General features: G+C 28.0%; 1 protein-coding gene and 1 pseudogene across 13 annotated transcripts; both read left to right on the top strand.

Annotated features, from left to right (window-relative positions):
* Positions 1-510: 510 nt before the first annotated feature.
* LOC113555015 (maternal protein pumilio) lies at positions 511-99002 on the top strand. Of its 13 annotated transcripts, none has more exons than XM_026959276.1 (21): positions 511-784; positions 906-993; positions 3417-3514; positions 4371-4574; positions 4686-4790; positions 9345-9512; positions 22745-22868; positions 24171-24331; positions 24396-24568; positions 27998-28301; positions 90658-90961; positions 92310-92606; positions 93425-93529; positions 95867-96007; positions 96090-96257; positions 96366-96549; positions 96936-97185; positions 97313-97540; positions 97622-97784; positions 97909-98077; positions 98148-98397. In XM_026959276.1, exons 3-21 carry the CDS (start codon positions 3434-3436, stop codon positions 98395-98397), a joined length of 3579 nt encoding a protein of 1192 aa, XP_026815077.1. In that variant the 5' UTR covers positions 511-784; positions 906-993; positions 3417-3433. The 13 variants fall into 13 exon arrangements, with proteins under 13 accessions (XP_026815077.1, XP_026815076.1, XP_026815079.1 ...); XM_026959275.1 differs by having other exon boundaries at positions 903-993; XM_026959278.1 differs by lacking the exon at positions 906-993.
* LOC113555017 lies at positions 48481-55419 on the top strand (annotated as a pseudogene).
* Positions 99003-121896: the final 22894 nt, after the last annotated feature.

Below are 121896 nucleotides of genomic sequence, written 5' to 3'. Positions count from 1 at the left end.
ATAATCACATTGTATCTAATGCTGACGCAGTGCCGGCGGTGTGTCACGCCCGGAATTATGGTGTAGCGTTTGCGGTCGGCGTGGAGGAAAAACGGCAATCAACGATGGTCGGAACAATGGCGTTACTGTTGTCATCGGTGCGGTTCAATGGACGGCCCGTGTGATTGTGACAACTGACAAGCACCCAGGTGACCGCCCACCGGCGCCTCGCCGACCGCACCGTATCAACAACACTTCGGCAAGGCCACCGTCGCGCAGCACCATTATCAGGTCTTCCGAACAGTGCCGCCGCAGCAGCTGTAGCAACTAGCAGCTACCGTTTTATCTGTTGACCGGGTGTCCGGGGGGGGGGGGGTAGCAGCAGCGTGCGAGAGAGAACCTTACACTAGCGCGGAACACCCGATCATTGCTAACTGGTGGGAATGAGATGGCTAGACATTAGACAGTGACCGTGTGCGCGTGCGACAGAGCGAACACCATAAAGAACTATCAATGTTGATCGTCCTTGTCTAATGTAATTCAATGGTGGACAAAACCTCCCGACGGAGGCCGCGTAATTTGTAAATATTATATCATAACTTCAAAAAAAAATTTAAAAAAAATAATCATACATAATATATATTACATACGTGTGTAGTATATATTATATAGGTGTACAGATATTTCGTGTTGTATAATTTTGTAAAGTTCCGTTCGTTCGTTCGTTTAGTGTGTGCGTGCGTGTATGTGTGTGTTTGTGTGTGTGGTGTAAGCGAATGCTGAGTGCCGGCTGTGCGTTCCAGAGGTACTTAGTATAAATAACAATAATAATAATAAATAACAATAATACAAATTGATAAAATTGAAACAATTAGCTATTACCCAATAATATTGCAATTAAAAAACAGTCGGTTGTTTAATAGCAGTGTAAACAAATCATCTCTTGGTTATTGCTGAACGTTTGCCATCGGTTCAATTGGTTCTTCGTTCACCATCGGCCAACTATCATTACAAGTGAGTCCACCAAATACCGATGCAAGCTAAATTCTTTTTGCTAGTGACTCGTTCAAATATGCCCATCTTTAATGTTCATTCCACATAAACTGATCAATTATGATTTGATTATAACTGCCTATTTCTTTAGTTGAATACTGATATTGAAATTTTGTTTTTTTCATTTATTAATTCTCTGTTTTGACGTTTTAATTATTTTAATCAGTTAGTACTTCTATAGACTTGTTCATCATTATTCATCTAGGATATTTAAGTTATTTTATTATTTTTTTAAAATACTTTAATAATTTTTATCAAATAAATCATAATATGGGTTTAAAATGACTGATAAAGTTATACTTCATGTATTTTAGCCTTTATGATAAGTACTGTGTAATTTTAATTGATCATTAATCTCAATAGAAAATCTTAATAAAGTTATTTCTCTTTTGATTTTATAATTTTGTTGAAATTACTTTTGTGTTTCTTATCATTTAAAATTAATCTAAATTCCAACACTATAGTTGTATTTTATGATTAAATTGGCAGTTAGTATGTAAAACTATTTCTCAAATCTAAATATTTGATTTCTTTTTATAAATAAAAGTTATTCTTGTAATAAATAAATTGATTAAGTTAAAAATTATTAAAGTTATACTATTTAAAATGTATCTTTATGTATTATTTACTGAAGTTGTATGTTTGGTCTACTTTTAACTTATATTTATGACCATTTAAAACTTCCATATTATGCTCTTGTTCTTCCAATACATAAACAGTACTTAGAAATCTTATTTTCAATTTATCTTCTAAATTTTGCTTTAGTAATTACTAATTGATTTGCAGTTCAGGTTTTTTAAATATATGGATTCTTTCAACTATATAAAAATTATTTTCCTTATTTAATTGTCTTTATTGTTTAAGTAAGTTATTAGGAAATTATTAAGAAATGCTTCTTTTTATGGTATCCCCAAGCATGGTGTCATTGATAATGTTAATTATGGTAATCAATATTACAAACAATTCTACAATTTATGTAAAATATAATAATTCAAAATATAAATCCTAAAATAATGAATTTGAACAATAAAAATAAACACTATTTCATTAAAATTTAAAATTATAAATTGGATTTTTGAGGGCACTAATTTTGAATCTGGGATGCTAAAAACCTAGCAACCCCTAGTTGAGCCTATCAGGTCTTAAATTGTTTAACATAAATCATTAATTTACCTATCATAATAAAGTTGACAATTATTTCATTATCACAATATTAAGTGAGTAACTTCATAGTTATATGTTCTAGGCCCTATTTTTTTAGTCTAATTTTTAGCTTATAATCTCGAACCTGGGAATCTTAAATTTTGGGTATGAAATAATAATTATAGGTAATATTTTTTCATACATGTTGTTTTCATTTTTCTTGTATACCTAAGTAGAGGTATTCATATTTATACTTATCTTAATAGTAGAATATACTGTGAATTTAAGTCTACATTGACCTAGCATATAAGTATTAGAGTTATTGGACTAAAGAATTTTCATTTCATTGTATAGAGTAAAAAAAAATATAACTTGGTGACCTTTGTTATGTTTGATGATAATATATTTGTGTAATGACAAATGATTAGAATATTTTTAAGGTAATTTACAGAATATGGATACTAATAGGATTCTACATATTATTTTAATTTACCTATTTGAAGGAGCATATAACTTAAAATAAGTTTGTAACAAACTATCAAGTTTTCTAAAAATAAAATTTTAATAAAAATTAATGTCTGAGTTGATTGTTAGCTCCTTAATAATCCTTGTATATACTCACTTCGCAGAAGTAATGCAAAAGCATTCCCACGACAGTCGATTCAAACATGAAAAAAAAAAAGATTAAAATATACTAATTCAGTATTCTATAATAATATTGACATCTTATTTGTAATTTTTAGATATATAGGTATCTGTGTAAACATATATAGGTACTATTAATTAATATTATATTATTATTTGTTTGATATGTTGGGTAATTGGTTAATTTTATATTTTTTAATGAATGTGAAAAGTTGAAATAACCGTGGATTCATTTTTATATTCATTATGATTTGCAGTACTCAAAACATATTTTATATAAAGGTCTTATTAGGTACCTACTATAGGTTATTTTTGAAAAATGTTTATCATGATAATATGTATCTATCTTGTTTTTAATATTCAGATTATATATAGTTGTTGTATTCTATATTTTGTTTGTATTTATAATTATGTTGATATTAGTTAATTTTAATATTTTATTTCTTTATATAAATATTATAAATTCAATAACTATTTCAATTAATTAATTGATGAATACATGTATGTATCATACCTTAATATATTTATTTTGTTTGTATTCTGTAGTAAATCATAAGTAGTATTATAGTTTTAATAATACATATTATGAATTTCAGATTTCTTACAATTTCAAATGAAGTGGTTAGGCGCAGGGAATGTACCTGTTTCCAGCACAAATAATACAGTGTTGAATAACAGTGGTAATCATTTGCAGGTAAGTAGCTCACATTATTATAAAAATCCAACACTATTATAATTTTTTTTATTTTGTATAATAATAATTATAGGTAATTATTATTATTTGTTATATATTGACCAACAATGATATTATAACCTAAGATAAATAAGCATAAATCAGATTAATGTTGTATTTTAAAACAATTTTTTTATTATTTTATTTTGAAATATTAAAAATATCTCTGGTTCATAATCAATGAACTGTTTTAAAGCCTGGTTATAAATTTACTGTCTAGATCAGTGGTCGGCAACCAGCGGCCCGTGCGTCTATTGTATACGGCCCGCTTTAAATTCTACAACAACAAAGTTTAATTGAATATTAAACATTTTTATTTTTATCTGGCCCGTGAGCTCTAATTAATTTATGAATGTGGCCCAAGAGTCCAAAAAGGTTGCCAACCACAAATAATAACTGTGAATTTGAATTTATTCATATTAAAGTTTTTTTAATTTTCTTATAATTCATAGTTTTGTTAAATATTAATTAAATTCTACTATAAAGTTTGTACAAAGTATAACACATACATTTTACAAAATTGTATAACTATAAAATGTATGTGTTATAAAAGTGTTTTTTTTTAGTGTTTCAAAAATCTTCATATGATTACAAGTTTATATAGCTTAGCAATCGTTAGCCACAAATAAACAACCCATATACTAATGGAAAGATAACTTAAAAAATTAATAAAATTGGTTATCTTATCTTTCCATTAGTATATAGGTCGTTTACCTGTGGCTAATGATTGCCAAGCTACATAAATTGTATAATAAAATAATTTTATTTTTATTATACTTTACTGTACACCAAAATATTTATTTCTTAATTATTTTAGGAGCATCAACAACAGTTAAATGAAAATGAACCAAGTGGAGATAGTGTATTACGACAAACAGTACAAGAAGAGCCAATTGTCAATTATGTATTTGATTGTGCATCAGGTGAATCACAAGAATATGGTTTACAATCTGCCCCATTACCATCCAAACTCCCACAACCTAGATGGCCAGCAACATCTGAGGACTGTTTTTTAGAGCAAGTAAGTTAATTTATTGTTATTGTTTTAGATGTTAATTTTAATACAATATATAATATAGGATATAAAAAGTAGGACTTGAGGTTTGATGATTGACTGTTATTTATGTTTAAGATGCAGGAGAAATGGAAATATTTCTCTGCGAAAATGTCTCAACCTCCACCTCAGATATCTGAAGTACCAAATGTACAATATCAATTACAACCAATATTAGTTAAAGTGAGAATTTAAAAAAAAAACTGTTGCTTTATTCATATATTTTTGTTTACTTAGAAAGGTTTTATTATATTATGATTTGCATAACTATTTTAAAAGAATATTTTACGCACGTAGATAGGACAGTTTATTTTATTAGTTAATTGGGTATAAATAATTTATAAATTATATCAATTTTTAAAATTAAATAATATTATAGGTATAATTTTTATAATTATTCTGATAAGTTATGTATTCATTTTTCGTATTAATTTTTTTTTTTAAATAAGTAAAACAAAATTTAACCTAAGACACATAGTAATTTTTTTTTGAAAACTCAATTTATGAAGTTATAATATCATATATTATTTTAGTGAAACGTCTATACAGTAGAAACCGTTTATAATGACACCGATTGTAGTGACATATTGTGTATAATGACTTTAGATTAAAGGTCCTGGTAAAACTCCTATACTGTATGTACTAATTTGTATTGATTATTATGACATTTATATAATGACTATACGGATATTATGATGGTTATTTTTGGTTAAAATATTTTATCTATAATGACTTAACTTTATCAAAGGTACTATTACTGCAAAAATGTTAGCAAATGATGTGGCACTGAATAATAAAAGTCCAATGATAAATTTTGAAGAACTTTAAAAAAAATAGAGCGTGATTTTTATACAAAGTTCAATCTAAAATAACAGATTATTTTAAATAATAATTTAATTAATATTAATTTAAATATGTACATAATTAAATGTTTTTATCTTTACTTTTTCTTCTATATTATACATTGAATAAATAAATAATAATATGTATGGAAGTTACAATTTTTGGTTTTGTCATTTTGGTTATGACAACTGATTTTTATGACCAGGGCTCAGAACTTATAGCACTTGAAGTCTTTAAAATAAGCGCTTAAAAGAGAACTTAAAAGCATTATTATAAGCATTCAAATAAGCATTTAAAAAACTTAAATTTGAGCAAAAATATACTCTGTACTAGACATAATTTGTAACTGTGCTAAAAATAATATAATTAAAAAATACATAAAATATTGAAACAAAATGATTAGGAAAAGTTTCTAACTAAAAAATCAAAAAATAAATAAATTATAATCTTTATATTGTAAAAAAATCAAACTTTATTTTCAAGACATTTTGCCTTATTGTTTATAAATTTTCTGAGGAATTTTTTGAAAAACCCATAAAGAGTAGAAATACTGGTCAAAAAAGCAAAAATAATTAGAAAAACTAGAAATAAGCATATTTTTAAAAACCATTGAAAAAAGCACTTTCAAATTTCATATTTGAACGTGTTTTAACATGACATACACTACACTACTGCTACATTTTAAGCCAATCCATAAAAATAAGCAAATTCTTTAATTCTTGAGCCCTGATTATGACCTATTATTTACTTTGGTCCCTTAAACGTCATTATTAACGGTTTCTACTGTATTTTCATGTTTAATATCAATATATTTTCCTTGAAAACTTAAATTTTGCGCAAATATGACTGCTCAAGTGTTATCTGTTTTTAGTTATAGATATTTCATAATTTATTTAAAAAAATATTTGAGACTTTTATGTATTTATAAGCTTATTTATCATTATGTTTTTTGATATTTCCGATGGTTGTTGTTGTTGCTAAACTCTTATGTACTTTTAATAATTATAATAAAAAATGTCTTTTAGAAGAGTGTTTCTCAACATTTGTTTTATGGCAACAAACTATTAATATATTTCATACTTTGCAACACACAATAAAAACTAATAATAAAAGGTAATATTTAATTTAAAATGGTTATATAAAATATTTCGATAACTGATAATTTATTTTTATAGAAATTATTATATCAAATACCAAAACACTGGCTGAGAAACATTGTTTTAGAATTCTTCCTCAAATATATTCGCAATTAAATTCTCTTGATTTGTATTAAAAATTTACGTAAAGTAATAACTCAACCTACTTAACTGTTTTTTATTTATTTATTTTTTTCAGATTCTTCTCTGTTAAATATTTAAGTCTTGAGAAAACCTGAGTTTTCTTGTCATATGCTGTTTACTGTATATTTTTATACTTAGTTAAAATTTGAATACATATGTATGGAAATAATTTAATAATATTAAAATTTATTAATATATAAATATTATTTGTAAAACATTTAATAATACATAAACATATAAATTGACACTATTATCAAATTCTAAATATGCACAATCATTTATTGTATAACTTTGGTGCCTCGTTAATATTTCCATGGTATCTATAGACACCAATAATAAACAAGTTCTAAAATTTGTGAGAATGATAATTCACTATTACATTTATCATTTTTATCATTGTATGTGATAAAAGTTTTACTTTTACAATTGAACTGAATTCATTAACAACTTCTTCGTACATCAATTTGATCAACTTTTCATTCTTTGCGAGTTCAAAGTTTTATTTGAGAACCAGTGTCCACGAGGAGAGGAGTATCAATTTGCATAAGTTCTTTCTCTTATTTAAATATGATAGTATTTTTCCTCAATTAAATAATTAAATTGAAATTTTTGGTTAACATAATATTACAATAGAATAATTGATGTCATATATTTCACACTTGTGAAGTACAAACTAAACTATTCTCTATTCATAATGAGATCATGCCTCGGCAACCAACTTGTGTGCATGGGGGTGGCTTTACTACACAGCAGGCATATAGATAGTTTACTTGGTGGGGTTTGACTCCCGCTTAACAAAAACTGATCGCCACGGAGTCACAATTTCATTTTGAATATAGTATATATCTAATTATTTCTTACAATTATGATTATTTCTACTCAAATAGATATTATATTATTAAAACAGAAGTAGATTTTGACTATGATAAATTTTAATCGCTGTTATTGTTAACTTTGTGTGAATGAATCAGCAAATGTATGATAGATGTCAAGTATCGTATATGGTACATATACACTTAATTCAACAAGGATATCAAATTGTGTTTAGCGGTGCATTTAGGTATAATATACCCAGGATCAACATTTAACTCCTCCCTCATTCTTTAATAAATGGACATTAAAGTTCTAGCTATATCTGATCCTTATCTAATACATGTAATATTAATCATACTTTATAGATAATAAATAATAAACCATTTTGAAATACGTTATAATATTTAAAAATAAACAATTGAATACATCATGTTTTATAGAAATATGAATAATAACTAGAACAAGGATTTTTATGAACTAACAAAGATTATCAAAGATGCACTTAAGTATCAAAAAATTAAAAATATTTCCAATAAAAAAAACTTGCTAAAATATTTTATTTATTTTAATTATTTTATTTTATTTGCTATTTATCTATATGTATATATAAATAAAAAAAAAACAATAATATAGCCCATACATATCTAATTAAATTTACCTACTGGCCATTATTAAGATAAAAATTAATTTCTATCGTTTTTATAACAAATTTGTAGCTTCAAATGATTGTTGACCTTGATTAATAAAAAATATTTACTGAAGTGCATGATTTTTGATTAACTAATGGAATATGCACATATAATGAAAATATATCTTCAACCAAAAAATGTCAAAATATGCAAAAATGCAAAAATGCACTAAAAACTTTTCTGTATTTGATCACAAACAAACTAACTAAGCATATAATAAAGTTAATCAGAAATAATATGCAAACATGTATGAAAGTCCCTGCTCTAATAAAAACTAAATATTTATTTGTGTGGGTAAGTTTATCAACATCTCTAATTGATCAGGATCATTTTTCTCATTATTTGAATCAATTATTATATCAATAAAATTCCAATATCTTAGTTTAGTATTTTACACAATTTGTATTTATGTCAGAAACCATAGAAACAATTCTATATTAAACTGCTACTGATATATTTTGATCACTACATCAACATTTATTTATTTTTTTGTTTTTAAAATGCGTTGGTACCCAGGACCATGTTTTGTCACTCTTCTCCATTCTTGTTTGTATTGTAGAGCTTTTAAATAACATTCAATAGAAATCATAAAAGTCTAAATTAAAACTAACTTTTGAACATTTAAACTATATTATATTTTTACCTCTGAAATAAGTTTTTTATATTAAATATTTGGTACTTTTAGTTAATTATAAGTGTTATTAAAGTCTTTAACATATTACATTTTTATTTGAGTTTTTAAGTACTATATTTATTATTTAATTTTAGTCTTTCAAAATGAATAATATTTTAAGTAGTTGAAGACAATTATAGTGGATATTTACACAAACTTATTATGAATTATTAAAAAATAAACAATTTTCTTATAGTTAAAACTTAAGATGTGTTGCTTTTTTTAAAATATTAGCATGCATATATTATCATGTATTAAAAATATTGTTGCACGTCTAAATTATTTAAAGAATTTGATAACAATATTGTATTCATCATTATTATCATTATGTTTTATAATAGTTTTTAGTATTTTAATTGTTGCATAGATATAAAATTCTAATCAATGATGTTTATAGTTTTAAGTTATAACTCATAGTATACTTTTTATTATATTTTAGTCTGGAGAAGGTGGCGCGGAACAGTATGTTTATGGAGCACCCCCAGGACTGCATCCCTATCAGCAACATATGGCAGATTTAGCAAACTCATCAATGGCTCATAATTCAGCTCATGCTATTATGTCAACACAACAACATACTATGGATTTACACATGAGAAATGGAGAAGTAAGTATTTTATTTATTTTTAACTTATATATACTTATGTTAGTCATGTAGGTAGTGCCGCAATAACCAGGTGTGTTGTGAGTGTCAAACACACGAGCCCAGAGTCCCAACCTATAATGGTAGGGGTGCCATGATAAAAATTTAGGGGCCCATTAATTTTATTTACACACTGGCCAAATTGGTATAGTTGCGGCACTGCATGTAAGCAATTACTGTTTGACTCATTTACTAACATAAGTTAACTAAAATAATAATTCTTAAAAGTCATAACAATCACTTAAAATGTGAATTAAGGCATGGAAATATAAAATATAAAATATTGTGTAAGGAACTTCTACAAAACAATCTGAACATTAGACTTTTGAAGAGTTTAATAAAAAAATGTCATTTTTAATATTTTATTTAAAGACCTCTAAAAATTTATTAATTTTATTGTTATAATATTATTGCTTACTGATTCAATTTTAGTTATGGAAACCTAAGCCAATTTTTTTTTAGTTAAAAATGTTAAAATACTTTTTTAATTTACCTAATAGTTGAAGCTTGAATATGATTTTTATTTTTAAATCTGGATTCTGGAGTATTTAATTTTCTTTTAGCATTATACAAATTTTGTTTACTTATGCTGTAAAATTTAATACAAATGGACATGTATGTTTAAACAACATAAATGGGAAAATATTGTTGATTAATTTTTTAAATGTATTTCTTAGACATTAAATTTATCTGTCATTACCTACATTAAAATGATTCAAAATAGATAAAAACAATTAATTTTACTCAAAATTAAAATTTTTTGTAATACCCAATGATAATTTGTTAAAAAAATTGTTATCTATTTTCTTAAGGTAGTATCTGCATATTTAGCATATTAATTAAAATGATTACATCATTACAGTATAAAACTTGCTTAGTAATATTTTAAAATATTTCATTTTTATAATTCTGATAAAAAAGTAAACAAAGTACTTGCATAATTTTTTTATTTTATTTATTATATAAGATAAGCGATTGGATTATGTTACATGTTTTAATGTTTATGTTGGTTTAATATTTATTTATTTTACTAACCGTGTATTACTTTTATTATTTTGAAGTGTACTAAAACAATTGAAAGTAGTTCATTTATATTATATATTCGTTATTTGGACATCGTATTATATATATATAATTTATTATAATTATACTATTAGACGATTCAGTCATATCTACGGAGATAACTGTCAATAATATATTAACAGAGTGACTATACAGAAAATACGTCATTGAGTTATTTACTGTTATCATAGAAATTAGCAACAGAATAAAGCGCAATTTGTTAACCTGTAAACAATATTTTAAAAATATATAACTTAAAATAAATTAATAACTATAGTATTATATAGTGCCGAGCAATTATTACTGTGGAATTATGTGTTTTTTTATACATTTTGCACGCAGCGTGCCGTCGATTATTATAGGAGTACCGAATAGTTCAAATTTTGTACGCAAAAACGGTATGCTGTCCGCTGATATTCAAAATCGAAGTAAATGTTGGTGGAATAGAAGTTACTGTGGTGTGGTCCGACATTGCTACGTGTGCAACATAATAATATTATTGTAATATTGTGTTGGTTTTTATCGCGTTGAAAACATTTCGACCATCAGAGTGAAGTGAACAACGTATTGGTATCGTAGTGTGCGTTTTGCGATTGTCCTACGCCCGTCGTGAATTTATCCGCATCCGTCACATATCATGACTGCGCGCCGTCGCTGTACGCCGTACGGTGTCCGGGTGTCTCCCGGTTCTCTGACGCGCGCGTGTCGTCATGTCTACCTGTTGTACCGACATAAACGCGCACGCGCGTCGTGCGTTCCAGTGCAATGGTTTCTTCTGCACTTCTACTGTATAATATTACAGTAGCTACTTTTATAATAACATTATTTAATAATATATTATTTCCCAATAAACAGCCGTGAAAATATCAAAAGTAAATAGTTACAAACAGATTGACGGCGATCGTATAAAACGTTTTTTATAGTTCACATTATCGACTGTCATCGCCGTTGTCGTATAATAATTAATAATTATTGTCATTTGATTGTGTCGCGTATATGAAGCAAAATAATATTCAAATTATCAAATTTTAAAGACAAATGAGATTACTGATTAGATATCGTTAGCGCATCGATCACGAGTCTTTTGAACTTCTGTTTGGAGAAATACAAATATAAATAATAATTATTATAATATAATTGTATGTAGATGTGGTATTATATATATTATATTATTATAAAAACATTCCGTTGTGCCGGCGTGCGCGAGGAGCGCTAGTGTTTCAACCGGGTTAGATGGTCGGTGGGTGGCGGGCGACCGGCAGCCGCAGCCGCAGCCCTCAGCCACCGCGCCAGTGCCCAGTGTCAGTGTGTGTCCGTGTTCGTGTGCGAAATGTTGTCGTCCCGGCGCGTTCGTTAACCGTGTGATTTCGCTGCAATATTATTATTATTATTATTATTTACTGCTATCGATTAGCCGGACACATTTCGCATTCGGCAAACGGTTCTCTCACTCGATCGTTCTCCCTCTTCCCGTAATCGAACCACTGTAAATATTGTGTAAAAATATAATTTTTATAAAGTATTTAAATATTTTCAAGCGACGTGTTCTACTAGCGAGTGTGTGTTAAATAACCTAATAATAGTCATATGTGTACGCGAGTTTCCCGTATTTCGCGTTAAGCACACTGCAGTGCTATACATGTGGTCGTGAGCCGGTTGTGTAAAAGACGGGTAGAAAACGAACCGCTCACCCACACGCCGTTGTGTTGCCTAAGAGACCCGCATGATTTTGTCGCAGGAGTTTCAATCGACAACCATGAAAGACATGGGCACGGAAATGGTGAGCGATTGGTAGAATATTTCGCAGTCACACGGTGACCGTCTGTGACGAAAAATCTGTTAATATATTATACTAGTAATTGTATTGTATAATATTGTTATACCTATCACGTGCGCGTTACAATAACGTTGGTGTGTATCCCCACCATGTTAACTATCGAGTGTGGTTTGGTTGTCTACCGGTCGGCCGATGCTTTTGTTCTCTAGCGAGTGGTCGTCCGTCGATGGTGGGCGCGTGTGTGTTTACGCGCGCTAGACCGATTTTCAAGGTTAGAAAACGGCGGCGGCGAATTCGCATTTTGCAGTTTCGCACTCGCGCACAAGGTCTGGCCCAGAAAACGCGTGCCCAACGCGCTCGGTCCGTAATATTAGATTATTATTATTGTCTTGGAGAGACGTCATTTGTGTTTTCCCCTTCCGGTCTCACGTGTAGTGTAATACTTATCATCAAGCGGTCTAAAATAATTACAAATTCGGAAGCACGTTCATTTAAGTATATAATATCACACATCGAATACTATTATTATCCCATCGTTACGCACGTTTCCTCGGTTGACATGATGTATATATCATTAATATACGTTCCAGATATTGTATGCTTATGTTTTTTTGAGGTTATGATTTCATTGTTTGTTGCCGTGCGGCGCGGACCAGACAAGCGGTGTGCCGGTGTTGTCCTCGTGCGTGTTTGTTGTCGTCCTCACACCTTTTGTATGAATTTTTGTACGGTTTCTGTTTGAATCGTTCCTTTGCATGTGCGCAGTAGCGAAGGTAGGTAATGGGTAACGACATTACAGGGTTCTATAGCCGGTGACGTCTCTCGCATCCTCGTGTTCGGCAGTGAATACCCGCCGTTAAAAACTGCCCAGTCTTGGATTTCTTCTTTATTATTTCTCTTCGGTTTTTTGCGAATGAAAAGTCAAATTTGTTGTCTTGCGAAATCGCAATGGCATTCAAGCAGAAAATTGTTTTCTATGCTTTTAGACAAATTAATGGGAGAAACTATTAAAAATGAACTACATTGTTGTCTTGGACGCCGGAATAATGTTCAAAATTTATTCATTTAAAAAGAAATTAGGATTTTTAGGTTAATTTTATTTTTGTTGTATACGAAAAATCATCGACTACGATTTTCCTGTAATTAGTAATTACCTTTGTAGTATTATCGAGTGATGGTAAAGTTAATTGATATTGGTCTCAAGTCAACATTCCTTTTCTTTCTATTTACTTGTAAAGACTGCCACATGATTGTATTGTTTATCTAAATGTATTATTGTTTGATTACATTACGCATAGGCATAGTATTTTTAATGATAATTTTTAATATAATTTTTTATAATATCAAATACCTAATAATAAGTAGATATGGGTAATTTTGGTATCTTAAATACCTATTGCAGTACTCAATATATCCATATATTATCATACATTCATACCGAGATTCATACGTTTATTTCCATGTTGAAACACGTTTTTTAACGTATCAATCAATATAGAAAAACCACTTACCTAGTTAAATTAATTTCAAGTTAGAAATTTGTGTTTGTTGCTAAATAATATCTATTGTATGCTTTTATATTTTAGTTGGAACTACACGGATGGAAATAGTTTTTAAACAAAAAATAACTATTAAACGATAACGAATAATCCCAAAAAATCGAAAATAATGTTATAACAAAATCAAAAACGAAACTAAAAATAAATTATACCAAGAAAAAAAATATAAGAATTATTATATATTTCTGTTATTGAAAAATAACATTGATAAATCTAATAACTAATAATTTTGTTGATAATAAAATAATATATTAATATAAACAGTATTTACTATTTAGTATTTTTGTTTCAATGCGTAAGTAGGTTTTGAGTTCAGGATTATTTTTATTATTTATTCTAGAAATAGTGTTTCACTTTACCCATAAACTTTTAAAATTTAAGAGCATTTTAATATGAAATTTTGAATTTTCTTATTTGTATATAAATTATCAATTAAAATACCTATTAAGAACAATTAATTTGAACTATTTTATTTTTTGTATCTTCCTATATTGCGTGGTACTATAATAACTTATAAAAATATATAAAAAAAACGAAAGCGAAATTATCAAAAACGTTGTTTGAAAACAATATAGAAAAATAATGTTTGCTGAATGAAAATTTGTTATGATCTACATAAGTAAGACAGAGACAACACATTCGGGTTTAACGTCCTCTTAATCAAAAACGTTAAACAAAAACTATATTTTTTAAATCAATAAGCATAACGAAAACCGAAAAATTAATTACGTTTTCCATCCCTCGTAGAAGTCATTAGACAGTTTAAGATGAGTACGGATGAGTATTAATTAATAAAATATAATATAATACCTAATAAATTGTGTAAAATAATAAAATTTTAATACTGAGTGATTTTTTTGAATTTTATGATATAAGGAAGTACTCAGGTTAGCTTCTAATAAATTTAATTTAGGTATACGGGTTAAAAAATGCATGTGGTAGTTGTAAGATAAGTGTTGTTCAAAAAGGTCATTTTTGTTTGTTTATACGTGCACTTAACTATATTTAGTCACCGATGTAAAACAAAAGATTCACAGTAAATTATTCATAATATATAAGAAGCTTGGTTTTTAACATAAACTACACATTTTAGAAAACCTTGATAATTCTTAAAAAAAAAAAAAAGGAATCAAATATTTTAATTTTAACATTGGACATTCTATGTGGGAGCTTAAGTTATTTAAAATATTTTATTGTTTTTCCCAAGACCGTGTTATACATTATTCAATCAAAAAATTATACCAACCTATAGAATAATTTTCTTTTTTTTAAATTTTGTTTAAATGACAATGATTATTTTACAGTTTATTTAGAAAAAATACATGCATTTATATTATATTTTACTCTAAAAATGTCGGAAATGATTAATTATTATTTATTTGTTATTATAGGTACCTACTAACTACTACTATACATAGTTCCACCTACAAATTTCAACCCATTATATTTTAATTCCTGACTTACTGATAGATATTTTGTTTTAATTGTTTTGGAATTTTGGTGAATTTTTATAGCGGCTTTTGTTCGCTTCGATTTACTTTAGTAGGAAGTCAATATTTAGTTGGTTGAGCTTTTAGTAAACGCTATTAGGTAAATTCATTATTATTCACTTAATTATCTGCTGTAACACCACCGTTAAGGTGAAAATGTTTTATACTGCATTTCTTAGTTTTTAGGTCTCTGCCATTAGTGAATAAATAAAAGACAATCGACCAAGTAGGCCGTTGGCCCGACAGTCGATTAAAGCGCGACGGTCTACCTGTGAGTGCTACTCGCATGGTTATTTCTAGAGCGCTCCCCTCTATCGCATGAGTGTGTACGTTGTTGTTATGTTGGGTGGCGGGGAACTGCCGGTTGGCGAATCAAATAGTGTTGTGGCAGGGAGCGTGCAACACGTGGGTGTCGGGTTCTCTGCAGGAGTTTGTAGGAAACCTTACTGGGCGGTACGCCTGATCAATAAATCGAGGTATCTATCCACTGTGGTGTATATTTCGTTACCCCACGTGTTTTGTCCCGTGTTAATACGCCTTTCTCGTGTTATTCTGCAGTCTCTGATTTTGTAGTACATAATAATATTTTCTATGTTTTATTATATTAACATTCTATCGTTATTGAATGATTTACATACTCGTAAATATTTTTTATAAAGTTTTAGACCTAAATTATTGATCGATTTTAAAAGTTTTCTTAAAACACGTTATAATAATTGTCATAATGTACGTAGGTACGTGACATGTGAACAATTTGTATCCTAAATGTTTTCTTAAATTAATCGTGTTCTGTCAGTTACGTAATATGCAGTTTTTGGAAGGTTTCACTATATAAAATATTTATAAACTGGAAATTTGTGTATGATTTGTGTAATTAGTGTAGTTATTATTTTTTTGTTAAGAGTTCTATTTCACTTAAATGGACAAATAAAAAAAATAAAAAATAATACTCGTTAAAATTATCTATCTTGATCGGTTGTAGGTCACTTTGTGCGGTCGAGCATCAAAAGTTCGAAACGCGAACATTTTGTACGGACGGGTAAAAAAGTACATTTCAGAACGCGGACACTTTGTACTATTTACTATTATATACATATATATATATATATATATTATTCAATACAATTTTATTAAAATTGTTATCAAGTTTAAGTTTATTTGGTAAATCTAATTATCTTTTGCGAGCAATACAATTGGATGATTGTGTCAATATAGGCTACATAAGAAGCAAAAATCTAATTCGGGTGATAATAATAAACTATTAACTTGATGTAGCCAGCACCAAAACAAAGAAATAATTTTGAATTTTTAAATTCCATATAATATTATACTTAAGTATACATGTCGGTTTTAACATTATTTCTCGTTTTTAACAGAATTTTGTTTCGATATTATTTTTTTTATTTATATTTATATATTGTATGCATTTTTAATTGATTTAAATTGATTATTTTGACTAATAGTAGGTAATATACTATATTTTATAACGTTTTTAGAAATTTACTTTTTTATATTTAATTTTTACATTTTAATAATTTACATTATTATACACATAACATTTAGGTATATTACATTAGTGTGTACTTTATGTATATAATAGTACAAAGTGTCCGCGTTATGAAATTAAAACAATGGACTGTACAAAGTGACCGCTTACCATCTTGATCGGCATATAATATTAGTTGGGTCCGCAAAACCCTCATTTAGTCTAGTTAGGTCTCGGTGTATTTTAGGCAATATACTAGTTAAGTCCCACAATTTTACAGGTACTAGGTACTCTAGTTGGGTCCATGGAAAAACATTTCCTTTTTCATTTTTACATACTTAAGATTGTCAGTGATCTATACAATTATTTGAACACGGGTATTAATTTTTTTTAAGTTTTTAATTTACCTATAGTAAATAATTTTAAAATGGTATACAATGGTTAAACAAATTCACACGGTTGGTAAAAATATAAAGACAGCTTTTACAAAATAAATCTATTTATTTTACCCATTAATTTTCCGACATTTTTTCAATAAAATTTTCTTACGTCCATCTTGATTGTAGGTAATGGTATATTTTTAATTGTATACTATAGTACTAGTGAACTGTTTACTAGTTAATATATTACAAGTTTAATTGATTATTAATTTTATTATTATCTGTTCAAATGAAACAACGTTTAATCTGTATAGCTTAGTTATAGTAATAATTTAATTGTTTGTCTCTTAGCTTTATAAATAATGTATTTTATTATTATCATTTTGTTTATACTTTTATTATTTTATAAAATAATATCCCAGACAGGATGTAATATATTTACAAGTAAACTAAACACGTAATCCCCTTTACTCCTCATTGGTCCTGTCCTCGTACACACTAAACATGTGTTAAACAGATACTAATTCTTTTGAATTTAAACAACCAAAATTGATGTTGGTTTTTATCAAGAGGACGTAAACATACTCTAATATACGACTAATAACTGTGTAATATCGTCCTAAATTAGTCTTAGGTGTGCAGATGTGACAGTTTATCTACCAAACAAACTGAACAATTTTCTGAGGATTTTTACTAAGCAAAAAAATAATTTGACTGAAAAATTAATAAAAAAGTTAGTCACGTTTGAAAAATAAACTTATTTATGATAGTGGTCCTCTATCTCATTACACTTGCAACACGTCAATATCTTCTCAAAGGATAATTTTTTTATCTTACTCGGTATTAATTTTAGTATTAATTGTTAGTATATGTTAGCATACTTATCATCGTTACGCGTAATGGACATTTCTTAAATTCTTAAACTCGTATAAGTATAAACTAAGTATAAATATATTGATTTGTATTTGATTGTTTTTATAAGATTATACGTTATAAAAATATAAACTATTAATTATGTATAAATTATAGTAAATAACAGTTGAGTTTAATTGTTAAAGACAACAGCCCTTAAGCGAATAAGGTATTAGCAACTTTAGGTATAATTTATTCAACTAAGTATTTAACAATAGAACCATGACACGTTATACTTATAAATAATTCATTTTTATTTAGGTACGATTAACTTTTAATTTAAATGATTTTTTTTTAAAACTTCTAATAACATTGTTAGAACTTGATTAGGTGCATTTTATTTGTATTTGTAAATTTATAATCACCTATGATTTAAAAAAATTTAAGTTACGGATTGGTTTACCAAATAAGTTTGCGGAAATTATTAATATGAGGTGATTATTTGTAGTTCACTAGTTATCGCAATACTATTTACCTATATTATGAAAACAATTATATTTAGTTTATTTAAATAAATTAATAAATATCAACCTATGATTTTAAAAAAAATATTAAAGTTACGGATTGGTTTACCAAAGAATTTGTATGCGGACAAAATATTAATATGAGGAAATTAGTAATACTTTGTAATTAATGTTAAGGTACCTATATATATTAATATATTTATTAGTTTTTCCTGAAGTTACTATCACCTATGATTTAAAAAAAATATTAAAGTTACGGATTGGTTTACCTAAGAATTTGTATGCGGACAAAATATTCATATGAGGAAATTAGTAATACTTTGTAATTAATGTTAAGGTACCTATATATATTAATATATTTATTAGTTTTTCCTGAAGTTACTATCACCTATGATTTAAAAAAAATATTAAAGTTACGGATTGGTTTACCAAAGAATCTGTATGCGGACAAAATATTAATATGAGGAAATTAGTAACACTGTAATTATTGCTAAGTTATATGTTTTCTAGAACTAATTTTGAATTAATTAACTAATGATTTATATTTATTAATTTTTCTTGAAGTTACAACCACCTATGATTTAAAAAAATATTAAAGTTACGGATTGGTTTATTAAAGAAAATATTTGGATAATATTAATATGAGGGATTTTTTGTAGATCAAATAATTTTGTTTATAGTTTTTTATGTAAATTTAAAATTTAAGATTTTTAATGGTTTTAAAATTCTTGAAGTTTTGGATTGGTTTACCATGTAAATGATCTTAATATGAGCTAACTAGACTGACTTATTAATTAAGTATTTAATTATTGTTAACTGTTTAAGACAACTTAATGGTTTAAAATTAAATTTGAATTTAACAATTTATTGTTATATGCGTTGTTTTGGAAATTTAGATTTACATATATTTTTACTTATTCACCCGTTATTTAAATGCAATTTTTTAAAACTCCTAATATCATAGTTTTAATCTACTTAATACTTATTCGTGTTCTTAAATTTGTAATCACTTATGATTTAAAACAATATAAGTTACGGATTGGTTTACCAAATAAGTCATGCGGAAAACATTATTATGAGGTGATTACGAAATATTACGAAATATATTAATTAATTAAATTTTAGACTTTTTTTATAAATTTACGATCACCTATGATTTTAAAAATATTTACGTTACGGATTGGTTTACCAAAGAAAACATGCGGACAATATTAATATGAGGAGATAATTTGCAGTTGATTTAAAAATATTATGTAATTACGGATTAGTTTACCAAAATATGTTTCCGGATAACATTAATATAAGAAAATACCTAACTAGTTACTAATAGATAAGTTTTTGCTAAGTAATTTGTCTGAAGTTTTTTTAATGCATAAGTATTTTAAATTTTTCATGTTTTTTTGTCAAACATACATTTTCCAATTTTTTAAACATAAAGTATTCAAAGCATTTCCACTATTGAATTTGAATTATAAATTGTATTTCTCAATTATATTATATTAAGACAAACAGCCAAAAACTGATATATTTCAATAAATAAATAAAATATTAATATTTATTTTTAGTGTTTATCTTATAAAAATTTAAATGTATATTTTACAATTTATATTGCATACAAATCCTACCTCAGGTTATGATGTACGTTAAAAAGATAGAGACAATACATGTGTGTATGGCGTCCTCTTAATTAGTTACATTGTAGTATACATGATATTTTTATCTGGATAAGCGTTTATAACTAAAAACTTGGAAGTTACTAACTAAATTGATTATTAATAATGGCGTCTTAAAATATTTTATCGTATGTGTCTAATCGACGTATAAAAATATATTAAGGTGCATTAAATTTCGTATGTTAGTATATTTCTATGTGCGTTATTACTTACTTATATAGTTATATGTAAGTATATATATAGTTAGTAATGTAGTAAAAAAATATCTTATGTATTGTATGAATATGTATTATATATTTATATATTTGCTTGGTGGTTGTGCCATGTATGAAGAGACGGCGGTGAAATTAAATAATAAATGGATGTTTTGGGTGCCGAAGTTTTTGTGATGATTTAATTGTGCTCGTAGCTAGTGCACACCGGCAGCCGGTTGCCGTGTTTACCTCGCCAAGCGACGCTGCACGGACGACGCTCCTCGGTTGGAGGGCCAAAGTCGCGAGTGATTTAGGGTGCTCATCGCGTGTCGGCGGGTAAGGGGAATGACTTTGTATTTTTCTGTTTCGTTTCGGGTCACCCTCTTCTATCACATTTTTTGTAACCGTGTCTAGGGGTTGGCATTGCGATATATTATTAGAATTTTTCTGTTTTTGTCGTCATATTTTATGTCCTTGTCCATATGAGTAAGTATCGCGTACGTTGTCGTTTGTTGTTATGCAACTTCAGAAAACAGCTAAGACGAGAAAAATATAAAACTCAAACCCCACTCTTGCTAGCACATAATATTATCGTAAATTCGTACTGTTATGTATTTCGTGTAGGAGTCTCGGTGCATGTTCTTTTGCGCGTGCGCGCTGTATGCGTTCACGACTAAAGTAGTTAGCAGCGTTGGAAACCTTGATGCGGACATTGTCCTCTATCGCCAAGGTCACCTTAGATCTTCCAGAGCTCTCCCCTCCTCGACCTGGTTACTTCCGATCGTCTTTTCTCTGTGTGTATACCCCACACGGTATTTCAAGACACGCGTGCGTGCGCCGTACTTTTCACCGTCGTAACATGTGTGGTGGCTGATCATTCGTTTCATTTTCTGATTGTTTTAGGGCTTGTTGCCCTGGCGGTCCCTGTGAGGTTTTTTTCATGCCTCCTGGCGGCAGCGTCATCTGTTGCAAAACCGGTTAGATCATTATTATGTTGTATGTCAGTGGCTTCGGTGTTGTTATTATTGGTTGTGAAGTTCGGTCGATACGCTAACCGCTGCTAGTACGCCCTAACCAACCATCCGTCACTAGCTTTGTCAAATTAAACAACAACTCACTTCTTTTTTTCTCTAAGTCGATGCCATTGTTTAATATTAAACAGAATTTATACTCTGATGACTATTCTTTTTAGGATTGAGTTTCCACTAAATACTGGGACCCGTGAATATGTTTGTGGCTTGAAATAATCATTATTTATATTGTTTATTATTTCCAACATTTTCCATTTGGATCTCCAATAGTTTTTTAAAGTGGGCTGCATATATATTTTGACATCACTGGTCAAAATCGTCTGGATGGAGTAGAGATCTAATTATAATTAAATTGTAATTTTACAAAGGAAAACATTTTTTCATCGAATTTGACTAAGATAAATATATAGGTATACCGTATACCTAGGATATTGAAGTTCAAGATTAAGATATCTGTCAACTTAGTGGTCCGAATAAAAATGTTTGCCTAGTAGTAGGTTTGGTATCTCTGATATACTGAATATGATGGCCAATAGGTACTTGTCACGTTGTCGAAAATACATAATATGAACAAATTAATATTATTTATACAATAATTGTATAAATGTAATAACTAGAATAATTAGTCGTTAAAATTTTTACACTTCTATTATACAAATGTAGGTATGTGTTGAAAAAAATGGGTAGATTATAGAATTTTAAAAATTAAAATTAATTAATTAAAATAAATAGTTGGGTTGGATACAAAACTGGACGTGAGCATTTGTCATGTTTCCTAGGATCGTTGATAGCTACTGATATAGTTACAATATTCAATTCTAAAGTATTGATTAATCATTATATTCAAAGTTGATTTTAAATAAAGCTCTGTAAAAACTGCAGTTGCAAATAATTTTTAAAAATTGTTTCAGTATTCAATAGTTTTTATTAATTAGAGAAAATTGTTTGAAAAAATTAAAAATCGATTTTTAATTTTTCAAGTTTTTAATGAAGTTACCTGTTTTATTGTAATGCAAATTTTAACTTTACTGTTAAAAGTGCTCTATAGTAATAAATACTTTCAAAATGTGAATTCTGTAGTTAATTTTCCTCATTAGATTATGAATCTTATCATGATTATATATTTTTATTATATTGTACTTAAAAATAAATTAAATTTTGTTTGTAGATTGCATCCTCAACAAAAAAGTTATGGGGAGTTGAAGAAGGCAAAGAAGATGGACCTAAAGGCATACTTAATTTAAATGATCATCATCACCAAATGTGGAGAGATTCTACTTGGAGTTCTAATAGTACGTATTTGATTTTTTATTTAATGAATAATAATTGTATTATTATTAATTACTATATACCTAACTTATTACTTTAAATAAATTCTTGTTTTATTATCAATTATGAAGATATCCTATAAACCATTATATTGGATTTAGGTATTACAATTATATATTTCTTATACGCTTTGTCCCATATTAATTATAATATAGTATAAGAAATTAAACTTGAAACGTCATAGTTTTCAAAAAAATTGATTAAATTAATATACCCAGTAGTCAAAGAAATTATAAATCCAAACCATACTTTTGATAGTTACCGTAAATAATTAATTAATAGTTATGTGTTTTTTATGTGTTGAATAATTTTTAAAAAGAGTCCATATTGAACAAGGTTAATTAATAACATATCTGTCATGCCTTTATTTTTACTTGACTCTTTAATGTGAATATACATTAAGCTAGTCTTTAATAAGTCTGGAAGAAAACCTATTGTTACTAAATAGGAAGTCTAAAGAATAAATTAAAATTTTTATCTGGTTTCTAATTTTTATGTATTTTCAATCAAACAAAATTATGATATTTATAATTTATATATTATTTGTTGACTTAAAATCAAATTACTCATATTAACATTTAAGTAGATAGTCGTTTTTAATCATTTTAAAATAATTTGTTTAAATTTATTAATTGTTATCTTATGAAATATAGTGTTTTTATTATAAATATGTACTACCGTCTACCGTAGAAGTAACTTCATTTATCCTCTAATAACATTTAGAATAGTATCAACAATTTAGTTGAGATAATAGCATGTATAATGCATACAACATAAATTAAGTTCAATGGAATTACTCGCATTGTCTTTTCTGCTTCATTGCAGTGAGTATACTTAAGATAAAAACTAAAAAAAAACCAGTTTTCAACTTAATAATTTTCATTTTCATTATTACATTAAGAGTAGTGCAGTCTAACAGAACCGGTTTTATCTTTTATATATTTTTAGATTACAATACATAATATTGTGTACCTATGTATATGAAGCAAAGAGATATTCTAATATTTTTACATTTTTAATTTATATGTAATTAATTTTATTTTTAAAAATGTATAATATGAATTCATATACATATAGTAAAAACAATTATAAATTCAAATAAATTCATAAATTTAAATTGTCGTTTTTTTCAACTTATCACAGATAAATAAATTAAATTGTAGCAAATTGTGATGTATAATATTGCTATAAACTAGGATTACAGAAAATGTATTTATTTCTCAAAACTAAACAAATATTTCATATTAATTTTTTTTTTTTTTTAGCAAGGAGAGGTGCTGGTTTTCCAGTGGGAAATGATTCTGGCAATATATTATCCCCAAGATCATCAGAGGCTGGAATTGGCATGAAGATGGTTGAATATGTTTTAGCTAGTACACCAAATAAAATGGAGCCCTTAGAGCCTAGAATGAGAAATTTAGTTATTGTATGTATATTTTAATATAATACACCAATATTTTAAAGTATTAAATGTCGGGTTTTTTTTTCAGAGTTCTAATGATGGCGAAACTATAAAGAAAGATAAAGAAAAACCACCTGGTTCTCCCTATGATTCTGTAAATAGTAATAAAAAAGAAATGGAAAATGGAAATTGTTCGACTGTTGTTCAACAAAATGGAATGGTAGTTGTTCAAAATGGCTTAGATGAAGATAAATATATCAAGTTAGTGTTGTTGGTTCATTTTGTTTGTTCAAATTAATACCCAATAATCTTGATAATTTTAAATTGTATAATATAATTCCCTTTATTATAATATTAAGTATTATTATTTGTTTTTGAAGTTATAAAATATTTAGTACTTTAAATTATTGATAGTAATTAATTTGGTTCTATAATATTTTAAAATAATGATTATATCTCTTAAAACTATTTTTATTTTTATGTTTTCTGATTTTGATTTCAAATTTGTAGTTAATGTTATTACTTAGTCTATTTTGAACCAATTTTTTTTATCATTACATAACTAATACTTCCAAAGAATTGATTTATGGGAACAAAATCTAAAATAATTAAGATGCTTATAATTATATATATATATTTTTTTTAATGTTAAAATATGTAATAAATTTGTTATATACAATCTAATCAAATTACTATGGTTAATGTATTGACTTTATTTATAAAATAACTTTTGTTGCTATTGGTATTGCTGACAAAAACCATATAAAGTATTTGAAGTATAGAAATACTTATACATGTATTGTTTGGATAAATCCTGCACAAGAAATCTGGTGATAAAAGTCGGAGGACTGGCTCAAAAGTCTGCACCATTTTCTTCTACTATTTAGAGTATAATCTAGGAATACAAAATTATTTAATTCACAAAATTAAATTATAAAATAATAAAATGAAAACTTAATTATATATTTAATTATTTTTTTCTCTTACAATTTCAAGTACAAAAAATCAAAATACAAAAAAAAAATCCACTATTTAGGCAATCTGATTTATATCACATTTGTATGTTTCCAATTTATCTTCCATATAATTATATATTTAAGCTATAATCAATATTATTACCACAGTTACCAAATATATGTATATACATACATATATTTTTCTCATCAATGTTGTTTAAGAAGTGACAAGTATTATAAACTGAGTTTTCCACTCCTTGAATACTGTGAGAGGTTTTATTCAGTTAGTTTGTTATTTGAGAGGTGGTTATAATAAATTTAAATTAAAAGAATATTTTTTATGGATATAAATATATTATTAGTGGTAGATGTTTATCATAAACTTGTTTCTTCTGTTCAATAGAAATATTTTTGTAAAATGTCTTAAAAATACACTTATGTAAAGACTATATATTTTAAATCTTTATATATCAAAGAATAATATTTATTAATTATTGGATTAAGAAATAGTAATCAAAAGTAATATTGTAAATAAAAATTAATTCAATATTTCATAATTTTAGTTTTGTGAATTAAATAATTGTAAAAAAATGAATGGAATTTTTCACTGAATATTTGTTAGGATACAACTAAATATCGTGTCTATATAAAATTATATTTTGTAGCAAATATCTACATTTTTTTTGTTAGTTGTATGAATAAATATATATGTTTAAATTATATTATTGTCTTAGTACCTTATAATAAATATATTTTTGTATAATAATATAAATGTGCATTGCTATGATATAAAATGACTGAGAATCATGATGAATAAATCTTCATATTATTTTATTATTAGTAGGCAATAAAATGTAAATATAAATGTATAGTAGTAGTAAGTATTTAAGTATTAATTAATTTTAATTTTCTTATTATTTTTTGTATTGTTAAAAACTTAAAATTCTAAATACATGTTTATGTTTTGCTTGTGTTATTTGATCATAACATTAATTTATTATATTAATTATTACTTAATTAAAATGTATTAATAATATATTATTTGATTTATATTTTTTTTATACGTGCATATTTTAAATTTATATCCGCGATCGCTATTAATGAATAGTTGAGTTTTATTAATTAATATTCCAGTAAAGGTTAACTTACTTTTACATTTAAAATATAAACTAAGATTGTATCCCAGTGTATATTATATGTATATACTCCGATTAACTATATTTATTTTAAATCTAGGTTTCATAATATTACCATTAATATTATATACTTATAATGTTATTAACTTATTGTAATATTTATCTATGAAATAATTATAAAAATATAGATTAGATGTTATGAAATGTTGTGATATCAGTTTAAGAGGATATCAGTGCATTTTGTTTTCTTATACCTTCAGATAGCATACCAAACAGAACTAACTTTATGTAGTTGGTTTAAAATTAGATTGGAGCTATCATCAAATTTAATGTTAAGAAAATCTGTGTTTTTCTGTGCTTTTTTTACAATAATTAAAAAATAAAAATAAAAAGACCTTACTTTAAACTTAAATTCTTAATTTTAAAACAAGATATGAAAATTTTAAATTATAAGAATTAAACACTCATAATTCATATAAATTTAAGATTAGACCACAGATTGTTCTTAATTTAAAATTTGATAATGAGGGTTAATATCTAATATTTAATTTAATACTATTTAGATTGTTTCTTTTGTAGATTTGCTACATTTTGCATGGGTAAGATAGAAAACAAATGTGGGCTAACATATATATATATTTGTGCATTTCTTAACTTATATTTCTATAATCTTATTATTTGTGGTTCTTATGTAATTTTTCAGTGTTGATAATTCTACTATTTTAATTTATTACTATTTTATTTGTTTTATTTATATAAAAATAGTTATTTTTTTTTTTGTATCATGTATTTGATTTTTGATTCATAAATTTATCTTGTTAGGCTACCTATGCTAAGCAATTTTTATTTAAAATTTTTATTATTATTTCAAATACTTAAAAAATTGTTTGTTTTTTATTATTTTTTATTGTATTATTTTTTTAAAAAATTGTTTATAATAATTTCATTTTTAACTTCTTTTTCCGAAGTAGAATATTTTTTGGTGTACTTTGATGAATAAAAGTCAAATTTTAGTCATGATTTATGAGCCATAAGTATTTAAAGTTCAATGGCACAAAGTCATCCCTCTTAATGTTGGTTCATTATTTTGGTCATTTAAATTGAATACTTCTAACTTAATATCTACCATGATTGAGTTTTCTATAATGAAATATTTTTTATATTCTATTTTGGAATTAGAAATATAAAATTTAATTTGTCATTGAATATAGAATAGTGTATTCATTTTTTTAATATTATTTTATACTTACTTATCTATATTAACTATGTTTTTTATAATGATGAGTGTCTTTCTTAGTAATTTATTATTTTGTATATGCAATCATAAACTATATCTTTTATTAATAGTTGAATCATAAAAAGTGTATAGTTATTTAAAATAAATAAATGTTATTAATTTATGCTACACACAAATTAAGATATTTGTAATTTTAACTGACATAAACTATAATTTTAATGTATATATTCCTATAAATGTATTAAGTATTTATTATTGAATTAAAATACTTGAACACCTAATGTACAGTTAGTTTCAAAATAATATAAGATTCTCATTTTTTTATACATTAAAGTTTTATACATTTTTTATGATATTTTAGCCGTCAAGCATCACCATGTGAAGAGGAAATCAACAAAAATGCAATGAATGCAGTTTCAAATAATCAAGTAGCTAATGCTAATTCCAATAATGTAGTGGTGATTGACAGTTTGCATGGTGCACTACACCAAGGACAACTAATGAATCATCATCACCATGGTATGACTATGCCTTTACATCAACAATTCCAAGTACAAGGCGATCCACAACAATTGGATCTCAATTCATACCATGCCACCAATGCTCAACAACAACAAGGCGCTATTGACTCCCAGGGAAATGTCATGACTCCGTTTGACATACAGGTATGTTTTATATTACATTTGTACAAACAAATTTTTAAGTAGATACATTGTTAAGAAGATGCTTTACCTACATATTATATATTATCACTGTTTTTCTAACGTACAACATAAGATTTTGTATTTGACAGAAATATTATTTTGTTGTTGGTTTTAATATTTGAGTCAATTTAACTTTTATAAAACTTTAAGGTAAGAATATTATCTATTAATAACAGGATCTCATAGAATCTTATAAATATTGTAATTTTAAAGCAATTAATGAGCATTTTACAGTGATTATATTTTACATTACTTTAACTCACTTATAAATGTAAATATTAATAAAAGCCTGTGATAAGCTCCAGATAATATTCTAACTTTTATGCTTATAATAGGAAAATGGACTAATATTAAAGTTAACAACATGAATTGGTATGATAGAATATGTAAGATAGAAAAAATGCTTGTGGACACGGGTGTCCTTTAATGTAATAATATTTTATTAAGTTACTTTCTGAAAAAAAATCCTATTATAAATATAAGTGTTGTTTTTCAAACATGTATTTTATGATATTTTAATTATTTAAAAATTAAAATATAACAATTAAATTCAATATTTTTAATTATTAGTTGATTTTTTTTCTTGAAAATTTACTTTATAGGTAACTATTTATTTACAAACAGAATGTTGATTTTACTTTTTTGAAATTAAATTTTTTATTTAAATAGGTATAATAAAATTAATTAATTAATCTCTTATACTTATCTCTATATACTACGTGCTATAACACCTGTTGTTTAACTTATATTACTTATGCAAATAAAATACATTTTAAAGCACAGTTATAAAACTGTTTAGATCTGAGTGTATTCATTCCTGAAACTGTGAATGATGTGTTACGTATCAATGTAAATTGATACGACATTTAGGGCTTAATTTTCGGAATGCATTTTAGGGGACTGTTAGTGATAGAAATATCAAATGTACTACCTATACATTAATCATTTTCCCGGGATTTCTTTGCATTGCACTAATGATTTAATGATTTACGGTGGTTAGTTATTAACGTAATTGTGTACTGTGATACGATAATGGTTCGATTTACAATTCTTGAAAATGTAGAGCTTGAATGCTGTTTTTTGAGATAAATCCACCGAAAATATCGCAGTTACCACCTTGCGAGTATGATGTAAGTTACATACAACTGTTGTACTACAACAATGATCGTTGTATAAGGTCGACTTAGTAATTTCCGTCCATATTGGTATACGGCTCGGTTATGGTTCCGATATCTTCCTTTAATCTGTCATTTAACTAAAAAGTTGTTTTTCTCTTTTCTCCCGGTTTATTTAAATTATTCATATAAGTAAATGTTACATATGCTGGATATGCAGGGGTATTATAATACTGGACATCAGTATTATTAGAAATTTTGTGAAATTTTTGAGGAAAAATTTAAAGCTTTTTTTCGTTTGATGCTTGAATGACTCGAACGTGTGATACTCATATTATATATTTTTATTAAGGGGTTTCGTGTATGCAATTATTTGTAGTGCGTGTATTTAGTTTAATAGTGTTATTTTTGTGCGCCAGCGTGGTTTGCGTCCGAAGGATATTGATTATGATTACTAAAATGGGACCAGGATATTGCTTATTACCTATTATGTTCTCTAAAACTGTATACGTTCACATGTTACACATAATTATTGCCATAGGTAACGGATACTTTTATGCACCACCTGTTAATGAAATAAAAATTGGTCATTTTTGTACTAATAAAGAAGGAGCTAATAATAAAGTACCCGAGTCATATCGTTATTATATTTCTAAAAACGGATTAAAGTTATTATTAACTTTAACTTTATTTTTTTCTTTACATTGTCGATTTAATATTAATTTTTAAGGCTTAAAGATGAAATAAAAGTTATTTAAAGTCTACATTTTGTGATACGTTTGAATTGTTTTCTGAATAGTAATTATGCTATGACTATGAGATATTACGTAAGAACGAAATTAAAAATTTTTATTGGAAAAAAAGATTTTTTACCCCAAATTTCATAAACATTCAAAGGTATGTTATGAATTTATTATTTTATTTTTATTCTTTTTATTATTTGTGTATTAAAAAAAAATATATTTGTTTAATTTAAATTAAATTAAATTTGAATTAATCTGCATAGTTTCTAAGAAATTCAGAGTTTTTAAGTTTCACTCGACAAATACTTTATGATATGATATAATATTTTATTTTATGCTTATGACATAATTTTCCGTTTCATTATATAATGTAAATTGTATTATTTATATTCTATTGGTTTCAAGATTCTATATTAAAATATTTTTAAAACTACCTAGCACTGAGTTCCATTTTGCAATACAATTACACGGGTGTCGGGTAAAATACTATATCAGGAAAAATGTGTACTAAACAATATATGTTAAGTTAAAATATTACATAATGATAATTTTTTTAAATCTTCCTATGTCTAGAATTATTTTTTTAAATACGATCGGCAACGTCGCAAATTCATTTTGCGCGGAATCTTGTGAATGAAGGTATACGGAAATATACGGAATCGTGAATCTACCGATTTAGACATATCAAGCTTATTTTAAACAGAATTTAAGCATCTTAATTATATATTATATATTTATATGTGTCTCAGTTATTAATGCGAGGAAATCAGTATAGGGCCAATGATAATAAAATAATAAAATTCTTCTTCTTTCATTTCGATCTCATCAAAGTTTTGTGAAAATGTATATCAGTAGTTTGTCTAACCGTAAAATTAAGAAATGACCCCCAATATAAGTGATTAATATGATAAATAAATAATGATTTATATTGTCATTTGTCACATATAGCTACACATACATATTTCTACGGATGATGATAATTCGATATTTTTCTATTATTGTTGGATAAATGATAACCTATGTCATATTATAGATGTTTATTTATATTATTATTTTTAAGTAATGCTGTAGCCCTGTAGATATATTTAATATTTATATTGTTATTTATAATAAATTAATAATGTATATTTTATTAAATTTATTATGGTTTCATTATCTTGTTTCTAGTAAATCAGTAATATTTCAAAAGTGTTTGTTGAATAGTTTACTTTTTTACCGGTTTTCTTTGTATTATATTGATTCAGAGTAGTTTTAACAAATTTCGTTTAAATTTAAATATAATATAATTATAAACTTGGTAATAATTAAAATTGTGACAGTTAGGAGGTACATTCTGATTTGATTACATTTACATTAAAAATTATAATTGCTTAAGATTTTTAATAATAAATAATAATATAGTTATATTATTATCACTAATTATTATTGAATGTTCTATAGATCATTAATTTATGGTTTCTAGAAAGAAGGAGTTACGTCTATATTAATTAATATTTAATTATAATGATAATTATCTTAATATGTTCTGTTTATATAAATTATAATTAACTTTTACAGAATCATTTAAAAAAAAGATTCTATCATAATTTTTCTCGTTGTGTAATCAATACTCAGTAGAATATATATATATTTTTTATTATTCCTACTACCTTTAACTTTAAAAGTGGCTACGTTGCAAGTAAATCCCATTTTTCATGTGGAATATTTATATATTACATTCATATATATAAATATTTATTTTTACCTATTATGCTTTATTCTGATATTTATTATTATTATTATTTTAAAGTGCATCCTTTTCTGTCTGGTTTTTTGAATATTTTTGTGTTTACAAATAATCTTTTTTCAATAAACGCGTGCCAAGCATTACATTTTTCGCCAATAAGCATTTTCAATGCGCACATAAATATGTCAGATATCACACTAACTGTTGCCAGAATAGTAGTAAATATTTTGTCGTTGTATGAATTTTGCCAGGGGGAAATACAGGAAAAGTATTGAGTAATTTTCTCTCCGATAAAAATAGTAAGATGTTATAGGTACTTTTATTCTCATGAACCAAATAATATTAAGTTGGCATTCAAACGACATTATGGTTGTATTTATATTATGAGTTTCTATATTCTTTTACAATATTTAATAAATATTTTTTGTTAACTTTTAAAAATAGTATATTGAGTAAAGTTAATAATTGATAAAAAAAAATAATCCAGCAATAAAAACAATTGATAATATTAGTTCAGTAATGGTAAAAATCAATTATAATTATTACAAGGTGAACAAATTACTATCTCAAGTTTAAAATTTAAAAATTTTAAATTAAACAAGTTATATTGTCTTTTATGAATAAACAAAAGCTAAGGATACAATTTTTTTTTTATTAAAGAACAACTAAATACCTTTTTTTAAATAATTTGAGGTGTATATTTAGTTAATGATATTATAAAGGTGTTTGTGTTTTTTTCATTGTTAAGTATTGACACTAATTTAATATCTTGTCTTACGTGTTGTCTAAGTTGAACATTTATTTATATTATATGGACGCACTTCATTTTCATATAATATACACTATGGCATGCACATAATGAATGTCGACGTGATTTAAATTGATTTAAAGATAGTTTGTTAATATTTCTATGTTTGGAATTGAGACGGATTGACAGTTCGTGTACAGTGTACACATTTTAGTATTTAAATAAAGTGAAAATTCGCTTTGTTATCGGTGACATCAAAATAAAAATATTTTATGTGTAATATATTGCAGATTTGTAAATGTATATAATTTATATTATATTGAGTTAGGTTTAGGTATCAACTTATTTAGGTACTTTAGTATACTTATATTTTTTTTACATTTGATCTCGAATATATACATTATTAAAATCGTTAGGGTTTAATTTTTTTTATGTAACTATTTAAAAATTTTTCGTTAAATTGTTATTAGTGTTATTACTAAAATTTTGCTTTTATATTGATAAAATCAATGAATTATTTTTTGAGATAAAGTTTAGTTTACTATCAATACTATCCATTTGGAAGTGTTTTATAACGACATTAGCCTTTGCGCAAGTGTTTGTCGTTCACACGGGTTGGGGTTGCCCTAAATTACCGCTAGTAAAGGAATGAAGATAGTTCAAGCAAAAAGTGATGGATATTGATCTCAATTCTCTTGGGATGGATAAAATTATAGGTCAAAGAGTTGATGCTTTTTTTCTTTCTAAACATAAGAAATCATTAATGAACTCTATATATACTTAAGTACATATACTTAGATATTGTACTGATTTTATAGTTTGAAATACACTTAAGCTTATTTTGAATAACATGGTCTATTATAGTTATCACATTTTTCTAAATCAGAAACTTTATTTTAATGTAAAGAATAATTATAATGATAATAATCTGATTCTGCACGGTGTTGCTTGTGACAAACTAAGGCCAATGGATATACCCTATATCTTAAACTTTGTTAAATACGCAAACTATACATTTTTAGGTAACACAGTAGTTTAAGTAGTTTTGACTAAATATAAAATATACTGGTTTAAAATGTATATTATTTTATAATTATTTTAATTCTGACATATTAACAGCAACCTTATACAAACATAAAAATATTCGTTTCCACGTGTACCTATACTCCCTTTTAATATGCAAAATTTAAAAAATTGGATTCGAGGTGCGCATCTTTAGGTATAAGATTGCCTATGTATCAATTTTAGAACCATGAATGTGATATACCTTACTGTGATTATTTTAAATGGAATTTTAAACTATTTTTTTCGATGTATGATAATTTTTGTTTTTTAATTTTTTCTTGCCAATCTGCTTTAAAATTATTATCTTTATTTATTTTAAATTTTCCATATTCGAAGAACACGTACGTTTTTAATTATTATTTTGGTGCATTATTTTCATAATTTACTCAAAAACAACGAGAAAGTGGAACAATAAGTCGTGTTTTAAATTTAAATAATGTGTGCCAGATAGCTGTTGAATTAATATTATGCATTCATGCGAGTCATATATTATGCTCGTATTTCAAAGACATTATATTTTTTGTTGTAAATAATGTATAATATTTAAATAGTATTTACAGAGTTTCTTTTAATATGTCGTATAAGATAATTATATAGTAGAATACACGTGTTAAGGTAGTTTTAGGAGTTTTTGGTTAGAAATGCTTACATAATATAATGATTTTTAGTGTTAATTTGTATTTTCATGTTTTCAAAATTCATAGGTAACAATGTTTGCCTGTATTTATTTCTTATTTAGTTTTACATATAGGGTTTACATTTACTTTATTAATATTTAACATATTTTATTATTATAATTTGTTAAGATATAGGTCATTAGTCATTAATATATTGTTTAAATCGTCTAAATAAACCTCGCCACTTATTTAAGTACATTATTTTCATTATTTTGTCTAAACTAATTTATATTGAAAAACGTCAATAAATCACGTTTGTTTAGTAGTTTGTACAAAACAAATTTTAATTAAAAAACAATGCAGTCATTATTATTTTTCACGAAACTGTTAAGAAGTATATTATTAACAAGACGAATCAAACCACGTGCCACTTAACAAATGTGCCAATACCCGTTAAAAGTTTTCCAGCTGTAGTTGGTGTGACATTAAATTGTATAGTGGTTTACGAGCTATCTTAAATAAATCATGGGTCTAACAAGAGGAGAGTAGTAGTACGCGACTCACCGGTTGTTTTTACGCACGGGGAATCATTACATTATGTGGTTTTCGTAAACTAGGTAGGTATATTACACAATTAAATTTTCCGAGCGTTCAGAACAGATCCTCCTTTCTTTCACCTTATTCATTTCTGCGCATTCTTACTACGCCACCGCGTATACATTTTTGTTGTCGACAACAAACATATAGCCAGGATTTTATTTTTTTTTTTTTGGGTGGGGTAGATCTAAATATTAATTTTTACGTGTATAATGTACAAAACCTTTTATTTTTAGTTTTTAAAAATTTCGGGGAGGGGATCCTAACCTCATGGACTTTCTTTGGATACGTGCCTGGTTCAACGGTGTCATCGGTGTGTAATGATAGAGCCCTGTGTACAAAACAGTAGTGGTAATGGTGTTGCATATAGATTGCTGCTTGTAGTGGTATAGTACTTAACATGGGTGGTTGGGTGGCGGGTTGGTAGGTGGATGGATGGACTGCGAACGCACTTTTTGGTGCCAATTAGAAGATGGATTCGCCGTTACTGCGTGCGCGACGCGCGTACATACGTAAACACATTTGTTCCGCACTGACAACACGAAGGCAGTCGTCATGCCACCCTCCTCAGTGTCATAAACTCGCTATTGTTACACAACAGCGGCATCGGCGAGTGCGTTGACACGTGTAAGCGCACGCTCGTTTCCTAGACCACGCGCAGTGTTCTCCTCCAGACGTGTTGGTGGAAGAGTATGAGGACAAGGCGATAGACGAGGAGGACGACGTAGACGGTTAGACGTTGGGGGTTTTGACATAAATATAACCATTATAACAACGTCGCTGTGTATACGGCTGTATTATCTTCTGAGTACTTTCCGGTGGAGTTGGCCGTGTCATCATCAGGTGTTTACGCGCGCTGCAGTAGCGTAGTAGAGTATTGGGTCGTCGGCATGTAGAGTGTTCTCTCTCTCTCGGTGGTGTGGCGGATGTTAATATGTGGAATTTGCCGGCATGCACGCGATGGGGTTATTAATAGAGAGAGGATAACCGCTGCCGGGCGCATCGGTGTTGTTGGCAACCTTAGACAGGGTGCGAACAGAGTCGCACACCTTGACTGGCCTGTTGTCGGCCGGCCAGATTTTTCCCTCGTACACACCTTTCTGCATCGTTTAAAAAAGTGCTACTAATAATAAAACGACGGCGGAGAAAAAGTGCGTGGAAGTAAAGTTAGTGTAGTGTTTACGTGTTTACGTGTGTGTGTGTGTGTGTGTGTGTGTGAAGAAGAGCGAACAAAAACTGTGTGCGAGAGGTGGAAAAAAAATCAACAAATCTTTGGGATCGGACGCCGTCGGCCGACGTCGATCAATCAGTGTCGACCTAAATACCAATAAAATCGAGGGAGGATATAGTTTAGAGTTGTGCGCGCGTGTGTGTGTGGGTGGGTGAATAAACGTGAAAGCGTGAAAGGGCTAGTGTATTTTTTTTATTCGTCTTAACACCCTACAATCTTTAGTTTTAGTTAAAAGTACGACAATTCAATTATAGTATTAAGTACGTCTAACAAAAATTTGTCTTAATTTCAATGAATAATATATTAAACAAAAAAAAAAAAATTATATTTGGGATAATAATATATAGGATTTTATTGTTATATATAAATTATGTAATACATACTTCTCATCCAATAAATGCTGTGAAAAAGTGAATGATTACTAGTGTTATTTGCCGGTATTTTAAAACTACATTATTCTAAACTTTAGGCAATTACTGTTATTATTTTAAAGTTATATACGTTATTATATCTATGTATATTAGACAAGTTTAATTGTTTAGACATTTAATTTAACATTAAGCTTGCTATACCTAATTTGATATCAATAAACTTAAGAAATAACTTTTTAATTTTTATTTGTCAACCCAGATTTTCAAGGGGACTTAACTACTGACCCGTTTACTAAAATAAATCGTACCATTGCACTATAGAATCCTAGAAGGTATTGTTAGTTTATACTATAGTTAGTTTCATTACAGTTCTTATTGTTGATTAAACCTAGATATATTTGAGTTACCCCATAAATAAAATCGATATTATCATTTGAGGATGAAAAAGTTATTACTACAATTCCCAAGTCACGAATCTTGACCAATCGAAGGTAGGCATGGCAATCCAATAGTAAGTTATACTATTAAAGTATACTTCGCCGATGAAATACTCGTATCTAATTTCCATTAGCTTAAAGTTATTTTTCATATATTTGTGTTACTATGTTGGCAAAGTATAGAACGAGGCTTTAGAATTTCAAATTTGTTTCTATTATGTTAAAATTAATTGGATAGGATTTTTTAGTACCAAACTCAATCCTTTAAATAATCAGATGTATTAACCAATGTAATTGTTTATTTATTTCTATACCAGTAGGTAATTTGATATTAATACAACAATTTGTTACTTAAAAAAAAAAAATTGTTATTACCTAACTATGGTATTGTTTGAATAAGAACCGTTGGTAAATTTCGTTTCATTCGATATTTTATAATAATTAATTTGTGAATTATAGAAACATTGCCAGTTACTTGTAAATATTGAGCTTCATTAATAAATATTAAATAAATTTAACGAGTTTTTTTATCCCAGCAATTGAAGGAACCAACGGTAAATTATGTTGTTTATATCATTAATCTATTATGTTGAAAAATAATTATTTTATTTATTTTATTATCGTCTTTTAGACATTTAAGACAGCTGTTAGAAAAGTAACTTTAATCCCCTTATTATATATTTGCTTTATTGCTTACCATTTTTTTTTATATAAATACCTTTATTTATTTTAATCAATTTCTTGGTTAAAATTTTTGAGATTAAATAATTGCAATTATGTTTTTAAATTAATGTAAGTATTGAGATTTTTTAAGTAGTTGTGAATTATTTTCTATTTCTTTTTACATTACTAATTCTATTTTTTCAGTTATTTTATTAGATACATTTAATACGTATAACATGTATCTACATTGTGTACAATTTTTTCTCGTGGGTTATGTTTTAAATTTTAGGTCATTGAAAATTATAAATGTAAATGTGTTTTTAAAAATTAAGTTTATTTTATCCGTTTTGCAAAATAAAAAAATACAGCTCAATTTGAATAAGCTTTTCTAAAATATTGGAGCTATCAATAGATAAAGTATTTTAAAATTCATTATCGAGTAAAAGAAATGTGGGTTTGAACGTTTGAATAGTAGACATTTTATTTATTTTTTATTGTTTTATTAAATAAAACTTTTATTTGTGATTTATATTTTTTGTTCATTTTAAACCAACTATAAAATAATACCTGAACATAGAAAGACTTCATAATATAATTTAAACTTTTTACCTTTAACATTGTTTGAAAAATTAATTCGAATAATTCATATTAGGTATTTGTGTGTTGTTATGTTTTTATTTATCGATTTATTTATTTTTATAATAGTACCTATTTAAAGTCAATAATTATATTATATTCAATTAGTTAATAACAAATTGTATATTATGTAGGTGGTTATTATTTGGAGAATGCAAATATACAATTTCTATTTAATAAACCACGATTATATACAATTTTTGTGGTTTGGCTATTTCCCAACGAGTTGTCACCATTTATGATTTGGACCATTTCACTTTTCATAAGATAATAAAACCTCTCATTTCTTTCTACTTAGATTACATTTTATGAACTCAATTTGTCTTTTTTCAAATAATTTCCTGCGGATCACGTTCCGTTTAATAATTCGTTCTCGCCATACATTAATCATTAGTCATGCCCCACGAGGGTGGTTCTGCATGACGGTTTCCGTTCAGGTGTCTATTTGTGTCCTTGGCGAATCGCTTTCAAGTGTGTCAATATAAATGACTGCCTTGTGATTTATAATCTTTATTTCTATTTATATCGGCACAAGGGTTCAATAAATTTAAAGTGAATGATTTTTGAAACTTGAAATCGTATGTTGTTTTGTCCCTTCATCTTATAATATTATTGTATAGTTAGTATTAATAATTCAATGATGACATAAGTAAATAATACTGAACTAAATACTTTTTATATTTTATACATAAATATTATACAAATAAAACATTATCCGACTTTATATTGACATTATTTTTTTTTTCTTTTTTAATCATATTTTTTTATGCCATTTTTATTCTTTAATAATTTTAATGTTTAAATCCCATCTTCTTGTATATACGCGAAAAAGGTCTAAATAACGATATAGAACTAATTAATAATGGTGTTGTCTTGTTCAGACTCTGGTAGTTTGGCAAAAACTCTGCTTCCCCTCATTCACCTCTTTCTTCGAATCATGTGTATCGCTTGTAATTACGATGCTTGTTCATATAAAAATCATTAAAGCTAATGGAAAATGCTGGATTTGACGTGTTGTTTTTGCAATTAGACACGATGACTGATTTATGTCGTAATGTTTACGTTTAATTTTGTAAAATTTCATTTAGTTGTGTGGTTCTTTCTAAATGTAGGTACTTGTATTTTCGCAACTTTAAACCAAGTATAATCTAAATGCTGCTATCAATTGATAGTTCACAACATCGATAACGATTTTGTGACATTTGATATCATAAGGTAATTTATACATCATTTCCTTGCGTTAACCAGTTATTTTTTTGAGTGTCAATTTCATGCTTTTAGTTGTAAGCGGAGCATTTAAAAAAAATTCCTGAATCATTGCATGATAAGTACATAACGTGTAAAATGTGTCTGAATTGTATTTGCGTGTCAAAGTAGTAGATAGTATAACATATTTAAAAGTAAAGTATCATTTCAAATTAATTTTCCATTTAATGTAGAACTTTTGTGTTAAATGTTATTAAAATTGTCTGTTTTTCACGGTTCAGATTTTAACGCAAACGAGTTGAATACTTTTTTTTTCTTAGTGAAACGTCTAACGGTGTAGTATTTGAGAACGTTATTTTCGAGCACTTAGTATTAACGTGCCAAAAAATGTACGTTATAGTTACGAAAAAATGTATATTATTTACAAGCGTATACATATTATTATAGGTACATATAAACAACGAAATCACCCTTAACATCTTTTGGCTTGTAATGTCGTTACGAAACTATCATGACACGTTTGTTGTGTTATAAACGTCAGTTGTTGTAGAAGCTGTTGGTTTTTTTTTTATGAGAATTCAAGTGACCCACTAGAGGATTGAAAATTTCCTTTGACCCGTTATGTTTATTGGCCGCTGGCGACCACTGACCGGTTTTATACTATGGCGGTAGTGGTAACCGGGTCGTTATTAAGAAAACTGCAAAACGCTTGATTTTTTTTTTCTCTTGTTTTATTTGCGAACTATAGTCTTGGGGATTTGCGCACAAACTGATATTATCATCGCCCCAAATAATGTGCCCCCTGAGGTTTATTGTTAAGTACGAGTACGTGTACGAAAAAACGGGGTAGTTGTTTCGGGAGATTCATTCAAAAAAATTTTTTAAGTTAAAAAAATAAAATAAATCTAATATACATACATACATACATATATATATATAGATATTGGTAAATGAAAAATATTCGTTTATTTTTTTGTTTTTAAATTACAATTTTGTTTTACAACTACGTATTATTTGGAATGATTCTTGCCCTTACCCCTACTTATAATAAAAAAAGTTTAAAATACACGAGTGCGTGTACCCAAATTATTATTTGTCGATCATCATTTTACGCAAAAAATAATAATATTAAAAATAAGTAATAATCGTTGTTCGTGGGTTTCGTTGTTGTAATGTGCGTGTGTGAGAAGCACGCGCGTCAACGACCCACGGCGGCCGTGGTGAAGAACATCGCCGCCGTTCGACCATATTATATATTGTGGAGGTTGTCGACCCGTACGCGATGTTTTAGTCGGGCAACCGTGACGCGGCGATCTTTCGGGTGTAATTGCAGCGTTTTCGGACTGTATAGTACTTGTCATTGCAGGAGCGTGTGTGTGTGTGGGGGGGGGGGCTAATATTAAGTGAGAAACCGCAACGGTGTCGACATAGGTTCTGTATATAGATATGTAATTGAAAACCGAATATTGTACGATAGTATAACCAGTTTTATTTTAATATCAATAACAATAGGATTTAGGTAGTTAATTGATATAGTTGAATTTTTCTTTTATATTGTAAAATATATAAAATATTATAATTTCACTTTGTGTTAAATATGATGTACATTGTATATTATGGACATATTGTAAACGTATATTATGTTATGGGTGTTACAACTTAAAAGACTTATGATTTTGTTTTAAAATGTAAAAAATAAAAGTATGTACCTATGTCTAGCTGTTGATATGAAAGATTTATTTACCGCCCCCACCACTGGCAGATCACGCATAGTGAGCGTGAGAAATTGCTGGTTTCGATTGCAAATACGCCCGGTGAAAACTAGCAGTTTCCATGTTTCGATCGGATTCGCCGATTTTCTTAATCTTGGTGTTTTACGCTTTCGAAATTATTTTTTTTCTTCCACTTAAATCGGCAGTAAATAATTTTCTTCGGTTAAAAAGAGTAGATTGATACTTTTTTCATTGTTTTTTTATTCAATTCTACAATATGCCACCTGCTTAATAAACAATAAACATTTTCAGAGGCACATTAAATATGCGTTATCGCATCTTGTGTTATTTTTTTTTTACCTATATACCCATTGAATGGATTTTTGTTCGAATTTATTGTTTTATTACATTATATATGTTTAATTAGTTCGAGACATTGTCTACTCACTGACGACTGGCTGTAAATCTAAATTTTACTTTAAAAAAATATAAAAAAATGTTTGTATACAATTTAAAACATTTTATAGTGTTAAATTGTAAAGGCTGTCTTTGTATATTTATTACTTAGGTTATAGATTTATGTAAAATTGTAAAATGTATATATTGTGTTTATACATAAATTACTGTAGGTTGGAAAATTTAATTTAAATATATTTAACTAAGGTTGGTTATACCGTGTTAAAATAAAAATACTCTCTTGTTAGTTGTTACCAGCAAGATGGAAAAGAATAATACTTCTTCAGTAATATCATCTTATAGTCTAAATTTTAGTAAGTTTCAAGTAAACAAATTGAATTGTGTACTTACTAATTAAAACTCATTTTTAAATAAACTTTTTATAAAATATTTATTTAAAATTACATACTTCTGAAAATAAAGTCTTACTAAATATAATAAAATTTAAATAAATTCATTTTGAATACACAGTACCCAAAATATTAAACCTGATGCCTCAATGGTATTAGTACAATTTTGAAATTCATTACTTAATGGCAAATTATTCTAAAACAATATGATTATATTTAATAGTTAATTGCCAATGTATTAAATTTATTAGCATAGTAATTTAATTAATGTAGTATAATCTACAACTCAATTGTACATTTATTAATTAAAATAAAACAATCGTTTTTAAAAAAAAAAATTAAATTACTTAGTTGTATTTGTGAAATGTACTTACATAAATAGTATGTATACATTTTTTATTCAGTATACACTACGTAGTATACATGGTTTAAACTATAGTGTGTAAATATGATTTTCATAGATTTCATATAATAACAACTGTGTCCGTTAACGGACATTATTTATATTTTACTGTGTTATGTAGGACGTAGGTAAACAGTTGATGCAGTTGTTATAATATGTATCGAGTAATAAACTTACACTTGTGGGCATGTTATTTTCATAGGGTTTGCTATGGACAATTTAAGCGAGATAATAAAATCTTCAGGGTTTGTGCTGAATTCAAATATTCATAATTAAAAATCGAAGCCAAAAAATAACACAGATTCAAAGCACGCGTGTTTTTTCTTTTGAGAATCCTAATAAGTTTACTTTATATATATATCATTTATTAATTATTATACATAATACACGTCTTTCCCACTACACGGCATTGGGTGTTTCAACGTCATATTGGATTTCATTTGGTTAATGTCATTGCAACAGCCACATTATTGCAGTGTTCTTTATTGCGACGAGTGTATCAATTTATGAACTTGTTATTTCACGTTTACCAATGATTTTTAATTTTTTATATTATGACACATTTAGGGTCTTAATCTATGTCCCGGCTTTTGCGTGCGCTTGCATTTTATCATTCCGTTATTATACTTATTACAACAATATAAATTATATTATTGTATGCACTATATTATTGATAGACGATTATGCATACTATGTATACAATATACGTTGTACTTATCTACATAATATAAGTGCCTACCGTTGCCTCCGTGCAGTATATAATGCTTATGTAGATGCTAGAATTCCCGTTACGTGTTAGTCGTGCGAACATGTTCCATGCGCGCGTGCGTGTTCTTTACGGCCATGACGATTTTTTTCATTGTTTGCTTATTGAAATAATAATAAAAAAACAGCCTGACAAAGATCCCTTTTATTTTTTTTCGTTAAAAATAAAGTAGTGATTAGATGTCCTAAGACGTTCAGGGTCACGCGTAGTATAAAATTTATAGTTATATATATATGTATACCGCATACCTATATTGCTGTGACATACATTGTATATTGCAAGTAAACGAATTCATGTACACATTGGGCTTGGGGATGGTAGGTTGGTACATTGTATATTTATTTCCTTTCGATCTGTCCGCAGGTTGTACCATAGAACACTATATGAGAAAAAGGACTGTATTTGTTTTTAGACTAAATTTGGTTTTAAGGTCTCGTGGATACTTCATTATATTTGTCGCAGTTTTGCATAATATACGACATAATTCTTCTTTCATACGAGTATGTGTTTTCATAGTTGGAGACCAGGTTGTAGTGTTTGTATACCACTTCGGCCATGCGTTAAGAATTCAAGTTTAGTGGGAGAAATTTCTTGGTAAAACGAATTGTTTAATAACTGATTCATTTTGAAACAGTATTGACTTGTGTGATAATGTATGATAGATATAATTATTTTGGCCTGTATTATGATATTTGCCTAAAAGAAAATCCCAATATCTTAGTTTTTTAAATTTTAATATTAATTAGTCTTTGTCGTCTTTATCATGATTCTTATATTGATAGTATTATGGTTTTGTATAATGTATATTTGCTTCTTGAAAATTTGATTCAATACAGTTAAGCGCATAATAGGCTTGTGTATAGTGACTAATAATAAGCTATTATATGTTATTATATATGATTCAGAGGTTCCCAATCTGATATTGATTGTATACATATTACTGTTACATGTATATATGCTTTTTAATCGGGAAATAATTTATCCACGTACCTATTGTTTTCCAGTGCACGCGTAAACATCGCCTCATTATGTTTTTAGTATTTAAAAAGATAGACATTCGTTATGATAAATAGTAATTTGAAAAATAAAAATAAAATATAATAATAAAAAAGATTTGTTAAACTGAGTGCAAACATATTATTATAAACATTTTTCGTGAACGCATTAATTTTGTTTTGTTGTAGGTAAACAGAGTTTGACAACGATGCATGATATATTTTTTTTTATATCCGAACTATCTAAACGTGGCTAATATTATTGCTCTGCGGTTGTCCGGCAGTTTTGTAACTCATGAAAACACATAACTAGTCACAAAAAAAAAAAAAACCAAAAAAATTTTTAAATTATTACTACCGGTCATTAATTTTTGTTTTAAAACTATCTACTCGGAAAATCACGTAGTGTTGGATCGTCGTCGTCGTCCACGTGATTTGACCCTGCCATAATTCACTGACATTAATGTGCTTTGTGTACGTGTGCGTGACGCAGCTCCGTCACCGCATTGTTGCTTACTGCCCTTCCCGGTTTGGCTTTTCCCGCGCTGCCCGTAATCGCGTCGCATCGCTATAAATTTTGTTCGCTCGACCTCGCGATTCATCTCTTGCGTTTAATACTCGTCGCGCCTTTTTTCTGCGCGTACTGGGAAAACGTCGAAAAAAGGAACGACGTTAGCAGGGCGACCGTATACCAAGACGACGGTGTGTGGTGCGACGCGTCTCTGACTTACCTCTATACGCGACCGATCTATTTCGAGTGGATATCGTATTATATTATTATGTATATGCGTATCAGGGGCGTCATTTCACATTTTTTCAGAGGATGCAATACCAATATTGAAAATCTAAAGTAATACCAGTTACTCGCATGGTCCAGTCATCCCATGAATTTTTTCAACACACTTTTTGTATAAATGTAGATCATTTTATAGAAATTATAGTATAAAACAAATAACAATAATTTTATTCATGGGACGCATTTGCACATCCTTGCATTCCACAAATAACGCCACTGATGCGTATTGAAAAACATCACGTTGTTCGTGACTATCGACTTTGTATTTCTAGTAGTAGTAGTAATAGTAATAGTAGTAGTAGTAGTAGTAGTAGTAGTAGTAGTAGTAGTAGTAGTAGTAGTAGTAGTAGTAGTAGTAGTAGTAGTAGTAGTAGTAGTAGTAGTAGTAGTAGTAGTGGTGCTTCTGGCTGGCGGGTTGGTAGGTGGATGGCTGCGACGAGAGAAAAACGTTCAAAAGCATTGGCAATTCGTGCGCGCGGCGGTACCGATACACAAACCACCAACCGTGCACAATATTCGCTGCCATCGGTCGTCTATATTTACTTTGCCATAAGTCTCATGTGATAGAATATTTAAAGATAGTTACGCCGGATACGGATATTGGATATTGGATATGCGTACTCATCCCAATATTTGTTGTTTACGCACATTCCATATAGCGTTTTTGATTTTATTTTTATATTTTATTTCGCGTGGATGACTAAAAAACTATTATCGCTGCATGTATGAATTCGTTTCGATTTATCTTTCCCCCGAAATCGTCCCCCGTCAACCTCTGCGCATGTTCGGGAGAAAACGACATCGTAATGCGCTAGCCGTATACTTGTATACTATATATTTAATACTATATTGATGTCCGTTTGTTGTTGGTTTGATTGTGTGTGTATGTACTTTGTTCTTTTATTCGGAAGTGTGTCCGTGATGTGATTATAATATCGTCTGTAGTGGTTTTTTTGGCGGGGGACGGGTTGTAGACAAAATACATTTTGTTGTTGTTCCGGGACATAACGCTCAGAGTGCTTTTCGCACGGATGACTGGTAAGCTATATTTCTTTCGAATCGTTGACCTCAAGTACTCGCTGTATAAAAAAATAAATAAATATAAGGAAAACCTTTTAATTAATATCTAATTTTGTAGTGAACAGATGAGTTTGCACGTAATAATATAGACTTGCATCCGTTTTCTGTAGTAAATTAATTTTAAGAAACTAAATAAAAATTGATTATGATATTTGAATACTATATATGAGTACACATCACTATAGTCAGTGAACGGATTATAGATAAAAAAAAAGTTTGTGTTATGTTGTTCGTGTTGATTTAACATTATATTTTATTCATTTGAATCTATTGAATACTTTAAAAATAAGTGCCTAATACAAAGATTTAATATGATTCATCTGCATTACTTGTGAGCGGGTGAGCATTGCCCGATATAATATTAAACTATTTTTCAATTTGCAATTTACCCAGCGAAAAGTAGTATTTTTCTTCCTTACAGTATTAATGTTACTATACCTTGTAGTTTATAAGATTTTTTTTTCCATTCAATGTAAATCAACGTATCCACGATAATTTTAATTTCTTAAAACTTAGCGCGTCATTTCCTATGTTTCATACAATTTTCATGAGGTTTGCCGGTTGTTGTTTCACTTACATAAGACGTCTGTGGATTAAAAATAAATACGTTTGTATATACGGGAAGTATACAAAATTATTTACTTGAAAATTTAAATTATTTATATTTTAAAACTATAACTTACCGGAAGAGTTATATTATATTAATTATTATTTGTTATGTAAGTGCTTACTAAAACTTGATATTTTCTATAAAAACCTGACGTTTTTTTGGGAACTATAATACGTTGGATAAAGTAAATTAAAAAAGGTTCATCGGTAACACGAATTTAACCTAATTACAAGAGTAAAATGATTAAATCTGCCAATAACTTTTGTGTAAAGCGGCTTGAGGGTGAAATCTCAAATTTTTATGGACGCTGTTAAATGGGGTTATTTTTTACGCTCACCCCTCTTAAAGTCTTCTTATTAAGACCAGCTTTGGGTGTTTCTTTTGTGTATTCAAGACGTTTTTATGATGGCTTTTAAAAATATATATTAACTGTGGTATCCCAGATTTAATTTAATTATTAGAAGGTAAAAACTTGCCGTTTGGATGAGGGTAATGAACCTCTATGAAATGGATAGCTATTTATTTTGAAAAAAAAAAAGTTAAAATATTATAACCGTAGTCAAGCTGAGAAATAAAGCTCCGTTGAATCTATACGTCATGGAAATGTCTTAAATATAATTAAATTGTAGTTATTTATTTAGAAACGGTTACACCATACAATATTACTGAAAAGACTTGGCGTAACGATTCTTTTTAAAAATTTCTCTTAATGACGATTCGAGTAAGGTATACGATGTATTTACAGCTTAAGTATAATTAAAGTAGATTTGTTTTAATTGCTGCCGTCGTTACTTCATCGTATAAAGATTTATCTTGTGGCAGATTAACGATTGAGTATAGTATTATTTATATATATATATATTTCAAAGTAGAGCGTGCGTCAGTATTATTAACTATGTATAACTATAGTTGTTTTTAATTTTTCTTTTCATTGAGAATTTTTTATATATATGGTTATGAAGTTTTTTTAATTTTTATATTGTTGTACACTTTGCGCTCTAAAGTAACTGTTAATTGTAAATAAAAACCCTTCACTGTCATCGGTGATGAACAGCAGTAGTCAGTGGTGTGTTGTTATTTTTCATACATTTGCATATTCACATAGCATGAAATACGTTCTACACGCTGTGTACAATATAGTGTAATATTTTTATTCCGCTGTCATGTCTAAACGTACATACTCGTCATCGTCGCAGTTTGCCAGCCAGCAGGACAAATTAAGTAATTATTAATAATATATAACTTAATGTGTAATTTTTTTTTCGGACTCCCAATTATCTGTTCTCGTATAATGTTCGAGACTCAAACTAAACCGACTAGACTATTATTCACTATGCATTTTAAATATTCTAAAGTAAGTCTGAACGAGTGTTGGGATTAATATTTATACCATACGACTGTGTTTTATATTGTTATTTGCATATTATTACTATTTTTAGTATCATCATCATCATCACTATTATTATTATATATAATATTTATATGGTTGACTTCCTAAGTCCGTCGAACGCCCGTACGATATCCTTATGTTGTTTCACAAAACAGTGGAAATTTTCTTGCGCGATCGTCCGACGACTGCGACGGGAATCCGTATGGCCGGTTGCGATTGGACGTCGACCCGGCCGTGGTGGTGCACGCATGCGCTGCCTCATTTTCCTCGCGGGTGATGTGCGGGCGCTTCTTCCCACCTAGCGCGAACGCCGTTGCCGCCACCTGCCTGCCTATGTGTCCGTCGACGACGCGCGCGCGGCGAAACGCACACGCGGCCGCCGCCGTCTATCCGCGCGCACGCATTCGCATTAGTGTTTGTGCGACAGTCTTGATCGACGGACATCGTCGTCGACCGTGTTCGAATCATATTCGTCATTTCGATATCAATCCGCGCGGTTATTGTGTATTTGCAAATTTATTTTATGCATTTTATAAAAACCTTTTTTCTTTTTCGTAAAAAAATTGTTTTTGCGACGTTTGTTTGTTATACCACAGATTATAATATAAATATTATTTTTAATAATTTTTTGTATTCTTTGTACCATCATGGTCGAAATTCGGCGGTGCGTTTAGCGGCACTTGACCATCTGTCGACTGCCTATACTCTAACGTCGACGCCATGGTGGTACTGGAAAACCCGATGCCGGATCCTCTGGCTACCGGCGTTGGTCTGGTACAGGACGCCGCGGCCACCACCCCGTTAACCGTGGACACTACCGGTGCCGTGGCGCCGCAACACCACCAGTCGTCCGTCGGTGGTTGCCTGTCTGCCACGTATCCGATACCCACGACCGCTGCGGCTGTTGCCGGTCAAAGGCACCATTTAAAAATGGTGCCCAAACGGTTCATCAACATGCATCAGTGGTTCAACCCGATCGGCGTCAAGCAGATTAAAGAGGCCATGGTATGTGCCCGGCGCGAATCCTATGTACCTATACACTACATGCATAACTAAAGAACAATACTGTTATAGAAGATGTCTTGGGAGTTTTTTTAATCGCCAAACACGCTAAAATCTGTCGTCCCACGACTCCTCGATTTAGTAGTTATATACTCTTATTTAGATTGCGTAAATAAGAAAAATAATAATATATATACATAATTTTTTTTTTTTTTGACAAAAAAACACGAAAATTGCATATCATTTATAATATATTAAATTATGTATATTATTATATTATATTTACGTAAAATATATTTTCTCTACATGTAATGACCACCACCACTGTTGTGTGTTATGCATTAAACAAATTTTTATCTATTCGCCCCGACAACGTTTTCTCTGGGACATTAGCCATCATCTTTCTCTCACTCTTTTGCTGATACGGATGAATAATATACCATGTCGTTTTCACACGTCCGACAATACGTTATATACTCAACGACATTACAAAAGTGGGGAAGTCAAACGGTTTTCTAAGTTCATGCACGGTGGTGGGGCGTACCGTAGCCGTGTCGATGTTTAGCGGTGACGTGTTTTCGCTGTACAACGCGCGTGTGCGATTTAATCCGGTTAACTTGGCCCGAAAAAATGAATTATTTTGTAATGGGAAATAATAACTCTGTTCGTCCTCAGAGACTACAACGAAATATATTATGATTTCAATAAAGAAAATGTGTAGGTATACCAACCGTTTCTGAAATCTCGCTAGACCTCATCCATAAATCTGTTTTATTTTTTATAACATAATAAATATATTATACGTGCGCTTATAATACATACATATCTAATACACACACACACACACACACATATATATACTTTACCTATATTATATATATTTAACAAACTTTATGTAATCTTGACCATTGCTATTTAATGCATTGTTTAAATTCAAAACGTAATATCTTTAAAGTGAATTCATGGAGTCGCATCAAAATCTTAGCAATTGCTCTAAAAGTCATAGACCTCTGGATACAGGTCGTTGAGTTTTCAAGGTTCATTCTAGATCAGTTTTATTCTCGAAAACGCATTATTCGTGCGAAACCGATACAAGTAGACCGTGTACAGATTGATTTTTGTTCGTTTGTGCGAAAAACCCTAGAAACATTAAGTTTTTTAAGAGGCTATTGACACAACGACAGAAAAAACTACCCAACGCTAACAATAATGCGTTTTTCTTTACAACCAGAGCGTGACGACCCCATAAGGCGGTTTTTTTAATTTTCGACACAAAATTTTCCGTGTTTACTGGAATAATCTCCTGGTTGTCATTACGATGCAAGCTAGCAGTTTTCTTTATATAATCATACAACATAGGTTAAAGCACATTTTTTAATATTATAATTTAAACAACAAAGTCAATTATAGCATCGTATATCCAAAACCGCGAATGCTTATTAATAATGTTCTTTAAAGTTAAATGAACATTTATGTGTGTATATAGTGATTTGGTCTGGTGCATTTCAAAAGATTTTATCAGTTTAATTTAATTTTGGTATACGTAGTAGGTACCTTAAAATAAATAAATTTTACGTAAGCAATGATATTTAATGTAGTTTTTTTTAAACTTAATTAACTTCATTAAAAACTCATTCTTTATATCAGATGTTGGAAATATATAAATATATTATAAATGGTATGAGAGCCGTTAAAAATGTGACAATACGGTGGATAAAACTGTTACGTTCGCCAAGTCTGACGCTGATTGGTCATCTTTTGATACAATAACATGCCTGAGGACACGTAGTATTCGAACGATTGTTGTATTTTAATCAATACTGCGAAGAACAAAACAAATCTTCTGAATTGAGAACATGACTCTTCGAAATCACTATTTTATCAGCAGATTGTTTTCGTATGCTACACGTTTTGAAGCCTATCATTTCCGTTTTGCCAAAGACTACATACATAGAGTCTGTGAGCAATATATTATATATATGTATAAAAATTGATCAAAGTTTTACAATCTTCAAGGTTTTTAAATAAACACAAAATATAGTGTATAATTCTTGTTTTTCTTCAATATTTCAATTTTACGAGATACGTCATCATTTATAAACAGAGTAAATATACCTATTGTTGTTTTGTCTGTTGGTAAAGCGTTTAAATACTATACACATATAATAACAAATACTAGTATTACATGCAATTGTTGATTTCGAAAAGGTTTAAATTCACACTAAGGACTTATTGTTCAGCAAAAATCGTTTATGTAAGAAAAGTATATCTAGGTGGATAGGATATGTCATTTCTTCTACCCTACAATCTTCAATAAATTATATTTATACATCATAATTCCTCTCATTTTCTATCTCCTCGTATTTACGACATCGTAATAATGAAATTCCTTCGCAGAACGCTTGTTGAGTAGAAAAAAAAAGAGGGATCCCAGAGATTGATAGTCTAACGATATTTTCCAGTCCGAATTATGGTTACCCTCATCAGTATTGACCCAAACTCGTATGTCATAACGAATTGTCTGTACAAATGTAGAGATCAGCGTGTCTTAATATTTCTTATTGTTATAATAGTTCCGACGTGTCTTTTTCCTCTTGTCTTTATTATATTATGTGTTAAAAAAAAAAAAAAAGTAAAAATACGTTTTTATATAAATTTCTAACTACAGTTAGATTTACTCAAAATTCTAGTCTTAGTCATTAATTTATCACATAACATTTTCTGGTCAAAGAAATCGATATTTCGTTGTATTATTCTAACGAATTAGACAATTTCTTGTACTCCTTGTTAATATAAGTTTTATCAATAGGTTTATGTAATTATATTTCAATAAAGAATTTTAAGTTAGTTGGATTAATTATGATTACCAAATGACTTGAATGTATTAGTATTTTTTTTATGTCCAAACGGAAGTTTATTTTATATTTATTTATTTGGTCTTATTAATTACCTTCAATAATTTTATGCATATAATCTGTATTTTATTATTGCTCCTGGAATATCTACTTAAAATAGTTTTCATTATTATTATATTTGTATTTAAATGTAAAAAATAAAAGTAATGAAAAATGGTTTTCAAAACCAGAAAGACATCCTGGAATAATTTACGTGTCATACGTTTTCAGCCGCAAATTTAATGAAATTAACTTTCTTTAGTGGCTTGGAACAAAAAGTCCTGAAAACTCAAGGTGCCTCCCTCACTTTTTTACGATATTAAAACAATGGCAATTAATTTTAAAACTTCCTTTGTAGAGAAAAGTATCGTCATACGATCATTAGTTATAACATTATTCGATCATTAATTTCTTGAACTTCAGTAAGGTATTTGCTAGAATCGTGAAAACATTTAGGTAACTATTTTGCTTGTGGTACATTTACCTATTTAAAATATAAATATTAATTTATAATAAGTAATAAAAAGCAAAATAAAATAAAATAAAGTGAGCTAGAAAACTAAACTTTTATAGTAGTTATAGGTGATAAATAAAAAGTTTTCATCTAAACCCTTAAAACTTGGCACTCGAGACTCTTAATTATAAAAACAATCAGTCGTTTAAAACGAATTATGAAAGAATAAAAGAAATACATTTGTGTGAATTGTATTTTATTTTTAATTTATTTCTAATGAGATTTCTTAACTTAAAATCAATGAAAGTTTAAGATGGACGAATTCACTAAAAGTAAACAACCTTTTTTTCGTATTAAATAAATTGCAGGGGAGTTCCAATGAGAGAGTAATAACTTTATATGTTGACGTTTTTGAGATTTTTTTCGTATAATTAAAAATCATTTTTTACCATTCATTTATCTACCAGTATTTTTTTTCAAAAATATCTTTATGTTTTTTACTCCTTTCCAAACTTTTGATACATGTGACCTATATCTTTAACGCAAACCCTATGTAACATGTATGTCGATCAACGAACAATGGTATACGATTTTCACGGAAAATAGATTTCTTTTTGGACAAGCATTATCTTGATGTATTGCATTCGAATTTCCTTCTATTGCTAACATTATTTATGTACGTAGGTAGATTATATACCTAGTAAGGCATTTTATATGTTCGAGTAAATAAAAAGACGTACAGCTCTCTGGGTATAAAAAAAAGATAGTATCGATTTACAACCGTCTTTTTATTTGTATAAATCATAAGCGTGTGCTTATTATTTTGCTCTTAATGATCAGTTTTTTATTATTTCAGTTATTAGTTAAAAAAAAGGTTGTATAAACTGTAAATATAGTGATGGTTGTTGTTAAATATGTATTGTTTCGATAAAAATGTATTTTATGCTATTTCAACGATTTTGTTGATTAATAAAGTGACTCATATTTCGTGTTTTTCGTTGATTTAATCATTTTACAATTTCCGATTACTGACATAATTCTTTGTCATCGTGTCCTTTGTCGTATTAAAAAATGTTACGCAAAATTAATTATTAATTTCCAAATTACAAATTTAATAATAAAAAAGTATGTTGGTAGTATGCTAATAAAAAAATTTTAATACTGCGTATTACAATATATTGGTTATATACTAAATTATTATAACTGTTTTTACTTCTGTTTTATTACAATTTCTTATTTCTATGTCATGTTAGTATTAAATATTTTATAAACGGTTTTAAGCGTCTGAAAAGTTAATCGTACTTAAATGGAGTAGCAATCTGTTGTAAACTAATTAAATTACTAATGGATGCACGTTTTGAATACAATAATTACTACTCATTGGTCTTGCTTATCTTTTATTTGACACTAGTTATTAATTTGTTTCTTAGTAATTTCTTTGGCCGTGATCTGCTTATGACTTTCTAACCTATAAATATATACTACATATATTAGGTTGTTCAAAATATTATAATCGTTTTTATTTTATGTTACTCGTTTTTCATTTTGATATTGATTACATAAATTGTTTTATTATAAATGGTGTTTATTATTGTCTGGATTAAGTAAACGAAGGGTTTCAAACTATTTTTTTTTTTATGTAATTACACAATAACAAAATATATGTTCAACAAATTCTTTTTTTTTTTCTATACTATATTATATATATCTAATGCATAATGACGCGAATCAAATTGAATGTCATGTACCGAGAGAAGGAAAATCCCTATGATAGAAAATCGATCACCTTAACTTTCACCTTATTATATTTAGCGGAAAAGCATTTCCTTTATTATTTAAATGGCGTATGTTCAATTTTCATAATTCATTTATTTAAAAATAACTATATAAATCTATATTAAATGAACGACAACCCGAGTTTGAAATAAAAGTTAATAAAATTCCAACACTAATATATAATATGTTCCAGTAGTTTTGAAACCACATTATAAGTTTGCCAGATTAATATAATTTGAAAATGTTTCAATTATAAAAGAAATTAAAGACTTTTTATATCTAAATAAAATAATAATGGGCTTCACAAATGTATATTTTAATTACACTTGAAATCAAAAGCTGTTTAATTTTTGATAAATATTTTTTTTAACCTTTCGTGATTATAATTCACAAGATGTTAATTTTACTTGCTATGTGATATTGTAATATGTATGTAATTGCTTGTGGTAATAAGAATAACTATTTTGATCTATGTGTGTATGTATATATATATATATATATTAGTATTTATTGCCTATTATTATTTATTTATTAAATGTTTTGAATACTGTTGACAAAAAAATATTTAAACATCACAATGCAAATTTATTTTTATAGCCCATGGATTTAATGTATCGTTAATTCGCATTGCACTTAAAAAAATGGGTACATGTTGCAATTACATATAATCAATTTAATTATGAGCGGATAAAATTATATTTTTATTATTGACTTAATATTTTATAACTTTACATACATACATTGACTATTGTTTTTCTATGTTCTATATATTAATATGTATTTTTTTTTTCAGGTGAGTGATGCACTTTTTATAAATCAAAGTTTATAAAGTACTTTTGTTGTAAGTAATATTTAAATTTATGATTAAATCTCAAGTAATGCTTAAAAGAATTTTAATTTGGTTTACCTGTTTCAAAACTTAATTTACTTCAATGTGATGTCCGGAACTAATTAAAATTACTTACCAAACCAATTATGTATCTCTGGGAAGGGTTGAAAATTATTGTGTATATGCTGTGTGTCTGTGTTTGTTGATTGTGCTTTCACTGTTCCCTATCCTATAGAAAAATGTAATTAAATCCCCGGCTACGATACCATTGTGGTAATTCATGTGGGAAAAGGTCACCCAGGGCAGTAATTCGATTTATGCTGTTAAACGTACATGGCTAAGTAGTAAGTGTACATTTGAATCATAGAAGGATCAATGCCCGGCTTTAATCAATTTTCTCGTTTTCATACTTAGAATGCTGTTAAAAATAAAATAAAATAATTACAATTTGATAAACCTTAAAATTATAATTTGGGTAATAAATTAAAATATAATATTAAATGTACATTAATGTCTATTTTCATTTAGACATGTTAGATTTTCTTTTTGTCAAAAAATATAGACGATACCTTTAAAATGTTATCCATACATTATATTTAATAATGAATGTTTACTTTGTAATCGAGGTGTATGTAGTTATGTACGTTCTTAGTGTTAACGTGTCACTTTGAATCTGTTTCAAATGTTAGCCATTTAAACTTTAACTGAGATAAATAAATTAGTGATTTCTATGATATCGTACATTTATTTATTGCAAGGCTTGCGTATATTATTAAATTGTAGTATCTGAGAAAGAAATAAGTTAGATTCAGTTACGATCTCACAGAGTTCAATATCATTCTATTTTTCCAATATTTTCTCTATTGATACGTAAAGGTGTTGTCAGGTGATATGGTTAGCGCTTCAGTGGTCAAAGAAAAATCCACAAAAATTCTATCAAAAGAGCAAAAGGTTAACACTGCCGGGTTTTGATCGGATTATGTTCATTTTATATAACTTTGAACTAAAGCACTTAGCTATACCTCTCGAGGCTTATAATCGCATTAATGGCTGTCGATTATTTTATAAATCATCTTTAAATTTCAACATTTTCATCTGTCTTCCTACTAAGGATTTTCAAGTGCCATATTCTTGTTATACAATGTTAATATATCATAGTAGTGTATTATTGATTAAATCAAAACGAGTTGTCTTACAATGATAATTAATTTATAGTTATATATCGTGGGTTTTCTATTTTAAAAATCTTTAGTTTGTTAGGAGTGTAGTTCAATTTTGAATGAAATCCTAGGATTTTTATCAATATACACAGCAGACTATACCTTCAGATAAAATAAAATCTGAACATCAAGTCTTCGTCGTTATTTAAAAAAAAAAAAGTATGAGAATCATATTTAAAGAGTGATCTAGTTATTATCGTATTGTTTTTTTCCTTATCTCGTTCACATGAAATATGTATTTTATTATATTCATATATATATTAGTTATTAGGTTATTTTTATACTAAAAATATTTTAAGCGCAAATCTATATGAAATAATAACATTGTTTGCTCGCGTAATATAATTATATCAAGTCAACCATCAATAGTATAGTGTGTTACAGTGGGCACAGGAAATAAAAAGGTATTTTTTCACTCAGAAATTCGACTCATGCATGCGCGCAACAATAATGTAAACTTAATCGAAAAATTATAACAACGAATATCGCTCAATAATAATGGTAATAGAGATGGTTGCCCCCACAGTTTCGCTGGGCATATCCTTTGCCATGGTAATATTGTGGGGAGAGATTAAATTATTCGTGCAAAAGATGCTGTATGTCTTGACACATGCAACAAGAAGGTGTGATTGGGGGAGGGTGTCAGATGAACATTCGTGCGTCTGTTAGCAAAACGTTTCTGCCGGATATAGATAAACGTTTCCGCTCACCTTTAGAACTTTAGAAGTATGGAGTAATGCGTTTTGTATTTAGAAAGGATGCCTTTTTTACGACTTAAAGAGAATATCGAGAAAAACATACAGAGATATCATAACGTATATATTTTATGTGTAAATAACTAGCTAAAAAAAGAAGAAAAATTCAACGTGAATTATTATATTATAATAAATATTCTATTAAATCGAATACGATATTTTCATCACAACATTTTTTACGCCAAATTTATTCACAAAAAATACATAATATTAATTCTTATCTCAAACCCCTGTCCTCTTTATTTTCAACTAGATCCAATAATTTAAGTAAGATTGTACTGAATTTTGAAATATCAAATCGACGAACTCAATCAAAATGAACAATCTCGTTAACTCGCAAAGTGTTTTTAATATATTTGTATGATAATCATAAATAACAGTGTAATAATAAATTAATATAAATTTAGTATTTTAAACATCTTACTGCAGTTGATATATTATTATAAATATATATTGCTTTTATTTATATCATTAAATTGCATATAAAGATATTAAGATAATTGTATATAATAAATCTATGTTGTTTGTATTATTTTATTTTGAGATACAATGGTGGCATAATATTTAAAAACTAAGGTATATTTTTGTAGAGAATAAATAATTGATCCTAACAATTATGTCAAGATCTCAGATAATGCATATTATTATACTTTAATATTATACTGTACAATTTCTTTTTTTTATATATTAAATTAAATTTAGGTACTTAAAGGTCTTAAAACTAGTTAACAGAATTATGATATATTACAAAAAGTCAATATAATTAATTGATGGTATATTTATTAAATAAGACAATGATTTAAATGATTATTTGTTATCCATTCGTTATTAGTTATAATAAGGTGTTCTAACATTAATAACTAATTATAAGGGTCAGCCGATAATCCATAATAATAATTGTTCTTCTGTGTTATGTGACTATAAAAGTAAACGTATATTTGTATTTAATATAAAATAACTCACACTAACTGAATCGGATTAGTTTTGAATCTAATATTTAACTTTACAAATAATGTACTCATATATAAGTACTAGATGTTTTTTTATTTAATTTTAGACGAAAAGAATATTTGATACTATACGATACTTATTATACCTTTTGATTTTCAATGTTATTTATAGTTTTTTAATTTGATGGTTGAAGGTTGAAGAGTTACTTGTTATCGTGTATTCATATAGATAGAATAATATACGTAATATTATTATATATATAATGTATATATATTTAATATCTACAGGATTAATGTTTTATAAAAATTGTGTGCAAATATATTACTTTTATGTAAAACGTGATAACTGCAATATACGTGGTTGCGTAGTGATGTAAAAAGTTTTTTTTTTGCGGTTTTTATTATTATTCACCTATAAACCAGTTCAATGTACGCTCAGTGAATTAATCCTTATATAGTTAGATTTGAAATATTGTGGCCATGTTAATATTTGGCTTGAAAAGGTTCAACACAGTTTATAATCGTAAATTTACTTTGGATCACGTAACAAAAGGAAATTATTTTTTTTTTTATTATCATCTCATTCATTACCGTGCAGTGTATATATTAGTACTCCTCTTCATCCAATCATTATAAATGTTCCAGTCATGAACATTACTAGGTAATTGTTGGCTGATGGCAGATCTTAATTAATGGAACATTGAACGAGATAAATTGAGAGAAATAAAAATAGCAAGATCCGTTATTTTATTTATTATTATTTTTTTTTTTTTTATTAGGAACCGGTTTTCGCGAGAGATTCGTTGTGAACCGGGCGGCCACTGAACTCCGTGTCCGCACATACAACGTTGCCGGAAATACAATTCGTTCTATTTTCGATGTGTATATATTCTACTAGAATTTTTTTTAAACGTCACTTGAGTTCGACGAACCATCAGTTGTAAGAAAAGTTCAATAGTTGTCATCGATTGTTACCATCTCGTAATCTGTTTTATTTCTGTTAAATTAAAAGAAAGTGAATCAATAATTACAATAGTTTATAGAAAATACACATCAAAATATAAGTTACTAAAAGATGTGTATATTTTGTAAGGAAAAGCGAAGTTTTTTTTTATTTTGGTTAAAAATCAATATTTTTTTTTTTTAAATGCCTTATACTTTTCTATTTTGTTAACACAATAGAAACTGAAAGAAAAGCCTTTTTCTTAATAAATAATCGATATTTTTCCATATACTGTTTTTATATCCTTTTTTGATTACAAGTATTGTCGATTTTCAGTGTTTTAGATCACTAACAGTTTTGATTTCTAATTTTGTTGGTTTTTGTACGTAAATAAATAAGTATAGACTAAACAATATGAAAAAAGATGTTCTTCGTTGTTAAAATAACAATTATCGTTTGTTTATTTAAGTTTATAAACAAATTAGGGTATACATTGATATTAAATTTTTATTATTAAATCCAAAGGTTGAAGGTAATTTTTTTGATTTATCGTAAAATGCCAAGTATATTAAGAGCGTTTTTACAGTTTTACCCATTATAAAAATGATACGAACATTCCATTTTTATCTGACAGGATATGTTTAATATTGTGTATTTAGTGATAATGGTTTCCCATTTCAAGTCATTATCATGAATAAATTTTACAGAATACGCTGATGCATCATATTTTTTTTTTATCAGTTCTTTTGTTGACACATGTGTCTATCTATGGTATTATGATTATTTTTTTATAGTAACCTTCATTCTGTTATATTTATTGTAAAATATTATTTTAGTTGTCTATAGTAAGTTGTTTGTTGTAAAAATTGTATTTTAACGACCTTAGTTTCGCAATACCTTTATAGTCTATTTATTCGATTTGGAATATGTATTTAATTTTGATTATTATAACGAATTTTCCACGTGTAATAGAATATTTATATTTTTTTTATTAATCATATTGTTTATTTGTTTCTATTGAGAATTATTGAATGATTATTACCACATTGAGCAAAACGTTATAGATAAGTTAGGTTAGAGAATAACTTGATGTATAGTCAATACTATACTGTAGTCCTTTAAAATAACTTTTGAGTTAAAAAGTTATAAATCTTAATTATCTTGTGAACTATTTATAATTAATATTAATTGCATTGTCATTTTTATGATGAGCAATGTATATAATATTATGTAGATATAATTATGTCTGTCAAATATTATTCATTAAATTGTTGTGATGTATCATATCGATATTGTTATAGTGTTTAGTTGATTAACAAGTACCTATACATTTACATTAATTTTTTTAATTTAAAATATTGCGTGCTACTGTATTCACTTCACTCTATTCGGTATATAGTTTAGAGTATACATCATACTATAATTTATATTACATAACTACAGAAGTAGATATAGAAAACTAGCTGTATGTACTTAATAAATGTTTATTAATTTATTATAAATCATATTTACCTTTTATTTTGTATTTTGGGTCTTTAGTGTATTACGTATTAGCAAAGATCACCAGAAAGTTAATATTATATTTTTATTGCATTTAGTCAAACACGCCAATATTGGGGGTGTCTTGTATTTGGAAATCGGTGACATAATGACGTTTTAATAATAACTTGAACGTTGTGGTTTTATTTGCACTGGGGTGTTTGTTGTTTTATACAGCGAAAGAAATACAGTCTAAAATGGTAGTAGAGTGGAGGTAGTTGCTTTTCAAAAGCAATTTTGTGGTATATGTACTAGGTGAGAGGGTAGTAGTGTGGCATTATTAACGTTATTTCCCAGTTCAGAGAGACAAGCACACAACTTTTGGACGAATATTGTATTATATGTCTAGTCTTTAGGACTTTGTTTTATCGTGGACGTAATAAATTTGAAGTAGGCTTCGTTTAGTACTGTATACGATAAAATTAAATTGAAAAATATTGATTTACTTGGAAAATAAAACTTGTTGTTAAATATATGATATGTATCTATAATATGCGGTAAAATATTTTATGTAATATTTTAATTTTTTTTATTATATTCATCATAAAGCCATTGAGCAGGGGGTCTTCGACCCGCGGCCCAGCTTGTCATAAGTGTGGCTCGTAATCACATTTAAAATTTAGCATCTATATATGTTGTAAGAATAAAACTGAATTTTTGTCTAAAATATATGTTTTTACAATGAATGTGGCCAGCAAGATTTTTAAAAAATAATGCGCGGCCCTCTGCATTAAAAGGTTGAAGACCCCTGCTTATAAAGTGTTATGTATATTGTTGTTAACTTAGTATTTTATTGATTTTATTTTTACAAAATTAATATTTATCTTTTAATAAAAAACATTAGCAATTCATTAATTTACCATCAATTTAACAGTAGTTACTTTTTATAAAATATAACTATAACTTAATTTTTAGCCAGCGTTTTTCTGAATTAATAAAAATTGTAATAGTTATAAAAATCATCTATATAAATTAACATACATTTTAAAAACAATGCATTATAGTGTAAAGATTATTTATAAAAACGGTTATGATATTTTTTAATTAAGTATTTGAGTACTCTATTTAGTTAAAACATAAACATGATTAAGAATATTTTTAACTATTATTTTACTGTATAAATTATTCGTGAAATTTACAAATTATTAGTTTTTAATAATCAAATTTATTTATTATTGCAAGTTATATATATAAATTCTGATCTATACTAAATTTTCTTATGCTATATTTAAGTTAAGGAAAAAAATGTTTAATTAATTTAATTAATTTAAAACTTTTAATTTCACTGAAAGTTATACTTTGTTAACATTTAAAAGTTAAATTCAATTAGTTAATGAAAATGATTATTTTATTCAATCAAACAGTTTATATCAAAATATTATTTCTGTTTTTAAATAAGTTATTCTCCTCCAAATTGAAATCGATCTTTTTAATTGCAAGTTATGCAACTTTATTTTTTCACAGGAACGGGGGGGACGGCTTATGTCAAAAATAATTTTTATTAAAATGTGGAATTCAATTTATAAACTATCTAATTTTACAATTTTTACTATCAAATTTTTTTTTTTATAATAGTTTATTAATTTATTATTATTATTATCACTTTTATGGCCCTATATATATTTTTTTGTAGTTTGTTTATTTTTTTATTATACATATCTATTCTGTGAACTAGTATGAATGTAGAATTAAAATACCGGTGTAGTTGAAAAGTGGTATTTAAAATATAATTAAGGTTGCCAATAGGAGGTATTGGGGGGGCGAAGCCCTCCCACGGTCTGTGTTAAGTAATTGTACACTTGGAACGCAGTTTTTATATCATTGGATTGAGCTCCTCTACTTAATTTTTCCCAATTCGAGCACTGAGAATAGTATTATCTTTTTAAAGCGTATGAACAGACGGCGAGGAGTATACCCACAATACATTTTCAGATAAGAAAATGCTGAACTTATAATTAATATAACATAAAATATAAATAAATATATTTATTCAAGATATTTATTTGGGAGATTTTTTTTATGTATATTACTATGGAGGTAAACATAATATAATACAATCTATTACAAATAAACTTTTAAGTATATATCTATATTTATATACAAAAAGTAATCGGGTAATACAGGTCTTATCGTTCTTTAATTTTAACTGAAATTATACTGAAGACTTAGACTATAATATATAATATTTTATAGACTTAAAGGAACTATAATGTTATCTACGTACTCTATGATATTTAAGCTTTAAATGTTCTGCGGACGTAGTTGAGTAAAAACTTCTAAAATCCTCGCATCTACTAACTGGAAATAATTCCTTTTTTTTATTATTATTATCCGTGATGTGGATTTACCATGACATAAAATGTTACTCCGTAACCATTTCGAAAAAAAACAGACAGCCTTAAAAAATCCTGACATTTTTTCATTTTTTTAAAAATATATATATATATCACTAAGGGAATTATGATCAAAACTCTGCATGCAAACTGTGTACATTTTCTCCACTCCATCCAAGAATTTTAAATGCGTCTCGCGCGTGTAATGAATGTTCGGGCACGTCTTCGGTGCGTAAGTCCTTGAGTGCTAAAATGGAATCCGAAATAACGCCACGATGCCATTCTACTACTATGAATATCATTATTGTTGCTTGGCGTGTCATTTTCGTACAATAAGTGTACCCGGCATTTATTTTATTTTTTTTTTATTTTCTACTCGTCTCACCGGAGTTCCGGGGATATTACCTATCGCTAGCATTCTGACGTAGGTACCTACTGTAACATTATGTTATACGTGTAAAAGTCAGTCAAATGGAATTAAAAGTTAAAAATGGAAAAATAAATAATATGTTTAGTAATACTCTTACATAAATACAGCAAGTAAATTAATATACGGTGATACAATGTATAAAGTGTTGAAACGTTTTTGTTGTTTGGAGCACTTTACATAATTGTCCTCCTATTTATTATTCTCACAACTGTTAAAATCTTATTCCTTATCAGTAATTATACATGATTTTAAGTAGTAACTCACCCAGAAAATTGTGTACTTTCCTTATCAATTGGTGGTTTTGTTACAAAACTACGTCGATTAATGCTTAATGCTTAACACACGAAACGTGCTAGAGAATATTATCACGTATTCATGATCTATCTGTTCTGTTTTAAAAGCTCAATGCAATAAACATCAAAAAATATTAATATTATTAATATTAATATTATTAATATTATTTTTTTATATATTTATTCAAAAAATCATTAATATACATAATATCAGACATTCAACAATGCAACACACGTGGATATTTCTTTTGGATTTGTCCCAACTGTTGTGTGATAATTATTAGAATTAGGTATTTACAAAATTAAACAAAGAAATGCAAATTTCACTCTGAAATAAGTAGAGCTACTTAGGCTACATTAAAATAATCGTATTTAGGTGAAAATATATTCATACGTAGATGAAAATATAACACTTTCTCCACGTACGTTATGTTGTTCAACATGCTCCTATTTTATACTAAAGTAAAAAAAAACAAGTGAGACAATTTAATTAGAATGCCCATAAGAATGATTTATTAATGTATACAAAAAAAATACCGGTTATTAAACCGTAGAAATCAGATCATCGCCTTTAACCATAATTCGCTGTGGGTGAAAACGAACATGAAATATTAACGTTTATCCTTTTTACCTTATAATATCGATTTTGTTAATTTTTATATATATATTTCAATATCAAAACAAATTAATTAGTTTCTTATTTTTCCAAGACTAAATTTATACACACGTGATATATGTATAATATATCCATATTTTATGTAAAATCTACTTTTAGATATTCATTAAAATGCATTTATAATATATTTTTAGGATTATTTATCCTAATATTGATTTTTATGTAGTATCCATTATAAGTTATAGTATAATTTTCTCCATGTAGACCATAAAATATCCTATTTAAAAATAATTATTAGAAATGGAATACGACGTAGGCTAGCTAAACCGCTATATCTAAGAAAGAGTAACCCTTTCACGTTTGAGTAACTGCTATTTTTGTGTTCAAAAAATACGAACACCTGTGTATAATTATTTTTAGCTCAGTGTAACCTAATGTGTCTTATGTGTGTTAAAAGCTTTTATGTTACAGATATTAAAAAACACATACAAAATAATAAGTTATATTATTTTGTATTATTAAAGAGCACATATTTAAGAATATTCTGTATAACTAATAATATTGTTGAAATTATGTGGTTTTTTTTTCGTTGTTCATTTTTTAATAATTATTTTACTTTTTTATATTAATTTTTCAGTTAAAAAAATAATGTTTTACTGATTATTTGATTTTTATTGTTTATTCGATTCCAAATGATATATATTTTTTAGAATTTTACAAATTTTTTAATATTCAACAAAACATGTTTACAAGGAAATTCAATAACTATATTTTTTAATAAAATAAATGTCAATTCATTAATTATTAAATTGCTGTTATAAGAAAAGTAAAGTCGATTAGTAAAATTTTTTCATAAGAAACTATCAGTTCTTAATTGATTAATTTTAATATTATTTGGTATTCTGGGTATACACTGGTTTAATAGCAATATTAAAGTTTTAAACTCTATTAAAAAATAAAACTTTGTACATAATTTTTTTAGTAAACGTTTCGATGAAATACAAAACTTTTAGTTAAAAACTACTGGTATCCAACATAATTATGAGTTTGTAATAGAGAAGAGAATTGTACTAGCTCTTGGGCTTGGGTACGTGACTTTGTACTACCATGTACAAGTAATTAAAACTAATAATACTAGTGATAGCATATATCGAAGGTTGATATTCTTGGTTAGACAATGATATCTTCAGTATTCTCAATAATGATTTTAAGTACTTTAATAATATTATTATAAGAATTCCCATTGAAATATTTATTTTTATGTATTAGCTTTTAAACAATGTGTTTGTTACTTTGTTAATAAAATAAGTATACATAAAAACGTTATAAATAGATCTAAAAAAAATGATAAATAAGATGCTGTTAAAATAAACATACTATTTTTATTTAACAAATAAAAATATTGTTTAATGAAGCCTTTATAACTGTATTGAAAGTTTAACCAATATTATTGGTGTATGCCACATATAATACATCGTCTATTTTGCTAACTATCTGTTTATATTTTTTAAAACATTGAACAGTTAATTCTAGTTATAATACGTGTAATAAATTCCTAAGTAAATGGTTCGTAGAATAGAAAGGTACAAGTAGAATCGCTAGATTTAATCCATCGATGGATTTTATAGGAAGGTTGTATGTCTATAAACTAAAAAAGTGCTATTTCTCAAGATACGTATATGGATAAACATACATCTTACAAATTTGTTGCACGTACATTGCAGTGTACTATTTGTACAACTTTATAATTTAACATTAAAATATGTCAAGAAAGTAAATTATTTATAAATTATTAAATTTTATGTTATCTGATTGCTCTTGTTGGCAAATAATCAAGTGTTCGAAAATAAGTCTGAAAGAAAGTGCATTGTTTGATAAATATGACGTGTTATACGTTTTGGGATTAGACGATTGCAGAGAAGTATTTTAAAAATAGACTGAAATTAATTTTTAAGTTTAAAAAAATAAAACAATATGATTATTGATTGTAAATAAATTATGAAGAGTTGGACTACTATAAGTCAAAGTTAATGTGCTAAAAAATTATTAATGAGATTGAATTTTATAATTTTTTCCTTCTTCACGTCAAATAATGACTCACAATATTATCAAAAGGTATAAATAATACTGCTGTTCAGATGGCTCAAAAATTACTTTCATTTATTATCTGTTAACTATTATAAAATCGATTTTCGTTTAATACTTTCTGACTATAAATAATATGTATTTAAATTCTTTTTGAAACTTATTTTGTACAATGCTATTCTTGTTATTAAATTTAATATTCATTAAATTACATATACTTACATATTATTAGACAATTTTTCATAATTATTTAATTTTAATCAAAAAATATCAAATTTAATTTTTTTTTATAGTAGACTCATTTCTGAAATAGTTCCTTTTTAAGAATTAATCAGTTAATTTTTTTTCCAAAATATGCCAAAGTAGTGATGTAGTCTTATGTATTGTTGGTAAAACATTATATCCTTTCATATTCAGATAGAATTTATTACATAAACGCCTCAAAAACGGGAAAAGATTTGATCTTGTATAAGACTAATCACAATCTTACATAATAGTGTTGCTGCTACCTACGTTTGTGTACTTCGATGCATGAAAAGAACTACACAGAAGATTTCCGTATCATTTTTTGAGCTTAGTGCGGTATGGTGATGCGACAAGACAACGGAAAATGCGACAAACGAATAGTATAGTGTTGTCGGCCAAACACCACTGCCAGTTCCACTACTGCCGGGATAACTTGACTGCTGCAGCCAAGATTAATGGTTACATAGGGTTAAAGGTCTATTGAGGGATTTACAGACGCTAAACGTTTGACAAGCGAATACATTTTTCATGTCTTTTCGGATAACAGTAGTCGGGTGGCTGTGGAAAAAAACAGAAACAAAGTTGTAAAAAAAAACAAAAACAAATCACCACTTCTATATAAAACTACCGGAGAGGGTCAGTATCAAACGTCGAGAGAAAAGTTGTCCGCTGTGGCAAAAAATAAATAAATAAATAATAATAATAAAATAACCCTCATTCGTATGAGCAATAATTTAAATGTGCCTATTTGTACGCATCGTAGCGAAGTAGGTCCAATAATTCAGTGGTACTTACCACGAGGAGGAATAGTAGTTTGTATTGTGTGCAAAATTACTAACGGGGAGCAGTTCCTAATGGAAGTCAATTTTGATTTTACCGAATGTACTTATAGAACGGCTGCTAACACGATATAGTGTGTATTAATTCGGAAGGTTGAAAATGTAAGGAGTCAGAAATTATTTCTTGTCATTAGCGTTTCGCGTATGTAGTGTATATAGGTGCGTACTTAAAGAAGTGTATAATATTGTTGTGTATATAATATAGCAAGTCGCAGTGACTGATGTTTAGACGTTAATTTATTCGCCGAGGAGGATCTATAAGGATCTTTGATGTACATTTATATTAGACTTAAGAGTTTCTATGCGCTTTGAAGTGCTTAATTTTATCACAAATGGTTAATTGCTTAATAAATTGTGATATATGATGCATTGTATCAATTAATAGTACCTAGTATGACATCAATGCTTTTACGGTTTCTATACAGTATTATGTATTGATAAAACACGTATTTTATATCTCAATTTATATTTAAGAAACAAGTCAAAATTATTATTCAGAAATATTGACATATATTATTTTCGATGTGCCTTGTACTCAGTGTTTTTAGATATACAACCGTCACTGCATTATTAATGACCCGGGTTTGCTGTATGTGTCAGTTCGTAGTTGAATCTTTTATGCACAAGTGGTTTATACATTTGAATGTCAATAAAAATAAAAATTATTCCTATTCAAACCAAGCATAATATTAATTTTCAACAATGTTGCTTATTCGTGCTGCTATTATAATACTAGGTATATATAAAAATAAACCTATACTATATGTTTTATAAGGGTACTACAGAAAAACTTTTCTAACTTATTGCAACTTCTAGGTCAAAATTAAGGTACATTAATAAAAACTACTGAGAACAATATAATATTGTACTTGCCTTGCCAAAATATTTTTTTTACTATACGTATATATTTTAGTTTATAGTTATTAATAATAGTAAATAACTTTTTTGAAAATAAAAACATTAAAAATAGTTTCCGGCGATTAATACAGATAACATTGTTATACGCAGTTTTATTTTATTTAGACTAGGTTAAGATCTTTCCTAATAATTTCAATAACATATACATTATTAGGATTATAACATATTTTAGTATATCAAGATTATGTAAAATGTTGTTAATGGATATATAGCTAAAGAGATATTTTTATATAAATTCTTATTTGTAAATATTTGATGACAAATGTATAAAAGATTGACGAATTAAAAATGTAGATAGTTAAGGTAAATTTACGTAAAAGAATGATTGCACGACATGTATGTGTATGTTTATTACCTAGAAATTATGGTCTTAAATTGAAATTAAGCTTCCAGTTATTAAATTAATTTCAGAATAGCTGCATAAACTGTATGTATCAAAAATCAAAAATATTATTAATCGAGGTCTTACAAGTTTGACATATTTTTTTTTATGGTGAATTAGCATCATTGAATTGATTTCAAGTCAGTCAATCTGATTTATGAACCAATATTCCCTTTTAAATTTCACCCATAGTATTTGATATGCAAACATATTTACTTACGTCATAAATGAATTTGGGTATATAATACATATATTTATTTTTTTTTATGAAGAAAATTTAATAGAATCCAATAACTGTACCGATGGAATTTAAAAAAATAATAATAATATATAAACGTCTGCTGACTGCTTTAAAGTCGTATGCATTTTGTCCACCGCAAGTTTATTGTGCTGGCAAACCCTATCAACTTTATTGGAAATCAGTCATAATAATAAGATATAATGTTATATGGATAATATAATAATGCCAATGTCGTATTTAGATGAACTCCACTAGATAAAAAATTCTTATAAATTTCATATTAATTACAATGGATATTTATTTATTATAAATATGTTGAGTTTATCATGTAATACAAAAACTAACGCTCTCTCTCTCTCTCTCTCTCTCTCTCTCTCTCATTCTCTCATTCTCTCTTATACACACATTAAATGGTTATAATATTTTTTTATTCATAACTTTTATAAATAAAAATATGTTCCAAAAGAACATATTTTAGTCTAAAAACTTCTGTTATTGTCTTATCGTACGTGCAACTTGACTCAACTTTTCTTTCCCGTATAAAGGATATTGGTATGTAAAAACTCATCTCTTTTATTAAACGATCGTCGAATATAATTCGACTTTTGAGTTTGAGTACAATTTTTCTCTTGCCTAGTTATTGACACTCCGAACTCTGTTTAGAAAATTCGTCTCTTCTGTGTTTATCTGAATCCAAAGTGACGTTAAATTTTAAATAAACGTATTTATAAATCAAAATCTTGTCTAGTTTGAACATAAAAAAGCAAAATAAAGCAAAGATATAGATAAGTATATATAATTCATAAAGATAATTTAATACGCTTCATCTGAGTATAATATTATATTACTTAAGAAACCTAGGTACCCTTTAATCGTATATTCTTCTCTGATTTCGAAAACCTCACTTACAGACTGTTTAAATTATACTTGTGAGTAAATTAATTATACGGCTCAACCTGTTTATGGATCTTTTTACTAGTGCCATAAATATATTATATTCTTATTTACTATATCCTAACAAAGTATTAAAAAGACACGCATTATACAGTTTGGTATTTATCCAGTGTAATCTTGTTGTGGTTAATACTTAAATGGACTTAGAGTCTGTATAATCATTATGCGTCCAGTCAAAACTTTTATTCTGTAAATAAAATATTAATTGTTCGTATTCTACATTTATGTGGCTCTCATAATTTTTGTTTTAATTCGTTTTAATTATCTAAGTGGTTATTATAGATTATGTACTCGTTATTATATTAGTGAGTGACAATAATGTATTAACAAACGATATCATAAAGAATAAAACTAATTATGAAAAAAGAAAAGTGGATCGGCATTATGTGCATATCTACATCCAGTTTAAATAAAAAATACTTTAGGGTGTGCAGAAAAAAGATGTCCACACGCGACGGCAATGCCGTCGTTGTCGTTATAATGGTTATTCATATTTTAATAACAACCATCCACCAGAAACCTTGTATATATGCACGTTTATATTTTTATTATTATTTTATTGCCCAGGGAATCGACCTTTCGCCTTCATATATACTGTTGTGTTGGTGGTTGTGGTCAAGAAAAACCCGCCTGACTGAGTTTGTCAAATTTGTATTTTTTCATTTAAGTAGAATCTTGCTTTTTTTGACTGAAAGGGTAACCAATATTAATGATTATATACTGTGACCGGGACCCTCAAATTGTCTAGCAACACGAGAATCGTTAATATCGGTAATGGGCTCGCAGCACGAATTGTGCACACCACCAACAGTGCTACCCCTCCACTACAAAGGTCGTTTTTATATACCAAAAGCCTAATAATACGAATATAACCTCTTACCGCCAACTCTTCCATTGGTCTGTCTTCGTGTTTCAGTTCTCCCCCGCCCCGTAGCGTGAGTTGCAGCCCACCCACCGTCACTGTTGTAGTAACATACTTCCTTTGCCGACCGACACGTAAATCGCAGAATGGGTTATCGAAATTTCTTTATTATTATCCTGCTGGCGGTGGCAGTGGTTTCTATATATATATAGAGCATTGAATAAGTTGTTCTAGTAATATACCTATGCCATGTCAGTAAAAGTAATTTTTGATCCCCCCTCCTCAATATTACACTCCAAAGCAGCTATATCCATTTTATTGTACCGAATAAGAAAAAATCTATTTACATATTTCATAAAAAAAAATCACAAAATATTCAAACTATATATGTATATTGTATATATGGTATAATAATACGGGAGTATTATAGTATAAAATATCACCAGAAAAAAGCGACATCGACACATGGACCATCTCTTACGACCGCCGGCGTTCCGGTTATGCAATTTCGGTACATGCGAGCGCTGCGGCCTCAAAAGAGTCCGACGTGTGCACAGCGCACCCAAACCGTTTGATAAATGATTATGATGCACACGTGAGACGACGGTATACTATTACGGTTAGTCGCTGAGGCAGTCCGTCGGTGGGATATATAGAAACGCGTGTTACCCGTGGATATATCGTATTTCTGTACGCATACGCACACACACTACTGCTTACAGCCTCTAAATACGACTTCAATCTCGTATAATATATATTTTCGGTAATATATGTGCTCAAGGTATATAAAATATATATATATATATGTGTGTGTGTGTGTATATATATACGTGAGCATGTGTATTTCAACAGGGAAAGCGGTGGTTCCAAATTTCTCATCGCATATGTTATTTGTCCTCCGTGCGCTCGTACAATATTCGACGGGGTCGTGCACGATCCTCCTCCCCAACACCACCAGCCCAACCCTTCAAGTTGGACTTACGGGTGTTTTGCCGGTTGGTAAATCATTCTTGGTTTTGTTGTTCACAGTCTACGCATGCTCGAAAACGTCGTTTTTAATCGTGAACAATGTGCTCGTGTGCGCGCGTTTACTCTGGCAATTATAAATAAAATACACACGCGCCAGCGAAATTTTACCGGAAAACTCATCCACTCGCCATCCATGTGTAGTATACTGAAAATACGCTTTAGTGCTGAATCGTTGCTTATTCATCGTCATGCTGGTTTTCATCAATCTTTAATATTATTTTAAATTAAAACACATCCACAACTAAACTGACTTTCACCACATTTTTGCTGTGATATTTTCCACTATATTTTTCCTATTTATACTCTGGTTAGTTCTATTACTTTGTTAGTGTAGTTTTTGTTATTTGTTAATGTTATTATTGTATAAATCCCGACGTCGAGTTCAGCGTCTTATGTATGTGTTACAGGAAACGAGCTTAAGTGACAGCCTTTAGCGGTAAACAGTAATTAACATAGAAATTAAGCTGTTATTATCTTACCACTTAATGCAATATTAACTTAACAGCTAATGGAAATATCTTATTCGATAGTATTTTATATGTTATTTTTTTTTATGTTCTGATCGCTTTATAATGCATATATTATATCGAACACGATATAAACCTATACCTATCCACCAGAATTATCAAATTTATCCGAAATTGTACACAGTTTTTCTCTCCAAATTTGGGTTTTCGACAAGAAACATAATTTTAGACGGACAACTAAAAACATTAACACTTTAAATCAACAAAATTGACCAGGTAACGTAAATAAAGGGCGTAGTTTCACTAACTTAAAAGCCTTCGTGGGTGTGGTTGTCTTACGCTGACTGACACACCTTGCAAACTATAAAGAGAATGGTGTTTTCATCAACCCTTTTAATTTACTTTCGAAGAACATGTCAGATAATTTCGGAATGGAATTTGATGTAACACGTAAGGACGACTAGTACAATACATATAATATCCTATAATTACATTAGAAAAGTAAACAAATCCTAAACTGTTCAATCACTGGTCTGTTCACCCTTTATATTATTTCAACTGATTTTACATTGAGCTCCTTGATTAAAATTGATTTTATTAGCATACCTATCTGACAAAATGCTAGTAGATTAATTGTTTGGTGAAGTTTAAATGCAGAACAGGTTAAACGATTTGGTGTTTAACACAAGCGTCTGTATCAGCGATTGAACAAAATATGTATGAAATTATGTTCTGACAAGCACAGCATGAATATAACATGTAGTAAAATTCCAGAGTATTAATATATAATATTATGTAAAACTGATAGGTACAAAAAAAATAACACAAACTTTCTTTTTTAACGAAGTATTATTCTCTTGATCTATACAACTACTGATTTTAAAGCGGTCGAGTTTGTTATCTCTTTTTGTATTAGTTAATAGCAATGAGCCGTCCCTTAGATATTGTCGTTTGCATAATAAATTATGATTTTAAAAGCATAAAGAAAATGAAAACGCGACCTATTGATATACACTTGTGAATACAAATGTACATAGTTAAGTTTATATAAATATTTATATCTAATAATGTGTCTGGTGCGTTTGAGCTTATTGCATTATATATATATAGATTAATCATAATATATCTCATTGATATACAGTTTACTTATAAATATTTTTTTTATTTTGTTTCAGGTGAGTGGGTTATTACAATTAATAGACATCAATCGTGAGTACAATAAAAATAATTAATACGATTTCCAATTTTTGTTTTAAAAGAAGAGAGTAGTTACCAATATTCTTTTATTTTAAATTTTGTCGTAAAAATCGTATCACAGTAATGAGTAATATTGTTGGCTCTAATATTTACTTAAAGTATATATAAAATAGCAATAAAAAACTTTGTTTAACAGAGGAAAATTAATCACCATGAAATAAATGAATCGTTAATGCACTACTATTCAAAACAAAAATATTGTTTAAATTTGTTATTAGTTGTTTTCTTTTTCTTAATTGTTGAAAAAACATAAGATAAGTCTCACTTGAATCTAAAAAATAGTAGGTATCAAAACTGAAAAAAATGCACCAAGAATCTCCATATTTGAAATATGTAACATACAATTTTATAATTGGAATTTTTGTGATGCATTAAACAAATGTATAATTTAGTCTGCTATATTGTTTTCAGTTTTTTATAATAATTACTAAATTCTATAGAATCCAAGACCTAAGTATGTGTGTATAGAACTATTTAGTTTTTTGGACGTATTCAGATCTACTAACAGAACCTATGCAGTCTGTTTTTTTAACCTACTATATTCATTAAATTACAAAGTAAAATTGAATTATGATTAGCAAAGCTTAGGTAGTTAAAAAAAAAGAGATTACAATTCTAGTATAATATCTATATTTCATATTATATTTAATGGAAAATATTATTCGAGTAATTTTATTCTGTCTACAGTTAGAGAGAACCCATTTAAAGGGTATTTTCACAATGTGAGATAATACTATAATAGTAAAACATTAAACGAGTATAAATTAATGCCGTTTTAAAAAAAAAATGTAACTGTTACGGATTATTATTACATAATACATGTGTCATATAACACCACCTTGTGTATAATATATACGTACAATTTAACATCGAGTAATATTTTTTTCGGTTATTTAAACATTCGAAAGATCGGTCCAATGAATATTTCAAACGTTAATAAATTATCATAGTTTTAATATTGTTTTATACGGCTTTGTACAGTCGAAATATATTAAATGGTCTTACTAAAACTATAGCAGCAGTGATCATGACCACCTATTCCATTTCTTCCTTCACTCTATTTTATATCTTACAGTGCACAACTTAACTAGTCAAACAATAATGTACCTTATTACAAGATTTTTTTGTATTTATCTAGATGATATTATTTCAAGAATAGGGTATAATAATTTGTCTTCAATTTAACCAAATTATATTAACTTAAATACTATAATATGCAGGTAGTCATTAGCAATATAATGCCTGATAAAAAGCACTTAAATGTGCGTGTATTAAATTCAATATTATATACCAAAAAGTATATATATTGATATATTAAATATATTTATTTATTTTTTGGTATTCCTTATAACGTCGTGGTTCATAAAATAATAACAACATTTTGTTATCTAGGGAATACATTATTGATATATTGTAACACGAAAAAAAATTCGATTACATATTTCTATTGCTTTGTAGTTTTTATAGATCTAAGTATGCCGCCAAAATATTTTTCATATACTATCTGCTGTTATACATATATTTTTCTTTTTCCGCCCTGGTAAAATATATATAGAGTCAGATATGTTGACATGTTTCCATAAAATGACAAGAACTCGAATTATACGTATTACAAAAGTCTTCCTAGTTCATTTCATATGTAAATTAATCATACTCATAGAATTTGTGTGAAATTAAATAAACGACCCATACAGATTTTTCAATCAAATTAACATTGCACGTCATAGTTAGATAAATTATTTTTTCTTTACTTACATACATAAAACATTAAAACCTTTATTGTTTATTTTCTAGCAAGAGTATTATATTTATGCATTTATCAGTAAAAGAGTTAAATATTTTAAAAATAAATACTTACTTTATGATAAAAGTTGTATTTATTTTATTATTTTATAGATATTTTAATTATCAATTATATTTTAATATAAATTATAAAAACAAAACTTTTTTTAACGTTCTTAAGTAAAGAATAAAAACGAATGCTGAAATATTTATATGTCCATTGTCATAGTTATATTTCTAAAGGCTTGATCTGGTTTCACTAAGAAACTTTCACTACGCATGATTCTATAATTTCTATATGAATGAAACACTGTTCATGGAAAGTATAATTAAAAACCGCTTAAAAATAAATAAAAATATATTTTACTATACAAACAAAAAATATTGTTTTCAAATGAGCAAATTCAAATCCATGTACCTATGACCTAGTTTAATGGTTAGATGTTTTTATTATTCCTTTGGAAACCATATAAAAATCATTCGATTTAACTACGTTTCAATGTAAGTACTGTCTGTAGTGTTACACAAAATATTTTGTATATAAAGTATTCTTATTTTTTTTTTTCAAGCTTATCATCGTCCTATATCATAATAAAGAAACTGCTAAAAATATTTGAAGTATGTTATAAAAATTTAAAAAAATATTCTAATTAAATAATGAATAATAACGATTTTTAAAATTGTTATTTTAAATTGTATAAAATGATAAATACTACTACCGGCAGTCGTTTCCTCGTCAAAACATACTTTTAATTGTCATAGATTTTGTTTTTTAGATATGCAATTTTTGGATCGTTTAAAGGTCACGCAAACAATGTTATGCTGACAGAATTAATCAATTGTTACTATTTATTTATTTATTATTATTATTATTTTTTTTTTTTGGCACGTTTTCACTGCTGGTACCAATCATTTCCCATATCCCCTACTGGAGTATTGGGCGCCTTTGACGCGCTTTCCATTAGTCATTTTCCTATGCCAGAATCGGCTCATTTGTCATTAAAACACGCTATGTCGAGGTTGAGTAATGAAAATAATGTACCAAATTGTAATAATAATTGATTAATGCGAAATACCTTTTATGGAAGTTGTGGCGGATGGGAGGTCTTGCGGTAGTGGTGAAGTGTAGTTCAGCGTGTACAAAAAAAATAATAATAGCATAACCAACCTCGCACCCTTCGCTATATACTAAATATTAAAAATTAAAATGATAGAACCCGCCCATGTTAGAATATATTGTTAAGCTTTTAACATGAAAGTTCACCTACGAAAAAAATAACTACATCCTGTTAAATTTTAACACTTATTATCGTTTAACGTTTTTAAACGTATTAATTGAACTTCATACTTCGTGCAGGGATATGAAATATATTGGCTAAATTCTTTTAGAAAAAAGCTATTCCAACCTCAAACTTGAAGTTTAAATTGTATTTTTATTTATTTAAGCTGCTTTTAATCTGCATGATTTGTTAGTTTTTGATTCCTATATATTTGCATAATTTTTTTGAACACATCAATAACTTTCAAGAAGTTTTTTTGTATGAAATTTACCCAAAGCTATTTTTTAATGAAATAAGTTTTGTTCAAATTAAAAAAAAAAAAAAACCATAAATCACAGAGATTAAAATTATGAACAATTATATATTAATAGAATTAATTTGAAATCTATTCCATCACGTTTTATTTCAGTTCTGGCCTGTAGAATGATTGTCTCTATAATATACATAGTTAATACTTAAAAAATAAAATAATTTATTCTTTAAAAATCCATGTTAATAATGTACATTTTAATTAAAATATATTTTATCCTAAATAATAAATAAATCGCCTAAGGTATTTTCCTCTTGAATTTATAATATATTTGTAGAATTATTTACTATGAATACTATTAAATTATTTACTTTCCATTAAAATTAATCGTTTGTAAAGAATTTACCTAATAACATTACTGGCCTAAACAGAGAATCACATGTTTTTTACCAGTTTTATTTACAATAAAAAAAAGTTTTTTGTTGAAGTAATCATAATTCAGTATATTTTAGGTCCCTAGAATACTGAAAACTGAAAAAAATAACATCAAAGTTTCTTTTTTTAGCAACTACAGTTATGTTTTCTAACTATTATTACAAGTTAATTGTTTTGGCATCACAAACTTATAATTTTTGTATTATACACTACTATATAGTAATACGATAAAATGTGCGAAAGGTAATATTAATTATAATTTTTTTCTCAATTTAATGATGAAGTCTACTCATTTATTCCTATTATGTGTAAAGAAAATGTTAATACTTAAGTATGATCTACAAATAAAAAATAACTATTTTTACCTACTTATTGTTAATATTTCCAGTATGATACACTTTGAATTTTTTTTTATACATTGTTTTGATTTTTAATATTTTCTTATAATCTTATAAGACGGATTATAAAAAATGGATATATTTAATATTTCTTGTAAATTAATTAAATATATTATAATTGTGTGAATAAATAAATATATTCAAGACATAGAATGATGATAAAATACAACTTATTAGATGAATATTTATGTGTATAAAAAAGAAAATACTTATATATATTTTTACTGTTATTTTTCTGTTGTATAGTCTTAAGTTTAAAATGAATTTTAGAACAGGAATTTAAAGGTAGTATTCGTATTCTGTTTTATGATCTCTTGCGTTTTTAAGTAACAATGGATCTTGTTCAATTTAATACTGGGATTTTTCTGTTGGCATCACACGCTGTCCAGAATATATATTATAAATGTTATGTAATAAAATAAATCTAATTTACGTTGTACGCTGGAGTGCAATGTGCAATAAAATGAGTGTAGCAAGGTCCCGATTTTTATTATTATTATTATAGTAATTTAACATTCCAGACTCGAGCAACAATATGTCGTCACAATGAAAACGGAAGAAGGAAGGCTGGGTCATAACTTTCAAAAAGTTCAATATGTCCCAGCTTTGTTTCCCAACATTGGTGTGTTGCACGTTTAACGAACGGTTTTTTCGATGTTCTATATATATAAATATACAGTTGGCATATCGATAAGATGAATTTTGTAGTTCCCGTTCCTGTAGTCTAAATAAATAAAAACAAAATGGAACAATAATAAACGTTTTCTGACGCATTTTAGTAGACCCACCGGAAAATCACTCTTGTGCCGGTGGGGGGATAAACAAATGCAACAAAAAAATAGTCGCTGTTTTCGCTCAGTATTGTCGAAGTTTATATTCGAACGCGATATATCGTGTAAACAGCGACCACAAAACGATACGATTATATTTGAAAACATGTGTTGTATAGGTACTGCAGAAACACAATAATTGTTGAAAACTAATTCGATTACCCGTAGAGAAATACCCATGTACGTTTATTCGATAAAATATAATGCACTTACGAATGCTGTTGAAATGTATATCATATATTCGCTCCGCGTTGAAATCATACGTTTGCTTTGTTAAGTCACAGAGAACTGAGTATATCGGGAAAATATCAGAATCGTACTATAACTAAAATAAAATATGAAATTAACTTAAGTTCTTGGTAAGCCTCATTTAAATTACAATTACTTGTACATTGAGGAAGTTTTTATAATGATATATTTTTTTATTTTTAATAATTTTAATCAAAATTTAATTGAAAAGGCACCAGAGTGCAAATTAGATTTAAAGTAAAAGAATTTAAAAATATTTATTTTAACATTTCTGAACTTTTTAATCTTTGCGATTTACTAAAGTTATACTGTGTAAAAATGAACAACACGTATATAATTTTTAACGCATTTTAGTAGACCCACCTAAAATTGATTTTTTTTTTTTGGTGGGGGGATTAATTGAATGCAAAATTAAAATGTGTCGCCCCTCGTTCGTATTCGGATTTTGTTTGAACGTCGCATATATCCCAGAGACGGTGGCGATACACGGAATGTAAGCACCTATGTAATCTAAACGATAAAAAAATTTAATACATTGAGTCGGGATGTTAAAAATTGTGCCTAAATGGCAATTGTGTACTGCGACCATTTTATAACGTTCGACAAATATATAATGTCGGCGTCGAATGTAAATGTCAATGGATTACACGTGCATATAAACATAATATTTTTTTCAAGTTTTGCTAAAGGGGTTTTTCAAAAAGGCCATGTATGTTCACCTACCCCTGGTTTATTCTACCAACCAATATATTTTACGGTAGTGCGCTACAGTGGTCGAGCTCCTATCTTATGTATATTGTTTAAAAAATGTCAGTGTAGGACGACATTTAAATGTCACGTCATCGTTAAGGTCGTTTTTGATAGTTTCTACACCGCTTACCTTCCCCGAGGAATAATTGTAGTATTATAATAGACGCATACGAAATAATTTAATTGGCTGACCTAAAACGTTATAGGCGTCCACTATGGACCAATTAGTAGAGAGTTAGACATACACTAAAATACGCGTGATTCGTTAGTTTTATAAGCAGCTTAAATAGTTGATCCGAAACGTCTGTCCGAACTATTCGAGTTGGAATTTCTAAACTAATTACTTGGGTCCGACTCGTAAGTACGACAATATTTAACAAACGTGAAAACGCGTACTAGCCTTCCTGATACCTCCATCGCGCTACTTCGTTATCATACAAAACTCCTGTGAAAAAATTAACAGTTGAATAGATTAAAATATCTTTAGGCTATATAATATGATATATTTAATGTTGGGACAGTATAATTTTACTCGTGCCAAATTAAATGTGTCGCCAATATCTCTAGTCCATTTTACTGCGTATAAATATTTTTAATTTCTCAATTACTTTTTAATGTTTTGTTTAAATTTATTGCCAACAATGTAGTTTTAATAAATCCAAAACTCGATATAAACAAACACCGTATATAGGTTTAAAAGTTAATTGGATTATTTGAATTGTATAACAAATAATTGTTATTTACACATTATACATATTTGAGCGGTTTTGGGAAGATATGTTATTGTTTACACGTTGATGTTTTATATTATTATTATTATCGTGACTCAACTTTTACTGTTTGTCATATTCAAATCATTTTAACGAGCAATTTAATATAGAACCTACATTATACCGCTGTCAAGAGGTTTAAGTATTAAAATCCCATACATTTGTAAAGTCTACGGAAATCATCCAAAATCTCTGTTTCGACCAGAAATGTCATAAACAATAATGCTGGATAGTGAGAAGAATACTTAGAAGAAGTTATAAGTGTAAACACATTTATAAATTATATACAATATCCCAGGTAGTAGGTAGGTTGAGCTTTAAGATAATGGAGTTTGTGCGTATTCAAAATATTAAATTAATATAGGTGTAGTCCGGACTTGGGTTTCTGCACACATATTTTGCATATTAATTAAGTCAATGATTTTGATTATAAATTATGAAACAAACGAACGTTTCTTATTTGGTATAATATACACAACATACGTTATCAATTACTGTGTTTTTAATAATTACTTACTTAAACATTAAATAAAATTAATTAATTTACCTATATTAAAAACATATTCATTAAATATTATAGAGTATATTGATAGGTATTTATTACTTTATTTTTTTTTATATATTATTATGATTATAATATTATAACAATACTTTACTATACACAATAGGACGTGTCATTTGAAAAACACCGCTGAATGGTTTATTAAAAAATTTGTTTATTGTTTGTATTGTTACTTTATCAGAATAAATGTATAATGATATTTCCCTGTGCTTATTTTAATAAGTAAATGCATGGTGGGTTGTATTTTATTTGGTTAGGTTATTGAAATATCGCTAGAAAGCACTGTACTAATTTAAGCACTGTGGTGTCTTGGTTGTTATACACGTTATCGAAAAAAAAAAGGGATTTCGTTGAAGAAAACATCCATAAAGCCGTCGTGTGTTAGATACGCGACTATAATATAATATTACGCGATGAAATTCCATTATGTACCTACAGTATATAGGGGTGGTTGATTAGTTTCAGCCGGGCATAGAAAAAGCATAATACTTCTATATACGCGTAGCACTAAAGTGGTTTTTACATTTTTCCCCTCGTGAAACTCAGTTTTATAGTTTACACAACTAGAAACATTTATTTTGCTATGATTTATTTTTAAATTATTTAAACGTTTACAATAATAACTTTTAATTCCTCGCGTCACAAATTAAACAAATTAAAAATTTAATAGGTATTTAAAAACAATCATTATCTGTGGAAAATTCAAAACTGTTTTAAAACTTAAAATATCTAGATCCCTCTTAGTAGTACGCTTTCCCTTGTAAACATATAAATTTATTAATTTCTCTTTGTCAAAATGCTTTTGTGTCGTAAAAAATAATAATATATTTTTAATTGCTAACTGACCGGAATCGAGCGGTATAGTTGAAATCTAATTTTCGTCAGATTATATACCATCCATCCCAATATACATATTCGCAATAGTACTTCTACCGGGTAGTAATCGTTTGTTTTGTTTAAATCGACCAATTAATGTTAGGATAATAAATCAACTGCATTGCAACTTAAACATTTTATTGTCAACCCACAACGGTATAGTAGTCCATTTCAATGATACGCGTCTTCCTGTCGGCAGCGTGTTGGGAAAACTTCACCGCAACTTACCACGCAAGCCACCGATGGCTCCAGTAGATAATAATATAATCCTACGCCACCACGCCGGTTACAAAACCTTTGACCAACCGCATTATAATTAGATCGTTTACACAAACTTCGAAGAACCCTGCTATAATAGCTGGCAATCTTAAAATGTACATAACTTTAGAATGTAATCTAGAGGATGTAGTGGTAGATGTATAATATGTATTATGGAGAAGAGAGAGAGAAAGAGCTTAAATTCAAATTAATTGACAAACTTGCTACCGGTCGTGTAACACACGCTATATAATATATATATATATATTATATAGTATACATATACATGCATACAGTGCACACATACTTACCCCATTACATACCTGCAGTCATACAAACAGTATTATATAATGTATATGACTACCCCCTAAATGATGTTCGAAAACACCTTATTATTTTTATTTATCATCGCACATTAATTTAGACGACCCGGTATGAATTAATATTTTACATTTTAATTGAATTGATTAATACGTAGGTACAAGTTTTACTCTTGTATCTCCAGTGTATATAATATATGCGTTATAATTATAATATACAGAAAATTGGTTTTGCGCGTGCACACACATACACATAATATTTGTATGTACAACAACGTTTTGTTGTTATTAATGTGTTATTGTCACCCGTTTCAATATTTGTTTTCAATTCGATATCTGTTTATGAAACACAATGTGCATGGCACGTCAATTTGAGTAGTATTCTAGATGATTAATTACTGTGCACGGACGACAGATAAACCTATAGGGCCATTGTTATGCCTGATATTATATTCGACTGAGAAATTCTTCCACGGGGTTATGAGTTTTGATGGCTAGGTGGTGGTGGGAGATCAACTGCTGTTTTCTGTCGCCGGCGCTACTGCTGCTTGCCCGTTTGCCCCCCCCCCTCATCAAAACTGTATATAGACTTTGGGGAGTCATGGAAATGGAATTTATTCCAATCCAACAAATTCTAATGGATTTCAAGGACCGTATGCAAATGAAGAGTCGACGACGACTACGATGGCTGTACCCAGCAGATATATATTTTGAATGGTTTTTGATTTTAACCGATTTTTCATTATTGTGCGTGAAGTCAGAAACAATGCAACCGTCGTCTTTGCTGTGTTGTTATTATCGTTATTTTGATTTGATTTATAATATTTTATAGCTAATCGAAACGATGTTCTAATAACAATAAAATAAAAGAAGATACCTCTTATTTTCACTAAAACAATTTATCTCGACTTTAAGTTGTAAATAATTATATATATCGAATAAAAAAAATCGGACTTTATTGTATTATATTACTATTTAACATTCACATTGTAGGAGATGTTAAACAGATTTTTTTTTAATTTCAAACAATAGAAAAAAACATTTTTTGAAGATCTCATAGTGTTAAATTTTTTTGTATATAGATAACTGATGCATATAATATATTTTACGAGTTGATCGTTTTAACTCAGTTTATAGTGTCAAAAAGATAATGCCATATTTTATGTAAAACTGTGTGTGTGTGTCTATTTAAAAAAAACTTTAAAAATGAATTTGTATTACTTTTTATAAAAACAAAAAACCGGTCAAATGTTTTAAATTTATTCAGTATAGCTTTTAACAGATTTTTGTTTAGAGAGATTGAGCTGGTATAAAATTGCATTTTAATTTCGTATTGTAACGAAAATATGACATATATATATATATTTATGTATAAACTATAGTATATATAATTATATAAGTCATTTATAACTGAGAATATGCTAGGGAATTGAATTACTATCATCGTGAAAACTGTTTGAGTAAACCTATTTTTTTTTAAATTACATCCTGGTAACACTATCACTTATCTCACATCCAGTCTGTGACGACTAAAGTTGGCAGAGGTAAAAGTTTGCCGTTATTCCTAATCTTTTGTAGCGAACCAGAGTTGGTAGTTTTTTTATGTGTCTGAATAATAATAATAATGATTTATTTGGAATTTAAAAACAGTAAAACAGTATATAAGTAAAACAAAATATATACATATTTAATAGATAATTGCTGTGGTATTATAGTCTTCTTGGATCCATTAATGTTCTCATGGTCCTTTAGGCACCAGTTTTCCATATAAAAATAAAGAAACGTTTTCCAATTTGCATACTCAGGTTTTTATAGTTTCGTTTATCGTGTGACGAACGCATCTCAGCCCTTTCCACGACGCAGCCATACACAAAAAATTCGATACTGATTTATTATTATTTATTTACTTTACCCCGTCCCTGTTGTATCGTTGAAAATGAACGAAAAAATATTTCCGATAAACCAAAAAACAATACTTACGAGTGAATTATTAAGCGATATGTGTGCAGGAAACTTCGCATCGTATTTATCCATATACATATTATCTAACTGCGTATGATGGGCACGCCCGGCAAATATATATTGGACATATATATATATATTTGCATGTCGCATCTGTCGGACACAAAGACGAATCACGGAGTTAACGAACCGTTTACATCCTCAACGATTCGGAACATCGCACCTGAGTTGAATCAAAGAAAAAAAGAAAAATCAAATAAATACTAACACAGTCACAAGTCTGATCTGTTGATGACGGGGCGCACGCGCTCGTCACTGATTTCAACGTCTATTAACCTTTTTTTTTTTTTTTTGGCCGATTCAAAACGTCGGCAAACCATCTGCAGATGTGCCGAAGTATCGTGTAATATTTCGTCTGGTTTGTTTTTTCCCCGATCGTGTCATCGTAGTTGTCCCGCTGTTTTTATCTTTCGATGAACGTACGCCAGTTTCTTACGAATTTATTATCTACTGTTAGTTCCGTTCATTTTTTACTTCGATATTGTATTGTTTTGATTTATTATCCATTTACATACCCGAGTTTATATGTTTTTCTCTGCATTCGTGTTTAAGTTGTATGTATATAGGTATACTATATTATATTACAGTATAATAATGATGGTGTATCAGTCGTGTCGTGTGCTATACCAACACACTCGCAACCGTTAATTAATCAATTAATTCGCAGACTTTTCCACCCTATTCGCGTAAAGTTTCACGTCGAATTAATTTCTCTGCCCTCTGCACCACCCGTTTCCTTCCCCGTCGTTTTCGAAGTCATATCGGCGCAACGTGTGTGTAATAATGATTATTATTATTACTAGTATGTACTATATTGCGCAGACTGATCGGTATTTGTTTTCGTCATTTTGATCACATATAGGTACTCGTATTTGTTGTACGGCATTAGTGATGATGGACGGTGTAATATAAGTGCGGCATCGGAGGGTGGTGGACTTTCGAATTAATAACATTTGTACACATATATATTAAATTCGGCGTCAAACCCCTTCACATCCTTCGAGTATCGCTGCGGGGCAGTGATTTCGCTCTAGAGTTAATTACTGCTGTAAATGTCTACGCCGCGCGCCGGTCATTGTCTAAAATGTGTGTCCTGTGCACCGATAACGATATTGTCTTTTCGCTATTTTTGGATGTGTATTGTCACGACGCGATACTCACGTCTAACAGTCTAAACACAAACCCGAAAGTCGTATTTTTTTATTTTACTTTATTTTTTATCGACCCACAACCCTTTTTAGTTCGACGGTTTTGAATGTATATTTTTAATATTCACGAATACGTCAAATACTTAACGTACATATATATATGTCAGTGTATATTTACATAAAACCTATTTTAATATCTCTTTTTCTTTATGTATGGACGCTTGAAAAGCATTCAACATTTTATTTTCAAAAGCAACTAATCTTTTTTTCGATTGAAATTCCGATAATTTCTTCAGACATTTCACCACATAAAAATCTAATATTAGCGAATTTTATTTTACTTTATTTTCTTGCTGCAAAGTGTGTGTGTGTGTGTGTGTGTGTGTGTGTGTATTATATTATATTTATTTGATTTTAACTCGCATTTTTATCCTGCACTATCCCCATAGTTTGCGCACTTAAATGGACTATAATTAATCAAAACGTCGTTTATTGCTGTTAGTCGGCTTACAAAATATTCCTTTTACTATAATAGTAGCGGCCTATAGAAATATTTTACTGTTTTGTTTAAACGTCATTAAGATTTTAAAGTTTTTGCCTAAGAATTTAAAAATCAATAACTAAAAACAATTTACTATACAGGTTATAATTTTATTATAATTAAGTTTAATAATTGTTATAAGGTGTCGATCATATAATACTGTTTCATACTTATTAAACAGCCATATTTTTATTATATAACACGTACTCAATTATAAGTATGTTTTTTTATTGCAATTATTCAAACAATATGTTTGATCCTGTATAAGTTTAATATCATCAATTCGTCAAATTAATTATGCTTCTCATAAAAAACGCAGTTAAATAAAATAACTAATAATTTTTTTTTACCTACCTAAAATATTATTCGTGAGAGTTGATTGATTAATCTATTGAGTGTAGTTTATTATTATTATTATTATTATTTTTACTATTACTATTATTGTTTTGATTTTGATTCTTCAAAAATTAAATAAGGAACGTGTATCTATAATCTATATCGTACATTGTAAAAGTTAAACCCCACTCCAATTTTACTACCTATTTCAAGTTTAGAACAAGTTAAAATGACCCATCGTGAATTTAATTACAACTTCACAGTAGTTAGTGTTTGTCATTTCACTGACAAATATTATTTTAATTTGAAAACCTATTGACAATGTAACAATTTTCATGGTCTTAACATAGATTATTTATTTTCATAGTTTTATTATAACGTGTGTGTGTGTGTGTGTGTGTGTGTGTTTTAAATTGTATTTATTGCTTATTTATTTATAGCGAACAGATTATGTATGTATTATATTAAGTTTGATTACGCTATTTTTATCTACTACCAACTCGTGAATATAAAAAAAAACTTTCAATGTTACTGAATGTATTCATTTATCTTCCATAATACTATAATTTTAAATTCTATTTATAAAGCTGTGCACAGAAAAATAAGACACATTTTATTTAAGAAATAATTTTAAAAGTTCTATACATATTATATACAAGATTTAACTTATTCTTTCGACCATAAATCTATAATTATATTAACTATGCTTTTAACTTTTAAGTTTGGTTAGAGGTAAAATTGCTCTAATACAAAAGCTAAAAAAAATTAGTTCTGCTGAATGCAAATTTACTGTATTGAACCTATACTATCGTTTGTGAGATAAGTGTGTTGTAATATTATAGCAATAAATTGCCGTAGTTGTTAAGACTTCAGGTGCGCGTTCGCATAAACATTTTACGACCATTTGCTGAAAATTTTTAGGGACAACAAATAGTATTGTAAATAATAATACATTATATAAATAAATAAATGAACCGTTGTATTTCATTCTAACGACTTCGCAGTATGTTTAGGTTAGAAATGTACGGACAGCTAACCCGCAAGTCTCTTATCGTCGTCTTTATTTATAATATATTATTATTACAGTGATTATTACATGTGCGCGCGAGCTGTAACCGTTGATGCTGCAGGTAATTGCCAAGTATATGAAATTTTGATGACAAACAGCGCGCGCCCGCGCACAGTGTGTGGGCCAAAATCCCATCGATAGCAGCTTCCTGTCTGAGAGAAAAATTACATTCGATCAAAATATATGGTAGTCTTCGCATAGCATAGTCCTTACGTCGTACCTTATTGTATATATATAATAATAATTGCCAACCTCGTATTATTATCGTCTTGTACATGATATTATATTTATATAATATAGTATTCCCCAAAGGGATCGGCAGCATGTGTGTAATATAATGTACCTATATTATATACGCGGCCGTCATATAATATGAGTAGAGAAGGTATTATATAGTAGATAGCTGTAGTATCAGTGGTAATAGTAGTAGTACTTCTTACACTATATATATATATAAGTATATAATATTATATGGCGTAATGGTGTGTGTATATTTATATGGTATATAGTCGGCAAAATGATCAATTGCTTTTCCCGGGCTAAGGGCGCACCCGCGAAATTCCGTATCCCCTCCCCGCAGTGCAGCGCGCGGCGGAATACAAAATTGCTTTTCTAAATACCTCCGATATCGTCCGTGAAAATGCCTGTCATTGTCGTAGTATTCGTCGTCCTGCTCGTCCATTCTCACTGCGCACATAACTCAACGTATTTTTTTTCTTTTCCCTTGATCTCTGCCTTTTATTTTTTCGGTACTGAGTACCTCTATTCTGTAGCTAATACCCGTGTCAAATTTCCTGTTAACCACTTTACAAGTATTTAACACTTCGTCCTAGGCTCCTGCTTCCTCTTACTCGGTTTTCGAGATAGTCATTTATTCGCCCACACGTAATCAATGATAGCGACGAAGGGTGGAAGAAGCGGCGATATAAAATCATATATTTTTGTCCCCTCTCATTCGCTTGTTCGTTTTTGAGAACACCACAAAAAATGGTAAACCGAGCATTTCTACTTGCACACTCTTCTCTGTAGCTAACTACGTGATAAAAAAAAATACTTAACGCTTTTAAACGAAACGATATGTATATTGTATATTATGTATAGACGCGCTTTTAGAATTTAAATGAAATCTGTGGTTTTAGCGTCTGCAGCGGTGAATTAATTGCATTTTACCGCGGGCGAAATACGGCTGTACATAATATTATTATTATTATTATTATTATATACCCGTGCTTTAAATTATTTAATCTATACATAATATATCGGCAATATAGAGGAAAAATACATCAAGAATGAACGAAGGGGAGGAAATGTTGACAGCAACGTTGGGCGTATATTTATTCTTTCGGTATGTCTATAGAAGATATTGTTTATCGAACGTTTAAGAACCTTCAAATCGAATTTCCCCCAAAATATAATACTTATTCCTTTCAGCGACGGTGTTGCATTTTCTCCGCGTGACACATGTGTAGGGCGAAATAAAAAACGATGGTTTTATTATTTATTTATTTTTTATGTATAGTCTTGTTACTTTTAGTATAGTAACTTACCCATTTTGTAATATTACAATAATATGTATAACGCAGCGCTCTTCAACCATTGCGCCGGCATGTACTTAGAACGCTTGTCAAAACATAGTTGAAACTTGTACGTTTTTACAATGATATTTTTTTCCTCCCTGTAGTTTGCACACGTACATATAACATTAATATATATATATATGTGTGTTTATTTTATTATTCGCGTTTCTCGAGTAGGTATTGCAATCGCGTTTTAAACGAATGGTCCATGAACTATTTAGAGTTCTGTGTATGTGCAGCCGCGCATACGTAGGGTGAAAACATTACCATTTTTACTTCGTTCTGAAATCTGCAACCGGCTGTAAAAAAAAAATATGATTACATTACACAAAAATATTCATAGCGATTCGACGTGTATATTACACTCCTGCAATCTCTATCCAAATGTTAAAACCCCCTAAAATGCTATTAAAACTTCACCTCCACTACCTAGCTTTATAGTCCAGCAAATACAGATATATTGCTATATTATTAAACGAGAGTAGCAAAAAAATAAACTTTAAATGTTTATTTGTTATATTTTTTTCCCCGTCAAATACTTGGTACGAATTGCGGTTACTGTAGTTCCTAACGTAAAAAGGAAATATGCGTTTAATTATTTAAAGTTTATATCCATACATTATTTGTACGTATTGTATTATATATATATATATATGATGCGTACTTAGTGATTCTAGGTTAAATAAAAAAAGACTATATTTTCTATACATTTCATAATAAAGTATTCAAACGGTTCATTTATTCAACTAGTTCAATTGCTGTTACGTAAAAACCATATATATTGTATTGTTTTTGACATTTTAATATTCGACCAAAATAACTTAACAACAGCGAGGATGTGGATACACCGCTTACCACCGTATATTACATGAAAACGTATTCGTCCGAAACATATTATATTTTGTTCGTGTAACTCGTAAAATGAGAATGACAATTTCACTTTTGACTATTCTGAAAAATAAATTAATATCCCATCGATAACTTTAATGGAAGTTGACTAGGCGTAAAAAAATTGATTTTATCTGCACTGATCCGGTGCATAATATTGTACAAACCTAACGGTGGTAATAAGCTTTTGACCTAAGGTAGTAGTTTACAGTACTACAATGTATTATATATATATTAATATAATGCACTGTACACCGCGACCTATACACCTATACCTATTACACTTATCAGCCGCTTTGTCATATCGCTTTCTAATAATTACCTATTGTCTACCGACAACGACGTTCCGAGAATATAATTTATGTTATATCGTTATTTGCCTATTTATCTATTTATGCATAAGTATCAGCGATATGATTATGTTCAATTGTTTTCTCAGAACACAATATTATTGTCATTGTTCAGAGCGAATTTTCGTTCTAGATTTCACTGTCGTCGATTTTTTGCACAAAGTTTTCATTATTCGTTAATTTGTATGTTAAAAAAAAAAAATAGAAACAACAACGAACATAAAATTAATGTTGTAAACGTATATCAATGTATAATAATATTTAAACGCGAAAACATTATATCGGCTCTTTTTAGTATAACGATTTATTAATAATGTATGCGCGTGAACACGTCATGTTATTATACTCGTAAAAATTGTGTTGAACCAACAGTACGCTGTGCACGTCATATAATGACGACAAAATAAGTGTTTGCTTTGTTGACGTATATTTTTATTAACCCTCGTCGAGGTGCAATGGCGAAACACAACAGTAAAAATCTCCCGATCGATACCAAATTATAATATTATAGTACGTGTACCTATTTTACACGCTTTACAATATTTTTGTCTTAAACGTCATCGGCGATTTAAACTCATTCATTTTACACTTTTGTTCAGCAGCTGTTCCGCAACCATCAAGCACAGCAAGCAGCAGCGGCGGCTGCCGCGGCAGCAAACCCGGCCGCAGCGGCTGCGGTAGCGGCCCAACAACTGCAACTCATCCAACAACAGCAGCAGCAACAATTCCACCTGCAGCAGCAGCAACAGCTAGCCGCGGCGGCCGCTGGACTGGCAGCCGCTGCATCGGCACCGACTGCGACGCCTGTCGCCGCTGCCGCGGCCGCGGCCACGTTCGCGCCACCAGGCACGACGGCCACAACGCCGTACATCATCAACCCACAAGAACCTTACATGATTGCCGGTAAGTGTACTACGACGTGCTATGTATAGCTGTAGTCGTCACTATTACACATCACTCATAATATAATATATTATAATATATATCGGCATAAAATCGTCATTCATAATATTATAAGGTACTTACATATCAAACGAAAATTTACTGAAATACTATATAGTTGCTAGTACAGAGTAGTATGTATTGTCTAGAGTTCTAGACCAACACTAATTTTTCCTGCTTAAAAAACAAATTAGAATCGTGTATTATATACATAAGACATAAACACTGCAGTCAATATCAAAATTACATTGATACTTTGTCTACAATGTTCCACGTACATTAATATTTATTGTATTTAGAATTTATATTTTATTTGATTTTAAAATACCAGCGCGATTCGAAAAAAATCATTTAAATTCATTTTTCACTTGTGAGATGGGCATACAATTATATTCCTTTCGTTTAACAACTTTTCTGATTAACAAAAACATAATAATTATTGATTATCAATTAAGTATTATGCGCCCACACAGTAACAATAATTTCAATTTTATAGTTACCTTTTATTACTTTTTCTATGGTATTCTTACATATTTTTTCTTTCAAAAGAAAATTGATTTTTTAAATGAAAAGAGTATTTCATTTATTTTGTTCATGTCCCTTTATAATGTTATTGAATATAAAAATGCGAAAATAGTTGAACAATCTGATAAGTTATTAATCGATAATCTGAATAATATGTAAGTATCGATTATAATATTGTATGTACAACGTGTACTGATTTAATTTAATTTTTCATCATAATATCAGTATACAACCACGGTCTTATCAACATAATCCTTTACCTCTTTTCAGAATAATGTAGTATGCTTTTTATATGTATTGTCTCTCCTTCCAGGCCTTAGTCAACGGATATTTCCCTTTGCCTACAAATATTAGAATATTTGATACTAGATTTCCAATACTTTGATATTTATTATTTTTCTGTGGATAAGATTATTTTATTCGAATAAGTCGCCTCATACTCTGTTCAACACACCTCATACGTGCATACGTGTGACACTCCGGTGTATCACTGTGGTCTGGTATCGCGGGAGAACCGATTCTGGTCGTATACTTTCCGTTTGAACAAGGCCTGCTTCCTTATACCTCTCCGCCGTATACCTACCTACCTACCTATACACCACTCTAATTCCCAAGTCATAATATTCTATCCATTACGTGGTCATTACAAATAATATTACAACGTATACACGCCGTTTTTTAAATGTACCAATATTATATTATAATAATATTATATTTTGCAAATCTATATTTCGAACGTTTTATTACTATTGTGTGCGTGCGTGCGTGTGTTGTCACAATAAAGGCTTTATGGGCTCAGGTCCGACAGTGGTGCCGCAATACTACGGCGTGCCGTGGGGCATGTATCCGGCGGGCAGCATCATACAGCCGGCCGGTGCCGCCGGTCAACCCGGCGCCGCGGCCAACGGCACCAACACGGCTCAGCAACAGCGCAGGCCAATGAGCCCGTCGCAGGGTGACGGCACCCAATACCAGGTCATACCGGCGTTCTACGACCAAAACGGATCGCTGGTGATGACCCGCAACGGCGGTCAACTCCGGCTCGTGTCCCCGGCATCGGTCATCGTCAACGCCCAACAAGGTACGCTATCAACTCACACACACACCCCCCCCCCCGTCATTCTGCCATAATATATATCGTACATTGTTTTATAATCCGTCTCACGCGGTATTATTATAATTATTATTATTACGCCTAAATTTTAAGTTGACGTGTGTGCGTGCGTGTGTGTGTGCAAAGCGAAAGTATTTTCATTATCGTTTTTCCCACGTCATGTTGCCGCTGCCCGAAATGTTTTAATTATCAAGCGACGGAAACGAAGACGCGCCGCACCCGCTCCCGCGAATTTAACGGCGGTCGTGTAGTATCTTCTGTACGCGCATATAGAACTGTCGGACGAACAGTATTTTAATATATTTTATGAGAAATGCGCTGACGAGTATAATACTGTAACTATGGTAAAATTGTTATTTTAAACGCGGGGCCGCGTGTCATCATAACGTGTATATTACATCGTCGTTCGTCGCGACAACCGATATCGACGGTAGAGCAACTGTATCTAAATGACGACACAAAAGAGATGTGTGTGCCGACCGTAATATTATAATAATAATATACACATTAAAGCAGTATAGCAATATATAGTATATAGTTTATGTATAGCAAAGCTGTGCAGTGCGTAGATTGAGGCTAATGAATTTTCCGTTGCCATATTGATATAGATGATATTTAAATACGAGTATATCGTGTTATACGAGACCCGCCGCGTGTGTACGTACAAAATTAAACGCCGTCGTAACCGCCCGTCATTTACGCCTCAAACGCAACCGTGCCGACTTTACCTCTATCGCCACCACTTTCGTGTTATTGGTGTTTTATGTCGGGGTGTTTTTTGACAGGACTCCAACCACAGCCTCAGCAGGCGGTCGGTTCGGCAGCCAACAACTATTCGACCAACTTGACCTCACTGACATCCAGCCTTTCGTCGCTGGGGGTCAGCGCAGGTACGTTTTTGCCTTCGTTATCGTTGTCGTCGTCGCCGTCATTGTTGTTGTTGTTGTTGTTGTTGCATGTCGCATTATATATATAAATATAATACGCCTTTGCGAAATGCCACAATCCATCTCGACCGTGTTTTGTATAACGATTAATGATAATATAACAAAAAACATGTCGTATAATCTCTTATAGCATGCAACAGCAGCCGCAGCGTGTATAGGATTCGTGTGGATTAAAATTGTTTTTCTTTTAGCGACGCCTTTTATATTAATATATTCGTGCAGTTTATTAAAATATGTGGTTTTTGTTTAAAATTGTATTTTTATGTTTTGCACGCTTTTGCATAATATTAATAATAATAATAATAATAATATTTGCCGGTGCTCGACTTTGTCACCACTAGATCTCCTGATGGATCCAAACGCCTTCACGCGACCTGCAAATACTACCCCTACACTCGTTTATATTGTATGCACTTATGCGTTTAATAATAATAATAATACCATACCACACTTAACCACCACCCCACTCATACACGCTAACCACCACCATCACTACTACTATTACTATTATATTCACCCGCTCACCAAAGTGTATACATCCTCTGCCGTCGACACGAGTTAAATAAAGCAAGTCAAGTGCAAGTTTTCACACGTTGTTTTGCCGCTTCCCCACCCGTTATTAATATTAATACCCGATTATACATATTTGAGTGACACGATTTTTCACACGAGTAATTATTTTTTTTTTTTTTTTATGACGTTTTGTTGTGTATAATATGTATGTTATAATTATATTATTTAGGTTGTTACTACATGTGTATAGCGTGCCATATAAGCGGCTATACACTTACAATGGGTTCTTATTACATTTTTCCCCGCCTGTTTAAACGACAAATTCGCACTACTGCCTATTCATTTTTATATATTACACTGTTACTATAACTAGCTACAAGCATGAGCGTAGAACTAAGTGTATAATATGTAACACGATTTAAAAAAAAATTCTTTGCGATCAAACTATTGACGTCATCCTTGTATAATATATACTACAGATAAAGTTAGTAAGGCCAGAGAAAATTGTTTTTTCTACCTTCCACCAATAGCCATTACCCGCACATGATTGTATATGACGTATCCTTTGCTACAAATTTTACATTTTCCATTTGTAGTGTGTGTATTCATATAGCTTACAACGAAGAAAGGACTTATTCTCTATTTATTAATATTCTCATATTTTTTGTGATTTTTTGGGGTGGACGCAAACACCACTGCAATTTTTCATCTACGTTCCCAACAACTACACGTTTAACCTATAAAACCTATAGCCATACCTACATATGTACACTCATTTTTCATTTTATACCATTTCTCTGTTAAGTCTTTTTCTTTCTGATACTTATTATTGCTTTCGATATCCATTCTATTATTATCTTGTGTTCGTGGATTGATGGGTTTGTTACTAAGTATACCGTTGGTGGTCGTATTTGTAGCTATATTTGTTGCATACATAATTAGCAGAATACCGTCATTGCCGTATAACGTGCACGTGGCCATTTAAATCTTCGACCGACGGGTTAATTAAAACGGAAGTATCGTGACAACACGATCAAGATGGATGTGTTTGTTAACAACCTCTACGACTTGGTATGCGGGTGAAGAAAACGTACTAGCAACAACTACCACCGGTGAAATTTATGACTATTATCATCCCGTCTTAAAGTTTTAGGGGTCGATTAAATTAAACCTGAGTGGTAGGATCATAAATTTTAACATAAAAACACGATGCTTTAAGCAAAATTGTTGTTCGGTTCTCGTGCCCGATTTAAATTCGCAGCTTTATTATTATTATTATTATTATTATTGTTGTTGTTGTTGTTGTTGTTGTTGTTATACACATACCTATGCACTGTGGGCGTCGTAGCAGTTTCTCTAACAGCCCCAAGTAATAATATTATGTACACCTAACACGAGTAAATACCGCGTTGCGCCCACCCTGTATACGTGTATTATATTAATTATCATCATACGCTCGGATAATAAAAACAACGTTAACATTATTTTGTTTTTGTTTTTTAAATTTATAATATTGTATTATAATAGACGTCTAGTTATTGTTTCGATTTAACTGTAGATTAGCCGTGTATGAATTACGTAAATAATACATTTACTCGACAATTAAAACTGCAGTGTAAATGACACCACTGCTTTTGCGTCTAATTGTTATGTTTTATCATCGCATATACTACCTACCAACATATATATTTATATATATATATAAGCATGTATTTTAAAAGTAACAATACTTACGGGACTGTTTTTTCCCGCGTGTGTTTTCGACAGCAGGCGTACACGATGTCAACGTCAGTCTTGGTCTTGGTTCTGGAAATGCCGGCAGACGCGATTCCTTTGACCGTAACACGTCCGCTTTTTCACCGTCCATGGATTACGCCCGTCATAAGTGGCCGCAGTACAACACACTGGGTATGTTTTTATATTAGATTTTTATCATGTTCATCGTGTTGACTGTGACAACTAATAACTCTCCACTGTCTACACTATACAGCGTCCCAAAGCCCTTTGGGTCTCGCCTCGGGATCTCTAACTCCTCCACCAGCTATGGGCTCAGCGTCCAATTTACAAATGGGCCTCATGGGTTCGGCCAATAACGCCAACAGAGGTCTTATGAACGCTGCGCCGGGTGCAGAAGCCATGTCCAAGTTTAGAGCTAGTGGTACGTACATATTTGTGTATATATAATAGATAACGTAGTTGTTGATGACTAGGTACATAATAATACTATGTCGATATTTGTATTTATTTTATTTTATTTGCACAATAGATTACGCTATGGGTGGTCTAGCGGCTAACGGAGCCATGTTTAGCACAGCTGCAAATCCGAACAATACGAATTCCTTGTTCAACAAAATGGGTGGCGTTCGTGGCAGCGCTTCTTCGTTGGGTGGTTCCTCCATAACGTTGGACTCAAAACCGTCCGGCCGTAGCAGGCTCCTGGAAGACTTCAGGTAGGTTACCTTCTTAAGAACAGCCTTTTGTCTGCTGTAATTTTGGGGATGAGCTCACTGAATACTATGACGGGTGGGGCAGTCATTTTATGAAGTATTTAACTTATTCTAAGTCAAAAACATTGAAATCAATAAAATAAATTACTTTTTTTTTATCATATAATACCTTTTGGGCGTGATTTTTTATGATATTAAAAACATTGATAATGAAAAATCCTATAAATATTGAATTAAATTTTTATTCCTATTCATTGCGTGATTGGGGGGGAAGGGTATATTGATTTTCTTGGATATTCATTTAACTGGTGTGGCTCATCTCCCAACATTATACAGCATGCATCTGATCAATTAATCGTAATTGATCCAATTCTCCTGCACTGTGGCAGGAACAATCGTTACCCCAGTCTTCAACTACGAGACCTCACCAATCATATTGTCGAGTTTTCCCAAGATCAACATGGCTCCAGATTTATACAACAAAAGTTGGAGAGGGCTTCCACGCCCGAGAAGCAGCTAGTGTTCTCTGAGATATTGGCGGCTGCGTACAGCTTAATGACTGATGTGTTTGGCAACTATGTTATTCAAAAGTTCTTCGAGTTTGGAACACCTGAACAGAAATCTACATTGGCACAGAAGGTATATCATCGTTGTCACAATATATTATATTATATTACAATATAATGTATAATATGAATATTTTGAATAATTTAAATATTTCAATGTTCTAATATGCCCTTGATTTGTTGTATTCTGCGTCAAATAGGTACGTGGACATGTATTACCATTGGCGTTGCAAATGTACGGGTGCAGGGTTATCCAGAAGGCATTGGAAAGCGTGGGTGGAGAACAACAAGTGGAAATAGTACGTGAGCTAGACGGCCATGTCCTAAAATGTGTTAAAGACCAAAACGGTAATCATGTAGTCCAAAAGTGCATAGAGTGCGTTGATCCACATGCTCTTCAATTCATCATCAATGCTTTCCAAGGACAAGTAAGTGATTTTTAACTACAAAGTTTAATTGGAGGAAAAATATGGTCTCTACAAACATCTAACGGTATTTGATTTGTCCAGGTTTTAACATTATCAACACACCCATACGGATGCAGAGTCATTCAGCGTATACTGGAACATTGTACATCTGAACAGACAGCACCGATACTCGACGAAATGCATCAACACGTTGAACAATTGATACAAGACCAATATGGAAACTATGTAATTCAACATGTATTGGGTACGTTTGTGATAAACATGATCTTGTTTTAAAGAGTACAATTTGTATTAATATATAACTGCTCTTTTGGGTGTACCTTCTTGGGATATGTATTAAATTATTCAATCATAATTTAATTTCACAGAACACGGTAAACAAGAGGACAAATCTAAATTAATATGCTCTGTTCGCGGAAAGGTGTTGACACTATCCCAGCATAAGTTTGCATCGAATGTCGTGGAGAAATGTGTAACACATGCTACACGCAGTGAACGTTCTATGCTTATAGAAGAAGTTTGCGGTTTCAATGACAAGTAAGTAGCCACTGAATTGTGGATAAACTCAATTTATATTGTTGTTAATTTTTTTTTTCTCACCATCTAGCGCTTTACATGTAATGATGAAAGACCAATATGCCAATTATGTAGTGCAAAAAATGTTAGATGTATGCGAATCTTCTCAACGTAAGGTGCTCATGCACAAAATCCGTCCTCATTTTGCATCACTGCGCAAGTACACATATGGCAAGCACATTATTTCTAAATTGGAAAAGTACTTCATGAAGAGCAACCAACAATCAGTGCCTGTATCTGAATTGGGACCTATTGGACCACCAACAAACGGAGTGCTTTAAACAGTTCTATATTTTCTACTACAATTTTTTTTTTTTATTATTATTATTATTGTATCCCTTAATTAGTATTTTGAATCCAAATTAAGTTCTAATTATTTTTCTTTTATTTTTAAATTACTATATTATTATTACTCAAAGTTAGTGGGTTTAACTTAATTTTCATGCGTTAAAAAGATTAGTATCCAAATTTAGTTAGCAATACGTGGATTTGGATGGATTTTTTTATTATTATTTGTTAGAAACAAAAAAAAAGTAAATAATTACTAATTAGCTTATTAGTGTGGGGCTTTAATATATCTTAATATTAATTACACTTTGAATACAATATGGCAAATACGACAATTTTTTTTAACAAGTTCTAATATGGTGACGTTTACAAGGTATGTATATTAAAAAAAATTAGCACCCCATTTTTGTGACCTTAGTGAATTTCTTATACAGCGTTCGTGTATATTTTGCTTCCAATCATATATCATAGTGTACAAAAAAAAACCGGGTCATCTTTTTAAATAATTTTTTTTTTAACTTAACAAATGATTGTGTATAATATTTTGTATATCATTTATTTTTTTTTTTATTATTATTATATAGTATTTCATTTAATTTTTAAACAGGGTTTAAATTAGATTTTAATAGTGAAGTTTTGTTTGTTTTCTGTAATATAAAATCAAATTTCTTTTTCTATATAAATATTATGCATATATACCTATAAATCGAAAGTAATTCATTCCTGTAATTTTTTTTTTATAAATACGCTGTATAAAGAAATTATATAATGTACACATTTAATCGCTACAATGCTTGTTTTTTTTTCTTGTTATATATATATATATAAATGTATAAAATTGCATATTTTTAAATCTGTGAAAGCCATTATGTTTATGTTGTATATGAAAAATCTGTAAGCTAAATCCTACCAGTTTTGGATACACAATTATTTTTTATTTTTATTATTATTCTATCCGTACTGAAAAAAAAAATTGGTGATAAATGTGTATATAAATTTATGTTTTTATATATATACAAAAATTATCCTGTCATTCGTAATAACTAATAATTTTATATAATTTTATAAAACTCGAAACGTGTTTTTCATAGACGCATAAGTTAGACTACGATGTTCCTGATAATATGTACATAATGAAGAAATGTGAACATAATCTTTTTTTCTCAAGTGATAAATTATAAAAGTTTTCTTTTCTTTCCAATTTATGTATTAAACATATAAAATAAACACACGGATAACACTATTAAACTCCATTAATAGGCTGGAAAAATTAAACATTTTAAAATTATTATTATATTTTTATGTTTTGGTTAAATATGTATGAAACATCTAAAAAATAAAAAAAATTAAGACTGCTAATTTTTAGTATAATGTGTAATTAATCTTTTTTTTTTTAATATAATGGACTTGTACCCATCTATGAACTTATAATTGCAAATTTTGCTTCAACAAATAACAATATTGTTTATCAGAAATTCATTATTATTCATTTCAACTTCTATTGCAAGTTAATTAAAATAAAACTGTTGTCTTGGCTGTTGCCTTCATCTAGAAACTTTCCATTTTTAAAAGATATCGCAGTTTTATACATTTGCATTTTTATTTATACTCGTTTAATTATACGCAATCATTATTTTAAAATATAAATTCCATTAATAACGGATTATACAATTTTTGCATTCAGGACTATTAATTTTCACATTTTTATATATGTTAATATATAATATTTCTAAACATTAACCACATATGTAATTTATATTTGTACTTCTTTTTTTACTACATTATATGCATCCTTTAATTATTAGAACCATGTACACCTCATTAATATTTTATTTTCAATAAATGGGGCTGTATGTATGTGTGAAATGCTATCCCTGCCCATCATTCATGTTATTAAATTGATCAGATAGTTGTTTTTCAAGACACATTTAGTATATGACCTGCATAATATAACATTTCTCATACAATTTTTATTTAGTTACTAATTCACTGATATAAACGTAAAGTGTAGGTACTGATTTTTTTCACTTTAAAAATTAAAAGTATAATGTTTCTTATTAATATTTGGAATAGCTGTTAAAATAAATAATTAATAGTATTAAATATAATAATAATGATATAAATAAATGAAAAAAATATTCCCATATTCCTTTTAATCCCCTCATAATCTATTTACACTAGTTTAGTACTAATATAATAATATTATAAATATATTTTGATTTATATTTTTAGATATATTTTTAATTATAATTTTTTGTCTATTATCATCTTATTTTTTTCTATATATGTGTATAACTAATAAAATAATAGTTAGATTATTGTAGCAATGTTAATGTGCGATAAAAGCATGGTGAACATATTATTTTCAGTATAAATGATTAATGACATAAACTTTTAAAGTTTTAAGTAGAATACACGTACATAAATAAAATGAAAAACACAGCCTATTTACTCTATGACCATACAACAGTTAGGATTTTTAATTTGTCTATCTGTATTTTAATTTATTATTCCTATGTAAATTTGTATGGGGTTAACTATTAACAATTTAATATTGGCAGTGTAAAGAAAACGTATAAAAGTTATATATTTCATAGCAAGACTGATGTGTAAAGGTTTATTAATATTTCGACAGTGTAAGTAAAATTGTTCATTATTATTTCCATTATATAATATTTATAAATATATGAAAATAATGTTAAAAAGTTATTAATTTTTATTAGGTTTTTTATTCTAATTGACATTTTGTTAGTTTTTTTTTTTTTTTTGTTGTTTCTAATGACTATCAGTGTATGAATTTCTTTCACTATGTGTGTAAACAATTATTATTATTATTATTATTATTTTTTTTTTTTTTTTTTTTATAAGAAATTCAAAACAGCTTTTTGCTGTGGTTTAAATATAAACATTATTATTTTATAGACCCTATTCGATTTACTAAGGAAATATCGTAGTGGTATTTAATTAATGTAATAAAAACTAATAATTAAATTAATATTTTTAGTATATATTACTACTATATAAATATATACATATATATTATAACGCCTGTATATTCAAACTTAAAATTTTTTTTTTTTGTGTATTGGTATAGTGTAACATTTGAATTTGTAGTTATCGTGTTTATTTGAAGTTAAAATTTTAATGCTATGTGCACGACAAAAAAAAACCTAAAAAAAATTATAATATTTGTTATATTATATAAATTAAAAAAATATATATATTAGTAATATTATATAAATTATAGTTCTCTGTGTAATTTGATGTAATTTGATGTAATGTTTAGAATTTGTGTAATAATGTACTATGTAAAGGTATATAAAAATATAATTAAAAAAAAAAAAAAATGTTTTTGTAATTTCTTTATTGTAGGTAATGTTTCTAATTCTAAATTCATATAACTGAGAACATTTTCCTTTTGTTCCCATCCTTAGTAGTTAATTGACTAAATTGTTTAAAATATTACTGTTATGTGTGCCAACTGTCGAGTAATCCATAATCAATGCCGTTTTGATTCCAGTTAACTTTAATCAGTACTAATCATGATTGGCATCAAAAGACTTAATCAAGTCTACTATAGTTTGTGGATTCAATTATTTCAAAGTAACCTCCCTGCTTACTACCAAAATTGTCTTAAGAGGAAAGTGATTATAGATTTCAATATATTGGACTATGCTACCTACAATATTCAAAGAACAATTTCAATTATTTTATCTGTACTACAGCATGTGAAATACACGATAATCATACATGTCTTATGAATATTAAAACATTTTAACTTCTACATTATAATTGCATATGTATTCAAATTGTTCAAAAACAAACTGATAGATTTACATTTTTAAATAAATATAAAATGGTAAAATTTAAAGATGTCTGCTGAACAGTTTCAAAAAAAATACTCAAACAATTTCCCAGTTTTAACACTATGCATAAAGTATAATGTGATAATTTAATTTTGTAGCATCTAATCCAATGCATAAAAGGCTAGACTTAAAGGTAAGCATTTTACAATGATATACGAATTGTAGTGGTGAACTGCAATAAGGACTGTGAATTGAATGCACTAAAACAGTGGTATGCAACCTGAGGGTTACCAATAATTTAACAGCAAAATTAAAAAATAAGTATATATTATACACTTTTATAATGTTGATAGGAAGGATGATTTCCTAGTCGAAATCGATTTGAAAGTCATGGATCAAAAAAGTTTGCATACTGCTGCATCCCTTAAAATTTTGTTATAAATCCATAAGTATCTCAAAAATATAATAAGTGTAAAATACCTAGTTGAAATATTTTTTTTTATTATTGCAGTACATTTGCCTATCATAAAATATATATTATATATTATGTTCTTTTATCGGTTTTTTTCGTTATTTTAATTTTAAAGCAAATTATGAACATTTTAAGATTTTACATACTCATCAGTCATCACTAAGCACACTTTCTAAAAAATGAAAATGTATGAAGGACAATATTCTTTACATTCAAATTTCATTATAAGTGAATTCACTGTAACAACATATTACAATATAACATATACGAAATGAATTCTACTGAATGCAAATTTACTTCATGTACTGTACATTTTGTACTTAAGAAAGTTGGTAATAATATATGAGGTTATCCTAGCATTAAATCCTCTTAAATACTATAGGAAGACTGTAACTTAAAACTTAATGATTTCTTTCGATTTTTTTTTCTTTATCATTCTTAATTTGTTGAAATACATACATGATACATTTAAAAAATCATGTGACAAACAAGTGAATTTATTCGTGTATACTTATTACACACAACCAGTCCTTGATTTGGAAAAAAAAAATAAAAGTACTATAATTACTTTTAAAAAGTAGCGCCCCTAGCATTTTAATATAACTCAAAATCATGAGGGTTCACCCTAGGAAAGAAGGGGTACGCTAGTATATCCAAAAAAATAGTTAAGGTACTCAGTTCTCTCGCATCTCCCCCCCACCCTAAGTCCAGCATTTTACATAGCCAACATGTCGCTTATAAATTATGTAGTTTTAGTACAATATATTTTAAATAATAGCGTTTGTCAAAAAGAGGAAAGGGTATTCTAGTTTGAGCAATTAATGAATAAACAAACATGAGTTACTGAAGTGTGTCATTTAGGTACGCCTTGATGTAATCCTCGATAAACAGTCCTAACACCTAACGGACAATACGTTTCGTCGGACTCTCGAACCAAACACGATAAAGCTCACAAAATATACGTACCTATATAATGTAAAGAGGACTTGTTTTACCCAGAATATTGATCGAACACGATTGAAAATCAGCGCTGTAGATACAGAAAAAACAATTTGTCAGATGTTTTTAAATATTCTAAGCGAAGCGATGAATGTATTGACTTCACTATTATAATGTGTTTTTTTTTTTTTGTACTTAATATATGAGAACACACAACACGATGATAAGTTATCCATAAAATGTTTCAATTTTCAACTGTGAGTGATAATGGATAGAAAATTGAATCTAGTTTGTACTTAGAGGTTAAAATTAAAAATATCTAGTACATATTTGTTTTTTAGTAATCGGGAAAAACAAAAAAAAAATTAAAGAAAATCAATAATTTTTACGATAAGCCAGGTTTTTACCAAGTTGATAGACAGTTGAAATTTTCGATTTTTTTTTTTATTTTCAATAAAAAAAATTATGAATGAGTAAAAGTGCTTGCAAATTTAATACAAGATTCCTATAATAACTGGTTAATTTCCCAATAAAAATTATTGAAAATTTATATTTACAATATTTTAGATATTATAAGTATTTAAACTTAGAATTTTGACAAAATACAAGTTATTTGGTAGTTAGAAATTTATAAAAAAAATTACTAACTAAGCATACTTAAGATTAAAAATTTAAATATATTGTTTATAAGTTTTTCAACATATGAAAAAAAAATTTAACGGAAAGTCATAAGCATTTTTGTGTGCATTTGGAGTTCAAATTTGTATAACATTGAATTTTCACACATAATTATTTCTTCCCAAACGAATATTATTGAATATAACATTCAAGCCTGGTTCATAAGTCATAACCATATAATATTGTAAATCGTCTGTCGTGTTGTGTCCAAAAGTTGAACTCTGCTCAACAGTCAACTTAAAATTATAGTAAGTGAATGACGAATTTTACCGTGCTGGAGTGCTCCATGATTATAACGGCCAATCAGAATACAAGGACACGACACAACGGACGATGTAGCTACCGTGAACCGGCTTTAACCATCAAATAATTTGGCCACCTCAACCAAGGTATAAAATCAGTTACTTCGACCATAATATGAATTCAGTGAACACGCGCGGTTCATTTGGTTTTGGTATAAAGGCGTACAAAGCCACACAGGCAAGCTATATCGTCGGTCATGTATTCTCAATTCTATCATGCCATGTCCCTTATATCGTGATCTAATAAATTGGCCATTATAATTTTTAATCATGGCATAAATCGCTAACCATGAATGATCTACCGTGGTCCGTGAGTTGGGCAGAGCTTAACTTAAGTAAATATAACCATTAACCGTGATATTTTTGGCACCGGTTAATCAGTCTAAAAAATAAGATCTTCACCGAACTTTTTCTCTTTATTTATGTGTCGTTTAATTTTAAACCGTCCTCGCGTGGTTCTAGTCGTTTCACAAGGGGGTGACAATACGATATAGCATGATGACTAGTGGGTAATGTGACGAAAATCTAACGAAAGATTCTTATACGTACGCTATAGTCTTATCATTTCTCTGTCCGATTAAACATGTCGCCTATTTTCCAATGACCAAGAAGGTGATACACCTTTATAATTCACAAATTCCTTGTGAGAGTGAGATAAACAGTTTTAAGTACAATATTACAAATTATCTTTTAATGATTAATAAATAAGCTAGGATTATAATAATGGTTAAATAATAATGAGATTATAATATTATAAACATATGCTTAAGTACGATGTAAAAAAGAACGACTGATAACGATTTACTTTTCCCCAACCTATGAAAATAACTTTATGTAACTCTCAACATTTAAGAAAAAATATTTACTGTAATTGAATTTGTAATGAAAGACTTACATTGTAAGTGATTACTAATTACTTTATACTAATGTACTTACTTATTTCCAGGTATGAATGCTCCAAAAAAATCTAAATAAAAAACGGAAAAATATATAAATAAGTATGTAACCGCTCTGTTGTACTGGTAGTGTAGAAATCTAGTGTACCTACATGTTCATAGAGTCTTTGTAATGGATTTTTTAATTTTAATTTAATGATAGATTATTGCGTTCAAAAAACGATTCTGAGCAAAGATGATTTGTCAAATTATTATCATATATTCATATAAATATATTGTTTATAATTAGGTATTATAGCTTTATACTTTACTATTTTTAATAACACACTAATATACGATATATACTATAAATCAGTTCAGAGAATAGCATAAAAACAATCTAAATGTTTTGAAAATGTCATTGTATGTATAAAATATTATAATATACAATTTACATTATCATATGTTATATAATAATAACAATATATATTATTATAAATTAATTAATAATATACGTAAAAGTTTCAATTTCCCAAGAAAAATATTTTGAATTACACAAAAATAACTGAATTTATTTTATATTTTTCATTTGAATATTGACATTCGTCATAATTGGAACTTCAAAAAGAACACTTCATTTGTCTATAAAAAAAATTGTGTTTTTATATTTTAACTAATCATGTCAAAATGTAAACGTTGAATTCTTATAAGAAATACCTATTTATTTCTAAAATAATTTTAAAATATTTAATGGCTATAATAAAAACTCAAGAAACCTTGTATACAGTTTTCAGTGTTTTTGATTAAACGAACAATTTTAAATCGACATTTATAAAAAAAACTTAATTAATCGAAAATGTAAAATGACTGTATTATAGCCTAACTCATTACTATAAAAAAAAAGTCGTAAAAATAGTTTGAAAATTGTATCGTGTACCTATAGCACCATTTGCTATAGGTAGCAATTTAAACCTTTGTTGGACATTTTAGATTTAAAAAAAAATTGGTTTTACACAGACGTTTTTCACGATTATTATGGAAAAAAACACTAAAAATTTTCACCACTCAAAAACCAATTAAATAATATAATCTATCCGAAATCACTTCAGAATTCTGAGTTGAAGATAAAAACATTTTTTCTAACATAAAAAATAAACACAAATAAAATAAAAATAAAAATAAATAAATATAAATTAATACATTCATTACTCCGTTCAGAATCTAAAACTTATTTATGATGATCAGTGACTAAATAAATAAAAATATTTAAATATGACATAAGAAAAGCACTTTATAAATATTTATTTTTCAAATAGATACACAGCCACCCAGGCATAAATACACATAGCTATTGTTATGTTAACATATAGTTTTATTAATTATACGTTCGACGTGAATAGTAAAAATTGGTGGCTATTGTGTCAATCTTGAGTGTAAAAGAAATAATATAATTACATGATGTAATAAATAATGATACACATTTAAATTTTCAAAACTAGATCAAGTTTCTTTTTCTTATTTAAAAATGAAAAATAATGCGGACTATTCGTTAAAAGGATTATATATTTGAAAAATGTCTCGAATAACCGATAAGAACATCCCGGTATTTACAAGATTATATATTTTGAATGTATAAATAGCATATAAATAGATAGTAATATATGTATGCGTGGGCTTACTTACACTAGGTATATATGAATTGCTAGTGTAACTATGTATAATAATAAAATATACATATTTACCGGATTTCCGGGGACAGTCTATATATGGGCGCCAATTTTAAGCTTATTATTGAATATGAACTCTTCCTGTTTTCGTCCAAATAGCTGTAGTTTTAATAATAATATTCTATTATTTCGTTTGTATGACTTATATTATTTTCAAATTCTGAATTTGTTATTATCTGAAATTAAAGCATACTAGGTAGATACAATAAAAATTTTAGAGAATTAATTATCAGGTAAATCTGTTTATACACACACACATAGTATAAAATTATAAACATCTAGTTTTATTTTCTCAAACTATCAAAAATATACATTACATCATTTACAGTATTTACATCATAACGTTAGGATTTTTCATGTTGAGATATAATAGTGTAGGTACCTACATAAAATGATTGAACTTATTAGTTTGATGTAATTATCTAGTCTCCAAAGAGGTTTACTGCTGTCGTATGAAAAGGAGTAGGTTCTATTGATTGTGCAAATATCAAATTTGTCTCGTATAAAAAACAAACACACACTCTCATCTATAATAATATATACTCATTCACACCTATGAAAATAATTTTGATTAGAAATCAATAACAAAAATCGGCAAATCTCCCCAAGACATTACCGTTTGATAATATTAATTATAATAATGTGTAATATTGTGTAATTGTATAATTGAATTATATTTTTCATAGTATATATTGTGTTAATTTGGTACAATATAAGCGAAGAAACGTATAAGTGTGAACAATGAGTATAATAACATTGATCATATTAAGTAGTATATAATAATAGTATCTATCTATGTTGGTGTTACATTTAAATTGTACTCGATTTAAAACTGTAATTGTATTGAAATTTCATACCTTTTTTACAACAATTTTAATGCTATTATTATTGCTTATCAAAAACATTGTTGATATTATAGTTCTATAGAACAACAACTTAACTTTGTACCACTACCGGAACGGACATGGTGAGTACTGAGTAGTTCTAAGTAATTTTTCAACTGATATTGTCTGATGATCATCGGTGTCGGTCAATATTAGTTCAGGCACAATTATAGGGTTATTTTTTATAAGGTTTAAGTGAATTTTGGCGAATTTCAATAACAAAATTTGATGACTGTATTTAAGTATTATACCTATTTAATATTATAATTCTAATTATTTGTATATTTAATATTTCTAGGTTTCTATAAAAAAAAAGCTTATAAAGAACCTTGTATTCAATTTAAAAACCTTGGCTATTAAAATTGTATTGTTATACATTTTTATTATTTAACTACAAAATAATTTGCAAATTTTCCTAATTTCTAACAATTTTGTTAAAATTTGAACATCAAATGTTATTAAAAAAAAATAAGTCCTAATAGTTATAATAGTTTAATAAATCATATGATGTTATGTACTTAATCCGATTATTATAATCAATTAACTATTAGTTAATTTCAGTGCTCGAATTGGAAAAAAAAATGAGGACGGACGCTGGTTTTAGTTCAGAAAACACTGTTCCATAGCACATAAATTATAAAATAATACCCATTGTTGACTTCGTCCCCCACACTCCCTGTACATATAGTAAGGTACTATAAAGCTAGTATTTTTCCTCGCTTTATTAAATGAAAGGGGACGCTGAAATCTATGAAAAAATGAAAGCAAACTCTACCCACCTGCGCCCCTCCCCCATTTCAAACACTGGTTAATTTTTTTATCTAATACAACACAGTTTGCAATAAGTGCAGTTATTTAAGTTAGATATTATATTTATAAAATTTTTCAAATTAAAAGATTAAAAGTTATAATTAAAAAACTATACCATAAATAAATATAAATTATCTTTTACAGAGAATAATTTTTACTTATCAATGTTTTTTAAAAACAAAAAATGTTAACAACAATTATAAATTGTACATGTTCCTTAAAAATGTAGGTATTTTACATATTAGAATATTATCACAATTTACTAACAAGAATAAAAGATCATAACTTTCATCTTTTATCAAACATATAATATTTAAAAACCATAGAAAACCATTTCTTACACAAATAAGATAGTTGAAAATAAAGAAGACTACGGTGAAGCTGCTAAACAAATTTAAATTATATAATAAATAATCAAAGTATAATCGTGTTCATAACCAAAATAGGATCCACTTGCATTTCTTATCTAAAATCAGTGCTAATCATTACAATTTGACATTTATGAATACAAATTGGTAATTACAAATAATTTATCGTTATTGCATAGATTTATCTTGAACTATATAAATATGTTTTTTAATAATATAACTTATAAAAAATGTTTGTACAATAAACTACTGCCAGCTAAAAAATAAAAAAAGATTTCGAGTGTTTCCATTACCCTCTGTCTCCTGGTTACAGCACTGAATTATAAATTATAACCTATATAAACATTATTCAGATTCAGTAAGATAGTACGAAATATACATGTGTGAATGCGTAATTTTACAAGTTATAAAATGTACAATAGATCGTTTTTCAAAAATGCATTAAGCAATGAATAATCCCTATATTACATTACTACGTGGATTAAAGTAGCTACCTTTGCGACCGCACACCTGTGATAGTTTAATCTTTTACGAACGTTAATCTTGCAACTCATTACGGGACGTTTTTTAAGTGGGTGGCCGTATGAATTTTGTCTCTTTATTCTAGTCTTTATGTTGCAGCTATTTATTTGTTATATTATCGCTGATCGATTACCTATCATTATTGTTCTTATAATTTAATAATTTATATTTTTTTCGAATTTTATTATTTTGTCCTAGGCACCCGATGATATATTTATTATTACTTGTATTGTATTTTCCCTAGTCGTTGCTGCCAACCACCAATGTCATATAAGAACACCGAAGCGTAAACAATAATTGTTTGAACAATTATTGTTATAAATCGCCACAACCTGGTCAATGTATTTTTGTTCAAACAAACACGTTTAAAATGTTTAAAATGTTTACTCATTAAATTAAGATACCTAAATCTGATCCTAATCTCAACAATTAAAGTATATATTGTACAGGATTATATAGAATTATTATATTTAGTATAGCTATTTATAAATTATTTTTTTATAGTCATAATTATAAACTTGTAATACTATATAGTATATGATAATATGTATTATAATGTTTTATGTATGGCGCATATACAGATGATTGATGCTTATCACCATGAACACATATTGATGAGCCACCTGTTTCACCATCCAATACGTACCAAATAAAATCGCCTATAATGTAAAGTATAGACTGTATATCATCAGTTCATCACTGTTTGAGCCCATAAGGCAGTTAAGGTATTATTATAATTGGTGACAGTGTCAACAAGACTCCCGCACCACTACGCTGCTATATATTATAATATCTATATGCGTTCTCGTCTCTCAAGTTATATATAATGGAATAGTTGGACACACACACATACGCACAACTTATATGTTTCATTTTCATACTTTATTGTCATTGTGAATTTATTATATAACATGGCACATGTTAATTACGCAACGACACATTATCGTCCGTCGACCGATAAAATATTATAATATTATTATCACTTAAGTTTTATAGCCGGTCCGAAATTTCTCATCGTCGTGGAACCATCCGTCTTTGTGAACATTATTTTATATAAACTTTTTATTGTGAGTGCTAATTGCCGCATTAATTTATTATATTTACATAGGCGCAAATCGCCGCTATCTATTATTAATTATTATATTGTGCAGGCGCTAACCTTGTTGGGTCAAAAGGACCGTAATCGGCGTTATCTATTATTTATTATTATTTTATTATACCATATATTTATTACTATATATCTATTGATTTACCATTTTTTAGTTACCTTTGTCAATTAGTGAGTCTACACACACACATATACACACACTTATACGTTATACACAATACACAAGACAACACAACACAGTACGCATTACATAGCTCGACAGTATTTGCCATTTGGGCGACGTTCTCAATCACTGCTGCTCGAGCTATTATCATTTAACACACTGCTATTCCAGCATATCTTTAAGTCTTAGATGCTAATTGTGCGCAAGTTTTAGTTGGTGTCCATGGGCGCGTATTATTATTATATGCTACCGGCCCGTACCAATCACTAGCTATTACAAAAACATACATTTTTTCAAATTAATAATTCTTTTTTTTTAACAATGTTACCCATTGATTATAAATACTAATTAACTTCAATAATATTAAGTACTTAAATTTTATGAACTGCAACTACAGTTACTCTAAACCAAACATATTGTTATTATATTTAATATTTAATATTTATATGTATCATCAAAAAATATAAGATTAATTATTTTCTGGGTAGAAATGCTTGAAATTTTAAAATATATATAATATTTTCAGAAAAAATTATATCAACTTACTATAATACTAAAAGTAAAACGAATGACTTTAATAGCTATATATATATAAAAAAAAACATTAGTTGATGATATAGGCTGATAACCGTTTCCGCTTAGAATCGTTTTTCGTTTACAATGATTTAATATCATTGAATTCAAATCCGATACACTTTTAATAAAGACTTACTCGACACTTAATGTATATAGCTCAGGATTACCCATTTTTTTACTACCTTTTTTTTATTAATTTACTTTGCAATATAATTATTACCTAAATGCTGTTAAGATCTTTTAAAGTCGAAGTTAAGTATCTCAAGAATATTAATAATCGTACAACCGTTGACCGAAAATTATTTATAGCTAAGTCGTTGTTCAATGCCTAAAGCGTTTCTTCACTTCCATTCGATAGTTTTCCTTATTTTTTTAAAATTAATTCCACATTTTTTACCAACTCATTCTAAATAATATTTTATGAATAAATGTAATAACATAAACACACAATTAATTTTTAATTTGAACAAAATTATATTTCATTATTATAAATGAGTAACAATAGAGATAGAAGGAATATGCACCTATAGCATACAAGTTGTGTTCTCTATAATTTATTTTCAAACCACATAGATTTTCACATATAAAATATACAAACACTAATATTATGTAACATATTCTCATAATATTTTTTATAATAAAATAAAAGAAATATGTTATTTCAGAATAATATAATATAATAATGAGAACAATGAATATACAATACAATTTAGTAAACACTTTATTCTTTGAATAAAATAGCCTTTTGTTGTAAACACTTTTATACAATCGAAAAATTCATTTTAAAATGATTAAATTTAATAACTTCGGTAAAAAAAGAAAATTAGGTAGTTGATAAGCAATAATAAATATTAAATTGAGAAAAAAAATTTAAAAAAAAATTTCAATAAATACATTTTTAAATTAATTTTATCGTGCTTGCGTTATTTTGTTATATTTTTAACTATAATATGTACAATATTATAGTACTTACATACCAAAAATGTATTGAGTCTTGTTAGATAACAATGATTTGAAATACGCGCAAAACGCATTGAGTTTCATAATACGGAAGAAAATAACAAATGCGTTAAATAGTTATACGCTTACTAAAAAGTGTATAGGTACTGCAATGTAATTTTATTCAATCCTAACTAGGTAACAGAAAAAAACTTTCTCATGAAAAAACGCTACCATGGACAACATTTAATTTTGTGTTAATACATTTCTTTAACTGGTTCGAGGAATAATAAAAAAAATCTGTGTTTTTTCAATTCACAATTTTGAACACAAATTACAACAATAGGCCAACGTCCTACATAAACAGTAGTTTAACGATAATTTGACAGATCACAGTTGACCTTTCATTCGGTATTAAATAAACAATTGTATGATGTATACATTTTTATTTTCTAATATTATTATACTTATACTAATCATTAGTTATTTATATATTATAGAACGTTATAATTTAGTGTTAAAACTATAACTAGCAGCGTTTTATTACTATCTACTATTATCTATTGACCATTGCTTGTAGTCGTGTAGACGTGTAGTTGTACAACACTGAATACTATAAAATAAATATTTTCGATTTTTTTTAATATTTAAAGGTTTTTCGTATATTTAACGATCAATAAACTATTAATAAATCGATCTTGATGAAAACAATTGTAATTGTAGTTTTTAATTATTGAAACAATTCATCGTAGATCATACTATTAAAAAACTATACTCTTTCTTTAAATTATAATAATTTATTTAAAAGCTAGGAATTAAAAATGTATATATATATATCGAAACATAAATATAATATTCATTGATTATCATTAAAAATTATTAACTACATCATAGATTGTTTCATGTTCTAATATTCCATTATTTTGTTTAGTTAGTATATTACTGACTATAAACGTTTAAATAACTAGGTAATAATAAAACATTTAATTTACATCAGAGAAATTCAAATCATTAATATATTAAATTTAAAATTGTTGGATAAACCACAAAACAAAATGTTTAATAGACAATATTCTACAAATTACCAACCACACATTAATTTGTGTTTGGTAATTAAAAATATCCTGCAATTTGTTAATACAATTTAGTGAAAGTAAAATCATCGTAGAAAGATAGTCATTTATCTGCATTTTTATAAATATTTTGAAGAACGACAGGCAAATAAGGTCAAAATGCATTTTTTATTCTAAATGTATGACCTAATAATATAAAACTCATTAAAAAAATAATGGGTGGCTTAAAAATAAGTTATTCAGGTTACTCATGTATTATTAAAATATGAAGAAATGCAATATATTAACAAAAATATTATAGTATGTTTGTACGGGAGCTTATCCCACACTGTATCATCATATATCATAATTCGGCATACATCAGAAGAAGGACACTCATAAAATTCCCATATAGCCTTAGGAAAATACTTAATTATTTATATTTAATTTAAATAATTACATTAGGAAAATAATTATCTAACAGAATTAAGAGGATGTCCTATCTGCATATAGGTACTTTGTGTTATGTATTGTCTGCGTTTTTATAGCAAAATTTATGTTCTACCAATTGCAATTGTGTGTTGTTTGTTTGAATATTAGAATTATCTGACTAATTATAAAATGTAAAGAAGTGAACATTATCTGTGTTCTCTCGTTAGATTTTAAGATATTTTAATTTTTAAGGGAGTCATGATTATATAAAATACTTAATTTAATGTTTAAATGTGCTTGAGTAACGTTCTCCTAAACTTCATTAATTTATAATTCTTAACTAACGCTATAAAACAGCTCTCAAGTCCAATAAATATAATAGATTTTAATTATTTATCAAATTTCCCATACTATTATATTTTATTCTGATTTACAATAAATCTTTTTTTTTTTTTTTATTAACGTTTTATTTTCGTGACGTAAGATATTGACTTTTTGAACTGCTACTGTAGGGTAATATTATACGTATCTATATAATAATTAAATATACAAATTCAATAATACAAATATAGATACATAATATAATATATATTATTTCACAATTAATAATCGAATTAAAAAGTATAAATACACACTTGTAAAGTTATAACTGTTATAAGTCTAATAATAATTGATTTGAAATAATTTTTTTAAACATTTAACAATAACACTACTTTTTGAAATACATAATTAGTCGGTTTTCCTGTTCTAGAGTTTCATAAAATGATAAATTTGCTAAGATATTTGTATGTTCTCGTAATTTGCTGTACCTAATTCATCGGTTACTAATAGTTAAGCTTTTTTCTTAAGCAATTTATTAATCTGTAATCTGTTCAACATATTTTCACATTGTAATCACATTAAAAAAACGCAATTTTATTGTGTTGTGCTGTTGAGAGATTTTAACATAAATTAACTATTAGAGAAAACATTTCAAAAAATAATTGGTAAAAAAAAAATAAAGAAACATAATGATACAAATATAGATTAATAGATTACATTAAACAGAACTGAACAAATAAATCTAAAATTCTAAAAATACAAAAATTGTATAGTTTTAGTGATTATTATTTTAAGAATTTATAAAAATTTAAAGGGCAAATTCTCGAAAAAGAATTTTAATTATGAGAAGTAGGTAATTTATAGTATTACAATTCCATTTTTTTTCTATTTTATTTTTGTTTAGTATATAATTCCATACATTATAAACATAATTATACCTATAAATGTAATTAATTTGTACAATACAGGCTAAACTCCAAGTACATAAATAATTATTGTGTACATATTTATACGAATATAAAATACATAACTTATTGAACAATGAAGATTAACTTAAGCTAAAAAAATTAAAGGTTTTATTAATAAAAAATAAATTATGAATTCTCAAAATCTGTATGCATCCTTTAAGTAAAGTTTTAAGCTGATTGATTTATTTTGTTTGATTCATTTATTGGTACTGCATATAGTCATATAGGTAAGTAGAATTGATACATATTATGAATTATATAACGTAACGACTCGTACGGTACGAGGGCAGGCCATTTTGGGTCAAGATGTACTCTTCCCATTTCCACCAGTGTCACTTTTCGACCAGTATAGTTTCTTTTAAAATTTACAATTTATTACAACATCTGAAATTAAACATTTTTATAATTAATTAAATATGATGATTGTACATTCGTATCCATACATTTTTTATTACATTATTACAAAAATGAATAAAGTCTTATAATACTTATTATAATACCTATATATATATATATATATATAATTATAGTTGTGATAATAAAATATGTTTTCATAAATAAATTGGTCAACAATTAAATTTTGTTTTTAATAATCATATGATATTTGAATGACAAATGTATAACGGCATATTTCGCTATTTTCATTGTCTTCAATACAGAGGGTCTCCCCTCCAATGATCATTTCAACTTCATTTTTTTAAAATTTATACCTAGGTAAACTACCTATAGTAATTTGTGTGTTTATATACATATATAATAATGTATGTAGTCCTCCCTTATAAAAGAGTCTAGGGATGTCACTGATTTATTGTAAGATTTATTTCGTCGTTGCCGTTCCACATTTTTATATAACAAGGTTTTTTGTAAATATTGACACATCTATAAATTTTTTTATATTTATATTATGCATATATCTATTTGATAGCAAAAAAAGAAATCAATTGAAAAAAACTATTATTTATCAGTGTTTATATTTTTAATATATATATATATTTTTTACTAGTTTACCTATTATATTGCAGTACAATTGTTCCTTATATTTAATTCTTTAAGATCATAGGAACAATTTTTTAAGTTAAAATGTAAACAAAAAATCTGATTATTGGTAAAAATGGGAAGGCGTTAATAATTACTATGATAAAATATTCATACACATAGATATTGAATAAATTATTTTATAGCATTATTTTCAAATTAAAAATAAAAATTGGATGTAAAATTTGCCTTAATTTTTTTTTACAATTTTATAGAATCTAGTCACATGTTAATTAATAATTAATTTAATAAATATTAAAAGTATAATTTAATTTAATAACTACAATGGAAGTATAAAATAGTGAGATTAGTGCACCTCAAGGGCGTAGTTAGGGAGGTGGCTAAGATGGCTATAATCCTCCCATTGGCCGTATTTGTTTTTTTTTTTTTGCTATTTAAGTCATATTAATTTCATATTTATTCTTAATTATTATTAAATTTACATTGTATGATATCTAATGTTAAATCAATATAATATACATACATCATACGTTTTGACACATTAAGTATACATTTTTATCGTCTACATAGGCAATGGGGTGTTAGCCCCCCCCTCACCATACGAAATTCTTAGCAACGCCACTGAGTGTACCTATCTTTTTTTTAAGTAATTGATTTTCTTCATTGGCCACCCGTATCAATAGGTGAAATTCGTCGCCACTCGCTACATCCGACGACTTTTATTATTTCTATAATAATTTATTATTATTATTAGTTTGTTATTGTATACCCTAATTATATTGGGTATCTAGATACCAAATTAGTACAATTAACAATTACCTAATTTACAATTAGTCAGAAGCAAGACTACAGCTTGCAAGAGTTATAATTACACAATTATTATCAAAGCAAATTAATGTAAAATATCAAAATAGTTAAGCCAAACCATTGATACATGGTAACATTAGTAATATCATAATTTGGTCGTTAACATAGAAAAAGGATACTATAATGTTGTATGATGCTTATAAGTTGAAATATTACGTTATTACATATTTTATTATACATCATACAATGTTGGAATGGCGCATGTAACGTATACTTTATGGTGTTTACTGTTTACAAATTTAAGATTTGAGACGTCATGGTGTAATGTATTATTTAAATTGTTTAATTGAGTTTTCTAAATTATTTTCATTCGTTATTTAAGTGGTTGGCAATATCGTTAGTAGGTAATCGTTTGTAATTTATCGTACAGAAGAGCGGTTATCTACTTCATACTTGCCCACTTTTTAATTATAGTAATATTATTTTACCTTCAAAATATTATTAATATTTATCGTGCGGTTTTTATTATATAATTGTTAGAAGTCGGTATATACGTATACACCTACACATAATTTTTTTCTATTGTAATTTTGTTATTTTCTTTCTTCCTACTTGACTTTATCATAAATAAAATAAAAAGCTATATCATAAGACATATTTTAATTATTCTCAACTAATTAGGAATAAAATTTAAAATTATATTATAAAAATTTATAATTTTTATTCATAAATAAATTAGCTTATATATTTTATTTAAATATAATTATAGCTAAATTTAGTGTACCATGGGTACCCTAATTTATTTAATGTATTTTAATATATAAACATACACACACACACACACACACACACACACACACACCAGACATCAAATTATGTAAGTATAATTGAAGTGCAAGCAGATTTTATATTTTAAAAGTACATTGTATGTCAATATGTATTAAAAATTACGTTAAGTTAAAAAAAGGAAATCTGGCTATAATTACATTTATAATTAAATTAAATTTATGATTATTTATAAAATTCTCAGGATTAATAACTATATTATTTAATTAATGTATTTCGTGATAATATTCCAATAAATATTATAATTTTTATAGCACAATTATATAGAAGTATCAAAAATCAATAAATTTAAATACTAAATCATATATTGTAATATTTCAAGTTACATAAAAAATTGATATAATTTAATAGACCATCCACAGGTCACTAAATCATGATTTACCTCACTACTTTAAGTACTAATTCATTAAATATTTAATAATTATAAACACTAATACTAAAATAAATAAATCAATAAAAATGTTTGAAAACAAAATTATTAACCAAAATTATTTTGATCTATTTTTTTTTAGTTTCTTGATCGTCGTTATAATTAAAGAATTAAAGTACTGAGAGCTATCGATAACACCAATATATTACCAATCTATTTTTAGTATATTTATCTGTGTATAATAAATAATAATATATTATTAATTATTATACTTAATAGCTGGTAATATATTGCCTATATTTAATGTATTTATTATAGACGAAAAAAAAAGTAGCACAATAATATTACATCAACAACTTCTACATTGTTACCATTTTTTTTTTGTATAGGTATCTGTAATAAAATGACATGCTAAGCTTATGGGTAGATTGTAGATACCTGAATATTTTAAGCATAATTATATTTTTCTACGCATTATGAAAAACAAAAAAGTGGTGTAATGTTAAAATCAAACTACATTTAAATATAATACATTTCAGTAAACACCTAACTAATTATTTATAAAGCAACTACCATAAACCATTGTCATTATACAGATTTTCGTCGTTCTCATAAATGATAAGAATTTGAATTACGACCTAAATTTTTTTTTTAAACATTTCATACAAACCAAAATTATTACAGTGGTCGCTATTTTAATTTTTCTTTTCCATTTTTTAAAACACGTGACATAATATATACTTTTAATGTTTACGGAAGGCCCTTCAGTTCTCAATTCGGCTGTTTGTCTTCATCAATGTTCAAGTACGCGCGCTTGGTTTAATATTTTTTTTTTAGGTACATGCATAATAACTATGATCTACTGGATCTGCATGATTTTGTGCTTATGTTACAGCCATAATAGTAGATGGACAGTAATCAGAAGTGTTAGAACAGCCGTAAATTTAATTATTTTTTTGTATACAATATTGCACTAGAATTAGAGCCTGTAGATACGGTAATATCAGCCTATACCTATATAACATTAGCTATATAGCATATAGCTAAAATATATAAGCATATGATGTATATATATACTGTACTTACTATATCTCAATATACATATTATATGATATATGTGTAAATGCCATTACAGTGTACAGGAAAGTACGCGTATAATAAACTATTATAAAAGTAATAATTAATATATACCTATATATTAAATATACCATACAGATATATTATGCGCTCTACTTTGATTATCATTTCTTTGTATATCTTGTTTTCGACCTTGATTGTAAATTGTAATGTATATAATATGTATTATGTATATTATATTTTAGGTTAATATCTATTAATAATTTAGGAAAATATATGTGTGTGGCAACAACAATACAATATGTCGTGTTTGCACTGAAGTGTGTGCACCTATCCTACTATTAAAGTGTATGCATATATATTTTTATACTGGCATTATAAATAACCATAATGGTTTCCTTTACCAATACGTAAATACGCAATACGCCAATACATCATTATAAAATTATACATAGTATGTGGCCGGACACACGATAGGCAGTGTAAATAATACACTGGACAGTAGATAATACCTATTACAAATAATACCTACCCTATTATTCATATTTGTATAAACTTATTGCATGTACATGGACATGGACATAGATTATAATGACACTGTAGAACAATTAATTAAAATATTTCTATAATAAAAACTCAGGAGATACATAGAAATTGCATTTGACAAACATTAATATACCTATAGCCTATAGGCCTTAGCAGTAAAGCACATAGGTACATATATAACATATACCTACTCAATACCAATATTAAAATTATGCATAGTAGCGAAATAAAATGTATTTAATATATTTAAAATAAATATTAAACAATATTTTACATTAACAATACATATATGTTAGGTATATACACCTGTAGACTGTAGAGTAATATATATTTATTACTTGTAATATACATTTATAAATATTTAGTTATTTAATTGTATACGTTTAATTTACATTAATACACAATTTACAATGTATACATAGATATACATAAATATGCATGTACTTAATACTTATCAGTGATGTGTTATCACTATAAGCAGGATACAAAGAGCTGTGTTCTTGTACACAAAACGTCTAATTCCATATTCAATCTTACTAATTATAAACTTACGTATGACATATCGTATATATTATATCACAAATATATCTCGCTTTACGTTTTATCATATTATTATATTCGCGTACCTTAGAACCATGTATAGTTATGCTTATTCAATTTTGATTTAAGCTGTGTTGTATTTTATATACAATGTGTTTTATATATTTTTTAAATAAATACTAAAATAGATACCTTTATAATACTTTAAAATACACAGCAAAAAAACATACCATTGTATTAATCATATTTTAATCTATAATATTATTTTTATTTGTATTTATTGTACCTACATTAAAATCATGTTATAAATTAAATTGTACTTTACTAACAAAAATTTGAATATACAATAATAGTAGGTAAACATATTAAATACCTACTTATACTTTATTCTACTACACTGATTTTAGATTACTACGAGACTATTGAGATTACTTGAACTTATTATTTAAAAATACGTTTTGAGTATTATAATTTGTAATAGACAATAGTATCTATTCCCAAGCACTTATCTCAACACGGTTTTGTTAAGTATAGTACTAAAGTAATCTATTTTTTCAATTTGATTGTCACTTTACTTGATTTTATAGGTAATAACGCTAACGTACTTATATGCGTAGGTACCTATACAAAGTTTTATTATTATAATATATCATTACTACTTTTATTTTTTGATAAAATTAAATTAACTCAAAATTTAAACTAATAACCTACAACAAATACTCAGATGAAATATCGCAATAAATTGTTTTTGTAAATAGAATATTGTGTATTTTTAAATTAATATATTATTTATTCTGTTAATAATTAAAAAATTAAGTAAAATTTCAAATTATTGATTATTAAATTATCATTATATCTATTATTTATAATATTATTGAAAATAGTACCTACATAATAATATATAAATTGTATAATCAGGCAATATCTCTCACGCTCTCTTCTAAAATTTCAAAAATTATTTATTGTAAAGTTTAACGTTGTAGTAAATTACTTTATAATTCTAATGAAATATTTATTAACTCTGTAATTAAAATAAATATTTTAAATTTTAATGATAACACTATAACATTCATTTGGTTAGCAATTATAAATAATGTATTACTCTGACTCAGTCTTAATAATAATATAATATGTTAATTAGTGTTAAGTGTATCAATTATATTTATTTGAATCTTTTTAATATCCTAAATGTTAGTTCTAAAAATTGAAACAGTAGTTAATTGATATGATGTTTATATCTTTTTATTTAATAGTGATATGATATTTATTTTTATGCATAAATCACGCGTTATTATCAATTTATACAAATCCATATAGAGGCACCGCTAAGAAGTTAAATCAGTTTTAATTTTTTATATGCTTATTTAA

Source organism: Rhopalosiphum maidis, chromosome 2 (assembly GCF_003676215.2).
Source record: "Rhopalosiphum maidis isolate BTI-1 chromosome 2, ASM367621v3, whole genome shotgun sequence".
Taxonomy (NCBI): Eukaryota; Metazoa; Arthropoda; class Insecta; order Hemiptera; family Aphididae; genus Rhopalosiphum; species Rhopalosiphum maidis.
The sequence above is the reverse complement of the archived record's forward strand: the minus strand, read 5'-3'. Positions and strand labels throughout refer to the sequence as shown.

Coding starts and splice junctions, on each gene's coding strand:
- LOC113555015 (XM_026959279.1), top strand. CDS start 3,434: ATGAAGTGGTTAGGCGCAGGGAATGTACCTGTTTCCAGCACAAATAAT. Junction 4,575..4,685: donor AGGACTGTTTTTTAGAGCAA/GTAAGTTAATTT, acceptor TTTATGTTTAAG/ATGCAGGAGAAATGGAAATA. Junction 28,302..90,657: donor TGACTCCGTTTGACATACAG/GTATGTTTTATA, acceptor ACTTTTGTTCAG/CAGCTGTTCCGCAACCATCA.